Here is a 144,179-nt window from a genome sequence, read left to right as displayed (position 1 = left end):
AGAATCACCAAGTCTCTGGACACTCATTGGCTGTGGTCAGTGAGTGAGAATGGCAAGGTAAGACCAACTTGCAGGTTGTGAACCAGGGTGACTGAGTGGACAAATTATGATATTACTGACAGAAATGGGAAAGCTCAGGTGAGGAATGTAGGGGGAAAGTAATGAGTTGGTGTTTGGATGTATTGAATTTATTGAGAAATGTCTATGGGTGTCTCAAGGTAGAAATGGATAGTGGATAGTTGGTAAGTGGGAATGGAGCTCAGGGGAAATTTAAGAATATGTAGAAATGAGAGTCATATGCAAAGAGGTGTTCATTGAACTCATGGGATCATATTCTAAAGTGACTAAGGGGAGAGATATTAGAGAAGGCCCAGGGTGGAGCCCTGGGCTATACCTATACATAGGGGGTGGAACACAGATGATGTTCCTTCAAAGGAGAACAAAGAGTGACCAGAAGGGTAGGAAAAGAACCAAAACAGGGCACCGTCACTAAAAGTTAGTGAAGGGAGGTTGTCAAGTATCAAATGCTGTTGTAATTGTTCAAGTTGTATCTGACGCTTTGTGATCTCATTTGGGGTTTTCTTGGCAGAAATACTGCCATTCTGACATTTCCTTCTTTAGCCTATTTTACAGATGAGGAAACTGAGACAAACAAGGTTAAATGACTTGCCCAGGGTCACACAGCTATAAAGTATCTGAGGCTGGATTAGAACTCAGGTCTTCCTGACTCCAGGCTCTATGCTCTATCTACCCCACCACTTACCTGCTCAAATGCTACAGAGAGGTTAAATATTATGAGAGCTATGAAAGAGACATTGGACTCAGCAATAAAAAAAAGATTATTGGTGAACTAGGAGAGAACAGTTTCAGTTGAATGATGAGGTTGGAAACCAGATTTCAAGAGACTTGAGAAGTGAATGGGAGGTCAGAAAGTTGGGGCAACTAGTGTAGACAGACAGTTATCAAAGGAAGGATGAATATAAGAAAACAGATTGAGGGCATGGTAGTATTTTTTTAAGAATAGGGCAAATATGGGCAAGAGAAGGAACATTGAAAATTAGGGAGACAGGTGAAGATCAAAGAGGTGATTTACTGAAGGAGACAGGAAGTGACATTATTAAGGCATAAGTAGAAGGAATAGCATTGACAGAAGAAGGATCATCTCTTCCCAAGAGGCTGGAGTAAAGAAGGACAAAATTAGGGGTGATGATGAGGAGACTTGAAAGGTAGAACTGGGACAAAGTGAAAACTTGACGCGGGTGTATTTTTTTCAGCAAAGTATGATGGGAAGTCGTCTACTGAGATGGGAGTAATACATGTGATTTAGGGAGAGAACATCCATCAGGAAGAGTAAAAGTTCTATTGTGAAGTACTGAGAGCCTAGATGAGGTTCTATAACCTAAATCCATAGTGGACCCAGCTGGTAACATTGCGTTACTTCATCCAACAGTGTTTAGGAGTATACAAGACAATGTATACGGTAGGAGAAATCCAGAGCCAGAATTTAGAAAGGAATAAACAGTGATAGGACCAGGAAACAAGGTACTTAAGGACAGAAGACAATACTGAGGTGGACCAGTTAACTATAGGGTCAAATAGTTAAAGAGAGGATCAAAATTTTGAGTGAGTCCAGATCATGAGTGATGACCTGGGAGTTGCCCTAGCTATGTGTACAGCCACTTATGACTCTGCTTGTGTGCACTCCATGCCTGTTCTTTGGTCATCTGTTCTCTTCATGTGAGCTCTCCCCTTGTTAGTGGTACATTAACCCATGGGGGAGTACAGGCCATGTGTGCATGGGGCAAAATGGTGGGGGAAATCTTTCCTTATCATTTTATCTACTGTGTTGTTTGATTAAATGTCTCTTGCTTTGAACTAAGGTGACCTCTTACAGACCAGTAAAATATAAACACATCAAAAGGGGCTCATAATCTATAGTCACGAGTAGATACTGAATGAGCGGGCCAGCTTTTGTGGGGCTCATAGGTGAGAGGTGTCTCATGCGCTATATTTTCATTTAACTGACCTGCGTAAGCTTATTAAGTGCAGGACCTGTATCATTTTTCATCTTTGAATCCCTAGTATTAAGTACAGTGCCTCGTACAGAGTAGGGGTTATATAAATATTTGTTGAACTGCATTTGTTTATTAAGTAGTAGGCATCTAAAAGGGGCAGCTAAGTGGTACAGTGAATAGAATGCTGGGCTTGGAGTCAGAAAGATTCCTCTTCCTGAGTTCAAATTTGGACTCAGACACTTAATTGCTGTGTGACCCTAGACAAGTCACTTAACCCAGTTTACCTCAGTTTCCTTCTCTGTAAAAATGAGCTGGAGAAGGATATGGCAACGCCATTCCAGTATTTTGCCAAGCAAACCCCAAATGGGGTCACAAAGTCAGACAAAACCAAAACAAATGAACAACAAGGCATTTAATAAATGTTTATTGAATTGAATACTACTAATTCTGCAAGAGTCAGTGCAGAATAGAACTCTGGGGAAAGAAGCATAGGACCAATTATCCCAAGATCCTGAGGAAGTCTAAAGGAAGTGAGAAATCCTAGGCCTGTTTTCCTAAATTCAGAATTTTATTGATTAAACCCTCCAAGGATGACCAATACAAGCTCCTATTCCCCCCACCCCAGGAGTATACGAAACTAATGGTCAGTCTGTCGATCAACAGCAGTGACTAAGCACCTCTTTTTCTCTGCAGAATCAGAACTTTGGAACTGAGAGAAACCTAAGCGGTCATCTGATCCAATTGTATCTTTTCATGGATGAGGAAAATGAGATCCAGGAAAGTTAAATAACAAATCCAAAGTTGTATTGTACAATAAATAAATGGCAGGGCCACAACCTGAACTCAGGTCTCCTGATTCCAAGGTCAGTGTTCTTCTACTCTAGCTCATTTCCTCTCATGCGTTTCTGAATTGGGCCCTGTGGAAGGATATACAACAAGGGAGAAGCTTGACTTCTGCTCTTAGGAAGCCTCTAGTCTGATGGGGAGGAACAGAGCAACATTGCCCCTGCCCTCACAAATAGGCTAGTCTGAGGAGTGAGATGGGATCTACTAATAAAAGATGTGAGACCCTGGGAGCAGAATGAGAAGATGAAGGTGCTTCTGGGAGGAAACCAGGGAAATCTGGTCAGGTTCAGACATGTGTAGAATCCATCTGTCTGCCAGGCTATTGTAAAATAAAAATGTTTCTGGCTCCAATCATGGTATAAAGGGAGCTTACAAGTTTTGTGAGAGGAGTTAGAGGGATGGATCTGCCAGAGGAAGGCTCAAAGTTAAGGAGTAATAAGGAGCAGACAGCGGATTGCTCAAATGGTCTTGGTGCCTGGGTTTGTGTTGTGTCTGTAGTATGGAGCCCATTCTGGGAGTTCTCTAAATCACTGAAATTGTCGATTCAGACAAAATCCTAGACCAAAAAAGTATAAAGAACAACTCCAAACACCTGCCTTATAGTTTGCCATGAGAACCAAAGAATGAACATAGACACAAATTTTCATTTTGTTTCATTCCCAACATAAAGTTTTGGTGTGGTAATAGACATTAATAAAGGCGTAAATCATCATTTAATAAGCTCAATATGATGAATGAAAAAAGGAGCCATTGACTTTTTAAAAAGTCTAAGCCTAAACAAATTGTCCCCATTTTCTTTTCCTTGTACTTCTCTCTCCTTCCTTCTCTCTGCCTTCCCTCCTTGTTTCTCTCACTTCCTCCTTCTCTCTTTCCCTCTCCTTGACTGCTTCCTTTGCCCTGTGTTATGTACAATGACATTTTGGAGTATTGGGGAAGGTCGTGAGTAATCCCAGAAGGGCTTCTGCCCATCCATGAGTGGGCAGTCTAGTGTAGCATCATCTCCTTTGTGGTCCCGACCACAAGCCCTCAATGCCTGTGGGTTTTGGTCAACACTTGGGATGGGAATTTGGAGTGGATTTTTTGTGGTTTCCCAGCTTCCTTCCCCATAAAATATAAGGCTAGATGATCCCTAAGATCTCTTCCAGTCCCAACTTTCTGTGATTCAGTTACTGTGGATGTAAAACAAGCATGGAGATGATACATACTGAGTTTCGAGTCAGACCTAAGCCCAAGCAGACCCTGCTACTACCCAAGTCTTCCTGTCCGTCTTCTGTTAATTGCATTTACACAAACAAAATAAAAAAGTGACCCAAAGGGGAAGACAATTTTATCTCCAGACTCTCTCTAAGTACATCACTTTTAATTAAATCCCTGCATGAGCTGACAGCCCAGCCCCCGGCCCCTGCGTGAAGCCTAATTGATATCAAAGCCTTCCTGAAAATCAATATTTTTCCTGCAAAAAAAAAAAAAGAGAGTGAGAGAGAAAGAGAAAAGCTCCCTTCTCTCTCTCAACAGAATTCAATAAATAATTTTATAGTTGGTGATTCTTAACTGTAATCTTTACGTTTCATTTGCACTGGATAGAAAGGGAGATTTGTGAAGCTGGCTGCCCATACAACCCCAGAATTCCTAATGCCCCTGTCTGCCCTTCCTCTTCCCCCACGCTCCATTGCCCTTCCCTTTTCTCCCCACTTCCTGTTTCTCATCCCCCTTTCCCAATTTCCACTGCCTCTTTGCCCCTATCCCTCTTTTACCACGTCCTCTCCCTTTTCTCTTCCCTGTCACTCTCTTTTTCCCCCTTAATTCTTCCATATCCTCTCCCTTCCCTCGTTTTTCCATCCCTTCCCAGTTCCATTCAACATTTAAGTGCCAACCTACTATGAAGACATCCTCTCTTCTCCATCTTCTCCTCCTCGTGTCCTTTTTTCTGACTTCTCCCTCCAGCCCTCTTCCTGCATATTCACCCCTCTTCAGTTCCTCAAGGTTCTCTTTCTCCCTCTTGTCTTCCATCCTATCTTTCCACGTTCCCTTTCCCCCTTCCCCTTCTAGTCTTCCCCTAATCCCTGCCTGTCCCCTCTCCCCACAGACTCTCTTTGTCTTCCACAAAGCCCCCAGGATAATTCTGCATCCCGTAACATTGGTTCTCCGATTTCATCCCAGTTTCGGGCAGGTGTGGCTCCTCCAGGTCCCCTGCTCCCCCAGGCTCCTTCCAGCCTCAACACTTCTGCTCACGTAATTATCCCACCTGGAATGCCCAACTCCCTCCCCTTTGCCTACCCTAACTTTTCCTGTCCTAGGAGGCCTAGTTCTAGTTCTACCTACTCCAGGAAGGCTTCCTGGACTACCCCTTTCTCTGACCTCTCTCAACCCTTATTCTCTAAACCCTATTCAAGCTCTTCAATTCGTTTCACATTTAGTAAGCATTTACTACATATTGAGCTCTGTACTAGGCACTGCAAAAATTAAATAGGGCCTTCCCTCGTGAAGCTTGAATTTTATTTGGTGAGGGAGGAGGGGGAATAGTTTGGTATTGGGGAAGGGGGATGCTGACACTTGGGGGAAGGAGGAAAGGCCTTCTGAAGTTGGTTGCAATTGAGTTGAGCCTGGAAAGGATCTAGGGGCCCCACATGTGAGGAGGTAAGGTGAAAAAGGAGAGTGTTGAGGCATAGGAGACAATTTCATCACACCCTGTCCTGATCCTCCTGGTGGTCCCACACCTGGCAATCCTGTCTACATATTTCTCTACCTCCATATTGCAAGCAACCCACTGTCAGGGGCTGTGTCTTTTCTTTGTGTTCTCCTACAGCATAGAGCAGAATAAGACTGGGCATGTAGGTGGCTCTGTGAAATAGTTATTGGTTGAGTGAGGACAGTGTACCCTTACATAGAAGTCTGAGAGGCAAAGAATGGCTTCTTTAAAAAGGATCAGTTGTCCTGATTCATATCGGACTACTGGACCCAGATGGCTCCAGAGGAGAAAGTGAGGCTGGTGACTTTGCACAGCCCTCCCTCACTTAAATCCAATGCACTTGAATGTCATAATATCACCTCCCTGATGTCATGGTCCTCTTCGAGAATGAAGGACAAACAGCAGCAACAGAAGTCTAGGAACCATCTAGATCCTTCTTGCAGAGGAATAAGGACTGGACCTATGATTTCATTGGTAGAAAGAACTCCCAGATGAGGAAATTCCCTCTACCAATGCAAATCGCCACCTTCCCTGAAACTTAACAGTCTTGTAGTCACCTGCAGTGTTAGAGGCCAAGTGATTTGCCCAGGGTCCCACAGGCATGGTGTGTTAGAGAGGCAGACCTGGAACCTAGCTCTTTCTGACTGAGCCCCAGCTCTCTATTCACATCACCAGGCTGGTTTCTCTTCTTTGACAGAGATGAAAATAAGTTAGGAATATGTTTTGAAGCTAGGGTCAAAGAAATAGAGTTTTTAATTGTTTGGTTCTCCTTTCCTTATGACCCTGGAGCCTTTGGGCTGCCCCAGCTAACCAGGGATCCTTGGCATTGGGAGTAGGCATTGGCTTTCCAAGACTGGTATGAGCTACTTTTTAGAACCTAATCTGGTTTGCAGTTCCTGATACTGAGAAGACTCAGGTTTGAGCCCAGGAGTTTGGAGTTGCTAAAACAGGTCTAAAGTTGATAGGGTGTCAGCACTAAGATAAGTACCAATATGGCGTATGTGAAGGGTGCCACCAAGTTGCTTAAGGAAGGGTAAATTGTTCTAGGTTAGAAACAAAGCAAGTCCAAGCTTCTCTGCTCAGGCCCATGAGTGGCTGCTGTACTTCCAGCTGGGCAAGATAGGGAGACTCCAGCGTCAAAAAAAAATCTAACTCAGAACTCTTCAGTTATGTTGTGAGGGTAGACTGATGAAAAAGAGGCAGCCCCCTTGGACCAGTAGCTTCTCAGACAGAGGAAGGGAGCTCTGAGGTAGGGCTAAAATAGTAGCTTAAGATGGAATTTGGGGACATGTATTGATAATGTGGCATGGCTACCACCATGCTGAGACTCAGGTTCAGTGTCAGAGTATGGTTTGATAGCATATGCAAATGAATCCTCCCAGCTGAGAGCCATTTTGAATTTGGGAAAAAGGACTATTAATGGAAATATTTAGACAGGGCTTCAGTGAAAACATTATGCCCCACTTAGCAAAGGCATCTTATGCCTAAATGGCCTTAATTGATATAACAGCATAGTCTAATGACCCCCTAAACATGGAATGAAAGGGTAAGGTGAGGACTAAGAAGATTGTAGGGAGCCAGTAGGGCCAAATGCATGAAACTAGGAATCGGTAAGAGATTACAGCCTCTGTAGGAGTAGTCTCTCTGGAGACCTTATTCTCATAGACTATGTCTATATAAGGACTATCAAGACCATTGTTTTCTATATGAGATTCCTCCTAACTTGACTCACTGGATCAGGCAACAACCAGCCATTGAAATAAGGTTTTCTAAAGTAGAAAAAAAAAGTCCCAGAGAAATGAAGAAAGTATCTTTTATGGTTACACTGGAAAAAGATTTTCTTGTGGCAAGTCAATCAATAAACATTAACTGCTTACTGTGTGCTGGGCACTGCCCTAAAAATTCAAACAAAAAGAAAGACAATCCTTTCCACCAAGAAGCCTTACATTCTAATAGAGGATACATAAAAAGAATCTGAAAGGCTGGTAGGGAGGAAGGAGAGCCCAGGTACATGATGGAGAAGTCAGAAGTGTAACATAATGAGAATTGGAGATATGACTGGTTGTATTCTCTTTAAATGGAGAAGCCATCCAATCAGAGGAAAGAGCCATAGGGTTGAGGATACTTTCAAGGTGTCATTTCTAGAGTCAAAATGTTCCACAACACGATGGAGAGGTCCAGAGGAGTACAGCCAGGCAGTCGGGGTCCAGGATAGATGACATGGGCTCAAGTCTTATTCCATCCTAGGATCTCAGTAAAAACTATGATGCCTGTTGCTTAGTGGTGATATGGGACCAAAAGATTAGAGATGTAAAGGTGCGGGGGAATTTAGAGATCATCTTATCTTTGAGTCCCAGAGAAGTGAAGGGACTTGCCCAAAGTCCCTCAAGTAGACCCAAGCTTTGAACTCAGTTCTTCCAATTTCACATCCAGTTACTGATTTCACATCCAGAGTGTCCATGAGTCCCTGAAAAAGTGGGCGTGGGTTATAATGGAGACTCTCCAGGACGAGATTAGTTTATTAGGAAAATAATCTGCTGAAATGGAGGACAAGAAATCAGGAGGGCTAGGTAGTTCTGGGGGAAGTCAAAGTGACCTCAGTGGTAGCTGGCTTTGTGTAACCTGGACCATTGTTGCTCAGGAAGCCCCAGCCTCAAGTGGAGCTGAGGTCAATATGGCATACTGACCCTGGCTCAAAGAGCAATCTTTGATCTTTTTCATAATAGTAAGTGAAGCCTGGAGTTGAGATAACCTAGGAAACATCCTCTCCATCTTAAGAATGGTCCAGAAGACTTTTCTTACAAGGGTGAGAAGTTCCAGAAGACAAAACTGTTAAATCTCAACCTTGACCCTATATAGAAAAGCCTCAGGCTGAGATGGTAGAGAGGTTGGAATTTATATCCAGTCCTGGTGGGATTCTCAAAAATACAAAGAGGGCAGAAGCAATGATTGGAGTGGTCCTTAGTACCATCCAATCTTTTGGAAAAGGAGGAAGATTGGCCCAAAGAAAAGGCAAAGAGTGATATTGTGGGGCACCCTGAGTCTGGCCACAGATTGCCTCCATCTGAAGAGAAGGCTGTGAACCAGCACTGACCAGGTGTGGAAGGCAAGACAAGACTAGCAGAACAAAGCTGGTATTCCTTGCCATCCCACCCAGGGGTACAACAAGGCAAGGTCCCATGCACCCCTCCCATGGGAAGAGGGAATGATGGACCTTAGAGGAGGAATTCTTTTTATGTCAGGTAGAGGAGGGTAGCTGATCTTTCTGAGGAAGGAAGGCAGCAATAGCTGCTGCCTTCAGCTATTGCCGACAGCTCTAACAGGGCGCCAATATTCTACCCTGAAGCTGTCTGAAAGCAGCATAGAAAAGTGGAGAGAGTCACAAAACACTGGGAGGGACCTGAAACTCTGGCCTTGTGTTTAGACTGGTCTATCATACATTCTTAGGATCACAGATTTAGAGCTAGAAGGCACCTAAGAAGTCGTCAAGTAGAATCTTTTCATTTTACAGGTGAGAAAAGCAAGGCACACGAATAACTCTGTGGGTGGGGGAGAGTCAGGGTGGGGGGAGGGCAGAAACACACATTGTTTGTAATGTTCCTGCTTGGCTTTTCCTGTGAGTCCCTATGGCCCACTGCTATGCGTGTCCTTGGAGAAGTCATGGGTACTGGGCTGTCGTACATGTGAGCTGCCTGAGGTCTCAAAAACAGGAAATACCAAAGGATTAAAAAGGTGTGTCATGAGGTCAGCCATCCTTAACACATATGTAAGAGCACCAGAAGGGGAACCAAGGTTTATTCCAAGAGTTGTCATTAACAAGCTGTGTGACCTTGGGCAGATCACTTTCCTTCTGCTCTCCAGTTCCATTCTCTGTGAAATGAGAGGGTTTGACTACATGGTCTCTTAAGGGTTCCTCTCCCTGTCGTAACTCAGGGCACACATCCCCTTAGGCAAGTTTCTGGAGCATGCACTGTAATTTCACAGGGTGCCTAAGAATATTCAATAGCAGGAGAGGATGAATCTGATTTTATGGTTAAAAATGTCAATTTTCACAGCCCATTGAAGCTGCTTAAATGGCAAACAGACGGTTTCCTCATATTGAAAACCACATAAACCGAACAACTAATTTACTAACATTAAAGGAGAGGAGAATCTGGTGCCCATGAGGCAGAGTGGGAGGACCCCAGGGGCCACGAAGGGAAGAAGGAGACCTGAGGGCCCTTTCAAGCATGGTTAGAAGAGTTGAACCACCACTATAAAAGGGCTTTTGGCCCAATCTTCCCTGTAACAATGATTTGATAGAGCCTCTTCAGTGTATGCTGGTATACATTTACTCATACCCAGAGAACAAGACCTGTGCTAGGTCTGTTTCTGTTTGTCTCTCTTTCTCTGTCTCTGTCTCTCTTTCTCTTCCCCACCCCCATAAAAGGAGACCATAGAAATAATGACTGTGTGAGTCACTTTGTCACACACATTTTCTATTTATCTCCCCATACTTGTAGCATATACAGGAAGACTATAACAGTCTCTATATATAACCTATAGGATGCAATCCCTAGGGTGCCATTGGATTCCAGCCTTCCCTTGCCCCCATTTCAACTTCCACCTCGCCATCTAGCTTGCTGTCAACATTGAATTCTCAGCAGAAAAGTGCTTTCTGAGCTTCTTTATGGTCAAAGACCCGTTGGGTGCTAGGTCTTGAATGGCGAGTTCCCTATTCATCCATATCAGTCTCTTTAGACAATTCCCCTTTTCTCTCTTCAATGGAATTGTCTCTTTTGTGCTGTGAGAGTTTTCCATTTGTCCTGATAGACCTTCTCGATTGATTCAGTAAGCCCCATCTATCCTTCCTCTGAAGTCTTTAAAATCTGTTTTCCTTGAATCCAGGTTCCGTATCAGAGTGTGTCCAGCTTTCGTCTCCTCTATCACAAATTCTAAGGTGAAGTGATTACTCTTAACGTAAGGCCCCATCATGTCTACTCTAGCAACCAGTTATTCCTTATGGGCAATCTAATTCATAGTAAGATTTCCTTTTGCTGCTTCTTTGACCTTTTGAAGGATGAAAATATCATTAAAGCAAGTCAGGATGATGAACCACTCTTTCTAGCAGAGAGTTTGTTCCAACAGATGTCCAGAAAGTTGAAGGTTCCCAACACTCTCATATCATACCTCCATGTCAGGCTTGTGTTACATTCCCTCAAATACTCAACTCTGATCTTTCTGTCCAATCTTTGTTGTTGTTGTTCAGTCATTTCAGTTGTGGCTGACTCTCTGTGACCACATTTGGGGTTTTCTTGGCAAAGATACTAGATTGGTCTGCCATTTCCTTCTCCACCTAATTTTACAGATGAGGGAACTAAGGCAAACAGAGTTAAATGACTTACCCAGGGTCACACAGCTAATAAGTATAGGAGGTCAGATTTGAACTCAGGAAGATGATATCCATTGGGATATCTAGTTTACCTTGCTTGTTAGCCTTATTTTATTCACTTGTGTAGTATCTAAGACCAAGAATGTTACTATTCATTCTTTCTGACTCTAGGCACCCCACTCTACTCACTGCACCACATAGCCACCCTGTTGGCAATATTATATTTCAATGCTAATACTGCTTCTGTTTCTATTCCCATTGATCTTAATCCAAAGGCTCTCCACCATACTTCCCACACCTCTGGCTCTTCATAGTGCTTTATCTCCTTACTGTATGATACTACTCTTCCCACTCACTCCCATTTTTTTTTACCTATTCTGTTTCTTTTGAATAAAGTGGATCTTTCCAGAATTGTATGACAATTATGAGTCTTCTTCCACTACATCTATGGAATTGATTTTGCCTCTTCCCATTGGGATATCTAGTGTACCTTGCTTGTTAGCCTTATCTTATTCATTTGTGTAGTATCTGAGACCAGGGATGTTACTATTGATTCTTTTCTTAGATTGCCTTAGATGATCTAATACATATAAATATCTAAAGCTTTTTGTAAAGTTTTGAACACTATACAGATATAGGGTGTCCCAAAAGTCTAAGTGAGGTTGGAAGCTATGAAGCTTCCATCTGTAATGAGACTTTGGGAGAGAAAAAAAGAGAGAAGAGGAAGAGAGAGGTAGGGAAAGAGTGAGAGGGAAAGAGAGGAGGTGAGGTAGAGACAGAAAAGAGACTGAGAGAGGTAGAGACAGACAGATAGAGATACACAGCGACAGAGACAGTATAGTGTAGTGAATAGAGATCTGCATTTGGAGTCAAGAAAATCTGGATCCAAATCCTGCCACTGATATCTACTGTGTAACCCTGTAGATTTCAGTTTAGCCATCTGTAAAATGGGAATAATTATATGTGTGGGTTTTGATTCACCTACACTCCACAGGGTTAGTATAAGGCTCAGAGGAGACAATGTGAATTATTTCACATACTTCAAAGTGCTAAGTCAATTATAGCCAGTCTTTTTCTTCTGTGGACTTGTATGTCTCTACATTTATTCTTCCCACATTCTGGCTATTCTTTTTAGTAGGCAGTGGAAAGAAAGCTGCCTCTGGAGTCAGAGGCCCTAGGCTCAGGCCTGTCTCTGACCCTTAACTACCTATGTGACCTTAGGCAAATCACATCAGCTCCCTGAGCTTCATCTGTCAATGAAGGGCCTGGATTAAATGATGTCTTTTGGTCTATGAGCTCATAAACCTATGGCACCTATCTCAGTAGATTTCTCTTCTTTCTTTCCTTTTTAGTTTAAATCCCTTTTGATTAGATTGATAAGACACCAGGCAAATAGGAGTAGAAATAGATAGGGAGGGCATCCCTATCCTTGGCCCTTCTTCAGAGCCAGATATTGGGGGAGCAACTGACCTGGCCTGGGGTATGCTCCCATTTTTGTTATAAAGGCTCCAACTTCCTCTCTGTGAATGATACACCATCCTATACAGTGCAGTAACAGGAGGGCTGGACTGGCAGTAAACAAATGGGTTGTTATTCCCGGATTTGCCACTAACTCGCTGAGTGATCTGAAGTCCTTTTACCTCTCTGGAAGCCAACTTCCTCATGAAACGATTTCACATGAAACAAGACCTTTGAACTTCCAGCTCTAACATTCTCTGATGATTCTCCCCCCTTTACCTACCCCCTACACCCCAAGTTCGCCACCCTACCTACTTTCTATCTTTCTCACCAGACTACCTGCAATTGCTGATTAGAACTGTTAGTGGTTCCCTCATTGACAATGCAACAGGCCTGTGTACATGCTGGTGGCAAGACAGTAATGAGTGTGGAAGTTGGGAACACCAAGGACATAATTGTGAAGAAATACAAATCAATACGGGCTTAATCTCGGTTAAACGGAGTCTTACAGATTAATCAAATCTCAATTACAGCCCAGCTCCCCCATCCTGAGCGATCACCAAACTCATTGATTTAGTGTACACAATGCTGCTCTGCTCTCAGAATCACTTTTCAATGTTAATATAATTAAATAGCTTGAATTCTGTGTCCTGGGGAATTATCCAGTTTATCTACCATAGCATAAAACTAGTAGAAATAGTCCTGGACTGGCAATCAGAAGGCTTGGGTTCAAGGGCTGACCCTGCCATATGTTTGCTGTGTAAACTTGGGCACACATGCCCCACACTCCTCAGTTCTTTCACGTGTAGAATAAAGGCTTTGGATTAGATGATTACCAAGATCCCTTCCAGCTCTAAAATGCAAATAAGTAAGATTATTTCTGAGATATATATATACGTATATATATGTATAAGTACATATATACATATATACATGTATATACATACATACATACATATATATATATATACACACACATACACACACACACACGCACACATATCAGAAGCTTTGGGACTACTCTCCCAAATCCCCATTCTCACTGGCAGGTTAAGTCTTCTCATCTTAGGGCTTCTGGGGTAACCCTGAAGAGTTGGACATGTTTCTGTAGTTCATCAGTGAACCCCAATCTGGTATGTTTCCAAATATCAATCACCAGTTATCAACACTACAATACCAATTTGACCAATTGATCTCTCCTCAATTTCAATTAGCCACTGAACATCAATTAGCTTTTACAAAGGCATATTTACTAAGAAAGTATAAGAAGAATAGAAGTACAAAAGTATCTCCCTGAACCAGGGCATATTCTCCCCTCCACATACTGATTTGATTTCTGGGGAGAGTGCACTCAAACTTAATGTAAAGACTACCAAACACTTACCCTAACAAGTTCACTTCTGGTGTGGCATAGCTAGCTGATGGATGAATCCCTCCCCTCTTTGCAGGATATGGCATCTTGACTGTTGATTCAAGACCTTGCTGGGCTGGGTCAAGCATTTTGCTTTTCAGGGCTTATTCCTTACTGGCCTCAGGTAATATAGCTATTAGCAGACTCTCCAAAGAGTTGCATTTGCTAGAGCCTTTAAAAGTTCACAAGGTCATCATCTGGTCTGTCCTGTCTCTCTGTTAGTCATTCATCTAAGATTAGGAAAAGAGAAATACAAGAAAGGGCTATGCCAAATGTTCATGGCCACATATGGACCAGGTTTGGGAGAAGCTCTTACACCCAGAGGCTTAAAGCATTTCTTCAAAAGTCACCTGAAAAGAGAGATTTCATATGTTGAAGGCTTTAGTATGCTCACTCAGTTCTGGGTCAGCAGCCAAGTAAAAGAATTTTTGTCACCACACAGTAAGCTAACAGGAAACAGAGAATTACCTGCACATGCTCTGCAGCAGAAAGAGAAGAAACTCACCAACCCTTCATATGGGCTGATACCAGGCTGAGCATGCTGTAAAGACTGGGTCCCCATTGGCCAGCTACCTGTCATACATATTTGTGTGTGTATGTGTGTGAATATGTATATATGTATATGTATATTGTATGTGCATATATGTATGTAGAGAGAAGTATGTGTATACATGTATACACACACACACATACACACACACATACACACACACACACACACACATATATGCAGGGTGTCCACAAAGTCTGTATGCAATTTACAAGTTACAACTATTTTAAATCGCACATGGACTTTATGAACACCCTGTATATACACACACATACATACGTATATAACATAAATTTGGCTAAAACCTGACCCACGGGGAGCTCTTCAGAGTCCCAGGACTCATGCATTTCTTTCTTCCAATCAATTATCACACCTATCTTCCCTTTTATTACTATCTATTACTGTATTTTTATATGTATTATTATATATTATATATTACTATGTATTATATAGTATAATATATATAATTATTCATTACTATATATTACTATTATTACTATACTATTTATTACTATATACTATCAACCTCCTAGTTAATCAGACTCAAAATATAGGAATCATCTTCAAGATGACTTTTTAAAAGATTTGTTGGTGATTGTGGGTGGTGGTCCTTTATTCTCAAAAAGGACCAAAGATTTTTTAAAAAGATTCAGAAAGACAAATATTTAGAAATTTGGAAGGGACTTTAAAGGATATCTAGCTTATGTGTTTATTGAATAATCTGGGAGGAATTGTGGGAAGCAGTAGACAGAAAAGAAACCTGAATGTTGGGGGTAGTGCCAAGCACCACCCTCCTTCCTGATTTCTAAGACAGTCCCCTTAACACAGAAATGGAAGTGTAGGAGAAAGTGATACATTAGAATGGTTGAGTCGATAAGACCCTTAAACATTATCTAATCTAGCCTCACCCCAAGGCAATGTCAAATCCACTACGCATACTTCAAGCACCTACTATGTACAAAGCACTGTTAGGTGATAGGGATACAAAGGCAAGCCAAAAAAAAAAATCGTTCCTGTCCTCAAGAAGCTTACATTCTGCTATGGTTGATTACAACATGTAAACAGCTAAGTAAACAGCTGAGGTCACCTAATGAGTCAGAAACAGAACTAGGATTTGAACCCTGGTCTTCTAACTCTGAATCTGGTGCTCTTTTCATAGTACCGTGCTCTCTGATAAATTTCTGATATCTAAGATATACAAAGAATCAATGCAAATAGGTAAGAACAAGATCCATGTTCTGATAGATAAATTGCCATGGAATATGAAAACCAAGTTCTCCTAAGAAGAAAAGCAAACTACCAGTAACCATATAAAATGCTCCAAATTATTAGTGATAAGAAAAATGCAAATGAGAACAACTCTGAGGTTCCACTTCACACCTATTATATTGGAAAAGATGATAAAAATGGAAAATGACAATTGTTGGAGTGTCTATGGTAGATCAGACACACTAACGCCTTGCTGATGGTGTTGTGAATTGAGCCAACCAAAGCAATTTGAAGCTATGTCCAAAAAGTCACTAAAGGATACGTATCCTTTGACCTGGCAATGCTACTACTGGGCAAATATCCCCAAAGAGACCAAAAAAGAGAAAATGGATTCACATATACAAAAATATTTAGAGAAGCACTCTTTGTGGCAGCAAAGAACTGGAGTAAAGAGTGTGCCTATTGGGGAATGGCTGAACAAACTATGGCATGTGAATGTCATGAAATATCACTGTGCCATAAGAAACATCGGAGGGATAGATTGAGAGAAACCTGGGAGGATTTATATAAACTGATGCAGAGGCAAGTGAGCAGAGTCAGGAGAACACTTGATACAATGACTGCAACAATGTAAAAGAAAATAACTGTGAAATACTTCAGCACTATAATCAATGTCAAGATCAAATACTGCTCTACTGACCATGATCCATGCTTCCTACCTCTTTGGCAGGCAGATGATGGACTAGAAATTCAGAATGAGATAGACATTTTCAGATATGGCTCAAGTGTGAATTTGTTTTGCTTGACTATACTTATTTATTACAAGGGAGGACTTATAATTTGGGGACAATGATAATAATATGAAAAAGGAAGAAAAGAAAGAAAGGAGTCCAATAAAACATTTAAAAATACACAGAAGACAACAGAAAGAGGTTCAGGGGGGACAGAAATGAGCAGAGCAGTGTTGGAAATGTCACATTAAATTTAACATGTACTTTTCAAAAAGCTATTAGAAAAAGCTAGTAATAGAAATTTAGGATGTCATTGCAATGTTCTTTTTTTATTCTTTGTATATGGAGATGTTCATATTTATGGATGTTTGCTAAATTCATAATAAAAAGAAAATAATTTTTTTCCTTTTTAAGAAAAAGAAGGAATTACTCTTCAGGAACAGTCTATACCAGATGACCTCTGAAGTTCCTTCCAACTTTGGGACTGACACAATCCCCAATGCCTAGGTCTCCCAGTACCCTTCTTTCCCCTCCCCTCCCCACCTCCCCCCACCCTGAGCACATTCCTTTCAAATCCTAAAGCGGGAGGAACTCAGATGCCCATAATTCAAATACACTGTACTGGATAGAATATTAGCTTACATCCTCTCAGCACTGCTGGGTTTGGGGGCAGAGGAGGGCACCAGCAGCTATCTTCCATTTCTACTCCTCTCTCTCTGCCAAAGATTCCTCTCACATCATCATCCCTCTCAGGCTCCTCTCCAAGTGTAGCCACTCAAGCTACAGCTGCTCAGGCTTTCGTCTCAGCCACACCCATGACCATTCATTCCCTTTGCTCTCACACCAAGTCCTCAATACACTACTATGGCTCACACTCGCCTGCTCTGATCCCCTCGTATGTTACTATCTGGTGAACAAATACTCGGAACACTTTTTTAAAAAATTATTTATTTATTTTAGTTTGCAACATTCACTTTTATAAGATTTTGAGTTCCAAATTGTTTTCTCTCTCCCTTCTCCCCTCCCCTAGACAGCCAGCAATCTGATATAGGCTATACATGTACAATCACATTAAACATATTGTGGAACACACTTTAAATACAATCTCTAGCTTTCCTTCCATGAGGCCCAGTTTCTGGCTTCCAGGCACAGTCTCCTAAGTCACCAGATCAGTGCTCTAAATATCCTTGCCCTCTAGAACCGCAAGCACCTGCTTACAACCACAAAAGGACATGCCTTAGTGCCTTATCCCACCCCCCACATCCCCCTTCAGCCTCACACAATCCCAAATTCCTGCAGAGTCAGTGATCGACCTAGATTCTTAGGGGAAAACTCCATAATCTTCTCCAAATCTCCAGGAGGCAAGTCCCCGAACTAGGTTCTTCCTCACTCTCATCCCCATTTCCTTCCTTTCCAGAATAAGCCAGAAATTCCCCAGAGGGTACATGCTTCTTGTTCCCCTTAAAGTGCAAGATCCCAGAAGGTTTGTCTAGGTAGAAAGGAGCCCTCCTCATATTGAGCTGTCCCAGCACTGAAATATACCCATCCCTGTGAGGACCAAAGAACCTGTGACCAGATTGCCACACCAACAGTCTGACCAGAAGATTCCCAACTTCCTAGCACCATAGAGGCATTTTGCACTGAATCAAGAAGACAGCTTAGAAATCATTAGTTTCAACTCCTTAATTTTATAGCTTAATTAACTGAGAAACCGAGGGGTGGAGATTTGTCCCGAGTCACGTGTCAAGTTGCTGGCAGAGTTAGGACTAGAATCCAGGTCCCCATTCCTCATTTGGTGTTCTCTCCACTACGGTGTGCTGCCTGCCTGGTTAAATGGGATTCTAGTTTCCCAGCCAATGTGAGTCATTACACAAAGTTGCCATATGTCACTTTCAATCAATACAGCTGTGTGTTCAACAAACAATCATGCTAAATTCCCTTCCAATAAGAATTCATGTTCTCCAGTCATCTTTTTATGTAAGCGCATTCCCCACATGAGCACAGACTAAGGCCAGGTTACCTCCAAGAGAAGTCATACAGGGACAGATGTGTGGCATAATGGATTGGACTCAAGGCAGTGATGTTGTAGGTTGGGCATCTCCCCTATTGGCCCATAGCTCTTAGGCTGTGCTCTGCCCTGTCTTGCTCTCTGATGCTGGAGCCATCTGAAGTGGCTCTGGGGAGCCAGTTGTTAAATTTTCAGCATGAGCATTTACACCTTAGAAATTGGCAAACCTATAAATTAAGGCTTGATAGTAAAATGCTAGTTTTACTGTGTTGGTGATTCGTTTCTACAAAGTAGAGTTCATACACATTATCATCACTAATACACATTAATACACAATAATACACATTATTATCATTATCATACACAAGACATCTTATAAATAAACTTCTAGACCTCCTCATCTGTGAAATGGGGTAGGAGGGTTTGCCAAGATAATTTCTAAAGTCCCTTCTGGAGCTAAAGTCCTGCTCCTGTGTATGTATATGTATAATATATATGTGTGTGTGTATCACATTTGTGATCTTAAGCAATCCTCACAACAACTCTCTGAGTCAAGAAACAATAATTAAGGCTCAGTCATTTTCACCTCTTCGTGACCCATTTGGGATTTTTTTGGCAGAGAGACTGGAGTAGTTTGCCATTTCCTTCTCCAGCTCATTTTTACACATGAGGAAACTGAGGCAAATAGGCTTAAGTGACTTGCCAAGGCTCACACAGCTAGTAAGCGTCTGAGGCCACATTTGAACTTAGGAAGAGGAGTCTTCCTGACTTCAGGCCCAGCACACTATCCACCATACCCCCTAGCTGTCCTGGTAATAATAATAGCTGGCATTTATTTAGCTCTTTGAGGTTTGCAATGCACTTTGTAAATATTATATCAATGTATTCCCAGGAGAGAGAGAGAGAGAGAGAGAGAGAGAGAGAGAGAGAGAGAGAGAGAGAGAGACACTATTATTAATCCATTTCACAGATGCGGAAACTGAGGTTTGAAAAGTCATCCCTAAAGAGGAAACAGGCCTCTAATAAGTATTTGTGGAATAAGCAGACCTATGAACATATTAAAATTTGGGGGGAGGGGTTCATAAAGAGATTGGTGAAGCAGCATGATGTTGGGGAAAAAATCCTGAATCTGGCATTTGGCCTTAAGCAAGGCACTTCACTTTCAAGGACTCAATTTCGTCACATATAAAAAGAAAGGGTTGGACCACCTGATTCCTGAGATTCCCTTCTCTAAGTCCTATGATCCTAGGAATGATGAGCAGGTCACACGGTCTCCCAGAAGGAGTTGAGCAATATTTTCCTCCACACTTGGAAGAAAATAAGCATTTCTGGAGAACAATTAATCAAAAGAATTAACCTGCAGAAAAGAAAAGGCGTTTCTGTATCCACCACATGAAATCAGTTCATTCTAGGCACTTTAGTGAGAGTAAAAGAAGAGATGCAGGCAGAACGTAGACCCCGTGCCAAAGGAAATCGTGATCATTTGGCTGATAATCTTGATACTCGGCTTTCTCTTTATATGGTTTTATTTGTTTTGTAATCAATAAGATTGATTTTATTCTTACTTCTTAATTAGAGAGTTAGATTTCCCCAAGTAATTAATGCACTTTTCTTCAACTCCATAGCCCATTACAGTAGTTAAAATATTAAGCTGTAAACACTGTCAAATCTAAAGGATTGGAAACACATGTTTTTTTCCAGAGCTATTCTATCTTCATTTCTGAAATTACTAGATTCAGGCGGCTTTGTTCTCTGGGATAAGTAATAAGATGGGGCTGATTTCTTTGGAGAACATTGCACAAATATAAACTGTATTGTTACTTTTAATTACATATTCTACATTTTCCTGGTGACATTAAAAGTGATAACATAAAAACATTTAATTTCCACTCTTATAATGCTGGTTTACAGCCTACCTCCCAGAAGATAGAGTGTATTCAGGCAAAGAACCTCTAGGAGTATAACCAGGGTCCAACAGTCCTGCCCTGTTTTACTTCCAACCCTTTCCTTACATTCTCTGTCAATAGGAAAACCAAAACAACTCCCCCATATGATCCCACTCAACCACAGCCCATCATTCTCACTGTCTCCAACCTCACCCTTCACCACATCTTCTTTCATCATACCCAACTATCCACAAATCCACCCACACATCACAATTTCCTGCCCCTACCTTTACTCCCAACTCTACGTTATCACCCATTGTTCCCGCTTCCACACCTAACACCATCCAAAGCATCATACTCTTCTCAAAACCAATCCGCTTATTCTATCTTGTTCCCCTGTCCCCCAAGAATCCTGCCAACTTTTCATATCATGAATGACTTAGGTTTAATTAAGCAGGGCTCCAGAGAAGAGCTCAAAAAAGGCACTGCCCCCTGATCCTTGCATAGGGGCAGCACTATGGTAATGGAATGTTTCGTACACTATTAGACATAGTTCTTGCATATAGTTTTGCTAAACTTTTTTCTCTTTTAAAAAAATATTTGTTATAAGGGATGGTTCCCTGGGTAGAAGAGGCAAGAGATGGCTATATACAGAAATTAATTTGATAGAAAGAAAAAGAACATCAGTACAGTAAGTAGAAGGAGCACAGGGCCTAGAGCCAAAAGGCCTGGGTTCAAATCCCACTCTTGAATCGCTCAGAACTATAGCTACATTTATTTTGTTCCAACTGACCAAGCAAAATTGGCTTAAACTCCTACTGCAAAACATTATATAAAACATAGGCTGCTTCATTAAATGAAGTAAATACAATCTACCATGAACTCTTGTTTCACAAATCTCTTCAAGTTCTTTCTCTGCTCTAGATTCTCAGTTGAATCCTTAAAGAGAATTTTAGCCTATTTCTGGAGTGATTTTCATGCCTTGCCCTTGACTCTTACCACTTATTTGATCTTGGACAAGTCACTTAACTTCATAGATTTTTGAGTTGGAAGGTACCTTAGTGGCCGTTCATCCTAACCCATTCCCATATCTGAGCCGCAAGAAACTCACATTCTAATGGAGAAGCACAACATGTAAAGGGGAGGAGGAAAGGAGTTGGCAGTCCCTATTGGGTCTGGGGGACCCTGGGGTAGAGTCCAAGGTTCATTTGGGGGGTGGGGTATGTGATGAGGTTGATGGCTAAAGTGTAGGCAGCATAGTGAAGAGATAGTTGGGAAGTACGCTGGAAAGGATCTTAATGGTCATCCAGTCCAACCCTCTTGTTTTTATACATAAAGAAACTAAGACCTAGAAGAGTGAAGTGATTTGTCTAGGGTCGCATAGGTAGGAAGTGACAGAAATGAGATTAAACCCAGATCTACTAATTGGCAAATCTATTTTTTTTGTTTTTTCCTTACTAAGCCATAGCATACTATCATCAATAAAACTCTTGAAATAAAGAAAGGTTGAATCCAGCTATTTTTCTTTCATCTTGACATATGTTCCTAAAAGCTCTCATCAAAGCTCTTGAACTATGTGTGAAACAACCAGGTACCAGTTCGATTGAATGATATTTCTAAACTTGAGAGTAAATGCCATGGTAGCGGAGGAGGGGAGGGGTATCATGAAGAAGTCCCCGAAAGTCTCAGAGATGAAAAGACTTGGAGGGAAACAGTTGTCTTCAAATATTTGGAAGGCTGTCATAAGGAAGGTGGATTAGACCCATCCTGCTTGGTCTCACAGGACAGAACATTGGTGACATCACAGAGACATATTGAGGCTTGAGGTAAGGATAAACTGCCTGACAATTACAACTGCCCTAAAGTACACTGAGTTTCCTCAGGGGTTAGTGGGCTTGCCAGACTTGAAGCTAAAGCTAGATGGCCACTTGCCAGGGAGGCTATCGAGATGATTCTTGGTAAGCCACAAGTTGAACCAGATGGTTCCCAAGGACCCTTCCAACTCTGAGATTTTGTGTTTTTGTGATTCTAAATGGAGCCTCAGAATTCCATTTCTAGCCTTTATTTACTAGGTTCCTCTTGCCTGAAATGCCCTCTGGGCTTGTCTTGGTCCATCTTTCAAGTCCCTGAATAAGCCTCATCTCCTTTAAGAAGCTTCCTTGGCCCTCTCAGTCCACTTAGATCTCCTCTGTCAAGAGTCAGAAGTACTTGAGCTCCATAACTAAACTTTTGCTCACAGGCTGAATGGTATGGGTACCATTTCATGTGTGTGAATGCCATCTAGCTGACTGAACTGTCAGCTCCTGGAGGGTAGGTATAGTGTCTCTTTCTTTCCTTGCCTTCCCCACAACAGAGACCAACACAGAGCCAGGCACATAGAAATTCTCAGTAAATATTGTTAATTAACGATGACAATACCTTTAAGAAAATTAAGAATGATTAAGAAAATCAATATGGTGTAGTGTGAGGAGCTCTATGTTCAGAGTCAGAAGATTGAGTTCAAATCCTAGTTCTATGTGACCTTGACTCTCTAGTTTCCTCATCTGTAAAATAAGAGGATTATATTAGATGATCTCAAAGTCTTTTTCCTCTGATCCTATGACATGTTCTTAAACTTTCCAAAACACTTTTACATTTATTATCTTATTGAATCCTCATAATAGCTTTATATCATGGAAGGCAGGAGATGGTCCAAGGTTATGAACAGGCAGCTCTCAAAAGGAGAAAAAATACTACTTATCAACAACCATATTAAAAATGCTCCAAATCACTTATTGGAAAGAAAATGTAAGTTAAAACAACTCCGAGGTTCTACCTCATACCTATCAGATTGACAAAGATAACCAAAAAAGAAAAATTACAATTGTTGGCAGGGTTGGGAAAGAACGGGCACACTAACTGGTGAGGATATGAATTGATCTGGCCATTCTAAAATGCAATTTGAAACTATACCTAAAGAGTCACCAAACTAAGCATGTATCTTTTGTCCCAGAGATACCACTTTTAGGTCTATGCCTACACAAAGAAAAAGAGGGAAAGAATCCAGGTGTGCAAAAAATATTCATAGCAGTAGTTTTGTTGTAGCAAAGAACTGGGGGGAAATGTGGATGCCCATCAAATAGGAAATCAAATAGGCTAAATAAATTATCACATGTGAATATGATGGAGTATTACTGTGCTATAAGAAACAATAGAAGATTCAGAGACACCAGGGAAGGCTTATATGAACTGATGTGGTGAAGAACCATTTATACCATGACCACAATACTGTAAAGAAAAATAACTTTGAAAGACTTGAGATATCTAACCTATGTAATGACCAACTATGTCTCTAGAGGACTGATAAACAAGCAAGCTTCTCACATCTTGATAGAGGAGGTAGACTGGACATCAACAATGTAACATATATTTTCAGACATTATCCAATGTGTGCATTTGTTTTGATTCAATATGTTTACTTGTTAGAAGGATGGGGAGATTTGGGAGCAGGAGGGAATAATGGCAGAGTGTCAATGAACAATTTAAAAGAACATGCAGAAGAAAACAGAAGGGTGTTCAGAGGGAGACCTGGACAGTCAGGGCAGCTTTGAAATTAACATGTTGAATTTATTAAATATTTAAACAGGAGGAATAAGCTGGACATAGCAGAGATTTGTATGCAAACCTCTTTTTCTATTCTTCGGATGTGGTGATATTCATGTTTGCCGGTGCTCGTGAAGTTCAGAACAACAAAAATTAGTGTAGGCTCTAGCACTTACTCTTCCAACTTCTACTTCTCCTGTAAGGTCCATTCACCAGAGGGTGGCTGAATCTGCTCACTTCGGGAGTCTAAGTGGAAATCCTGAGGAGTTTGGAGTATCTGATACTATTTTTCATGAGTCCCCATGTGTTTCTCCATTGTCATTTGATTAAGTAGCATCTCCCCCAAATCAACAAGCCAATGAATATGAATTGGGTTTTACAAATAGATTTTACTGAAAAGTGACATCAGGAAGACCATAATTCAAACCAGGAGCACATTCTCTCCATTGCACATCTCAGTCTTCAGTGAGAGTGAGCTCCAACTTAAAGTGGTTGCTCCAAAACATTACCCTTTTCATTGAAGGAGGCCAACTCCAGGAAATCTTTAAAAAAAATAATTATTTCTTAGAATCCCCATCAAGTTTATTTCAGGGTAGAATAGATAAGTTGTTTCCTCACTCACCTGAGCTGGTCCTTTTCTGGACTGGGTCATTCCCTTACTTGCAGGACATGGTGTCTCTGATGTTGGCTCAATTCATTGTTAGAATGGGTCAAGCTGAATGCTCCTCAGGGCTGGCTCCTTATCCCACTCACATTATTGTTACTATTGGCTGCAGTTGCTGAAGGGACTTTTGATGGCTCTTCAAACCTTTCAGAGCTCTCAAGGTGGAAACTTGGTCCGATCTATCTCCATTTCTCACCTAAAATCAGAAAAGAGTAAACAACGATAGACAAAAGAAACAAAGACACCATGCATTCATGGCCACATGGCAGCTGGATGGTGAGACAAGGCAGCCACAGCTTTGTTCATATAAACAAGCCTTTAGAGCTTTGGAATTATGCTATTGGGGGGGGGGTGATGGGGCTGGAAATGAACAGATCCAAGCCCTTCTTTCATCTAGTGATGTGAGTTAACTGAGGCCAGTAGAGTTGAGTGACTTGCCCAAAGTTACATGGATGGTGACAGAGCTGGAATTTGAACCCAAGGTCATCTGATATCAAATCCAGTACTCTTCATTCACAAAAGTGAGCAAAGGGAAATATGACTGTAGAAGTATGTAGTAACCAGACTTTGAAGAGCCTTATATGACTGAATTAAAAGTTTGGACTTTATCCTTGGGGTAATGGTGAACCAATGAGAGTTTTTCTAGCTGGGGAGAGGGATACAATGAAGAGATAGCTCATATACACTAGACTTTAATACTTTAAAAATCTGTAATTTCATTCTATGGGTTCTTCAACCACCAACGAAGATTATGATTCCTCTATAATTTGTCACACAGTCTTGGAGAGTTTCTGGGACTAAACAATTTGTCACCCTGTGGCAAATTTGGTAATAAGCTTCTCAAACTTAGCTAGGCTGGTCTTCAAACAGCAGATATAAATACCACCACTAGGTCCACACTCAAAATCTTTCCAATTTGTTAAAACCTACCATGGCTCATTCATTCATTCAATAAACATTTTATTAAGCACCTACTGCATACAAAGCATTGTGCTCCTTGATAGGAATACAAAAAAATTAGATATTCCCCTTTACATACTCTACATTCCAGCTGAACTAACCTATTTGCTGTTCCCTGGCAGAACAGATGGCAAGATGCATGGGGAAACTGGAAGTCTGGCATAGTCTGGGGTGAGCTAGATATAATAATAACAACTAATATTTACTTATCTCTTTATCTTATGAACACAATAGCCTATTATTGTGTGATATATATGTGTGTGTGTGTTAATAGCAAATAGTGCTGTTATTATCCCCATTTTACAAATGAGGAAAGTGAAGCTGAGAGGAGTTAAGTGACTTTCTTAAGATCACACAGTCATTAGCTTGTGAGGCAGGACTGAAGAATGGGATTTCCTCACGATTAGCCCACACAGCTCCCCATAGTACGTTTGCTCTCATTGAACTGCACTCATCACTCAGCACCAAGGCTAGTGTTCTATAACTGCGTAGATTAGCGATTAGCGGCCCCAGAGAAGGAAGGAGAAGTATTGTCTCTGAAGGTTTAGTCTGGGGTGGGGAACCTTTGGCCTCGTGGCCACATGTGGCCCTCTAGGTCCTCAACGGTGAAGTTTGGATTCAGGCAAAGGGCTGCACTTGAGGACCTAGAGGGCCACATGTGGCCGTGAAACCAAAGGTTTCCCATTCCTGGTCTAGTCCAAAGGATGCTGTTTCAGATGGGAAAACATCAGTGGAGGTTGGGAGAATGGCAGGGCAGATGGCAAGATTCCCGGAGTGGATGGTTGGGTTTAGAGGGAAAGAGTGTGACAGTCACCATCTATAGGTCCTCTTGGCATCCCTGTGACTTTCCAGACCCAAACTCTCAGGTCAGCTCACTATTCCACAATGTGTGTTGTCTTCCTTTATTAGAATGTGAGGTAATTCTTGATATCAAGGGCTATCTTGCTTGTATTTTTATCCCTAGCACCCAGCACTGGGCTTTTCTGTCCCTTCATTCATTTAGTCATTGATTCATTCATTCATTCACAACCTTCTATCTCCCATCTGAGTGCTTTGCAGAGGATGTCCTTTATGCCTAGAATGCATTCCCTTCCCACCTACACACCTCTTCTTTGACTACAGAGCTTCCTCCAAAGCTCAGCTCAGGTGCTACCCATTAAGACCTTGCCTAATTCCTCCACTACTACCCTCAATTGCTGATGCCCTCCTCAGAGAACTAACTTTGCATTTGCTTTGCATTTCTTTTGTATCTTCTTATGTGTGTAAGTGTTATTTCTTCCCAAAGAACATCAGCACCTTGGAAGCAGGAAGGGACTGTTCCATTTTTGTCTTTTTATTCCTAGTGAATTGCACAGTACCTGATGCATAGTAGTTGCTCAATAAATATTTGTTGAATGAAGGACCCAATATATGAAAAAATAAATGAAAATAAGTAGTCCCTGCCCTCAAGAAGCTTACATTCTACTTTGAGATAAAATGATCCAGTAACAGAAGTAAAGACAGTATAATTCGAGGAGAGTAAGAACAGGGAGAGAGCACTAACAGCTACCACAGTTGTACCCCAGCTGACCTAGCCTTCTGGAACCCAGGATCACTTCTATAAGGAATCAGAGTAGGGCTTTAGTGGAGGGCAAAGCACTCAATGAATATTTGTTTAACTGAATTGATTCAAGTCCTATTTGGGGAAGATTAGCATAAGTGTCCATGCAGAATGTGGAGAGAGGGGCAGGAACTTCCTCTATAGCTTGTTTAGTTACTGGGACTTTCAGAAAACAAGCATCCAAAAGGGACCAAAATGTGCCCTATCATTAAGAAACAACCAGCTTCTGTGATAAAATGCAAGCCAAGTTAGTCCATTCCCAGCTAGTTGGCAGCTCTGCTTAAGATAAAGGGGTTGGAGAGCCCCAGACTTCTGGGAGTTCCCATTTTGCTCCTGAATTGGGCTATGTACAGTACACTTCATAACTCATTCATAACATGTCCCTTGGAGCACAGCTCACACACACCCACACACACATGCCTGTCGGCACGCCCACTCCTGCTTCTGCTGAGCAGACAAACTACGTATCATTAGAAGTTTAAAAAATGGGGTAGATGAGCCAGCAACATTCCTGTTAAAGAATGTCTGAGTATTTAAATGTGAGGGCATCTGAGGACAGAGGATTGGGAATGATTTCCTCTTGTGGGGGCCTCAGGCTACAATATCATAATTTTTATTTGTGTGTCCCCATGAACGGGTGTTGCCCCACACTGGTGGGCAACATTAATTACTTCCCAAGTTACCACTCTGTTATAGAATTCAAATGTGGAGTGTTTACCAATGATCTCTGTGCAGAGAGTCAGAGTCTTTTCCCACTCCATGGTTATTCTACCTTTTGGGATATCCATGACCAAGCCTTTTCCTACCTCTGGGCACCCCAGCGTGTATTCAGCAAATGCAAAGTGTTTTCACATCAGCCCAAGGAAATCCATCACTGGAAAAATCCCACAATACATACCACAACCAGATGCACTGAGTTTATGGGTTATCTGTGTGGATAATTGAGAGGTGACTGTATAATTGAAAGGCAGCTGTATTACTTCCCAGACCAGATGTCCTGGAATGTTCTAGGTTGTAAGAGTCTGTCTGAGGCACAGACTTAGGCTGTCTATCCAACACCCATTTACGGGTTGAGGACAAACTGTGCCCCTGGAAACCAGCCATCCGATCCCCTTCTTTCTCCGGCTTCCTCCTCCCAACCCCAACCTCTGCCAGCAACATTTGGGTTTCAGAATTTGTTCTAACGACCTAACCTCCCTCCGTCACTGAGGGCAGGAAACTTTCTAGTCCCGCACGACATCCAGGGAAAATGGAAAAACTGTATAACGAAATGGAACATCTTGGATGTTGAATCACTGATCTGTGAATAAGTGAAAGTTCTTCCTTTTCCTCCTCCTGTTCCTATTCTTCCATTTTCATCCCACTTCTCTGCTTCCTCTTCTAACCATATTTCTCCTCTTCTTCCTCCTCCAGCTTAAAAAGTTAGAAGTTAGAAGACTCCCGCCCCAGCCACTAAGCACCTGTTTACCTTTGGGCAAATAAGTTAATCCCTTCAAAGCCTCAGTTTGCTCAAGTACAAAATGGGGATAATAACAGCAGTCCTGATGTTCTCAGAGCTAGTTGATTGGTTAAAAGGGCTGATTATAGTATGTTTGAAGGATTTTGCAAACCCCAAAATACTTTACCAATGTAAGCTGTAATTTTTACTTATATTCCACAAACATTTATTTATCCTCATTTTGTTGGGCACTATGCTAGACACATATTTGTACTGGCTTATTTGGTTTCTGACTAGAATCTACATTCTTCTGGGGGAGGGGAGGAAACAGGGATCCTTTGAACTAAGCAGACTTTCAAGAGAGCTCCCCACTTTTCCTTATGTTGAGGAGGGACTGTCAGTCCTGGGGTATTATGCTAAATCATGTCCAGATCTCAAAGCCTATTAGTAGTCAGAGAAGCCTACAGGTGATAAAGATGAATGGGTACAGGACTAAATGGATGCTTTAACAGGAGTATACACTCACAGGAAATTAAATGACAACACTTACAGAAGGAAGGGACAGAAAAACTAATAGAAGGGAAGTGACTCTTATGACTAAGTACATTTTTAGAAGCAGATATAGCTTTAATTCAGTGGAAAAGTAACAAAGTATAATGCATGTAGAGCCTGTAGCAGGATCTTCCGTCTCCTACCTTCCCTCCCCTCAAAGGTACCTTAGGAGAGTGGCAGGGGTTGGGGAAGACATGCCTTAAAGACTGTTTAGGACACAGTCCTTTATAGATATTCACACAGTGTAATGAGAGAAAACTGGGGAGCCCTCCCCTCTTAATCCTCCTCAAGAGATTAGTTCAACATTCTATACTTGAAGGATATGGGTCCTTCCTCCACTAATGCAGATCAAAACCCCTCTAAAATTTGGCAAATAGTCTTGGAGTATTTACTGGGGTGGAAAAATTCATCTGCCTGAAGCCAACTTAGTGATGCCTCTCTGAACTTAGCGGGGCTGGTCCAAGGTCTGCAAACTTCCAAACCAGTGTTCTTTCCACTTTGCCTCCTAATTTATAACTTGCATTTCAAAATGATGCATCTGTTTTCTACGCAGAATCATTCACATCAATACAATGCAATCCTGTTCAATTCAACAAGCATTCATTAGCACCTACTATGTGCCAAGCACTATTCTGGCTATTGGGGATGGGGGATGTGATTTCACTGTCATTTTTACACTGTGCCACTGTGGCTGTGGTCCCCTGCTTCCTATTTCTCTCCTTTACGTGTTGTTTTTCCCCATTAGAATGTAAACTCCTTGAGAACAGAGATTGTTTTGCTTGCTTATGCTTGTGTTTTAGCACAGTGTCCAGTGTCTAGTAAGTGCTCCACAAATGCTCTAATTCTATCTCTATATAGCATTGTACCTCTATATAGATTTTTGAGTGACAGGTATCCAATCTGTCACCAAGCCCCACACTCTACATCTTCCTAACCTCCCAGAGTTTGGGCTGGCATAACTTTTGAGAACCGAGAGTCATTTCCATGCTCTAACAAGCTATCAGAGGACCCAAGTATTTAAGGAATGGAAAATGGAAAATAGTTAAAGTGTTTGTTAGCTCTTAGACCTGCAGGAGGCAGGAGATGTTCCTTTCTAACATCAGAAGTAGGAAGGACTTTGGGGTCTTTTGGGTGGGAACACTCTGCCCAGTGTGGAATAGCCTGTACTAGGTCTTTTGTGTATTGAGATCTGGAGAAGGAAGAGCTTCAAAGATGGAAAGTGTGTCCCCTGAGAGGTGACACTAAGGACTTTCCTCCTGATTGAATTGCAGTAAGGGAGAAACCTTGGTCTGGTGTCTTATTGCCATGAGAAATTATGAGGGAAGCTGCATCGCATCTCCAGGCTAGACCAGGAATGGAAGTCCTTGTGTTTACCCCTTGACTAGTGTTATGATGCCCAGCAGGGCAAGAGAGAAGGAGAGGGAAGAGGAGGAGGAGGAAGAGGAGGAGGAGGAAGAGGAGGAGGAGGAGGAGGAAGAGGAGGAGGAGGAGAGCTGAGTTCTTATATATAGTAGAAAACACTAGCTTTGAATCCAGAGATCCAGGGTTCAAATTCTGATGCTGCCACTCACTACCCTTATGACCTTGGCAAGTAACTTCTCCTCCTCTGGGTCTCAGCTTAAAAAAAATGAGGAGAGTGGATTAGAGGACTTCTAAAGTGCTTTCCAGCTATAAATCTGTGAATGGGAACTATGATTGATATCCCTGAGAAAAAGGTCCAGCTGGGTACAGTAGGAAGCTCCACCTTAGGCTACTGGAAAAAGTGATGCAAAAATTATTTGTTACCCCAGTGATTTCAGATATCATAAAAGATGCTGGGGAACATTCAGTGTGGGCCTTTTTGGAGATCAAGAATACCAGAATTCCATCAGAATATATAGGAGGCAGAATATTGTAATGTATAGTGTTGCATTTGCTGTTGGGAAGACCTGGCTTCAGATCAATCTTTGGTCATCACTAGCTTTGTGTAGGTAAATAACTACTTTTCTGAGTCTCAGTTTCCTCATATATAAAATAGGGTTAATAATACTCATAATACCTACCTCATAGGATTTTTGTTAGGCTCAAATGGAATAACATATGGTATGGAAGAAAATTCTGTACACTGCAGTTTAGGCATAAGCCCACCAGAAACAATTTTATTAATTTAGATTATTCTAATCTAAACATTTCTACTATGTTAAGGAAAATGGCCAAGCAGTTCCAGATTTCAAACTCTATTACAAAGTGGTAATCATGAAAACAATCTGGCACTGGCTAAGAAATAAAATGGTGCATCAGTGGAACAGATCAGGCATACAATACAGAGTAGTAAAAGATCATAGTAATCTAGTGTTTGATAAACTGAAAAATCCAGGCTTTTTGGGTAAGAACTCAACATTTGACAAAAATTGCTGGGAAAACTGGAAAGCAGTTTGGCATATACTAGGAATAGTATAACAACTCACATCATATACCAAGATAAGGTTGAAATGGATAAATGATTTAGACATAAAGGGGGTGATATAATTGAAATAGTGGAGCATGGAAAATATATCTATCAGATCTATGGATAAGGAAAGTGTGTATGACCAAACAAAAGATAGAAGGGATTATGGGAAGTAAAACACAAAATAGATAATTTTGATGACATGAAATTTAAAAAGCTTTTGCACAAACAAAATTAATGCAGACAAAATTAGAAGCAAAGTAGGAAACTGGGAAAAATTTTACAGCAAGTTTCTCTGACAAACATCTCATTTCTCAAATATATAGCGAACTGAGCCAATTTTTCTTTAAATAGGAGCCTTTCGCCAGTTGATAAATGGTCAAGGGATGTGAATAGGCAGTTTTCAAAAGAAGAAATCAAAGCTATCAATAGTCACATAAAAATGCTCTAAATCTAAATCACTATGGGATTAGAGAAATACAAATTAAAATAATTCTGAGATACCATCTCACACCTATCAGATTGGCTAGTATGACAGAAAAGAAAAACAACAAATGCTGAAAGGGATGTGGAAAAATTGGGACACTAATACATTGTTGGTGGAGCTGTGACCTAGTTCAACCATTCTGGAGAACAAGCTGGAATTTTGCTCAAAGGGCTATGAAATGGTGCATACCCTTTGACTCAGCAATACCATTACTAGGGAGATCAAAGAAAAGGGTAAAGAACCTATATGTGCAAAAATACTTATTATAACAGTTCTTTTTGTGGAAGCAAAGAATTTGAAATGGAGGGGATGCCCATCAATTGGAGAACAGCTAAATAAGTTGTGGTACATGATTGTGATGAAACACTATTGTGCTATTAAGAAATGATGAGTAGATGGTTTCAGAAAAACCTGGGAAGACATATATGAACTCATGCAAAGTGAAGTAAACAGGACCAGGAGAACATTGTACATAGTAAGAACCATATTGTAAGGATCATCAACTGGGAAAGACTTAGTGACTCTGATCAAGAAAATGATCTAAGACAATTCCAAATAGTCCATGTTGAAAAATGTGTCCATATCCAGAGAGATGACTGATGAACTCTGAATGCAGATTGGCTCATAGTTTTAAAAAACTTTATCTTTATTGTTTTCTTTTATTTGTGTTTTATTTTGAAACATGGCTAATATGGCAATACGTTTTACATGACTACACATGTATAATATATATCAAATTGCTGGCTTTTTCAGGGAGGGGGAGGGTAGGAGAGAATTTGGAACTCAAAATTAAAAAAAATGATTGTTAAAAATGTTTTATTGGGAAATATTTAACGAAATAAAATAATTTTAAAAATAAAAATTTCTGCTGAGAAAGGACCAAATATGAGCAGCTATTTCATGACTTTGAAAAGTTTCTCTCACAAGCCATTTTCAATCTACAATTTTTGATATTCTCAAATAATAAACAAAATTTCACAATGAGATAAAACATAGTTCTAGAACTCAGCATAAAGTTTAGTTAATGTTTTGCTTCATCCAACAGAATAATAATCCCTTAACTGTTGGCACACTCTTGGAGAATCAGTTTCCTACCCCCATTAAATCCCTCTCTGACCCCTTCAGAATTCTCCTTTATAGCCCATCATGGTGGTGGATGCCTGTAATCCCTGCTACCAAGGAGGATGAGGGTGGTGGATCTTCTGAGCTTGGTCATTTTGAAATGTGTGCTTTGCTGACTGGGTGTCTGCAGTAGTTTGCCATTAATATGGTGAGCCCCTAGAAGTGGAGGAAGGCAACATCAGAAGAGAAGTGAACCATCTAAAGTCAAAGCTTCCTCACTGGTCAGTAGCGGGATTGGGCTGTCAGTAGCCTTTCAATTCTAGCCCGGTTAAGGGGAAGATCCAGTCTTTGAAAAAATAAAAAATAAAAACAAAACAAAGAAAGAAAGATTCTCCTTTCCAGCTCAAAGGTGAATTCAAGAGACACTTCCAATTAACTGATGCAATCAAAGATCTCTTCTTCCTCTTAGTCTGATCACTAATCAGGTGAAGGCATGGAGAAAGAGGCTATTGCTCTAAGGTGGATCAATCATGGGCCTCTTGCCATGTCCAGTCACCACACTATTTACTTTATAAGAAAGCTTTCCTAGAGATGATCAGAAGAGAGGGGCCTAGGAGAGGGTTAAAAACTGTTTAGACCTTTGATAAGAATGGTATGGAAAGATTAGCATGTAACTGATAGTTAAAGAAGGACTGATAAAGCTTGTCTTTCAGATTAGTCCATAGGTTTCAGAATAGGATCGTTTTTTAAATACTTTCTTAATATTCTAAGAAATATTAACAATTGGAAGCATTTTGAAGACATTAAACATGCTATTTAAATGCCATACAATCTTCTTTGATGATTCTTCTTTATTAATAAGCTCTCTTTTAGTACACTATAGCCAACATTCTTGCAAATATGGATTTGGTGCCATTATACTGAATAACTAGCTAAGAAATCTAGGTTCCTAGGTAGGTGCTGGAACCAAAAAAGTCTGACACTGGCCAAAATTAATCCTTGCCTTTGTTCCATGTATATCTCTGTCATGGTGGTTTTACATAATGCAAATCAGAATGTATTGCTAAGGGTAATATTACCCTCTAGGGCAGGGGGTCTTAACTCAAGGAGCACCGATCCCCAGAGGTCCATGGATATATTTCAAGGGATAGGCGAACTTGGATGGTTTTTAAAAATGCATCTTTATTTCCACTAATTCCAAAGTGAAATTTAGCGTTTTTCAACTATTTTAAAACATTCTGAGGAGTTAGGAATAGCCTTCCTACACTGTCAAAGGGGTTCATGACAGAACAAAGAAGAATGCCTTCTCCAGACTCTCGAGTCTCTACTAGAGTTCAGAGCATGCCAGGGGCATGTCAGGTCCCAAATGTCTATTACAACAGAAGTCAGAGGTGAAAAAGACTATCCCTGACCCACATAAAATCATTAGCTGACAACATCAGACTTTGGGAGTTGGTGGGGTGGGATTTAGATCTCACTCCTGGCTCTGCCATTGGCCCACTGAGTGACCTTAGCCAAAATCACTTAACTTCTCTCACCATAGTTTTTTCCCAGTATTAAAATGGTAAAGAGTTGCATGGGAGAGGGAATTGTCTCACTGGTTCCATTAGCCATAAAATCACAGATCCAGTCTTTTTCCCCATTCCTACCTGAAAAAGTAATAATATCTTAGCAAAGGGTTGTGATACAATGTGTGAAAGCACTTGAAAAAGGGGGGAAATGCTATAAATATGGAAGGTACTGTTACTATAAAATATATTCTTACAATAGATGATATGCTACACTGTAATAACCCATAACAGCACTGTTCCAGAAATCTCCCTCACATTTGTAACTCTTAAAATTTTGGGGGGAGAAAACTTAATCCTAACAAAGGCAGCCATTTTGCACATCTATTTGTTGTTGTTCAGTCCTGTCCAACTCCTTGGGAACCTGTAGATTATAGCATGGCAAAACTGTCCATTGGATTTTCTTGGCAACGATTCTAGAGTGGTTTGTCATTTCCTCCTCCAATGGATTAAGGCAATCAGAAGTTAAGTGATTTGCCCAAGGTCACACAGCTAGTAAGTGTCTGCATTTGCACTCAGGTCTTCCAGACTCCAGGCCCAGTGCTCTATCCACTGAGCCTCCTCTAGTCAGAAGACATGGGTTCTAATCTTGGTTGTGTAAACTTTGGAAAGTCACTCCATATTGTTGTCTTTATTAAACTGGGAATACTTGTTTACCTCACAAGTGTTTTTTTTAAAGGATTTAATGAGATACTATATGTGAAACATTATTTTTAAATGTTATTATTTTAAAAACATATGATTGCACACTCTTGAAGGGTTTTTCCACCACTTCAAATCAAATTTTAAAAATTAAGAACCTACTATGTGCAGAACAGTATGCTAGGTGCAAGGGAATGCTAATTTTTTTTAAAGCAGCAATTCATGGCCTCAGAAAGCTTAGTCTAGTAGGGAGATACAAAATATATATAATTAATTGTGTTACAAAATAGAACATAATAAATGTATTAAAGGAATAGAAGCAAAGTGTTATGTGAGAAGGGAAAGTTTCATTACAACAGGGTGGGGGGGGAATGAAGACTTTCTGGAAAAGGCATCATTTGAAGTAGATTTTGGAAAATGAGTAGGACTTCAATAGAAGATGATGAGGACATTCCAGATAGAAAGGATAGAAAGTACGGAATCGTGGAGGTTGGGAAGTATACAACATCTATGGTCAATTGTGAATAGTCCGATCGGGCTACATTAAGGGGATTTATATTATTAGATAAAGCTGAACAGAATGGGTCCCTATCAGTTTGTTAAGGGCCTTGAATGCCAAATAATGAGTTAGTACTTGATTCAGTAGGCAATCCCTTCTCTTTATCCCTAGACTGACTTGCAACTGCCACAGGGGTTTATCTTCTAGGGAATTTTCAATAAGCTTTAGGTTATTAATCTCTCTCTGTTTACCACTCCCTTGTAAATCAACTTCAAACTGGTGAATGAATACAATCACAGAGTGACTGAAAAGGTCTATGATCTCCTGGGGGAGAAATCATTATTCTACTGCTTCCCACATACCTCTTACTAAAGCCTGAATGGGTTTCCTGCTTTCCTCCAACTGACCAGTTTCCCCAACCTCTATCCACCACATTAGTACTGATTATGCAACAACAATTAGTGGCCTTTAATTTCTTTTATTTAAGGGGAATAGACCATGCAATAATGAGGGGAGGACAAAATGATGGAGGGGGTACAATTCATTGGCTATTTACCAGTGGTCAGTGCCAGGCACTCCTGACTGCAAAGAATAATGGATTTTCTGCTTAGCCACTCCAGTGGCTCCTTATCACCTCCAGCATCAAATACATAATCCTCTGTTTAGCGCTAAAAGCCCTTCATAACCTACCTCCCTTCCCCACCTTTCCCCACACTGTCCTCCTGGCTGCTTCAGGAATAAAACACTCCATCTTTCTGTGTGCCAATTTTCTTTGGTAGTCCCCCATGCCTGGAATGCTCTCCCTCCTCCACTTTGCCTTCTGCCTCCTTTCAAGTTCCACCTAAAATGTCACCTTCTACAGGAAGTCTTTACCAATCCTTCTTAATTCTAGTGCCTCCTCCCTGTTGATTATTTCCTATGTATCCTGTACACATCCCAGTTTGTACGTTTGCTTGCTTTTTTTGTCTCTTCCCTTAGATTGTAAGCTCCTTTAGGACAGACATTGTCTTTTGCCTTTTTTTGTATCCCCACCACTTAGCATTATGCCCGGCTGCTTAATTAAAGCTTATTGACTGCTTAGAGTCCTTTCCTCAAGAGGAAATATGGAGAAATAGGCCTCAGAGGAATTGCCTAGTTAGGGGGTAGCATCTTTCCCTAACTTTAACCAACAGTAGTGTACTATCTCTGAAGGGTGCCAAGATTGGTTCAACAATCACAGTTTTTATCAACTGACAGAACACCCTCTTTGGCTTGAGCAGCTGCAACTCAACAGTTTGTCGAAGACTCTCAGAAGGGAGAGGGGCAAAATGCCTGCGTATTTGGCATCTCACTTGGGGGAAAGGGAAGGAAATCAGCATTTATATAGTGCCTATGAGTCAAGTGCTTTTTAAAAATATTATCTCATTTGATCCTTACAACAATCCTTTGAGGTAGGTGCTGCTATCTCCATTTAACAGATAAGGAAATTAAGGCAAGTGGAGGTTAAAAGACTTCCTCAGGGTCATACAGTACTGAATGCCTGAAGCAGCGTTTGAACTAAGGTCTTCTTGACTCCAAGTCCACTCCCCCATCCACTGAGCCACCAAGTGGGAGGATGTCATGTGAATTCGAACTGTTTCATCACTCCTATTCATCCAGTATCTTCCTCCTCAAATTCCCCACAAAATGCTTTCCAGCAGTACCAATTCCAATATATCACCGATTGATGGTGTTTTCATAGATGGGAAAACTGAGTCACCACAAGAATACGTCTTCCTAAGGGTCTCACTTTGTATCAGAGCAGAACTGGGGAAAGGAGCCAGTTCTTTTAATTCCCAGACTTGGGCTCTTCGCACAATTGAGAAGCAGCACTTTTAGAGTAGGTAACTTTGAAGTCAGAGACCTGGATTCAAATATTGCCTCATAATGTGAATATGGGTAAATCATGAAGCTTTTTCCTCCTGATCTGTAAAATGGACACACATAATTGTGAAGAAAGCACTTTGTAAACCTTAAAGCACTGTAGAAATCTAAGTTATCATTAGAGTCCAATATCTTGGTATTAGTGTATATATTTTGTTCTTGCTCTTAACTCTCTTCCCAGGTATAGATTTTCTTTTTTCTTTACTTTTCATTATGGATGTTTACTACTGTTACATCACATTCATTTCCAAATGCATGCCTCCCTGCTCTCCACACAGCAAGCCACCTCTTGTAACAGATTTTTAAAGAGGAAAAGAAAAAAAAAAACTCCAGCTTCGCAAAGCCAACAACACATCAACAGTGTGTGACAGTAAAGGCAATATTCAACATCCATAGTCACTTAATTCCTCACTGAAACAGAGGGAGACACATTTTCTCAACTCTTCTGAAGGGGCACACTTGGTTAATAGAATTATACAATGTTCAATTTCCTATGTTTGTGTGCTTTCTGTGCAAATTGTTGTCATTGTATATACTGTTTTGTTGGTCTTGCTTGCGTCACTATGCATCACTTATATGAACAAGTTTTCTGTGTTTCTCTGAATTCTTTATACACTACTCTGAATCCGTTTAGCCATTCCCTAAACATGGGCATCTATCTACTTTGAAAGTAGTAGAATGTCGTAGCAAACAGAGCCCTGGCTATAGTCACAATAAACCAGTGTTCAAATCCCATCTCTGGTATTTACTAGTTGTTTGACCCTGGACAAATCAATTAATCTCTGTGAACATCAATTCCCTCTTCAGTAATAATAGCACTTATTTCATATTGTTATCGTGAAGATCAAATGAGAAAATATTTGCAAATTTTAAAAGTTCTACATAAATGTTAACTGTTATTTTTTTTATTCTCAGCTACAGTGAAGAATGCTGCCCTGAATATTTAGGTGTGTTTGGAGTCTTTCTGCCTTTAACAGTCTTAGAGGGTACATGTTCAGCTGTGAGAGCTCTAGGTCAAAGGTATGAATATCTAAATTTTTAAAAGCATAATTTCAATTTGCTTTCCAGAATGGATGCCCCAGTTCACAGCTTCACTTGGTAGTGTATTAAATGTTAGGTTCAGCTTTTCGTGGTGTGTTTCTGAGTTTGTATTTTCGGTGTATGAGTGTCCAGTTCTGTGTGAGAGTCCATGTGCTTTTGAGTATCTCTTCTGCCTTTCTGTTCTGTTTAGACCTAAACTTGGAAGGCATCTTCTACCCACCGACTATGCCCATGATCCAACAGGTTCTTCTCAGGCGGAGAGGTCCAGGTGGCTAAGATGGACAGGGGTTGCATTCAAGCCCCGGGGTTCCGTGTCACGGACATAACACCAAACCCACAGTACGATCCACAAGTCAGCGAGACCTCAAAGAGTGCTTCTCATTGGCCTGGGGCACGTTTGGCAGGTTACAGCCCTGACCACAGCAACAATCCACCCCTTCATTTTCCCTTGGGCTTGGGGCCAGCCCGCAGTAACCACCCGTAGTGTGGTCTCCAAGAGGCCTGGAGGGGCGACGGATGGGACCTCTGCGATCGCTGGGCACGTTCTGCGGATGCCTCAGCTGCAGTAGGCACAGGCCCTGGGGACAGAAAATCGCGGCCCAAGGGACAGAAATCTAGCCAGGGCCAGAGGAGGCGGGGCAAGGGCTGGAGGTGCTGGGTGGGGCGGGGGGGGGGGTAGTGCGCGAGAGAACAGGGAGGGGGGAAATGGGGGACACAGAGAAAAGGGATTTTTTTTAATAGGTGAAGGAGAAACAGGCCGGGAGGGATAGAGCGGGAAGGGTCTTGCAGAAGGCTTGGGAAAAGGGGGAATTCCAGGGGGAGGGGGAGGGAGGGAGGGAGGGGCGAGGGCTATTCCCGGCAGGGGAAGAGGTGGTAGAAAGGGAGGGGCGGGGGTGCACACAGCACACACATACACACTCTCACTCACACACACACACACACACACACACACACCCACCCCGTTTTTGTTTCTCACCCATCCTGGGGTGGGAGCTGTCCACGAGGCCGGCTAGATCCCGCCCCGCCCCGCCCCCTCCTCGCACACGGGGTCCGGCCCCCCGCCCGCCTCTTTGTATCAAACATCCGGGTTTCCCCGCGGGCTCCACTTTGCCTTCGCGGCTCAGGAGCCATTTTGGACTCGGTTCAGCTCCCCCCTCCCCCCCCCCCCGTTCCCGCCCCTCCCCCTCCCCGCGCTTCCCCCAGTCCTTTCATGGCCACTCCGGAGCTGGAGCTTGCACCGGCCTCTCCTCGTCTTCTCGCTGTCCGCAGCCGCCGCCGCCGCCTCCTCCACGTCCCTGCTTCCCGACCCCACCACCCGCTCCCCCGGCGCCCCCAGCTCCGCCGCGCTATGCCTGCGCCCGGCGCGCCGCAGCCCCCTCCGCCGCAGCCCGCGCCTCCCCGCTCCGCCGCCGCCCCCCAGCCCAGCTGCCGCCCCCCGGCCGTCCCCACCGCCTCGCCCCGGAGCCCGGGCCGCAGCCGCAGCCTCATCCAGCTCCTGCAAGTCGTGCGCGCTCCGCAGCTGCCCTGAGCCCCCGGCCTGAGCCCCGCAAACTTTGGGGTTTGGGTGTGCGCCCCGCGGCCCCGGCCCCTCTGCCCGCGGCGGTCCCGGACTCCCTCTGGACAAAGTCTCCCGGCGCGCGTGGGGAGGAGGAGGAGGAGCAGCAGCAGGAGGACCCGGAGCCCGAGCCGAGCCCGAGCCGGAGCAGCAGCAGCAGCGCGCCCTCAGAGGGGCCGGCCCTGCGCTTGCTTCACCCCCTCCCCTGGCCCAGCCGGCCGGCCCGCCGAAGTAAGGGGACCCGGCCGCGAGCGCCGCTGGGAGTGGAGCCGCTGGGTCCCAGTTGACCGGAGCCCCTTCTTTGCCTGCACCCCGCAGGCTTCTTCCCGCCGCTTCCTCCTGGACTCCCTTTCTGGGGCTCCTGTCTCCTCCCCCCCCCCCCCCCGCTCCGGCCCCCCGCGTGGCGCGCGGTGTTTTTGTGTTCGTGGAAGATGACGGCGCCTTGGGTCACTTTCGCCCTGCTTTGGGGATCGCTTTGCGCAGGTGAGTGGTTTGCGGGGCTTCTTGTGGAAGGGGAGCTGGAGGAGGCTGTAGCTCCGAGCTCCGCTAGACTCCATCATCTCCCCCATCCCAGGACCCCCGGGGTCCGGCGACCTGGGATCTGTTTCTTAAGTTTTCAGTTCCCGGGGGGTTGGGGGGCGGGGCGGGGTGTGTGTTCGCGTGTCCGCGAGCCCCGCGGCGTGCGAAACTCGGTGCAATGTTTACCAACAAAGGAACTTCCCCGAAGCCTCTTCCAAGCACCTGTACCCTCTGTCCACTCCCCCACCCCCCCACTGCCTCAGGCTTGGGGCGAAACCGTCGGGTCTCGGAGGGGATCCACGCTGCCCTGGCTTTTTCGCGTTTTCTCAGCTGCAGCCAGGTACGGCTGGTAGAGGCTCGCGGGGGCTGGCTTTGCCGCTCGAGCTCGTAGCCTTTCGGGCCCCTGTTGGGGAGGGGGCGGCCGCGTGACCTGAGCTCCGGCAAGATTCGCGCTTCTTGGAGAAAATGCATTGTTGCTGGACAGGGTTCCAAACTGCCCCCACAGAGGTCCTGGTGACTGAGGGGCGCCTCCCCCAGCCCCTCCTTAAAGAAATGAGCATAGATCCGAAAGTCTCGTTCGGATGGTGAGAGTCTCTGGGAGGAGGGGAAGGTTTGAGGTGATTTGTGGCGGGATGAGCTAATTTGGAGTTGTACGAACCAAACCTAGCCACGTCCTTTCCCCCGGCACGTTAGGGAGTCTGAGGTTTTTGTTTTTTAGTCTCTCCAACTATTTGCTAATTTATTGGACTCTGTTGCTGCTTTTGGAACGGGTAAAGGGGCGGAGCGGTGTTAGGCAAGTTAGCTTTAAACACCGGCGGAGGGAATGTCGAGATCGGGGACCCGTGGGGCTATTTTAAATTGTACCTCCCTACCCTGGTTGGAAAAAGTGTTTGTCTTGGACTAAACGGGAGGTCTCTGCTTGAGCTGCAGCTTCAGCTCTGGGCACCGCGGGATTCGGAGAGTGGGGGCGGGCGCCTTAGGTTGGAGGGGGGCGATTTTCAGCTGCGGGCCCCCGGAGCATTCTGGCTAAGCTTTCGGGGTTCTCCCCGGAGCGTTCTGCGCGCCGTACCCTTCTTAATTCCCTTTGGCCCTCTCTGGGAGCTCAGCCGGGCGGCAAGGTACTGCCCCGCCCCCTCGTAATCCCTCGGCCCCTTGGGGCCGGGGGTCGCTTTAGTAGTTAGGAAGGGGGTTGGAGAAGAGAAGAGAAGAGGAGGAGGAGGCCGGGCCCCATATCTCGGGGCTCGGAGCGCAGCTGTGCGCGGCCGCTGCGCGGGGCCGGCTCGTGTTTAAGACTCGGGGGGAGGGGAGGAGAGGGGCGGGGCAGGAGAGGGGGAGGGGAGAAAAGGGGAAAAATAACAAGTCTCCCCTTTCGGGGATTGGCGAACAATGCTGTGTGTGAGATCAGGCTCACCAGCGCACACCCGCACACACACACGCGCGCGCGAGCACACACATATACACACGGACACACCACACCACACATCAACACCACTCACTCGGATGCTTGACTGTCTCTCTCGCCTCTCTTTCCTAGTCCTGTGCTGGCCAGCACTTTGCATTGAACTGCCTTGTATGTTTGTACACGGTCCCCCCCCCCCCCATGTGATTTCCCACGGTTTAAGGCCCAGGGTCGGGCGTGCATTGGATCGGGCCCAGTGGGTGCAGCCGAATTTGGATTGTTTATGCGGGAGAGGAGGCCGAATTGAAGGGTTGCGTTCACCAAGTAGGGATCTTATATTCCTGAGTGGATTTCTCTTGAGGCCTCCTCCTTCCCCCCCCCCCGCCCCACCGAGTGAATTGTCCGGCTACTCTTCAGACTGAAGGCAACATTTAGGGTCCAATAGCACATCGGGAGCCATTTGGTTCTGGGCTGCTGGCACCGTGACGTTTAGGACGTGGAGAGGTGTAAAAGCTGACTTCCCTATCAGTTGAATTTGAAGGAAACCGCTTATTCTACCCCTCCGCTAGTGGCCCGGAGGCGGAGCAGGGACACACCCCCGGCTGCGGGTTTGGTTTGGGGAAAGCCAGGGCTAGGGTCTTTGTTCCGAGCCCCCATTAAACATGCAGTGTAGCCTCCTGGGCCCTGGCTGCGGCGGTTCCGTTGGGAGTATGGGGAAGTCGAATTTGTGGGGCAGGGACCCTGAGGCAGTCCCATGCAGAGAGGTTTGTGGGTTCCAGGAGCTGTTTGGATAGAAATTGTGCTGAAACTAACGGTGCAATTAACCGAACTGGTCACTGGTTATGTATGTATGGGGGGAGGGGGAGAGGGGGCAGGGGGAGGGACCGGAGGACTGGTAGGCAACGTACTTTACCCAAAAGGACCCCGAGTTGTTTCTATTCGAAATGACATGGCAATTTGAGAAATATTTTTTAAGTGCATCGGTGCACCCTGTGGGATGACTAGTAACTATGTAGAATAAACTAGATGCATTCTAGTACTCCTTCCTGCCCCAAGCAACGCCCTGTCATCCTGCTTAATTCGGGGTGTTCCAAAAGTCTTAGTGCCATTTTAAGCTTTAATTACTTAAAACGGCACCAAGACTTTTGGAGCTTCCTGTATATACCTATATACTTAGCTGTGTGCTAGATGTCTTCTCCTCCCATTCCCCGCCCCCCAGACTATAGTCCTCTGGAATATGGATTCAGATGGTAGAGGGGCACAGAAGGGGCACATTAGGAAGCCAAAGCTACTTATGGGGTACGCCCAGGAACTCCTCTTGGCCTAGCCTCAGGTGTTAAGACTTTTCAGTGTTTGTATAATTCATTTTCAGATAATTTTTTGGGGGGGGAACCCCTTCACGCTCCTCCCTTTCGATTTAATTCACCAAACATTTAAGTGTCCATCAGGAATTTTCTTCTTACTTTTATAAGCAATGGGAGGCAGGGGATGTGGAGCCTCTGCACAACTTTAGCCTTAGGAGTTATGGGATCACATTCGTTTATTAGGAAGATTATTTTGGCCATGGTGTGACTGAATTGCAGAGGCAAGAAATCGGAGGGAGTTTAAAGGCTGTCACTATAGTTGGGGGCAAGACGGGTTGAGGACTTGAATTACAAACATATCTATCAGGGGATCATTAGTGTAGAGCTGGAAGGAACCTTGGAAATCGTTGAGGCCAAACCCCTTCCTTCATCCTACGGACATGGAAAAGGTTCGGACCTGCAGCGCTTTTTTTTCAGTTTCTATTTTTTTTCAAATTTATGGAATAAAACAAGCATTTCTATAACATAGGACAATAAAGATGATTGCAGTGCCTTTTTGATGGGGTGTCCAAGTCTTTCCATTTCCTTAGTTTCTCTAGCTCAAGAGTTCTAAACCTAGTTTCTGGGAACTTGTTTTTAAAAATATTTTGATAATGTTTTCCAATGTAATTGTTTTTCTTTATAATCCTACGTAGTTTATGTATTGAAAAACATTATTCTGAGATGGGGACTATTGGAATGCTTCTCTTTACCCCCATAGACCTCACTAGGTTACCAAAAGGGTCCATGACACAAAAAGAAATTAACAACACTCTGCTGTAGACTAGCTATATGTTAATTGGGGACAGAAAGAAGGAGATAGACATGGGGCAGTCAGTGGAGTTGGAATCTACAGGGTCTCAGGATCATAAATCTAAAGGTGAAAGGGAACTGAGAGGCCATCTAGTTCAGCCTTTCACTTCAGAGTTAAGGAAACTGAGGCCTGTGTAGGTTAAGTGACTTGCCCAAGATCACAGTGGTTCCAGAACCTGAGCTCTTTCCACTGTAACACGTTGACGGGAGTGAAGAATATACAATAATCCATGATGACTCCAAGGTCTTAAACATTGAGAACTGGGGAGGAATGGTGGTGCCATCAATAGAAGTTGGGAAGAAAGGTGGGTTTATGGAGAAGATGGTCACTTTGGAGCATTCTGAGTTTGAGGTCCTATAGGACTCTGGGGAAATGAGACTTGTTCAGGGGAGAGAGTCCCTTGCAAAAGTGATAATGGAAGTCATGGAAATGAGTGAGATCAAGGAAGAGTAAATACATAACATCTGCACTTTTATAGGAGGAAGAAGCAGCAGTTGCAGTGGAAGAGAGAGGTCAGGGGTCAAACATGATTTTTACAGGTTACAGCTCTCTGGTAATTCCTGGCAGGCATGATTACAGCCACAAAATTAAATGTAGCTTCAAAATACATATTTCCTGGAAGCTGGCAAAAAACCCCCACAAAAAAACCCAAAACCCCGAATTAAATGCTTGAAGGGCTCCTGAGGATGCTACATTCTCTACCTCCTACTTGATGGGGAGGGGGAGGGAATTGAGTTAATTTGCTTAATCAGTAAGCCCCAGGCTAGAGCTTTTCAAATGGTTTGGCATTTTGGATTAAACTAAATTTAGGAAAATCACCCATTGTATGTCTCCCTAGGAGATTCAGAGTGTTGAAGCTGAACTGACTGCATCCTCTTTTCTGGTTAAAGTTCCATATACCAGTACATTATCATCACACCTGGTGTGGGGTGGTAGAATAACAGTGGATGTGGATTCATAGGATGCTAGATCTAGGTTTAGAAGAGACTTTACTCCCTCATTTAAATATGTAAAAAACGACCAGAAAGTGACTTTCCCAGGATCACTCTGTTAGACTATTGTTGTTTGTTCTTCATTTTCTAAGAGGACCAAGTGTGTATCTTAAGGCAGGACTCCTGGTCCAGCACTCTTATCAACTATGGGGAAGATACGTTTCTACAAAGGATGGATTCCTGGTTCTGTGATTTACTACCTTGGGTAAATTACTTTATCTCTCCAGGCTACAATTTCCTCATATTCAAAGACTATGGTAGATGTCCTCCTTACCAGGAAGGCTATAGCTCTGTTCACCTATTTGTGAATGTATCGAAAATCTCTACCATGCTTTTCCCTTTTTCTTTTATGTCACCAAACATTTATTAAGCTGGAAACTGGAGATATAGAGACAAAAGAAAACCAGAACAACAGTCCTGGACCGCAATAAACTAACCGTCTGTGGGATTTAGCCTGTAAACTCAGCACACAACTAAGATAAGTAACTGCAAGATAATTTGAAGAGGAAGACAGAACTAGAGCTGGCACTCCTAAGAGTTATTTACACCCAAAGGGAAGTTAAAGATGTTGAGGCATAGTTGAAGAGGAGATGTATTCTTGGATTGGGGGACAGACAACTGGTCCCTGAAGGCAGGAAAGTGAATACAGAGTTTGAGGAATAGTAAGTCTTTGAAGGGTAATGTGAAATAAATCTTGAAAGGTTTCAGTTGTTGTTCAGTTGTGTCCAACTCTTCATGACCTCATTTGGGGTTTTCTTGGCAAAAATACTGGAGTGGTTTGCCATTTTCTTCTCCAGCTCATTTTCCAGATGAGGAAACTGAGGCAAACAGGGTGAAGTGACTTGCCCAGGGTCACACAGCTTGTACGTGTCTGAGGCTAGATTTGAATTCAGGAAGAGGAGTCTTCCTCACTCCAGGCCTGGTGCTGTATCTGATTCAGGGGTCAAACATGATTTTACAACTCCCTAGTAATTCCTGGCAGGCATGATTACAGCCACAAAATTAAATGTAGCTTCAAAATACATATTTCCTGGAAGCTGGCAAAAACCCCCACAAAAAACCCAAAACCTTGAAAGGTTGGCTGGAACCAAGGTGAATGATTTTAAATGTTAAATAGAGGGATTTGTATTTCATCCTAAAAGCAATAGGGAGCAACTGTAGCTTCTTGAGCAGGGAAGTAACATATCTGTGCTTTGTGAAGATTGTTTTTGGCAGCTGTGTGAAGAATGGATTGGAGAGCTGATAGATGGGAAGCAGGGAGACCAATCGGGAGGCTGTGGCTGTGGTCTAGGCCAGTAGTGATAAGAACCTCAACTAGAGAGGCAGCCGTGTCAGTTGAGACATGAGAGGTGTTGTGGATAAGACTTGGTGACTCTTTGGACATGGGGAGAATTAGGGATAGCTCTGAGGATGCAAATTTGTGTGACTAGAAGAATGAAAGGTAGGCTTCAATAGCATTAGGACATGTGGAGGATGTCCCCTGGGAGGGGGAGATGATGAGTTTCATTTTGAACAAGTTGAGTTTGAGATGTTTGTGTGAGGGCCAGATAGGTTCACTTGGGAATTATCTGCCTAGAGATGTTAGGTAAATCCATGGGAGTTGATGAGATCACCGAGAAAAAAAAAGAGCCTAGGAAATGTAGATAGTGATGATCCTACAAGGGAGACTAAGCAAAATTATTGGACCTTAGCTTCAGAACTGGAAGGATGCTTGGAAAATATGAAGGGTAGCACCAATGTTTTACACAGGGGGGAAACTGAGGCAGTGTGGTTAAGTGACTTGCCTATAGTCACATGGCTAGTCCATATGTGGGCAAGATTTGAACCCAAGCCTTTCTAGTTTAAAATCCAGCACTCTGTAATTGGATTTGGTAATTACCAAATTGTTGGTAACTGCTGCTGTAGGAAGCCAGAATGTAAGGATTTGAGAAATTCATGAAAGGCAAGGCAATTGGGGGTGGAAGGAAGAAGTGTAGATGGCTCCTTCTAGGAGTTTGAAAAGGGAGAAAGGGGCAGTGGGTGGTAGGGGCACTCTTAGGTGTTTTAAATAAGGGTTTACTCCAACCCAGTAGTGGTTGTAGGCCACGGGAAGGGAAACGGCACATAAAGAGAAATTGACATTTAGAGTCTGGCTCAAGGGCACAACCATAGGATTGACCTTGGCAAGAAGAGGGGCCACCTTTTTTTCAGAGACTGGGTGATGGGAGAGGCAACAGCCTGGGGGTGTGTGGCAGAGATCTAGAGAGGTTTTGATATATGAAATAATGGAGAAAAAAGTGCTTAAGCTGGGGCTGCTATTTTTCCAGTAAAGGAGGAAATGAAGCATTGCTTGGGGTGATGGGGTAGCATTTAGGAGGCTTGAAGAGAGGGTTTGGGACCCAAGTTCTGGGGAGTCCCGTAGAGAGTCAGTTAAGGAAGATTTTAAAAGGCTTGCGAAAGGGCAGCGAGGACTCAGTTGAGTTTAGATAACAGGAATTTTTAGTGTTAACAATTCTGCTGCCCCTAAGTAACCAGGGGAATGTACAGGGTGGGGATATCCCAGTTGTGGGGCGGGGGGAAGGGTTTGACAGGGTATAAACAGGATAGGATAAGAGGGATAGGGATTCAAAGACAGGGTTTGATTGAAATGGTTAACCTTGGGGATAAGGAAGGTGAGGTCAGAGTTAGGATTGACAGTAGGTCATAGTAAGAATGATCCAGGAGTGGAGGAATGGTAGTAAGATGTGAATAAAGAAGAATTTTGGAGATCTGAATGATGATGATAGAACACTTAGACATGATGGTAAGATCAAAGGTTGGACCATTTCTGGAGGAGAGGGGGGCTGAGTTGGAGTAGAGGTGCTTATCATAGAGTTGGAGGTTGAACTGGGAAGCCAGAGTCTATAGATTGAAATCCCCAGTTGTCAAGGTGGAGGTTTTGGTGCGGAGGAAAAGTTCCCTGAGAAAGGAGGAAAATGACCTGGAGATTGGGAGATTATTGTCAGTGAGTAAACATTTATTGAGCGCCTACAATGTGCCAGGAACTATGCTGACCACTAATTGCAACAAAGATCTGGCTAGGGTGATGAGGAAGATAGCAGTTCCTTTAAGGTTCACGTGGAGTGGTGGCAACAGAAGCAGGCTGTAGGGGCGCAAAGTGGAACAGTGGGTGAGTGTGATGAGAGGTGTATCCAGCAGGGAAAAGCATTGGTAGGAATGTAATCTTTTGGGAGGGCAAAAGACCACTTTCCCTGAGAGGAAGAAGATGGAAGGAGTGAGATTTAAAGGTGTATGACAGAGGGGTCTTAGGATCATAGATTTAGAGCCAGAATTTAGTGCTGAACCTCCACCCTTGGGGTTCCACAACTAAAAAGCATGTAAGACCGACATTTCAACACAGGCCTTCCTGACTTCAAATCCAGGTCCCATACATTGTGACATGCTGTATCTCTAAAGTTTTATTAAGAGTAGAAGGTTCCAGAAAGGGAAAGGCAGAGTAGTATTTGGGAAAAGACTAGGTTTAAAGTGAATGGTGATAGGGAAGACTATTTCAGGGATTAGGAAAAGAGAAAAGGAAAGTCTGTTAATTTAGGAACCTTCACCTAGGACTCTCACCCTCAACTGATGGGTGATCAGTCAGTCAGGTGTCTTCAGCAAGTAGGTTTAAGCTTTAGTAAATAGTTGGTGATAGAGGCCCCAAGGGCCTGATTAGTCTTCACCATCAGTTCCTTTGTCTCTTCAAAAAAGGGCCAGAGATGATGCAAGTCCAAAGATAATCTGGACTGGGAGGTGTATTTGGTTCCTGGTTGAGCCTGGTGTGTGTGGCCCCTCCCTCCCCCCTTCGAGGTCCTGGCAATAAGAAATCTGAAGTCCGTGGCCCTAGTCCTGGTGGTAAGAGCTCTTGGCTTTGTGGCTTCTCACATATGCTTAGGTGAAATAGTGCCCAGTAAGTGGTACCTCTCCTTGTGGTGGGAAGTTGAGGCTGGTAAGTCCAATCCTTGGGTGCTGGGTAATAAGGAAGGGCTTGGGTTGTTGTGATGATAAAGATAGTAAGCATTGATTAAGGTAGTGTGGTTCCTTGGAAGGAGACTGCCCTCTCCTGCCTTGGTTTTCCTTGTGTTACACACATTTGTGTATACCTTGTATACCCACAGAAGAATGAAGCCCCTTCAGGCCAGGGACATTAATTGCCTTCCCTATTTGGAGCTTAATAAATCCTTGAATTTAGATGAGTTGATTTGCATTGGTCTTGAATTCAAAGTGCCTGGATTCCCAGAAGCCACAAGGACCCCAGTTCAAATCCCACCTTAGACAAATACCTTCATGACCCTGGGCAAGTTAAGTAAATAGAGAAGGTGTTAGTGCAAATTACTAGAAGGAGATCCCTCTACTAGTGGGATCACTGGTCCAACTCCTTAGCCCCTGCTTATGCTACTTTCATTATCCCAAGGTTTAGTAGGGAGACAGACAGAGACAGAGGACTACAAAAAGGTGAGTTTTCATTTTTATCAAATCCAGTTTCTCTTTCACTGGAAGAATACTGACAGTTCCTCAGTCAGCTTTTTCTTCACCACTTCCAGCGGTTAAAAAGTTCTCTATCTGTGGAGAAAACGAACCTGTTCTCTTGTTGGACAAATCTCACTGGAATAAAGTTCTTCCGTATTTTGAGCCCTTTTGACATATAAGAAAATGAGCCTGGGGTGGATAGATGATCTTTCTCAGTGACAAAACTCTGGGCTGGCCCCTAGATCTCCACCCCCTCCCACAATGCAGGTTTGGCCCAGCACCTGTTTGTTTTGATATCTTCTTACATTGAACCAGTCTCTCTGGAACTCAGGTGGGAAGTTCAGGATGTCAGTCCAGTTGCTGGTGGGAGTGAGGACCTTGACATCACAACTTTGGCTTCCCCCAAAATGTTTGCCTTCTTTGGGCTGGAGCTGGAGAAAGTGGCATTTCTACCCCTCCCTCCGCTTTATAGCAGCAAATTCAGATTCAACAAGAAAAATATGGTAAAAATATATTTACTAAACCAGTAGGTATTTGCTGAACACCTTCTATGTTTTCATCCCTGCATTCTGTTATGAAGAAGATGGGAGAAGGACGTACCATTCCTGTCTTAGTTTAAACAGCAGTACTAGAATACTAATAACCACTCATCTGTCTGTAAGATGCTTTGTATTTTCCAGAGTTCTTTTCCATACTCTGTCTCATCTGAGCTTTCTGGCCACCCAAGGCAGCCAAGGGTAAAAATGGAAGCTTAGAGAAGGGAAGAAGCATTTATTAAGTTCCTACTATGTGCCAGGCACATAAACACTTTGCCCTTTGTGTTTAGTGCTGTTACTATCCCCATTTTACAGTTGAGGAAACTGAGGTAAACAGGATTAAGTGACTTGCCCAGGGTCATACAGCTAGAAAGTGTTGGAGGCTAGATTTGAACTCAGGTCTTCCTGACTCCAGGCCTAGCACTCTATCCACTCTGATACCTAACTAGCTGTCTTGATAGAATTTTTTTATCTTACTATTTATACAGTGTGCTAATATCTATAGAACTATGCACAATTATTTCATTATATTTTAATAATAACCTTATAAGATAGGTGCCATTATCTTCTCAACTAACTTGCTGTGCCTCCATTTCCTCATCTGTAAAATGAGGGAGTTGCATTAAATGATTTTCCAGGTCCCTTTTATCTCTAAAGCTATGATAGAATTTAAGCTCCTTCAGGGCAGGGACTATCACATTTTTAATTTTTTTTCTTTTTATCTCTGGCACCTAGTGTAATGCCTAACATGTGCTTAATAAAGGCTTATTAATTAATTGATTGATGCTCCTGTGAGTGACTTCTCAGGGTTCAGATAGTTAGTAAACATCTGCTGTAGGATTTGAAGCCTGGGCTTCTTGACTCCTCCAGTCTAACCATTTCATCCACTATGTGCTTATTGAACAAATTTTAGGAAACAGATACACACAACCCCTCTGGGGGTCTAGTCCTATTCAATTCAGTGTATTCATTAGAGATCTGTGTACAAGGTACTCTGCTTAAAGTCCTAGGAATGCAAAAATACAACATATACCTGCTCATAAGTAAAATTAAACCAAGTTGGAGTCAGGGCTGGGGATGAATCAGGACCTACTGAGAAGTTTGGATCCCCTAAGAGACTGTGAAATTCTCGATTATCTAAGAATTAGTGAGGTAGAAAATGTCTTGACTGGTGATGATGGCTGGGTGATGTTGAAGGCTCAGTTTCAAACTCACCTCCTGAAGTTACAAGTCCTGATATGATGACTGTTAGGCACCAGTGATTTTTAATGACAGTTTTCTAGCCAGTCTTTCTTTGAGTAGTCTATTTCTTTTTAAAATTAAAAATATATAATTATAAAAATTTTTAAATATTTCATTTTAGTTTTTTAATTCATTTTCTATTCTTTCTCCCCCCTCCCACCTGCTCCCCAAATTTAAAAGAAAAACAAAACCCTTTTAAGAAACATTTGTGTTCAAGCAAAATAAATTCCCACCTTGTCCATATCCAAAAATGTATGCTTCATCCTGTCACTTGAATCAATCACCTATCTGTCATGAGGTAGGAAGCTTAGTTCAAGATCAGCCCTCTTGAGTCATGGTTGGTCATTTCCACCGATCAGAATTCTTAAATGTCTCAAAGTTGTTTGTCTTTGCGGTGTTGTTACCGTATAAAGTGTTCTTCTGTTTCTGCTTATTTCATTCTGCATCATTTCATATAAATCTTCTGGCTTCTCTGAATCTGTCCCTTTCATTATTTCCCACAGCACAATATTATTGTCTTACTGTCACATACCATAATTTGTTTGACTATTTCCCAGTTCTTTGCCAACACGGAAGAGCTACTATATGTTTTTTGTATATTTGCGTTCTTTTCCTCTTTCATTGATCTCTTTGGGGATATACCTAGCTCTGTTATCAGTGGGTCAAAGGGTATGCACAGTTTAGTGACAATTTAGTGACTTTGGGGACGTAATTCCAAATTACTTCCCAGTACGGGTACCCCATTTCATAGCTCTACAGTACTGTTTTTTATGAAGCCCCTCTGACATTTGTCATTTTCATTTTTGGGGTGGGGTGTCAATGAGTGTGAAGCTGAAACTGTTAATTCAAATTTCTCTTAGTATAAGTGATTTGGAGCAGTTTTTCTGGAACAGTTTTATCTGTTGATAGCTTAGATGTCCTCCTTTAAGAAGTGCCTGTTCATATCCTTTGACCATCTATCAGTTGGGGAATGGTTCTTATTCTTAAAATTGAGATGTTTATTAGAGAAATTTTGAGCAGTATTTCAGAGTTCTCTGTGCTTAATACTAAATCTTAAGTGTAAGCCCTTTAAGATCCAGTGTAAAGGAATACACAAATATGGGGAAGATCCATAGCTTCCTAGGGAATTCCCAATGTGGGCACTCCTTCCACTCTAGAAAACATCTGTAACTTTAAGTGAACCGCCTTGGATAACAATAATCACTCATCTGTCAGATAAGACATGGTTAAGTCCTAGAGAGTTTCTTGAAGCACAGAGAAATTAAGTGACTTGCCCCAGATCATGTAGCAAGTAAGTATCAAATAGAGGATTTGAACCTGGGATGTTTATGATTCCAACACAACAGTGTATCCACTAGTCTCCATGCTGCATTTTGAGTAAAGAAATTACACAGAAAAATCCTCCCCTGGCAAAGTTTGGACTGTAAGTTGTTTTTTCTTGGACGAACCTGCAGCCATGTGGTAGGTGTGGATTATTGTTGGGCTCTGGGAATCATCCTCACCTGGATCAGTTCATAGTCCAGTTGTGCTGTACTGTACAGTTTTCAAAAAGGTAAACCATGCCTTGTGGGAATGAGGGACATTATTTTTGCTCAGAAAGCGTTCTTTACTAATTAAAAGAAACAGCTCATTATTGTGATTATATAAAAGGCAAATTTTTCTGCTAACAAAATTGTGGCTAGTACTGAGGTATTCTAAGAAGGTTGTGGCTGAACCTGAGGTTTTCCTGTTTTGTTTTTTTCCTCTGGCAGGTTTGGGGCATGTGTGGTCTGTTACCCCTTCTAACCCCTCCTCCGAAAGTGAAAGCCTTACTGATGTAACTTCTTGGTTAACGGGGTGGTTGTGTGTGAGGCTTCCGGGCGGGGGAGTTTGTAACTAAACATTGTGACTCGGAATGGCTTACCCCCAGGTGCTGTTTGCACCTGGAAAATAGAATGGTTAAGAGAATGGCAAAAAAGACAAACAATTGGGCATGAAAGGCATTCCCCAACTCAGAGCGTGTTGTTTCTTAAAAGTTTGTAAGTCAGGTCCTTTGAGTCCTGTTTCTCATAGAAACAATGTTCCCAGGCCAGTCCACAAAAGCTTATTTAACCTTGAATTAAGCTGAACTACAAACTGCATAGCAGTAGCTGACGTTCTGGGCCTGTGTGGCAAGCAGGGGAGGGACTGTGTGCTCTGCCAGAGGGAGGTGGTGCAGTGGATAGAAGCTTTGCACTTGGAATTGGGAAGATCTGAGTTCAAATGTGGCCAAGATACTTACCAGCTGTGTGATCCTCTGGCAAGTTACTTAACCTCTCAGCCTCAGTTTCCTCATCTGTTAGGATAAAATAATGTTTGTGAAGCACTTGACAAACCTTAGAGTGTTATCTGTATCAGTGCTAGCTGTAAGCAGGGTTAGACTACACATATGACTAGCCTTAGGCAAAATTTTGAAATAGAAGAATCTTGAATTAAGCACCCCGAAGTCCCTCTCAGTGCCCCTTTCCCAACTCCTGGAGTCATGTTCTTCAGCCCTGAATGACTTTCCTCTCCTCCCTCCCATCAAACCTCCTGTTCCTTTCCTTCCTCACTTGGCTGCCTGTTAAGATGAAAGCAGTCTAAAGTAATTCACACTGATGAGAAAGGGAGGCTAGTTACCCCAAATGAATCTCTCATTAGTGCAATTTCAAGCATTGTGACAAAATGAAGTGTGAACATATTTAGTCTCCTGTATGGGAAGATGTTTTTGAGTTGTGGGGACCAGGGCTGTTTTGGTGGTGAATCTGTCCCTGAGCTGTCCCCTTTTTCTCAGTTTCTTTCACTTTCTTGTTTATGAACCCACTGGTTCTTCTAAAAAAGTTTGAATGTTTAGGTTCTTAGCAACCTAGTGGAAGTTCAGCCAAAGATAGACGTCAGGTAGTATTTTATGGGTGGCCCACAGGAAGGGTTTATCTGTTAGGTTTGGGAGGGAGGGGGGAGAGAAGGAGGACTACTTCTCTTTGTGACATTTTTCTTCCTTCGAAGAGCGGTAACAGCATATAAGGACTTAGAGGAATTTGGGGCTTTCCCTCCTTTTCTCTCCTACCCTTTTCTTGGGACCTGGTTTGGCTGGGCCTGAGCATTTGAGATTGGATAGGCCCACTAAGGCAGGGTAGGTGACCTGGATAGGTATGGTCCCAGTCATGACTAATGAGAGGAAAAATAGGTAACACAGAGGAGATCCAAGAAGGTAGACCATTGATGACAAGTGGGAGTGTGATAGCAGGCAGAAAGAGGAATGTTGTTGGAGGTGTCTGGTGTCAGGCAACCAAAGTCCAAGTAGATAGATTCAGGGAGCTCTCTTAGCAGATGGCGAGGAGATTGAGATTCAGGGGACGGAATTTCATTCTCCTGCTAATACTTAGCAAGGTAGGGAAGGCTTCAGTCTTGGAGGAACAGGAACTCTAATGAATGGATAAGCATTTATTAAGTGCCTTACTGTGTCCCAGGCACCATAGTAGGTGCTGGCAGATACTGAGGCAGAAATGAAACAATCTCTGCCCCGAAAAAAGCTTAAGTTTTATGTGGTGTGTGTGTGTGTGTGGGGGGATATAGAATGTGTACATACAGAAACATACATATATATATATATATGATAGACCTAAGATAATTTGGGGGGAGAAGGGAATTTCTAGAGCTGTGGATCAGGAAAGGCTTCATGTAGAGGTACCTTCTGAGCTGAGCTTTGAAGAGAACTAGGGATCTGAAATCGGGGCATTAGGTCCTGTATAGAGGTTCAGTAATTATACAAGGGCAGCTAGGTGATAACAAGTAGATAGCATGTGGGCACTGGAGTCGGAAGGACCTGAGTTCAAATGTGGCTCGCTCTGTGATCCTGGGTGAGACCCTTAACCCTTTTTGCCTCAGTTTCCTCATCTGTAAAATGATATGGAGAAGGAGATGGCAAACCACTCCAGTATCTTTGCCAAGAAAACCCCAAATGGGGTCACAGAGAGTCTGTCATGACTGAAACGACTCAACAAGAGCAACGACACATTATACTGCAGATGGGTTACAGTGCAAGGTGCTGGATCCCCAGGATTCCGTCCAGTAGCCCAGAACCAGCATACAAGGTCTATCAGGCTGCTTAGAAGTTCACCTTTGCTTCCATGGAGCCCTTATCTCTCCCCTGCCTGAGACTTGATTGATCCCAGAGCTTAGCTTATAGGTGGGAGCAAGAGGGATACCAGAGAAGGAAGCAAGGATGATCTTAAGAGTTTTCTTATCTATGAAATGAGAGACAGAACTGTCTGTTTATACTGCACATCCTCCTTCCTAAAGTGAGGTTCTGAGCTTTTTAGATGTCCCCATTTTAACTTCTAGATATAGACAACTCTTGAGTGAAATTTTTTAGTCTCTTATCACTAGCTACTGTGCACAAACCTCCATTTGACTCCTGTGATATCACTTACTATGGATCCCCATTGCCTATGGGATCAAGTGACATTCAAGGCTCCAACGGACCTCTCTAAACTCATCTGCAGCTGTCCTTCTCATCCCTGTCCGTCCTAGTAGTCAGGTGCTTAATGCCCTTTCACACACAGACCATGGCTTTTACTTAGGCTGATCTTCACATACTTAAAAGGCTTACTTCCCTCCTCTGGGCCTAAGGACTCTCATATAGAAGACAATTGGACTTGGTCTGCTTGGCTCTAAAGGGCAGAACCAGGGAGAAGTGATGAATTCAAGTCCCACCTCAGACACTTACTAGCAGTGTGATTCTGGGCAACTTGACCTTGTTTGTCTCACTTGCCTCACCTGTAGGATGGGTGAAATGATATCACCTACCTCCCAGGGCTGTTGGAAGGATAAAATGAGATAATATTTGTAAAGTGCTTTACAAACCTTAAATCTCTAAAAAAAAATGCTAGTTGTTATTATGGCTGCAAAGTGGCAGATTTCAGCTTGATATTAGGGGAAAAAAACTTCCCTAATGGTTATATTCCAATACATGAAATGATCTGTGATTTCGTTGACATGGCTATGCCCCCTAATTGTACAGAGCATAACCCTCATGCTTGCCTGTTCTAGGAAGCTTGTCTCTGCCCTCCCAGAAATTTGTCCCGGGGGTCCAAAGTGCTGAAAGGCTTCCCCACATCCTCTTGACATTTTGAAAAGGCTGCCTTCTCAGTAGCGGATTCTTCCATAATAGAGATCTGCAAGATGAGATTGTTCAGAGCTTGGACCCCCTGTCAAAAATATATGTGAGGGCCTGGGATGTAGGCCAGATTCTCCCAGGGTTGGACAGGTACAGATGGGTGACCATCTACACCATTGGGAAGCATGTATAAGATCACAGATCCGTGTGGAATACAACTCTTAGGGCATTTTCCCTTAAATCAATTTAAAATTTACTTCTCAACAACTATCACTTATTGTTTCTGGTTCTGCCTTCTTCAATGAAACAGACCTTAAGCAAAGAAGGGGGGAGAAAGTGTTATAGAGGGAATTCCTGTTCATACCACTTGGACTAGATAATCCTTGGGTCCCTTCCAACCTGGAGACTCTGTTAATAGGTTTCTAGAACCTAAATCATGTTCTGCCTCCTGCCAGAGGCTGGCTGTTCTGGAGTTACTTCCCGTAGATCTCTATCTTCTGTGACCTCCTGCAACATGTAGGATAACTCCCTTTGGCACTTAATCACATACTGCTTTATACCTCACAAGGTTATTGTGAAAAAAGCATTCTATAAATCTTAAAGCACAGTAGAAATGTCATGAGAGGGTTGGGCCTAGGTGATATCTAAAGTCTCTTCCCACTCTAAATCTATGACCCTAGTATTGTTAAGCAGAGGAGAGGCAGCATCGGCCACTGTATAGAGCAGTGAATTTGGAGTTTGAGGAAGTTCTGGATTCAGATCTCACCTCTGCTATTGACTATGGCAAATCACCAGCTTCCCTGGGCATTTGTATGAAATGGCTTTTAAGGTCTCTCTCAGCTCTAACTCCAAGATCTGGTCATTCTCAAAAAAAAAAAAAAATCCAGTCTCTTTAAGGGCAGGGTCTTTGTCTTTATATGCTACTTTTCCCCCTGAGTTCAACACTTGCTATCCAATGGCTATGTTAACTTTTAGTCTGTAGGTAAAAGAAAGACATGGGATAGTAGGTTGAAGATAGAGATCTCTCTCTTTATACTTTGCAGCCTCATTGGTGATTTGACTTCTCATGATGGTATATTTGTTATCTGGCTGTGGGAAGAGGCTTTTGCCTTTCTAAGGATTGAGGCAGAATGTCACAGTCTCTCTGCCCACACATTCACATGTATTCATGGGTATTGATTAGAGAGCTGGGAAGTTACTTGGAACTTCCTGGAGGAATGATCATAGGTTAGAGCTGGAAGGAGCCTTAGAGATGATCCATTTTAACTCCCTGATCTTGCAGATGAGGAAGCTGAAGTCCAGAGTAGCTTGTGACTTTCCCGATGTCATAAGTAGCAAGGCTCAGATTTCGACCCAGGTCTTCTGATTCCAAGTCTAGTTCTCTTTTCATTAAACCATGCATACAGTTAAATCCAAACCCTATAAAATACAAAGTCATTGGGAGCACTGGAGCAATAACATCTTGTAGGAACCAGGGAAAGCATCCTATAAGGGATGGCACCGGAGGTGAGCTTGAAGGCAGCAAGGCATCTGAGATTGAAGTGAGGAGGGCCACAGTGAAATGTGGACAAATAACTGTGTAACGTGGTAGTTTGAGAGAGCAAAGGAGATGTTGACTTCAACCTGGTAGGGAGGGGATGGTGTTGTTCACCAAAGATTTGTGGAGGTTCATAAAATCACAGATGGAGAACTGGAAGAGGATTGTGGAGGTCAGTTAATGTAACTCCTCCATTCTATAGCTGACAAATTGAGGTGGTATGCTCTAGAACCAGACCCTTAATCTTATCAGAGGTGGGGAACCTGCGGCCTTGAGGCCACATGTGGCCCTCTAGGTCCTCAAGTGCAGCCCTTTGACTGAATCCAAACTTCACAGAACAAATAAGTGCTCAAACTTCTCTTTTCAATGCACTAACCATGCCTGAGCTGGGCTGTGAATGGAAGAGAAGGATTTTGATCTTTAGAGCTATTGGGGGTGGGGGGAGGTCTATGGCTGCCCCACCGCCACCCCCAGATTGTTGACAGGAATCTACATAGGCCAATGCATGCAGGATGAGATCAATGTGACTTCTAGTTTCACAGGAATGTAGGGAAATAGGATGAAATAAGGCCTGAAAGGTAAGATAAGTTGGAGTTGGGATTGTGGATGGCTTTCCACACTATATTGAGGTGTTAATGTTTTATCCTAAAATATTTGGGAGGGTTTTTTTGTTTTTGAGCAGGAGAGTGACAGGGTTAGACCTACTTAGATAGGTGTGTACAGGATGAATTGGAGAGAGACTGGAGGCAGGGACAACAGGTAGGGTGCTATTAGACTGACAGATTCTTGTCAGTCGCAGTGGGAGGACTTGCTTGATTTGGGGTGCCAGCAATATGAATGGAGAGGAGTGGACACATGAGAGAGGTTTGTGAAGCAGAATTCATAAGGTCTGGTGGCCAATTGAGGTATATGGTAGGAGCTAGGGAAGAAAGAAAAAAATCTGAGTTTTGAGGGTAGATAACTGGGTAGCAAAAGGCAAGTTTGAAGGACTGAGAGGTGTGGGGTAAAGACACTGAGTTTAGTTTTAGATATGCTGAATTTGAATCTAAGTTCAGAAAAAGTTTAGATATATTCATGGCTAAACGGTTCTCTTTCACTTAATGTGAGCCTGAGATGTTTGGGTGATGTCAGGGTGTTTGTAGAAATGTCCTTGCCCGCTATACTGTGGTGCCCTTATAAGCAGTAGGGCCTGGGCTGGGCAGATTCAGGAGGGAAAATCTGATGTTTCTTACCTAGGAGAATCCTAGGGACCAGAGAGTATATCAATTTTGTTTTTGTATTATCTTTAGCTAAGTGCCTAGAAATGTGCCTAGTACCCAATAGGTGCCTAATAAATGCTTGTATAATTGGGTGCTCCGACCGGTTGTGGTTGAGGTCTGAGACTGCTGGCAAGCCTCTTAAACCCAGTGTGGGCTCTGGTTTTGTGAGTATCGAATTAAGCTTTCCTTCTAAACATTTTAGTGAAGTAAATGGCAACTGGCTTCCCCCAAGCCCTAAACAAAATGCCTGTTCAAGAAAACATGTTAAATGTGCAAATTTTAAGTCTATAATTAGTGAGTAAGGAGCTCGCTAATTCTTCTCTGTTAGCGCCAGAGAATCCAGTTGTCCTTGAGTTTTCCTAGTGCGAGCATCAGGTTACATGGAAGGCAGTCATTGGGTGGCCTGGCCAGCCTCTAACTTTCCTCAGGTTTGACATGTATCTCTCCCTCCCACACACAATGTTAGTGACTTGTAGCAGAGGCTTCTCTGTCCCAGCCCCAGCTCCTTCAGATCAACACGTCCCTGTTCTCACACGCCTGCTCTAGTCACAGCCGGTCCACTCAAGAGCTTGTGGTCAGGCATTCTCGTGCTCTGGGCTTTGGGAGCAAGGGCTCACCTTGTGGAAAGCAGGTATGCCCTTTCTCTGGAGTGTGCCTTCACTAAGGGATTCTGGAGAGATGCTGCTGACTGGATGGCCTGGAAACATAGGTGGAAAACCCAAAAAGGATTTTCAGGAAGGAGGTAAATTGTTCTGTCATGGGAATTATCCTTTGACTCAATTTATATTCTCTTACTGTGGAGTCCCAAGTTAATTTGCATTGTTTCTGGTGCTTTTGATGTCATTGACTTAGGTTGTTGGTGTTTGTGTTGTTTGGGGTTAGGGAGAGAATGAGCCTGTGATTTCTTCCCTCTTGGGAACTCCCAGAGTAGAAATTCCTTCCACCAAAACAATACTCTCATAACTTAAAAGTCTTAAGAGAATTGCCTGGGGGGCACTGAGAAGGTCTGGTCTGCCTGGCAAGTATGTCAGAGGCTGGGCTCAAACTCAGGTCTCCCTGTGTCAGAAGCTGGGCCTCTGTCTGCTTGTACTTAGACTCTCATAATCAGACGGTAAACTCCATGAAGGAAAGGCCTGTTCATTCTCCTGGATCACACACAGTACAAGGTAGGGCAGAGCTTGGAAGGTCCAGGCACCTAGGAGGAGCTCAGTGAATGCTTTTAAAGGATTGGATTCCTGGGGAGCACAATTTGCTTCCGGTGATTTCTGGCTTCTTGGACTGTGGACCCAGCACAGGTGGTTTTAACTGCATGGTCTCCCATTGCCTCTCGTCATGGCTGCTCTTTGGAGTTGTTTGACATCCCTTCCCCAGCCCTTTTGTGGCACTGTTTATGGTTTGGAAAACTTAGCTGCAGCTGCAGGGTGTTTGTTCCCTTGCCTGCCATGAGGCAGAATGTTGTTTTGGTACCTTCATATTTACTTTGTTCAGAACTTATAGGGTAGAAGCCAAGCATAATCTGCCAAGGACCATCCTTCCTGGCCAGACTCTTCTCAACTGATTCTAGGAAGGCACCATTCAATTAAACAGATATTGATTAAACATCTCCTGTGTGCCCAGGACTGTGCTAGGTACCTGCTTTGGGAAGATAAAAAAAACATAGATCAAATTCAGAGCCCATGTTAGTACTAGCTGCGGGGCAATTATTTCCATTGTGTATCTGTGTTATGCTTTAAATAAGTAATGTTAGCAATGTTATGGTAAAATGAAGGTAGTTGGAAAACCTTGTGTGGAATACTCCTTTCTAGGAATTCAGCCTCTTCTCATTGGGAATTTTGTGTTTGAACTGCACATCTTGCTCACCTGAGTATTGACTGCTCTAACATGGACTAATTATTTCTTGGAATTGGATACTTCTTTTCTCATATGTAGGTTTGGGGGATTTTTTTAAAAGTTGAATGTTTTGCTTAGAAAGATTATGATTTCCTGTTTTTGTTCTTTCTTTTCTTTCTTTTTTATTTTTTTTGTGAGTGATTAACATTCCAGGAAGAGGCCAGCCTTGGAATTTTGCCCTTCCAGGTAGTTAAGTTCTGTTCCTTACAAGTATTTTGTCAGTCACAGGCAGCTTCCTCTGCTTTATACAGCTAAAGATGATCTTTTATCCCATTCACCCTCCTCCTTGCCTTCCTTTTTTACTTTATTTCTGGGATCTGATAATGGCCTTAAAAAGTCTTCCTTGAATTTCTGTCTTTTCTCCACGGGAGTCTGACCCCAGAGGTGCCCCCTTTCTCTCTCTTCTCCTCAAAAGCCTGGATTATTTTCTCTTATAGGATCCATGCAGAGTAGGAAAGCAATTGTAACCAGTCTGCCCCATATCTTTTTACTCAGCAGCAAGATTTCAGCTCCTTAAATTCTGTGTGTGTGTGTGTGTGTGTGTGTGTGTGTGTATGTGTGTATGTGTATGTGTATTGTGCAAAGAGGGAAAAAGGAAAGGAAACATATCTGGTGGAAGGAAAGATCCCTATTTCTTAAAGCTATTCTTTTCTTCTGGCCTTAAACAATTTTTTTAAGTTGATAAAAGATATCTTGGTTGGGTAGTGAAGACAGTGTTAAAACTAGGGAAGAATACAGACCTGACTGTGTGTAGAACACACCAAAAGTATATTTAAGCCCAGTAGGATGCTAAAGAAAACCAACAAGACTTCTTCACATATTCTGGGAGGAAGAAGTTCATGGAAGGAAGGGGACAACAACTAGAAAGGAATATGAGCATGACTGTGAAGGCTACTTGCTTTGGTTTTTCCTTTCTGCCAAGATGTAAACTTCCAATTGGGAAAGTCAGGGCAAAATTGTTTAGCTTGAGAATTAAAACCCTCCATAAGTAAGTAGATAGTAAGAGAGTACCAGCTTGTTCTCAGGGAGTTCAGGTCACCTGAGCTGGACAAATAGCTTCCTAAAATACTGAGTTTCCGAGTGTGCTTTTTTACCCTTTGATGGTAATATTTGAAAAATCATGATTAACAGAAGAGCTGCCATTGGAAGAGACGGACAAATGTTGGTCTGGAATCCTCTTAAAGGAGAAGAAGGAAACTTCAGACTAAGGTCTATGAAGTTGCTAAATTGATTCGTGGGAAAGTTCTAGAATAATAATTAAAGGCACTGTTTATAAATGCTTTCTGAATACCTCTTTCCTTTCTAGGAGTTAGCACGAATTAATTTACAAGCTGCACTAAACTAACCTCATTTGCTTTTTTGAGAGAGTTACTAGATGATGTAGGAGATTGCTATCGACATTAACTCTTCAGATTTCAGCAAGGTATTTGGTAGCCATGATAACTTGGTGGATAAAAATGGAGAGAGAGGAACAGGATAAGTGTATAGTTCAGGTGGTTTGCAGCTGTTTGGTGGACCCAAAGAGTGCTTCATTAGTCTGTGTGAACTTGCAAGAGGGTCTCCAGAAAAGGGCCACAGGGCTGTTTGTCTTTAGCCTAGTTCCAGTCAACATTTTCATTAGGGTCTTGGATGGATGGATAGAGAGCTTTTTTTTCAGATTTGCTGATGAAAAGAAGCTGGAGAAGGGTAGCAAAAAATACATAATAAACTTGAAATCCATAAAGATCTTCACAGGTTGGAATGGAGGACAAAAGCTAACAAGATAAGATTTCATAGGGATAAATGTAAAAGCTCTGTACTTAGGTTCAAAAAATTAGCTGTCCAAAGAGAAGACTAGGGAGATGTGGCTAGAATCAAAATTTGACTGGACCTCAAAAGCAGTCCTCGTGAACATTGGAATGTGGCAGTTCGAAAGAGCTAATGCAACTAGGCTGCAGGAATAGAAGCGTCATTGCTGGCTTGAGGTTGATAATAGTCCCTAGTCCCATTGCACACTATACCAACTGAGGCCACATCAGTGGTATAATGGCACTCTGACTAGAGATGTTGCAGAAAGGATGTTGGCAAGGTGGAGTACATCCTAAGGAGGGTGGCTGGCATGGTGAGGTCACTTTAAAAAGGTGCCAGAAAAGGAGTGGTTGAAGAACTCAGGATTTTATTGATAGGAAAAGAGGAGGACATGTAGGAAAACCTGATAGACTTAAAATGTTTTGAAGATATGTTCACATGGAATCGGGCTTATTCTGCTTGGACCCAGACAGCAGAACTAGGACTGATGGATGGAAGTCATAGGGAGGCAGATTTGTTTTTTTTTCCTTAAATATAATTTTATTGATCTTTTGTTTTCATTAGGACCTACAAACTGTCTGTCCTGTCCATCCTGTCTATCACATAGAACCATCCTTTATAACCATAGTTTAAAATGAGGGAAAAAACAATTTAGCAAAAAACAACATTTTGGAAAAAATCTCATCACCTACAGTGTTCTACACCCATTCCCATCCCCTGCCCCTGGTCCCCAAAGAAGTGGAGAGAGGTGAGGTGGCTTCTCATCTCTTCTTTGGGGCCAAGCTTGTTTACTATCAATTTGCACCATTCTGTTTCAGTTGCTTTCTTTTTATTTTATCTATTTAAATTGTTGTTGTGTGTATTATTTTCCTGGCTTCTGCTTACTTCCCTCTTGCCTTGGTTCATGTTTCTTTCTCCTGTACTTCTCTGTATTTTATCATACTCTTCTTACCTCACAGTGATATTCATGTACCGCAGTATGTTGATCTCTTCCACAGTGAGTGGGCATCAGATTTCTTTCCAGGTCTTTGCTATGACCAAAAAAAAAGCTGCAGTAAATATTTTGGTATATATAGTTGTTTGTCTTAGTCATTGACCTCTTTGAGGAGCATGCCTAGGGAAGTCAATTTGTATTTGACATCAGGGAAATCTCAGCAATCAGAGTTGTTTGATAATGGAATTTGGTCATCTTGGAAGACATTTCACGGTAGACCACAGGACAGTATATTTAGATCTAAAAGGAACTTTAAACATCTGGTTGGACTTCTTCACTTCACACATTAGGAAGCTGAAGCCCTGGGCAGTTAAGTGACTTCCTCAGTACTCACTCATATTTCTGGACTTCTTCAAGGTTTACAAAAGTCCTTCATCACAACACCTATGTGAAGAAGGGAGGGGAACTATTATCCCCGTTTTATAGATGAAGCAGCTGAGGCTCAAGAGAAGTAATGCAACTTGCCCATAGTCACACAGTTGATGTGTGGTACAAGCCCAGGGCTCAGCTGGGGCCAGTAGGCTCTCCAGTGTGCCATCATACCTCCCCAGAATGACATAGGTAGCAAGCCAGAAATCACCCAAGGTCTTCTAACTCCCACGCGAGGGTTCTTCATCAATTATCAGATGACCCCTTATTGGTAATGCTATAGAAGGGGATTCATGCTTCAGGTAACATGACTCCTGGTTCCCAGTCAGCTCTAAAATTGTGATCATATGCTTTACATAAACTTCCATAGAATTATCTTTAGACTTTGATTAGTGGGAATACCTGGCCTGGATCCATTAGAATTAATGGACCAGTAAGGAAAAGAATTTTTTTTTCTTAGTTTTTAATCCCCATCTATTTACAACCCCTGCTCCCCTCCCCAACAGTAAATTTTGTCTCCTATCCCCAAATTACAGCTTCATGGTGAGTGTGTGAATTTAGCATGCTTTTTGGACAAAAACTGAAAGCAACTAGCTGCATACCTGAGGGTGTATACCTACTTCTGTCCAAGGGAAAAGATAGGAATAGGGTCAGATCAAGGCCTTTATAACCCATATTGATAGTAATAGGTGGGAAGTTTTTATTTGCAAATGTTTCTTTTTAGGTTATTGGAGTTACACTGTGATAACCAGCCTCGACTAAAAATAGCACTTGAAACCGAAAGCTGGTTGTAAACCAACTTGCTTGGCTGAGGGAGGAGTCATTTTCCAGGCATTGTTGATTAGGATTTCAGAGTTCCAAGAATGGGTGACTAGGAGCTGTTACAGTAACAGCTGTTCTCTGTCCATCCAGAGAAACTGTTTGCTTCCCAGATGAGGAATAATTAAACAGAAGTTATTTTCTAGCAGTCTTTCTAGTTTTATGCTAAAATGCTGTCTCTGTTTTAGGAGTTGGGTTTTGTTTTGTTTTGATTAGGGATTTCCTTCTCACTTTTAAGTTTGAGTTTGCATTTTGAAGCCTGGAGGACCAAGTAATCAAGTCCAGCTCTCTGCCTCCAAGCAGATACCAGCCTAATTACCCTAGATAAGCACTTGTTGACCACTTTTCATAGTCAGTTCTCTCACAGGCCCGCCTGCTGCTAGAAGTTTGGACATTTCTAGAAGATAAGTGCTGGTCCTACATTTTCAGATTTTTGGAAGGTAGAGAGGATGAAGGTTGTTGAGAACACATGAGATACAATGGAAAGAACATTGGATACAAATTGGAATTAGAAGACCTGGGTTCAAATTCGAATTCAGTTATATTATCTGTAGGACCTTTCTTGGCTTCAGCTTCCTTATTTATAATAGGGGATTGGATAAGATCCCTAAGGTTCCCTAGAAGCTTTATAATCTTTTGAATCGTATTTTCTCTTGGAGCCTTTGGTTAACTTTTGTCATTAAACCAGAATCCATGGCATCTGCCTCTTCTCTTCCCTCAAGGCCTAACTTTCATGAGTTTAAATACTCCGCTCATATCCAGGGCTAGAACTCCTATTTTGTTTCAGTATGTCTACATGTCTAGCCCAGGCCAGGAGCCTCAAGGACAGGATCCAGGTCTGTCTAAACTGAGAACTCCTGAGTCTGTGTATGTTGGATTGCCCCTGAGAACCAGATATGGTTGTATATTTGCAGTCTTATACTGCAGGTACTGATTATAGACTTTATGGTGATTCAGACTGTTTGAACAGTCCTACTGGCTAGAGGGTGTTTGTTGGGGTAGTAGTAAGAAGGATTTGGGGAGAGAGAAGGGTGTCAGTTGGGGTGGCAGTGTGGGGGGTTATAATAGAGTTGAGGGAAGCATGTTGGTGACATAAATGGTCATTTCTACTATATCCTTTTCTTTAGAGTAAGACCACCTGTGGAATGGTATAGGGTACTTAAATCCAAACCACTATGATGAATTATGCTTGAGTAGATGATGGGGAGGAGGGAAAGGAAGGGGTCATTATCAGCTCAAGAACATATACCTTTGACCCGTTCTCAGGGTTCCATCCTGTTCCCTTTCCTCCTACACTGTTGAAGTCTGGAGAAAAATCTTGTTGTGGCTGCTGGGGACTTAAAGAGGGTTTATCATCTGAGCTCAGCAGCTTAGTGAGATAGAGTCTGGCTCCTTGCCTTGGAGCTTAGATGAGACCCTCTTAGATGGGAAAGCCAGAGAGGATGGAGAGGATCAGAAATTCTGCTTAGTATCTTTTGGTCATCTATGCTAGGGAGAGGCAGCATTGGAAGAGATAATTCTAAATGTCAAGTACTTTGGTGATGCAGAGTAGGATTGTGTGTGTTCTGACTTTCCTAGTTGTCTTCCTATTAAAATGAAAATGTCTGTTCTGCCTTTTCTGAACTCATAGACAATTCACAGTGAGAGTAGAAACCAGGAATCACAAAGTAGCAGAACTGTTAATACAACTGTGTAAATAATTGAATCAGATCTATTTGTGAAATTGGAAAAGATTGGCTCTTCTAGGTTTGATTAGTATAAGAACGTTGAAAACATTTTATCCAAGTTTATATTAAGTCCATCTCCTCTAAAGTTAAATAAAGAGAGGAAAAGTATGAATTCTAAGAGGGAAGCAGTTTTTATGGTGGTAAGAGTATTGGGTTTGGATTGAGAAGATTGGTTCAAGTTTCACTTGGCTCTTAGTTGTTTGATCCTTGGAAAGTCACTTCATTTCCCTTCTTGTCAATTTCTTCATTCACAAATTTGAGAAAATCATCAAAATTAGAGAGTCAACGTGAGGAAAGTGCTTTGTAAGTGCCACATAAAGGTGAATGATTAGTAATAGTGATGATGATGACAAAAACATAAAGTCTTGTCAGTTCAGTCACTCTTCTTCAGGCCCCCATCTTTTCTTGCCTAGACTATTGTAATTGTAACTAACCTCCAATCTTTCCCCTCTGTGGTTCATCTTTTACATTGCTGACAATGTAACCTTCCTAATTCCTTGGTCAATGTCATCATGGATGAGAGAGGCCATTGCTTTTACAAATACTAGAACCAATCAGATTCTTACAAGTCTTTCCTGAGATTATTTTTAGTGTTACTCTGTATTGGATCATAAAGTATCCCTTACTCCATGAAATACACATATACAAAAATATGTGTGTATATGTGTATATATATGTGCATGCATGTATTCTATATAAAGTCTGACAGTATGTGCAATGTACGACACCCATGGATCTCCCCCCTCTGCAAAGGGGTAGGGTGAGAGTGTCTTCTCATATTTTTCTTTTGAGTCGTGTTTGTTCTTTGTATTTTTGCAATATTCACTTCTGATTGGTCAGTGGTTCTTCCCATTTACATTGTTGGAGTTGTGCATATTATTTCCTTGGTGTTGCTTACTCTTAATCAGCTTATGTAAATCTTTCCATGCTTTTTATCATATTCATCATTTCTTCCAGCACAATAATATTCCATTATATCCATGTACCATAATTTGTTTAGCCATTCCCCAACAGATGGACATCTACTTGGCGGTCACAAAAAGTGCTACTGTAAATGTTTTTGTGTATATGGGGACTTTCTTAGTATGCCAGTGGTCTCTTTGGAATGGAATATTTTAGTCACTTTATTTAGATAATTCCAAATTGCTTTCCAAAATGGTTGTACTGATTCACAGACCCACAAACAATGCGCTAGTGCCTATCTTCTTCCACCTCCTCCAAAATGAACAGTTTCCAGCTTTTGTTATCTTTACCAGTTTGCAAGGTGTACGGTTAAACCTCAGGGTTAGAATACTTATAATATGTGTACACGTATATGTATAAATGTATATATTCAGAGAGAGAATATATTGAGAGAGAAAGTGTGTTATGTGTGTGTGTTCTAACAAAGTTGTCAATGAAATGGTTACTATTTTCCCATTGACTTTCATTATGAAATCAACTATCTGCTACTTTGGGGGAAAATACCCTACTTTTTATTTGAAACTTGAGGGGCAACTATCTTGAGGAGAGAAAATGAGGAGCATCTTTCATAGCATGATTGGATTACCTTTGCATCACCTTCTTGACTTTGGGAGTACCCTCTTTATCAATGTTCCCCAAATTACTTTGTTCCCAAATAAGTCAGTAAGTAAGCTTTTTAGGTTTGGTACTTCCTTGGCTCCACAATAGAGTTCACAGAATAATTGGGTTCCTTTTTATCTGGGTGTCCATGTGTCTAGCAGAGCTGGGGGGGTGGAGTGGATCTTAGAACCCTCAGATAATTTTAAGTTTGTGCCTTTGGCTTAAAGAAAATACGCTGTTTCCTACCTGTGTGAGATTCTGTATTTTAAAATGAGGAAAGGATGGCTGTATAGAATCCAGGCCAACAAGCATTTATGATGCACCAGTTACATACTAGAAGGATAAAATAAAAACCATCATGATCCCCAAGGAGCTAACATTCTGTTAGGGGACACGGCATCTAAAAAGCTGAGTTTGTGGGTGATAATTGGAGGAGGGAAATCAGGAAAGGCTTCCCCTTGGAAGGTGGTCCTTAAGCTGAGCCTTGGAGGAATTCAGGGATTCCAAGAGGAAGGAGTGCATTCCAGCTAGTGGAAAGGAATAAACTTGGATGATGGAATGGGAACAGAAAGGGAGCTAATAGACAAGAGCCTCTTGTTGGTCAGACTCCTATTGGGTTGTTGAAAATTTAAAGACATTGAGCTCCATGGTGGAGAGCAAGGCTGTGAGGGTAGATAACTTGTCTTCAAATATGCATTAGTATTTACTTCCAGGATCCATGGTTTCATTGGTGTGGTTCCATCTGTCCCTCCAGATCTTAACTCCTCTGTGTTTTGGAAGAGTATTCCGAGTTGCTGTGGCTGAAAAAATTCATCACTTAAGTGGCCAGCTCTCTGGTGATTGAAGGTCTTTGAACTTGCTAGGCTGAGCTCAGATGACAGACATCTAGTATGTTGCTAGGCCTGTACTCAGAGTCTTTCCAGTGTACTAGGACCTGCCAGGGCTTGCATAGCCTTTGAGAGCCCAGGGTCACCCCCAAACCATAATGAGGCATCAAAGCCAGGATTGAATGGGAGAATCTTTAGATACAGAAGGGATTGATAATTCATTCAGCAAGCATTTGTTAAGCTCTGTTTATGTCCAGCTCTGTGCCAGGCATTGGAGATCCAGCAACCCCAGCCCTTAGGAAGCTTCTGTTCCTTTGGGGGAAAAAATAACACACATACATAAATAAGTAAAACATATGTACAAAGTAAATTCAAACTAATTTCGGAGGGTGTGTGTGTGTGTGCGTGCGTGCGTGGGTGTGTGTATGTGTAGGAACCTTGGACCGTCTTGTTTAGAGGAATGACATGATCAGACTTATACTTTAGAAGAGGTGTGGTGGATGGGGTCATGAGGGAAAAGACTGTAGTCTGCCAGCACAGAGGATTCATGTCCACAGTAAGCTAGGTGAGTTTAAAAACAAAGAGGCTATGGGCACTTTGCTCTATGAAAACCTGAGGGCCTTGCTGGTTATAAACGAGTGAATCAGTTACCCTCTTGAATCCTCAGCCGGGTTAGCTCTGTCCTAGGGGCTCACTCCAGTGGAAAGAACATTGGCAAGGTAACCTGAGGACATGGATCAACTTTTGCTTCAGATTCTCACTTCTTGTGTGACCTTAGATAATTCATTTAATTTCTCTTCAGTTTCCTTATCAGAAGAATCGAAGGACTGGACTAAATGGCCCTTCCAGCTCCTGGTCTTATGTGCATCCTAGGTGGGAGCAGGGGAAGTTGAGGAAGATTTTTGAACCTTGACTGGTGGCCAGTGTGGAGATAAGGAATCTCTGGCCCTGCTTCATGGACAAGGCAGGGGGTCAAATCCCAGCTTTACCATCTACTAGCTGTATGACTTTGGCAAGTCACTTCTCAACCTTCGTTTCTTCATCTGTAATAATTATAGCTGACATTCATATAGCACTTTACAACTATTATCTCATTAGATCCTCACAACAACCCTCGGAGGTAGGTGCTATTATGATTCCCATTTTATGGTGGAGAAAACAGGCAGATAGGTTAAGTGACCTGCCTGGGGTTACATAGCTAGTGGTGTCTGAGGGCATACTTGAGCTCAGGTCTTCTGGACTCCAGGCTCAATGTGCTATGCACTGTGACGTCCCCTAGTTGCCCATCTATAAGCTGAAGAAGCGGGATTTTTAGCATTCTGCATTTCCTTTAAATTATTGAGAGTTCTAAACTTGGGGTCTGTGGATAGATTTTGGGGGGAAGGTATCTGTGAAATTGAGTGGGTGAAAATTACATCTTTATTTTCATTAACCTCTAAACTAAATTTAGCATTTCTTCTAATTATTTAAAAATATGAAAAGCATCTATAGGCTTCATCAGACTACCAGAGGGGTCCATGACTCCAAAAAGGTGACTATCTCTTGCTCTAGATTCAACTACCTCTTTTGGGAATGGGCTCTGGGTTTGATCGTTTGTGTCCCTTGTTGTCCTCTTGGTATTTTACCCAGCAGCCTGTAGTTTTCAGTAGTGTTGCTAAGGGTCTCTCGTCTATATAGATGCAGCATGTTTTATTTTTACAATGATGCGGATACTAGGAGAACAGATCAGACACAGTTGTTTCAGAGGTCAATAGGAATTTGAGATGTACCCTTCTATGTTGTGTGATACATGGAAGATGGACCTCTTTGGCTGGAGGATAACAGGATTAACATAGAACATTGATTATTTTTCGTATATTTTACATATTTTGTTTCATAGTTCTTTGTCTTATCCCCCAGGTAGGCAGTAATCCCCATGAGGGCAGGGCTAGTCTCCTGTCTAAACTTTGTACTTTCTACTTAGTACAGTCCTGGGTTCTGCCTTTTGGGGAGCTGGGAAAAGACAGAAGATGAAACAGCATGGGCCTTGACTTCTGGGGGTTGCTCATTCTGGTTTCATCATGAGAGACGACTTGGAGAGGGGAAATGACAGCAGCCTTCTCAAAGATGACAGAACAAGGAGTGGTAGTTAACACACTTGATACCTAAGTCAGGATCCAAAAAGATTTTGACAGAGTAAAGAAGGGGGCTGAATTTAAGATTAAACTTAGTGGAGACAAATATAAAGTCTTATCTTTCATTTTTTTAAAAATTAACTTTGCAAGTACAAAATGGGGAGGGATGGTTTGCTGGCCATTTGTCCGGAAAAGATTTAGGGGTTTTAGCAAACTACAAGCTTGATAGGGGCAGCTAGATGGTGCAGTGAATAGAGTACCAGGTCTGGAGTCTGGGATACTTACCCTCCTGAGTTCAAATGTGGCCTCCGACACTTCCTAGCTATGTGACCCTGGACAAGTCACTTAACATATTTGCCTCAGTGTCCTCATCTGTAAAATGAGCTGGAGAAGGAAATGGCAAACCACTCCAGTATCTTTGTCAAGAAAACCCCAAATGGGATCACAAAGAATTGGACTTGATTGAAAAACAACCGGACGGCCAGGGTGTGATGGCAGCTGAAGAAGCAACATGCTTGTCTTGAATGGAGAGAGGCATGGCTTCTAGTAGTAAGGTGGTGATGACTGTCATGTTCAATTCTGGACATGGCATTTTATCAAGGTCATCGGTAAGCTGGAGAGCATTCAGAAGAGAGCCAATATATGGAGAAGAGCTTCCATTTTAAGGAACGAATTGGGAGTGGGGGAGGTAGTCAGGTATGCTTCCTTCAAGTATTTGAAAGGCTTTTATAGGGATAAAGGATTACATTTGTTCTATTTGGCCTCTGAGAGTAGAATGGTGGAAATGGCCAGGAGCAAAATTTAGAATTGATGTAAGAAAAAAAACCTTTCCAACACCGGTAGCCTAAACAGCTACTTGGGGGGGTATGTTTTGAATGACGACCCTTTTTCTGTCTATGTTGAAGGAGGTGGCCACTGAAGTTCCTTCTACTTCTGAAATTTTGTGATACTCTGATCTTTAGTCTTGTCTCCCCAGTAATGTTTTTCACTTAAAAATTTTATTTTTCTCAATTGTTTAAGCATTTTTTCTTCCTCCTATCTCCCCTGCCTTGAAAGAATAAAAACAAAACCTTTGTAACAAATAAGTATAGTCAAGCAAAACAAATTCACACATATTAGCCATGCCAAAAAATGTGTCTCATTCTGCATATTATTCCCATCTCTGTCAGGAGGTGGAAAACATTCTTCACCATTGGTCTTCTAGAATTATGGTTAACTATTGAGTTGATCAGAGTTCTTCAGTCTTTTAAAACTCTTTATTTTTACAGTCTTAATGTATGTTATGAATTGTTCTCTCTAGTGAAAATTAAAGAGCAACATGAGTCCGTATAAAATAAAACACTAAATTGATTATAGTCCAAGCAGAGAGAATGTGTGGTGTTATAAGGAAGTGAGGAAATCCATAGAGGATAGGGAGACTTGAGGATGGGAGCCAGAAGGGTGAAGGTTTCCTAGTTGGGTGCTAATTGGGAGAAGGTGGAAGTGATCAGTGACATGTGCTATGTGACTGGAGCCACGGGTTTCATAGAGGAGAGGATAGGAACTAAACCTATGATTTTGTTGGAGTAGGAAATTTCTGGATGAGAAGACCCCCTGTACCCATGAAGCTGAGTATCACCCAGTCTTAAAGAATTGCCTAGGGCACTGTGAGATTAAGTGACTTGCCCAGGATTCCACAGCCAGTATGGTTCAGAGGTAAGACTTGTACTCAGGTTTTCCTGGCTCTGAGGCCATCTCTGCCCACTCACCATCTAGAGTTTTAAAACTAGTACCTAGGAGAGAGATTTTTGTGACATGGACCAACTAACCTTGTCATTGGTACCCACCATATTAAAATGGTCTTTGATTTGATCATGACTACAGCAATGTAAATAAAAAGGGTAATACTAGAAGGAAGATGAAATCAGAATATTAAAGGAAAAAATAGTATCTCCCTTATCTCAGAATATAGGTGGGGGAGGGGCCCTGGAGCAGAATTTTGAACACTACCAAATGATCACTCTGTCCCTTTTGTGGGCTAAACTATTTCTCCTTTATCATAAAGGAGGGCTCATTGCTAGAGGACATTGGGAGATATATCCAAAAAAGTAAAAAAAAATTATATTTATCAATTAAACTTTAAAAAAAAGAAACAAAAAAGATTCTTACTACCAAACCTGACAGCTTCTGAAGCTTCAGAAATTCTCATTCTTGTGAAGTCCATCTTCCTCTTTGTTACCTCCCATTGTGATCTCATAGGAGCTTTGGAGAAAGTACCAGAACATTCCTATCATTCTTCGGCCTTCGATCAGTCAGCCTTCAGGACAGCTGTTTGCTCTGGCCTCAGAGTGGTGGGTCTCTCAGCACCTGTTCCTGACATACTTCCCTACCCACCCCCATCCCCCCCCCAAGTTGCTCTCACACTTTCCTTTTGTGTGTGCATATAAAAAAAGTAGCTTTTAACCTGAATATTCAGTCCTGAGGTTCCTGTGCACTGATTGTCACAGATTATTCAACATTTGTTTCTTTGCTAAAATTGTATTTAAGATCTGGAAGCCTGGTTGTCTGGGAATGACTGTTTCTTAAGAGTTTTTCTTCTCAAACTTCCAGAAGCTGGTTAGACCCAGGACCTGCCCTCTATTCTTCCCTTCCCTGGCCTCCGGATTTCCTGACAAGGTCATGGAACCCTGGTGTCCCTAGCTGGAGGATGGGGAGATGTGTTTGTAGAGGCTTAGGGCAGATTGTTCAGATGAGGCTTTTTACCCCCTTCAGCATAGGCAGAGGTACAATTGGTTTTAGCCAGTTGGCTTCGAATTTGTCTACAGGCACCTTTCTGACAGATGGAGGGAAGCCCTAGGGAAGATGTAGCCTAGCAGAACATCGTTTTTGCCTACTGAGAGAGACAAGGAAGCCATTTTCTGGAGAGGATGGGAAAGCTGAAGGGGCTCCCAGAAAGGACCTTAGAAAGAATGCTGTTCAAGCCCCACCTATTATGGGAGAGAAAGTCCACAGTGGAAGTGACTTGCCCAAGGTCACACAGGGATGGAACAGCAAAGCCAGAACTAGAGTCCAGGTCATCCAATGGGCACATCACCATAAATCAGATTTGGTTCATAGTTACACACTCTGCATCCTAGTCAAACTGGCTTATCGGGGCTTCTGAACACAGCCCTCTATCTCCTCTCAGGAGACACTTTTTTCCTTATAGAGGCTGCCCACCCCCATGCCTGGTATTGCCCTTCCCCCCTTAGAATCCTATATGCTCATGGCCCCTCCCTGTTATCAAAACCCTCTATTTCAGGTTACCTCTCTGTGTCCGTGTTATTCAGAGTAGAATGGGAACTCCTCAAGGAAAAAGACTTTCATGTCTGTGTTGGTGTCTCCAACCTTTTGCACTTGGTACATTTTAAAATGTCTGTTGAGTGGAATCTCTTAGGTAGCCTATAAATATATCTTTACCCCATGCATAGTGCCTTAATAAATGTTTGTAGAATTTTTTACTTTCCCTGTGCCTGGCCTCCCTTGTATGGACATACAATCTGTCACCAGTGGTCATTAAGGTTGTCCCCATGGTGATCACCCCTGGGGTCTTAGCAGTTGGATCTCATGTGGCTGAAATGGGGGAGGGGAATTGCCCTTTCAGCCACATAGGTCTTTCTTTGTGTTGAGGCCTGAGAAGGGGGAGTTCTCTCAGTGTGGCTCTGAAGCTTTGTAGTGGGCCAGGCCTGGGGTCAGCTACCATGGCCTTTGCCTCAGGATTATATTTCAGTCACTTCCTGAAATGATGTCCCAAGTCTGGGTTCTCACTCCCCTTAGTTCTGGTCCGAGGAGGAGGGAAAGGAGAGGGGGGAGGGGAAACAACCTCTGAATTTAGTGCTACCATCCCCCTGGCATGGGATTCTGTGATGCTGACTTAAGGGAAAAAAATTTTCCTAGTGATGGACTTACAAGATCAAAGGAGAGAAAAATGCAAAGCCCCCTTCCCGCCCCCCCCCCATGCCAATGTCTAAAAGAGACATTGGTTTTTTTAAGTTCCTGACTTTTAAGAAAAATATGGTCTGTCCTCGAGGGCTTTTTAGTTTAAGGGAATCGAGAAAGCAAAGAGCAGCTGTCCCCAGCCAGCCCTCTTGGTGGATTTTCTGGCCAGATGTTGTTTTCACCGAAAGCATTGGTTGGGTTGATCTGCCAGGGCCTGTCTGGCCGTTGTCTGAGGACTTGAGGCTGCTTGCTGAGGAGCCGAGGGTTCTCATGTCTGGGACTCAGTCTGGGCATGCATTTTTGGTTTGTAACCTGAGCTCCAGTTACCTAGACATCACTTCAGTGATAGCTCCTTTTAAGAGGTCAAGCTTCATCTTCCTGGCTTTATCCTCCATAATCTGAAGGCCCTGTTCTTGGCTCATTTCTTCCACACTTTGGCAGATGTGGTCTTTGTTCAAGATCTACATGCCTCCAATCCCTTCCCTTTTCCATCTTTTATTTCCATGGTCTCCTCTTTTCCCATTCCCAGCAACACACATTGGAATCCAGTTATCTCGTTTACTTGTGGAGGTGAGACCCTCAATCTGCATTTTCTGCCATTGCCTATTTGGGAAACAACTTTGCATCTAATCTTGTATCCTCAGAAGGTGCCTCACGCTTAAATATTCTAGTCATCTTGAGCTGGGATTGGCTAAGGGTCCACTCACCAGATTTCATCACAAATGCAGAGCCATCTTCAGCCAGGAACCTCCTTTGTAAAGTGTGTTCTTCTCTATGAGCCTGAGTGTCTTAAGAAACAAGAGCATGGAGACATGAGAGAGAGGAGAACATGTGATTGTCTTGGCTTGTCATAGGACTTTGCCCTAAAGAACTATAAACTTGAGGGCTAAGAGCTCATGATTTTTAATGCTGCAGCCTCAACCTTCTCCCTGATATGTGCCCATTCATTTACCAAGTTGGGGTCATTTTTTAAAGTTGCCGGCATGAGGCTGCTGGGAGGATTACTGACAAGGGGAATCATCTACTGGGTCTAGAACAGATGAGGTTTTACTCATTGGATGCTTAAGGAGAGTCCTGTGTTGAAATCTGACTGAAATCTTTGAATCTTCTCAGGAAGAAAACTGTGGGGGTAAAGAGGAAGTCCATCATTTAACAGGCATTTATTAAGTGCTAACTAATTGCTTGGCACTGTGATAGGTTCTTGGGATCTGAAGACAAAGATGAAAGAATGGCCACCCTTAGGGAGCTTCCATTCCGTAAGGAGAGTCATGTACAAACGTGCATACCCCTAAGTACCTAATACAAAATAAAGACAAGGTCCTGTGTGAGGAAGGCACTAGCAGATGGGGGGGGGGCGAATTAGGAAGGCCCTCACGAAGACCCTGAGCAGAGCTTTGAAGGAAGCTAGGGATTCTAAAAGGTCTGTGGAAGGAAGGAGGGCCCATGTAAAGTACTGAGATAGGAAAGAAGACATGCTCTTCGTGAAGAGCAGCAGGAAGAACTCTTTGTACAGAGAAGAGGGAGAGAGTGGTGGATGGATGGTAGCAGGAAGCCAGGCTGGGGCTCGCTTGTGTAGGGCCTCCAATACTGATTTTACATTTTATCCTAGAGGTAATAGGGAACCCCTGGAGGTGATTTGGCCAAGTAGTGCCATGATGAGACCTGTGCCTTTTAGAAATATTGCTCTGGCAGCAGAGTGAGGATGGATTAGAGATGGGAGAGACCAGTGAGGAAAGTCCAGGTGAGAGGCACCAGGGGCTGAAAGTAGCAGCTATGTGAGAATGGAGTACAGGGGACATCTGGGAGCGATGTCAACATAGAATTGACAAGGTTTGGCAGCACTTTGTATATGTGCAGGGAGAGAGAGTGAAGATGAATCCAGTTTAGCAAACCTGTGTTCTGAAAGACTGGGGGACCCTTGGCACAGATGGAACAAACTGAGGAAAGGGCTGGGTTTGGGGGGAGGAAAGATAAGGAACTCCGTTTTGGACAGGGAGAGTGTAGAGTGCTGTTTCTAGTGTGAAAAGGAGGAAAGTTAGAAGATTATAACTTGAGAGAGAGTTAGTATTATAAAGTGGGAGGAAACAGGGGTTGGTTCTTCATCAGAAATGGGCAGTTAAATTATGCCGAAATAGATCCTTTCACCACCTGTATGATGTAGGCAGGTGAGGAAACTGTGTCTAGGAGACACTGAGTGACTTCACCAAGATCATATAGGGAGTTAATAAAAGGACTAAGATTAGAATCTGGGTCTCTTGAGCCTTGCCTCCCAGGCTTTTCTTGTATAGCAGCTATTTAGTTTAGTATTCTTTGATCTTTTCACTGAGGCATCCATCACCTGTCTGATTCTGTAGCCTTTGCTTTTACCATCAAAACAGAGGTGCTCACGTGGCTGTAGAAAAACCATAGTTGACAGTTTGGCTATGGACCTCAGCTCCACTTTTTTTTTTTTTGGCCCTCCTTAAAATACTCGTGGACTCAACTGAAAAATTCACCTACATTAAGGCAGAAGGATGTTGGATCCCTTCTAGGGATGACTTTGCATTTTAAAAAAAATGTGCCTATGCTAATATTTTACCCAAAAGAAGCAGAGCTTTAGTAGTGGAAATTCAGGCAGTATGAGAGGCACCAGGAAAAATATTTCTGAGTATGTGACTGCTTACTCTGTTTGGATAAGACCACCTACAGACTCAAGACTTTTACCATGCCTTGGATGACATATCTCAGTTTGTTTGGGAGAATTTTTCTCCCTCAACCTTTCTCCACTTAACTTGTAGTGATTGGTAGTCTCCTTGGCTTAATCTTTGAGCCTGAAAATCTGCATAGCAATAAGTGTGAGAGGCCGGTCATCTCAAAAGCCAGATGAGATGAATGTACAGTGGACTTCATTTGCATCAGAGAAGAATGGGGAAATTGCTGTCATATGGCCCTGAGATGAGCAAGAAGGGAAAGAGAATTGGAAGACACTGGGATCTATTCATATCACAGATACTTCAAGGATCAGTGATTTAGTTGATGTGAACACTTCCTCTAGAAGATTACAATTCCACTACAACTCAATAAATGGTATTTGGGTGTTCCTGTAACATTCATCCGCCTGTGGCCAACACAGCTGAAATTAGTGAGGCTGATCCTCAGACAACAGACGTGTAGATGGTTGCCAGCCCTGTCCGGCCTTTCTCAGTGTGGTAGGACCTGCCGGAACTTGTATCCCCCCTGCGCCCCCGCCATAGCCTTCAAGGAAGCAAAGGTCACCTCTGACACAGGCCTGGGAGGAAGACTCTCACCGAGGGGACCTATTCCTAGAATCTTTTTCTCTAGCCCTAGAATATTAAAATATTAGCGTAAAAAGGGTTCTTAGAGATCATCTAATACACTCTCTTGTCTTAATTTATTTTTAAAATAAGTTTTATTGTAACCTTTTGTTTTTGCATCAGTTCCTCTGGCCAGAACACTGGGAACTTCTTTGAAACAAATAAAAACAGTTAAGCAAAACCAATGAACCACAACTGTCTCATCTCACAGCGTATGGTACATTCCTCTGTACCCTCTCATTTTGCAGATGAAGGGAATGAGGCCCAGAGAAGGGTAAATGGTTTACTCAGAATCATCTAGCTAGAAAACATCAATCCTGGAACTAGAACCCAGGTCTTTTAATCTCTTGCTCTTTTCACATTTTCTCCCTCTGGGATGCTCTGCCCAGGGAATTCTGAGGAGGATGGAGGTGAAGCATTTAACACACAATAAATTTGCCCTTTTGAACCACAAGGAAAGTTCCTCGAGATGTTAATGGGAGGAAGTGATTAATGGTGCTAGTCTGTTAGGAAGTTCCCTGGACCAGCATTCCGGAGACCCTGGTTCTAGACCTAACTTAGCTGTTGATATGCCATGGTACTTTGTTGCATTAGTAAGCAAATCTTCTCATCTTTCTTAGTTTCCTTTTTGAAGGTGGGAGAGGCTAGGAATTGATTCAGCCTATTGATTCAAATTCTAGAAGAGGATAAATGAAATCACAGAAGAGAAAGCACCCTCAGGAACTTGCTAGGAGAAAGGATGCTTAGGCAAACAAGTGGGGACATTGGTTAGCATAAACCTTCCAGTGAGCATCATGCAACCTCCCCTTCTTTCCTTAATTATTTCCTCATTCAGTAAATATTTTTTTAAACAGCTACTATTTTTGGTGCTGAAGGAGTGACATTTTAGATGAGGCAGAGTTTCTGCCTTCATAAAGCTCACCGTCAAGTAATATGACAGACACAATTACATCATTGGATCTGTATTCTCATTGATGCGGGTATTCCTTCCAAGGGTGCTGACCACAATTCATCCAAGCCTACCCACCTCTGTAGGGCTCTTGTCCATATTACCCCATAAATTCACTACAGGAGCTTGTCAAGTTCTATTGAAATCCAGACAATACCAAAGGATCATGTCTTTTAGTTACTCCCTCACTCTTACCACATGACTATTTTAGGCCTAGGGTTCATTAACTTTTTTTTTTTAACATTTTGATAACTGCATTTAAATATAATTGATTTCCTTTGTGATCCTGTTTTGCTTTATGTATGTCAAAGCATTCTTGTGAGCAGGAGTCCCTAGGCTTCACCAGACCTCCAAACACATGACACATAAACACGGAGAGCTTAAGAACCCTTGATTGTGTTCCGTCTTCTTTTCAGATCATGCTTTTCTTGGATGATATCCTTTTGACTATTTCTCCTGCTCAGTTCTTTCTGAGGTGCTGTTGCCTATTCATAACAAGCCTCATTATAAGACCTGGCATGAGATATGCAAATAGTCTTAGGCACCCCACTGAAAGAGAGTTTGGCGTTACCTTCTTGATGCTCCTAACCCAAGGGAGATTGAGCAAATGCATTAAACAAGGAGGAAAACTTAAATGAAATCACATAGAAACAATCACAGTATACTTAACGGGAAAAATTCAAAAGTCTCCTTTTTTTCGGAACCTCCCATCAGGTGAAGGTTTCTGTATTAATACTCACAGATTCTCATAGTGTGCTTGTCTAACAGGGCTCCTTTTGAGAGGCTATTTCAAGGCCAGATTAATCATCTCTCCTTGGATACTACCCAGTGGTCTAGCATCATCATCAGGACTTTGCCTGCCCAGCTCTGGGGTGGGTTGTCCTCATCTTTCTGTGAGCTAAAATGGTTTGACTTCTCTTATGTCTGGGGCCTAGGAGGGGCTATATTGGACTCATGTGAGTGGAGTCCGCTTTCTTAGTGCTTTATTTGTGAGGTGTATATTGGCATCTTTGGCTGTGGATTTATTTTAGAAAAGCCATTTTTAGCATTGGTGTTAACTTCTCTAGACTGAGACGTTAGAGGCTGAAGGTCAGTCAGTTATTCTGTTGGCTATTATTTCCTGAGAGCTTGGGGCTGGGACTGGGTGGAGATATATGGGAAAGGGAGCCTTTGACCTTCTAGTCACACAGATGACAGCCTTCCTGAACAAATAAACCAACCTGTGAGATCTATTCAGATATCTTTCCTTTCTCTGAAATTCTCTGTGTTTATATCTCTTGTTTTTGAGGTGAGGATGTTTCCCAACTTCTTATGTCCACATGGAAACATTAATAGATTGCTTGTTATTATTTTTGCAGTGTGTGAGAAGTTGTCCCTGCCTCTGTGTGTGTGTGTGTGTGTGTGTGTGTGTGTGTGTGTGAGAGAGAGAGAGAGAGAGAGAGAGAGAGAGAGAGAGATTTGTAACAGAGACTAGTATCCCCTTGTCACTGATATGCTTCAGCCAGTTAGTTTACTTAGACTATAATCTGGGAGTATAAGCTGATTATTTTTTGCAGGGGGGAAGGCAGGTCAATTGGGGTTAAGTGACTTGCCCAAGGTCACACATCTAGTACATGTGTCAAGTGTCTGAGGTTGGATTTGAACTCAGGTCCTCCTGACTCCAGGGCTGGTGCTCTACTCACTGTGCCACCTAGCTGCCCTGTATAAACTGATTTTAATTGAACAGGGAAGTAGGAAAGACAAAGGTCACTTGACTGTTTATGCATGAAAAATTGCATTTGTCTCTAAGGTGCATATAAGTGGTTTAGGGAGTATCTTTTCTTTTGCTATTAGTGTGGGTAATTAGAGTTGTTTTGTGTATATGTATTACATGTGCTGCTGTTTCACTAGTCTCCCATAAACTGAACACAGTGACCATGTCTGGATCCCAGAATTGGAGTTGGAACAGGCAAGTAGATATTGAGCACTACTGGGCCTGAATTCAATTTGGCCTCAGACACTTTACAGCTGTGTGACCCTGGGGCAAGTTGATTAACCTGTTTGCCTCAGTTTCCTCAATTGTAAAATGATGATAATAACACCTACCTCCCACGGTTGTGAAAATAAAATGAGATAATAAAATGTTCTTTTAGCACAGTGCCTGGTACACAGTAGGTACTTAATAAATGCTTATTTCATCCATCTTCAGGGACTCGACCTTTTTCCCACACACCTCATGAATCCTTTCTACAACAGCCCCATCAAGTAGACATCTAGATTCTTCTTCAGCATTTCTAGTGATGGGGAACTCACCGTTCCACAAAGTCACTCATAACATTTTCAAAGAACTCTGGCTGTTAGGGAATTCTTTGGCCTCTCTAATTTCTCTATCATTTCTACCCATTGGTCCTAAGTTCTGCCTTCTGATGCAACACTGAAAGAATCCTTTTTCCAAAGTATATGAAGATAACAGCAATGTCTCTTGTAAGTCAGCTTCAGGATAAATATTAAGTTCTTTTAACCATTCTCATGTGATAAGTTTTAAGTCATCTCACTTTCCCAGTTGCCTTTGCTTGGGTGCGCTTTTAGCTTGAAGGTAAGACCCAGTTGCATTTTGACCAGTACAGAGTACAGTGGGACATTTATCTCCTTTGACCTAGAAACCATATTTCTGATATATGGTTGCATTTGGTTTTTTGCAGCTAGATCACACTATTCACTTTTTGAGTATGCAACCCACTTAAACCCCTAAGAGTTTCTCAAATTTTTGTCTAGTCATATATTACCTATCCTGTATTTGCTTGGCAGATTAAAAAAAACTATGCAAAGACTTTATTTTTATTCTCATTAAATTCCCTGCTATTCAATTCCATACTTTTCAACAAACATGGGCTACTTTCCTGTTGTAGGTCCTGCTAGATTTGGCTCATTCTTTTAGTCTTTTGAGATATTTTGGTATTGGAATTTGGTCATCTAATGAATTAGCCATGCATACCTTCCAGATTCATGTCTGATGGAGATTTGATAAGCATACTGTCAGTGTCTTCATTTGTCATCGATTCTTAAAAAATGTTGAACAAGGACTGAAGAGAGAATCAAAATAAACATGGATCAGCCTTCAACCTCATTCAGCACTCTGTGTGCTGATCATCAGTGTGTGATTATTCAGGCCATTCTTAATCCATTTAGTTGCAGTGTCATGCAGCCTAAATTCCTCCATCTTACCCACATAATAATTGTGAGAGACTTTAATAATATGTTGCTAAAATCCATATATACTATTTCTACAGCATTGTTCTGATCTACCAGCTTAGGAACCATCCAAGTAGGAAATGAGATTAATCTCGGTGAACCTATGTTAGTTCTGAGTAGTGAATATCTTATCCTTCTTTTGCAAATTGTTCATAAACCATAATTTTTAAAAATTCATTTGGGAATCTTCCCTAGGATTGATGTCAAACTCAACAGCCTTTGGTTTGAAAAAATCCACTTTCTCTTTTTAGGGGGGAAAAGGGGGAATTGGGCGGGTGGGGGAGTGCAAATTAGGACATTTCTTCCGTATCATCTATTGATAACTTTCTTCATCTATACTGTTTCTCAAAAGTTACTCACAGCCAGTTTTTCAACAATCATATCTCCCCATTTTTTTTTCAATGCCATGAGTTTGTCTGGGAGAGGAGACATGGATTTAACTTTAGAACTACTGGGTATTCTCTTCTCCCCTTTTTAAAAATTAAAATTCCCTTTTAACCATGTTTGTTCCATACTTTCTACTCTTGAAGATCATTCTCCTTGATGAAGAAGATAACACTTGAAACATATAGCCCTTTGAAATTTGCCAGGAACGTCACATAACATTATCTCATTTGATTCTCATAACCCTGTGAGAGGAACACTACAGGTGTTTTAATCCCCATTTTACAGCAAGAGATAGAAAGAGAAATTCCATTTAAAGTTACTGTAGACATTATAAAATATTTGGGAGTCTAAAACAAACCCAGGAACACAATTACAAAACACTTTTAATACAAATAAAGTCAGATCTAAATAACTGGAAAAACATCAGTTGCTTATGGGTAGGCCGAGCTAATACAATAAAGTGACAGTTCTACCTAATTTACTTATTCAGTGCCATACCAGTCACTACCAAAAATTATTTTACAGAGCTAGAAAAAATAATAACAAAATTCATCTGGAAGAACAAAAGGGCCAGAAGATCAAGGGAATTAATGAAAAGAAATGCTAGAGAAGGTGGCCTAGCCGTATCAGATGTGTTATAAAGCAGCTATCATCAAAACTCTTTGGTGTACAGGCTAAGAAATTGAGTGGTGGTGAATCAGTGGACTAGGTAAGGTACACAAGACACAGTAGTCAATGATTATAGTAATCTACTCTTTGATGAACCCAAAGACTCCAGGTTCTGTGATAAGAACTCACTAAATAGTGTGGCAGAAACTAGGCATAGACCAACATCTTACACCCCATACTAAAATAAAGTCAAAATGGGTACACGATTTAGATATAGAGGCTGATACTATAAACAAACTGGGAGAGCAAGGAATAGTTAGCTAGTTAGATTTATGGAGAATGGAAGAATTTATGACCAAACAAGATAGAAAACGTTATGAAATGCAAAATGGATAATTTTGATTACATTAAATTGAAAAATTTTTATACAAAGCCAATGCAACCAAGATTAGGAGGGAAGCAGAAAACTGGGAAAGAATTTTTATAAACAGTGTCTCTGATAAAGGCTTCATTTCTAAAATATATAGAGAACTGAGTCAAATTTATAAGAATACAAGTCATTTCCAGTTGATAAATGGTCAAAGGATATGAACAGGCAGTTTTCAGAGGAAGAAATTAAAGCTATCTATAGTTATATAAAAATGCTCTAAATCGCTGTTGATTAGAGAAATGCAAATCAAAACAACTCTTGAGGTACCACCCCACACCTCTCAGATTGGCTAACATGACAAAACAGGAAAATGATAAGTGCTGGAGAAGATGTGGGAAAATTGGAACCCTAATGCATTGGTGGAGTTGTAAACTAATCCATTCATTCTGGAGAGCAATTTGGAACTATGGCCAAAGGGCTATAAAACTGTGCATAATGTTTGACCCAGCAATAAAACTTCTAGGTCTTTATCCCAAAGAGATCATACAAATGGGAAAAGGACACACATGTACAAAAATATTTATAGCAGCTTTTTTTGTGGCGTCAAAGAATTGGAAATTGAAGGGATGCCCATCAGTTGGGGAATGGCTGAACAAGTTGTGGTGTATGAGTGTAATAGAATACTATTTGTATCATAAGAAATGATGAGCAGGCAGACTTCAGAAAAACCTGGAAAGACTTGAATGAACTGATGCTGAGTGAAATGAGAGGAACCAGAACATTGTACACAGTAACAGTCGCAATGTGTGACAACTAACTTTGATAGACTTACCTCTTCTTAGCAATGCAAGACAACTCCAAAGGACTCATGATGGAAAATGCTGTTCACATCCAGAAAAAGAATTATGGAGTCTGAATGCAGATTGAAGCATATTCTTTGCTCTCTGTCTCTCTTTTGTTTCTTCTTTCTCTTTTCCCGTTGGTTCTAATTCTTCTTTACAAAATGACTAATGTGAAAATCACCTCAACATGAATGTGTATGTAGAGCCTGTATCAGATTGCACACCTTCTTGGGGAGGAGGGAGGAGGGAGATGGGGAGAAAATTTCAGAACTCAAAAATCTTATGGAAGTGAATGTTGAAAACTAAAAATAAATGAATGAATAAATAAGTAAATAAATTCCTTTTTATCTATGAGGAAACCTGTGCTTAGAGAGCTTATAATAACTTGCCAGAGGTCAGTCTTCTAGGAAATGGCCAAGCCACAACTTGAACTCAAATCTGCTGCAGATCCTCCCCAGGCACAAGGTAAATGGAAGTTGAGTAGTTCTGGATTTTTTTTTTAAGTTGTAAAGCTGGTTTTCAAGTGTTTTTTTTTTAAGTCCTTTCTTAATCATCCCTCCCCCACTTTCCCACTTTTCTATTCTCCTTCCTTCTTTTTCACTGGCTTGCCTTTTCTTCCTCTATCTCTTAAACAATGCTACTTGCCTTAAGCTATAGGCTTTTAAATTTATTTGGTCTTTTCATACCAAATAGCCATTTTTTTTGCCTTTAATATTTGGTGGGGAAGGAAGAGGAAAATGAGCTTCTTCTGGGATTTATAGCCTTCTTGACATTCTTGTGGGTCTTAATCACTTTTACATCTGCTGTGTATTTTTCTGTTTCTATCATATGCGTATACACATGTGTGTGTATATATATGTATGTATGTGTATATATGTATACACACACGTATACATATGTGTGTATATATATACACACATATGTACACATACTTATTTTTTAAAACTGAGGTCAGTGAGAGCTTCCTGTATAGCCATAGCAGGATCATTTGTAGTTGTGACTTCCAAAGTTCCTTTTGAGGGTCTTCCATCCCTATTAAGTCATTTTTGCTATTTAAGACCATATCCGTCTTTTCCCACAACTTTGAAAAATTTCAATGTTTAGTAACATGAAAGCATTTGAAAGCAACAAACATTTTTTAAGCACCTACTTATGTGCATAGCATATGGACCCACATGTGTGGCAACCATGGACCCTTGGGGTCCTGTCCTTCATTATGCAGAGGTCATGAGAATGATGTCCAGGGATAGGAAAAGGACTAGTAGACTGGTTGATGAAATGAACAAGTTATGGGTTTCAGAAACTGAACCAGAAAATGAGAACCTTTTCAGCACCCACTCCCTATATGCATTTTCCCCCCTGTGTAAAACATAAGCCTAACTAAATATAAAATCAAATTCATTCCTTGAATAATTGAACAATTTAAAAAGAACCCCACAATAGCTATCTCGTTTTCAAGGACATGCTGCCACTACCTTTCCTGCTAAGAATGAGAAACAACAGGAAGAGAAGAGTCCTGTGGTTTTTGGAAATTTCAAGAAAAAGAAGACCTGAAGGTGTGTGGCTTTGGGGCCACGATAGCCTCTCTGTGCTTGGGCTTTCACGGGTTAAATCTCAGATTCATTAAGTCCCATCTGTGCTGGGAAGCCCTGGAGTCTGTGTTTCCTGCCTCCATCTGGGTCACCCCTCTGTGACCAGCAGATGTGAGAGGTCCCATTTCTTTAGAGCTCTGCAAAGACAGCCTCTTTTCTCTTTGCTTTTCCCTCTTGTCCCTCATTCCTTTTCTTTCTCTGCTTCTCTCTCCCTTCCTTTCTCTGTCATCCCTCCTCCCCTATTTTCAGTTGCCCCTTTCTCCTGACATTCCTTTCCCTCCTCTGTCTCTTCCCTCCCTTCCCCTGCCTTATTCCTGTCTTCCTCTTCCTTCTACTCTACCTCAATTTCCCTCTTGGTTTTTTTTTCACTCCCTCATCTCTCTAGTTTCTCTTGTTTCTGCCAGCTAGCCCTGAAGTATAGAATTCTTTGGAAGTTTGGCTGTAGTCAAAATCACCCACCACTACAATGCTTTGGGACCGTGTCTGAACCAGAGCTCCCAGTGGCCAGTGGGTCAGAGAACAGAGTAGCGGGGAAGCGTTTGAAATGATAGACTCATGGCAGTTTGCTGAGTTTGGGCAGTTAGGGATTACTTCTGAATGAGGAGCTCTCTAACACCCAACTTTCTCTTTTCTCTAAAGGCTCATGTCAGCATTTCCTGATTCCAGACACTCAGCAGATTTGCCCCCTCCCCCCAGTGAGGCCCACCATGGCCTCATGGGGAAAGAATGGGAAGCTGTTTGAAAGACGCTCTTACCAGTCACTCCTGACACATCTATGCTTTTGTTCTGCTGGAGGCAGGAGAGAGGGAAAGCTGCATTTGGGCTGCCTGAGTTAGATAGAAGTGGTGTGTGTGTGTGTGTGTGTGTGTGTGTGTGTGTGTGTAAGTCAGAGGAGCCTTGTGTGTGGCCTACTTGTAAAAAGTCACGTCTGTACCACAATAGCATGTGGCACATCGTGCCTGAGAAGTGATCGTGTGCCCCAGGCGAGAGATGTTTGTGGGAGCCAGCCTGGGACCCATAGATGTGGGGGAGGGGCAAGCCTAGAGCTCTGAATGGCCTAGGGTCCAGGCTGGACAATAAAGAGGGGCCCCACACCTGCTGTTGCTGGGAGGATCGTAAGCATTTGCATTAAAATGGAGCACTCCTCCTGCTGGGCTTTGAAAACAGTTGTGTCTGGAGGCATTTGACTGGCTGGCAGGCTGTGGGGGCATCATGTCCCTTTCCTCCTTCAGTGGAAGTCTTTGGGGAAGGAGGACTGATGAGGGGCCCACCCTGCTGGAAAGGGAATGGTGGTGAGGGGACAGTGATTTACATTTCAAATCTCAGGCCTTTTCATCACCCCGTCCAAAGCCTGAAGATTCTCCACATGAATTTCCAGCTCAGTTTACATGGCTCATTCACAGTGGGATCTCCCATTGTTCTTCCCTCCCCCCCCCTGCCCCCGGGGCAGCCAGGAGGGGAAGGGGGGCAGCACTGCTGCCTCCTTATGGTGGTCAAAGAATAAAGTAGGCCCCCAAACAGACTTCCATCTTTCAAGGTGTCTTTCCTTCTGTGGTTCTTGGGACCCATGGATGGAGCGGGCAGCCTGTGGCTTTAGAAATGAAAACCCTCCAGAGGGACCCTTTTAAGCTCACTACTCAGTGCCACTCATTGGGTTCCTTCTTGCTTAACCTGTTTTCAAACCTATCTCGAAATAATAATGATAACAAGAAGAATGCTTTTATTCAAAAAAACCAGTTGTCTTATCCACCTATGCAATAAATAGTATGCAAAATACAAATTTAAAAGGATAGCAGTTGGACCTTGACTGTTCCAAGGACCATTTCTATCCGAAATCTTTTGAAGATGAAAAGGAGATAAATAATAGTAACTTCCATTTGTATAGGGCCTTAAACTTTGCATACTTTATCTTCACTGATCCCACCACAACCCTGCAAGATAAAGGCTACAAGTACTCCCCCTTTTTACATATGAAGAAGTGGAGTGCTGGGGAGTCCAAGTGACTTGGCCATGCTCACACACAGTACCTTTCAGAGATGACATTTAAATCTAGTTCTTTCCGATTCCAAGTCTTAAGGATTCTCTTTACTATGCCATGTTATTGCAGGGGGGACAAGGGCGATTTATAGACTCGCGTCTTGAGAATTAAAATTAGAACATCTTAAAGGTGATTTAATTTAATTTATCATCATTTTATATGTGAGGAGACAGGGAGTGTCTTGGTCTTCTGTGATGAGCTAATCTATCTATCATTGATAGAGTGAATCGTATTGTACTGCATGTTGAAAGTGTGTGTAGTAGTGTGTATATTGCATGATGGGTATCCTGAAAGAGATCACACCCCTGGGAAAGGGGGCAGATAATAAAATTAGCATTTATATAGTACTTTATATACATCCTTTCCTATACTTCTCACCATATCCCTATGAGGTAAGGGCTTCTATTTTATAGATGAGGACACTGAAGACTGAGAGAATTTTAGTCACTTACTCATGGCCCCATAACTCAGAAAGTGTCCGAAGTCTTCCTGATTCCCAAGTCCAGCATTTTCTTATCTAGTGTGACACACTGCCTTCAGGGAAGGGACCTGAGAACCCTGGCAGGGGAGGGGAGGGTAGTAGCCTGAGCTGCAGGGAAAATATGAATATTAATAGCACACTGAGCGTGTTATATTGTTATTCCTGCTCTGCCAATGAATGAAGGGATTTGAATCACCAGGACAATTGAATGTGGTGACAAATGCAATAGGGGTCATGAGCTTTGACAGAGGCAAAAAAAAGATAGCCTAATCATGGGTAAGACCATCTACAGAGGTCCTGGCAGCTGGCTCTGTGGGAAGGTTAGGCCTAGGAGATATTCGTTAGAACAAGAAAGGTTTGGAATAACATTTCACAAAAGGTTGATATCGGCCTTCGTGACAAATCAATGAGAATCATCAAGACAGGAATGAAACATACTTGTAAAGTCATCACCACCATTATCACTGCCCGCACACACCATGGATTTATATACGTTAAAGAACATTTTAAATAAATGTTGCCATATCATATACACTTGATCTTTAAGCCGCATAGAATAAAAAAGCATTAAAGATGCTAGCAACCAGGAATCAGAACTATGCAGGAACCAATTCATCCTCCTTATTGGCCTATCTACTACTGGGGTTGTCTTGAAAATTCTTTGGAGTGAGCCTACAGAACATGAAATGGTATTCCAATATTTTCATTCAGTTAAAAAAGGAGTTCTTTTATCCATCTGTGCCATAGTCTGCAGAACATTCAAGACAAAAGAATAACTGTAGCCTAGTAACTTATCACAGGACTGTTTGTTGTTCTCTGAACTCCATTAAAAAGATGTAGAGGAAGAAGATGATGAGGATAGGTTACAGGTCTGTTCCCCTCCCCTCCCCACAAGAGTTGACATTTATATATAACTCCTTAAGGTTTATAAAGCACTTTACATAAATCATCTCGTTTGTTCCGACAGCTCTGTAAGGTAGGTGGTACTATTATCCTCTTGTTACATTCGAGGACACTTTAAGACTTTGGTTAAGTGAGTTGCCCAGGTTCTTACGGCTAGTAAGTTTCTGAGGCCAGATTTGAGCCCAGGGCCCCTGACTGTAGTTCTATCACTCTGTTCACTGTGCCATGATGATTTCCCCAAGACCGGGCACAAGTGGTACCAGCCATCTCTTAGACTAGGGATACATGAATTTAAGATTATCTGTTTTTTTTTTGACATTTTAGTAGTTCTATATTTTGGATTTTTCTTTTCTTTTTTACATTAGGTATAAATAAAGACTTTTTTGAATAAACAGAGTCTTTGTTTGGGATGCTTTAAGGGAGAGAAACACTTTGTCCATCTTTGGGCCTAGAAGTTCTGGGGAGGGGACAAATACCCCAGAAGCTAGGGTTAGTGCTCATGTTAGGGATAAAGAGGGAGCTGCCAGGCTGACTGTCCAGGGCTGCAAGCCTGTTTCACTAATGAAAACTTGGGGCAAGCTATTAGTATCGTGCTCCTTTCTGCTTTTTTTAGACTTCTCTTTCTTCCTTACCTCACTTTCCAAGCACATTCTACCGTTTGCAAACACCTCTCTCCTCATTGCCATTTTCCTGAGACTTCTTCCATTTCCTGTCCACCCTTCTTCTCTCTGATTCCTAAAGGAATAAAAGCAATTATTAATGGTTCTGCTTCCTGGACTATGTGTCTATAACAATAACATATATGTGTATGGTGCTGTAATTCTTGTAGAACACTTTACATAGGTTATCTCCTTTAATCCTCACAACAACCCTGTGAGATAGGTGGTGTTGCCGTTATCCCTGTTCTACAGATGGGTAAATGGAGAATCAGAGAAGGTTAGTGATTTGCCTAGGATCATTCATCTGGCAAGTGTCTGAGTTGTGATTTGAACCCAGGTGTTCTGATTCCCAAGTCTAGTCTCCTCTTGATGTGACAGCTTGCCTGGAAATTTGGTTTCAGGATAAAAATTCAATGTCTTCATGTAGATTCTTCAATTCACTAAGTCTTTTTCGAGGCCCATTGTGTTCATCCCTCTATCTTTGGAGGAGACAAGATAAAAAGTCTGGGCACCTGTTTAATTTGGGACATACTGGATTAGAATTACCAGCTAAATGGTCAGTTATCCATATTTGGATGTCCTCTAGGCATCAAGAGATGTGGGTCTAGAATTTGGATGAGAACTAGTCCCATGGTTCCAGTGTTAACAGTGACAACACATTGCACATTGTTTAAAGCAGGGTTTGGGTAGGTGAGTAGGAGGTAGAGAGGAGAACCTTATGTCATTGGTTGGTCTGTAGTTGGATAAATTAGTGATCTCTTCCAAGTGAATATTCCCTTTAGAAATATAAATTACAATCCACCCACACTTTCTCATTCTGCAAAATTCTTGTCCACGTCCTACATAAATCCTTTAGGAAGGATCTGTCCAAAGCTCTGAAGATCCTTCTCCAGAACGTTTAGCATTCTGTGGGTACTAATGCAACACATGGGCTTCCCATCTCTTATTTTTAACTCTTCTATACTACTAATCCCCATCCCTTCTCCAATCACACACATGCTGAATCAATTCTTTTACTCTACTCTGTATAGGTGTCTTCTTTGTGAATATGGTACAGCATCCTGCTTATGTTCTCCATTGTCATTTAGATCACCGCAAATTTTAGTTCTTTGGAGATTCTGGTGTTCTGTCAATTGCCCTGGTCTATACCTGTCTGCTAAAGAGTGTATGGGCCTGTCCTCAATTGTGCCTTGTGCAAAGAAACATTAGCTACTGCTCTGAGGCATGTGGGAAAAGGCACGGGGGATGAGAAAGCAGTTAAAGGTTAAACCTGCCTTTTATCCTTCTCCTGGGTAGAACACTATGTACCTATTTCAGTGTCTCAGGTATAATAAATAGTGTTGACTGAGGGTCCCTCTCCCCTCTAGGCCTATGATTTCAGATCCAAAACAGACACATCGTAAGTATAGTTGTAAGTTTGTATTATAAGTATAGGTGCAAAGTTAACCCTTTACTGTGGTTAGGTGAGCTATGAGAAATTATAGCCATCTTCAGCTACTTCAAAGACTGCAGTAGGAAGAGAAATGAGTTTGGCTCTGTTTGGCCCTACAGGGTAGGCCCTACAGGGGACAACTAAGTGGGTATTACAAAGAACTAAATTTAGGCTTCCTTGGAAAGAGGAATAGGCTGCCTGGGGAGAGAGTGGGCTCCCCCTCACTGGAGGTGTTGAAGAAAGAAAGGATCCTTTTTTGCATATGTGTTGGACTTCAGGTTCTTTCCAGCTCTGAAATCCTTTGATTCTGTGACTTCTTTAAACTATAAATTTACATGGCCATATTTGCTATAAGCCCTAGACATTCTCTCTCCCCTTCCCTTTCCCTCTTTCTTTAAGACAAACAAACAATCAAAAAAACCAGACCTAAACATACAAAGTATGCACACAGTCATGCCTTCCCACATCCACATGCATGCCTATGTTAGAACTTTTTAGGAGAAGAATCCAAAATAGGTGTGCACTTACTCCAAAGATAAGAAAACCCTTTTGATTAAAAGGAGTCAATTATAGCGGCTCCCTCCACTTACTTCTCAGGCAAAACCTGAGAAATCATGTCATATAGTGTCTGTGTTTGATCAAACAATTCTGTAAGGGAAAGATAAAGACCTACGACTTAAATCCTGTGGGGCCTTGTGATTATCTGTCAACATAGGGACAAAACCTTAGTTTCCAAGCCGCGGATATTAATTAGTTTTACATATCCAAAATCCCTTTCCCCTGGAAAGCCACAAAATTTCACTGATGTTTCTCCTTGAAGAGGGAGAGATTTGGTCTATCCTAGGACAGTGAGTAGCCAACATACTGAAGAACTTCCTATTAGTATATTGTAGCAGAAACAGTACAGGACCAGGAGTCAGGACGTGGTTTTAAATTTTGCCAGTGACTCCTATCACAACCTCGGTTTCCTTATCTGTAAAATGGAAATAGTATTAACTGACATGTTGTGTACAGTGATTTATAGATCTTAAATTACTATGGAAATATCAGCTATTGTTAATTAGAGCTGTCTAGAAACGGAGTGGACTCCTTCAGGAGAAGCAGCTTTTCTCTCATGAGAAGTGTCCAAGCAGGAGATTGGATGACCACTTGGGTGTTGTAAGACAGGATTCATGCTTCAAGTAGCAATTGCACTAGAAGGGGACACTTTTCAGTTCGAGGATTTTATGATTCCTGTGGAAAACATGTGGCATCTAAAAGTGACCATGTGTCACTTCCACCCCAGCGTGTAAGCTCATCGTGTTCACTGGCTTCATCTTGGCACAGATGTGGAGGGTGTGATGGGTAAGTAAATAGAAACGCCTCCTGTATGTTTGCTCTGACCGGTGTCATTTTTCAGAAGCATGGTGATTTTGCCACAGCCCGATCTCTATCCCTTCTTCAGTTTCTACTGCTTAATTAAAAGCAACCTGCCAGAGACAGTGGGAGAGAGGCCTGAGTCTGGAGTCAGAGAGCTTAGTTCAGATCCTGTCTGTGATACGGAAGCATGTGACTTTGGGTGAGTTGTTAAAGCACCCAGACCTCCCTTTCCTCCTCAGTAAAATGAAGGGTTTGGATTGGATGGCCTCTCAAGCTCCTACCAGCTCTAGCTGCTATAAGAGGCAGAGCCCTAGACCTGGAGACAGGATGATCTGAGTTTGAATCTTGCTTCATATACTTCCTAGCTGTGTAACGCTAGGTAAGTCACTTGAATGTTAAGCAACTCTCTTGCTTTCCTCAACTGTAAAATGAATAGCACTGATAATGATACTAATATAATAATAGCACTGATGATAATAGCACCGATCTCACAGGATTGTTGTGAGGATCAAATGAGACCTGACATCTAGAAAGTGCTTTACAAACCTTTAAGCTCTATTATTAATTCTATGATTCTATTTTCTTGTAATGTTGACAAAATTGTTCTTATGCAACTAATGAACCCTTTGGTGTATTTTTGTTGACCCAGTGAATGGTTTGAGCACACCTTTACTGGGCTGCTGGATTGGGTGATCCCTGGGGATGGGGACCTCCTTTTGCCTTTCTTCGTATCCTCATTGCTTATCAGGATTCCTGGTACACGTCAGGCTCATAATAAATGTCTGTTGACTGACTGATTGAGCCCCTGGTGTGGCTGTGATGGGAGGAAGACTAGAGAAGGTATCTGCCCTCAGGAAGCTTATTTAGAATCCTGTTTTGGAGTCAGGGTGCACACAATTCAAGATGTGCATAGATAAATGCTAAGGGGTTGCTCAAATTTTTAGATCATGGTTTAATTAGCATTTATGGATGTAAGTGTTTATGAATATACGTTGGTGTATACACGTGCCTGTTACGTGCATGTTTAAATGCCTGTTTGTGTGGGCACTAGTAGAAAGGGTTGGAATGAATTTGGGGACAGAAGACTGACCTCTGCCACTTACTCTCTGTGCAATCTTGGTCAAGTCTCTTAAAATCTCTGTACCTCAGTTTCCTCCTTTTAAGATGAGGGGCTTGGTCTAGATGACTTCTGAGGGCCTTTCTGGCTCCAAACACATGATTATTTACACCTGTATCTGTGAGAAAAATTCTTTTTGCCTGAAGTTATCAAGGACCATTTCCATCCCTACCTTGGTTTTGTCATGACCTGGGTAGCATTTGACTCGGGAAGAGGAGGGTATGTTGAGATTTGGGCAGAAGAGGAATGGTTTTTATTAAAAATCACTCAGTTGTATGTGTGTTTATGCTGTGTTATCTGTTTCTCTCAGTAGGCAGTAGTGTGGGTGGGAGCTCTTCATGTGTATTAAAGGCAAAAGGCACTGTCAGTGTGACCAAGGTTTAGTAAGTGGTTGGTTTTTCGCCAGAGGCTATAAATAGCTATATGTGTGAAGAAACTGAATGAGGGTGAGCAATGAGCAAAGGAAGGGAAAGCCCCTATGGGCATCCAGCTGGCAGCTAAGGATCCCCAGTACAGGGGAGGGGCAACCACCACCCATGTGCCAGAGAAGGGGGCAAGCTTCCTGGGAGCTGGTTTCCTTCTGGTTTTAGGTTCATGGTTCTGACTTTTGTTATTCTGGCGATTCTTTTCATTTTTGCATTTGCCTAGGACTTTACAATTCACATGCCACTTCTGAAAACATTTCATTTGATCTTAACCACAATCCTAAGATGTTGGCCCATGGCTCTCCACCCCCATTTTACAGGTGAGAAAACTAAAGTTGCATGGTTTTATTTATTACTCTCTGAGGTCAGAGACAGCATCTGGTTTATTTGTTTTATAACTTTCCCCAGTCTCCAGACTAGGGACCTAGTCTCTGCACATAGTAATAGTTGACTTTTATAGAGCACTTTAAATGCTGCGAAGAAATTTAAATGGATTTAGTTAAAAAATTAAAACATACTTATTAAGGTCTTATTCTTACCAGGCATTTCACTGAGGTGCTGGGGGATACAAAACCAAAATAGCTCCTGCCCTCAAGGAGTTTCTGTTCTACTGGAATGGTGCCATATGTGGTGGTAGAGTAAGGAAATATGAAAAATATAAAGTTGTCTCCAGAGGGAGATGATGCTAGGAACCAGGTGGCCAGAAACGTAGCCTTTTAGCTGTCCTTGGAGGAGAACAGGCCTTGTAGGAGGTGGAGATAAGGAGGGGGTAGGGGTGCATTCCAGAATGATCCTCACTCTTCTGAGGCAATTATCACAGAGATAAGAGTTGAAAGTGTTCTCGGGGGCCATCTATCTGTCTCTCTATCCAACTCATGCCTGGCACGGGATCCCTCTTACGACAAATGGTTATCCAGCCGCTGCTTAAAGACCTCCTAAGGCAGATCATTACACTTTTGGATGGTTGGTTCTAGTTGTTAGGATGTTCTTCTGTGACATCAGGCCTAAATTCCAGCCTTTGCTCCTACTTTTGCTCTGTGGGACCAAGCAGAACACTTTTGATACTACTCCCGGACAAAGGCCCTTCACAACACTTGAAGATGGCTAGTATGTCCCCGACATTCCTCATTCCTTCAGAGGGCCCTGTGTGATCTTATCTCATCTTCTCACTGTCCTAGTCACCCTCTCTACACTTCACAAACTGACCCTACCTTGCCCCCATTGTATCACATGATAACCTATTTCTTGGTAGCATTTAGCAGTTGAAAGATCTACTACCAAAATTCAGAAGAGAAATACCTCTTAACCACTTTTAGGTATTTGGTCGGTATTATTTTTCTCATCTTAGAGATGAGGAATTAGTCTCCCAGAGGACGAGTGACTTATCTATAATTATATGGTACATGGGAGAGGTGGGATTGGAGGCCAGGTCTCTACTGAGCACTCAGTAAATGCATGGATAGTTAACAAATTTAATAAATATATATTGAATTGACTTAGAAGGTGGCATCGTGTTGCACTGGGTACATAGAGTGCTGGATTTGGAGTCAGCAAACCTGACTTTAGATTATGTTCTAAGAAATGAAGGAATTGAACCCCCAATCCCTTCAAATCTCTAATATTAACTTTAAGTTTATGATACTATGATTCTAGCTCAGCTACTTATTTCCTGTGTGAGCTCAGGAAAATGTCTTATCCTCTGGGCCTCAGTTTTCTCACCTGTAAAGTGAGAACATTGAATTAGATGACCTATAAGTGCCCCCTCCCAGCCCCCAATGTAAATCCGCTGGTCCAGTGACTTGAATTCTCTGAGGTCACTTAGCTAATCTGTTTAGTGGCAAATTGAGGTGCCCTGGTTCCTGATTCCTGGTCCCATGTTTTTACCTTTACAACATATTGAAGAAAAAAAATTCCTTGGTATGTGGTGTGAAACTCATACTTAGTGCATGTTTCTCAGCGCATCCTCTTCAACAGCATACTCATTTCTTAGTTATTTGGAGATCTTGAGATTGCATCTTGGCAAATAGTCATGAGTTTTCTGGGAGGTTATATTTGTTGTTTAGTCGTTTTTCAGTCGTGTCTGACTTTTCCTGACCCCATTTTGGGGTTTTCTGGGTAAAGATAGTGCAGTGATTTACCATTTCCTTCTCCATCTCATTTTACAGATAAGGAAACTTAGGCAAACAGGGTTAAGTGACTTGCCCAAGGTCACTCAGCTAGTAAGCATCTGAGGCCAGATTTGAAGTCAGGAAGATGAGTCTTCCTGACTCTAGGCCTGGAACTCTCTCCACAGCTGCTCCAGGTTATAATAAGGAAGTGAATGTAACATGGAGAGTGAAATAATTGGGAGTATGTGTTACGGGAAGGGTCCAGTGATATTCAGAGAGGGTGTCAGGGGAGGGAGTTTTCTAAGGTCCCTTGAGAAGCAGTGTGTTTCAGTGGAAAGTGTAATAGTTTTCTTGCCCCAGGATCCATGGTGGAGTACAACTGTCTTGTAAATCTCTTAGCTCCCCTGGGCCTCATCCTCATCACTTGTAAAATGGAGACATTGGTCCAGAGAGCCTCTGAGGTAGGTGCCTTCCAGCGCTAGGTCTGTGGTACCTCTTGCCCTATGTAACTGTATATCCCTTCAGTCTCCCTCATGGCCCTGAAGGTTGTGATCTGGGTCCTGTGTGAGGGTTTATAGGGATAGGGGGAGCTTGTTGTGGGCTATTGTTGTAGTCCGTACTACCTATTATTGGCTCTTCAGGTAGAGACTACCTCTCTCCACCCCACAAGGCTACTGTGGCCTCTTCCAATGTCCAGCAGCGTCTGGCTGCTCATCCTCCCCTCTTCTTTTCTTTCATCCCCAAGTCATCAGGGTGTCTGGTGGCACTCCTTTATATTCCAGTTTAACTTTAGAGTCTCTGCTTTATTAGCTTGAGGGTGGCTTTATACCAGGGGTTCTTCAACCAGGGTCAGCGGGTGTCTGTGGATAGATTTCAGGGGTTCGATTAGCTTGGATTGGGGGGGAAATGCATCTTTGTTTTTTACCCACATTTGGTTTCCTTTGTAATCCTATGTTTTATTTTTGTGGTGAGAAAAAATTTCTGAGAAAGGGTCCCATAGTCTTCACCTGACTACTAAAGCACAACTGACCATAGCTCTGGAGTATTTTAGCCCAGAGACCATCAGAAATAGCTTCCATGGGTTTTCCTCTTTAAATAGGTGGTATTTTCCCTCCCTTCATCTTTTATGGATGGATGGGGGTGGGTGTTACCTAAACTAATTCATGGTGTTGGTTTCATTTACTTATGTGTTTACTCTTCCTTCCCCCTCCCCCTCTGCCTCTCTCAGTGAAAGGGGCTCAGCTGGTCAGAGTCTATGGGGCCTGGCCGGGACCAAAGAACAAAGGAGACTAGTAGGGGGAGGGGAACAGGAAGCAAATAATGAGATCTCACTCCTTTTGAAGTGCTTTTACTTCTGCATCTTTCTTAGAGGACAGATTTTAGAACCAGAATTGACTCCAGACCTCTGGGAGCAGTATACTAGGGTTGACTATAGGCCCCAAGATGTAGGGAATTAGCTTAAGGGGGGGGGAACCAGTTCTTTGGTGTTAAGGCTGAGCCTGCCCAGTTAAGGAGGTAGGTGCTTATAAGGATGGAGGCTGAGCTGGACTTCACTAAATGCCTACTCTATAGCATTTTACACTGTTGACCACTCCTGACTTACGAACACTCTTTCTTGTCTGCCGCAATACTGAACTCTCCTGGTTCCTTCCTTTCTTCTCTGATCTTTCTACTTCATTGGTTTTTCTTCCTTAAATGTAGAGACTTCACAAGGTTATATCCTTGGCCCTTTTCCCCCTCTCCATTGGTGTTTTGTCTATTCCCAGGGCTTCAGTCTTCCCAAACCACTATTTCTCTCCGTAAGCTTTCTAATAAACCCCAGTCTCACATTCTCAGCTGCTTGCTCGAACATCCACCTGCCAACACCTCAAATTAAATAACTCTCCCAAATCCGCTCTTCTTCCCCTCTTAATGTGCTCCTGCTCGTAACTTCCCTGTCGGCCAGTGACACTGATATTCTCCCCCATTTACCCAGGCTCAGAAGTCTTGAGATGCAGTATGGCACAGCAGAACAAGGACTGGATTTGGAGTGTCTGATTTCGGCCCTGGGCTCTGTCACTTAATATCTGGGTTGACCTTGAGGAAGTCAGATGACCTCTAAGCTCACCCTGCTCTAAACCAATAATCTAATGATTTTTCTTTTCCCTCTGAAGTCTAGTCAGTCCATCATCAAATCCTGTTGCCTTCCATTTCAGTGTATCTCTCATTTGCTCCCTCTCTTCCATTCCTCCTACTCTAATTCAAGCCATCACTACATGTCACTTGTACTCCCAATATATTTTCCATACCACTAATCTTCTTAAAACCCAGTTTTTTATATCACTCTCTCAAAAAAAGCTTTGATGGCTCTCCATTACCTATAGAATAATGAGCAGAAAAAAAAATTCAGCCTAGCTGAGGACAGAGAACTCTCCCTTGAAGAGTATGGAATGTGAATCAGCAAACAGTGGGTAGAGCTTAGATTGCTGTAAAGGTTGTGTCCTCGTTTGTTTTGTAAAATGCTTAGATTGGCATGGAGATATTTTAGTTTTGCAGAGCTTAGAGCTCCCTTTGGTTCAGGCTGTTGATTTCAGATGCCTTTGTTAGTGGTTCAGATGCCTAGGGTTGAATTTGGCTTTTCTGACACTGTTTGGTCTCCGAGTTGGTGATCGCAAGGCTGATTTGTAAATGCTAAGTTCTTATTTTCTGTTCAGCGATTTTTATCATTGTGTATTGATTTGCTCCCCATTTATAACTCTTAGGCATCCTGTGAGCAGATTTTGAGGTTGTCCAAACAGCCATTCCTCAGATTCTACCCTGAACTGGAATTAGGATGGAGGGGAGAGGGTTGAGCCATGTGGCAACTGTCCCCTGTCTTGAGAAAGTCACAAGGTTGACTGTCAGGGGTGTAGTTTGTAATCTGTGCTGTAAGGTCAGTGCAGAGAGCTGGTGACTGGTAGGACCAGTTCCTCTTGCTTGGGTGTTCAGGTCTCTCTGGTTTTCTCTTTCACTTAGGGGGCCCTTGTCTGGGGCTGCCAGCTGATTTCTCCCTGGGGGCTGTATTTTCATTTATCCACATAGAGCCAACTTACAACCATCCATGATAAAGGCTTAATTCAAGGCAGAAAGACTTAAAACCTCAACTATCCAGAGACCAGTTGCATCATATGCCAAGATGAAATCTCTGGTATAACTCAAGGTAAGCAAGGCATTGATTTGTCTTCCTCAGAGCAAAGCTCCTCCCTGTTCTCTTTCCTTGGTGGTGTCTAGTGGTCATCTGGTTTGGAGACAGTAACCGAGGATCCATCATCTTCTCCCTTCTGAGGTCTTCAAAGGGGTGAGGGAGGATCATATTGTCTTATTGCTAGAGCCTTTATGGTATTCCCTCTTCAGATCTCACGGGGCTAAGGGACCCTTGAATGAAGGTTAAGGGTAGAGATAGGGATTAGATCTGTGGTTTCATTGGTGTAGAAGACACCCTCTCCCAGCACAGGTGGGCACTTTTCTCACAATTTATCATCTTAGCTTCCTGGAGTACTGGGGGGTTAAGGGAGCTTGTTGGGGTCACAAAGCTGATATGTGTCTGAGGTGAGATTCAGGCCTTCCTGGACTCAAGGCCAGCTCTCTTTCCACTTTCCAGGAAGGCAAACCATTATCTTTCATAATGATAGGATAGGGAGAACAATGCTACTGTGAGCCTAATGTCAGAGAACAAACATTTCAATCCCTTCTTTCCATGGCTCACTGGGATTTTCTGTGATTATATTTCTCCATACCATTCCAGTTAACCCCCTCCCCAAATAAACAATCAAAACACATTTGGCTTTAGATCATTTTTAGTAATCAGGAAAAAAAAACCCCAAAACATGAAAGGCTATCCTCTGGAAGGAGGAGAGACTACATGCTCTATTTATGGTCTGTATAGGTGAAAATTGCAAAAAGGCAAATTTCTTTCTTCCCTGTAAGACTCTCCTAACAGTTACAGGCATATCTGGCATCATTTTTATCACTTTTTTATTGAATGCCTATCAAAGGGGTGAGGGCAGGGCCTTCCCTTTACATAGAGCCAAGGGTAGAAGGCACCAGAGACCAACCAATATTTTGTCTGAAGGCACTAGAGAGAAAACGTTAGCCTACTGGACAGCCACATCACCACTTATTTGCAGGAGCGAACAAACATTCTAAAAGGGCTTAGGCTCAGTTAGGGGATGAATGCCTTCTTCCACTGACTTCTCAAGTAGATCTGAGTTGCTGGGTAAATCCTTCTCCAACCCCCACCTCACCCCCTGGGCCTGCTAAAATGTAGCTCCCAATGCCGGTGATGGTGGTAGACCACAAGCTCAATTCTGCATTTGAGCCCCCTGCCTGGACATTTTGGGATCCTGCTTCCTGCCTTCTACCCTGATGGCTCAGTAGTCCCTGCCCCAGCCGCTCCCCACTGTTGTGTCCCTATGCATTAAACAAACCATAGAAAGCCATAGAACGTTGTTTTGCTTCATGTGTTTGGGGGAAACTAATAATACAAATAACAGCTAACATTTATTAGCACTTATTATATGCCAGGCACTGTGATAAGCACTTTAAAATTATTATCTGAGTTGATCTTATCAACAACTCTGCCAGGAAGATTCTATTATTATCCTAATTTTACAGATGAAGAAACTGAGGCAAACAGTTAAAATGACTTGCCCAGGATTGCACAGCTAATAAATATCTGAGACCAGATTTAAAGTCTTCCAACTCTAGGTTCCCCGCACTCTATCTGCTGCCCCACCTAGTTGCCTAACTAATGATGTTAGGTGGGACATCCTTCTGGAACTGTCTATAAGAGGAATGGGCTGCCTTCTTGTTGGTGGCCCTTTGTTCTTGAAGAGGACCAATGATGCCAGAGGGTCACGAATTTTGACTTGCAAGTGAACTGGATTTAAGTGAGGCAGGGCTGTGCAAAGTCACTAGCCTCACTCTCTCCTCTGGAACCATCAGAGTCCAGTGGCAAGGCCTAGGCCAGAACAACTGGGGATGACCCCAGATGCCCTGGGGGAACTTGGCTTTTTAAAGCTAAGGTCTTTCCCAGGTCTCAGTTTGTCTGAGGCAACACCCATTCAGTGATACAGTGAATTAAGGTTAAGTAGGAAGTAAGACAAAAGATGGCCTAGTTTGTCTACTCACAAATAAAATGCCTAATATGATAGTGAGCTCCCTGTCACTGGAAGTTTTCCAACACAGGCTAAACCTATCAGGAATGTTCTACAGAGGATTTGGGGGGGAAAGTTAGACTAGATGACCTCTAAGGTTCCTTCCAACCCCAGATTTTGTGTCTAAAGTTGAGATCAGAGGATTTTGACAGGGGAGTAACATAAAATCAATCAATTTACAAATATTTATTAATATCTAATATATCCTTAGTTATGGGAAAACAATCCATTTTCACAAAGAACTTACGAAAAATTAGAAAGATAGTTAGGAACCAGATCATGCAGTTTCTTAAATGGCAGACCCTAGAGGAGGCCTTTCAAGATTTTTGGTTAGGGAAGTGACATGGTGGGTACCATGTTTTAGGATTATCAGTCTAACAGCTATGTGGAAGATCACTTGGAGTGGGGAGAGACCAGAAACAGGGAGAACAGTTAGGCTGCTGTATTACAATAGTCCAGGTAAGAGGAGATGAGAGCCTGAATCAGTGTAGATACTGTGAGTACAGAGAAGGGGAAGGATGCTAGAGATGTGGACTTGGGCTCATTAAGACTCGGCAACTGGCTCATTGGGAGGGAGGGCAGTGAGAAAGAGGCACCAAGGATGACAGCGAGCAAGTCAACATTGGTCTTGGAAGCCATTTGACTTTGGGGCCTTGGTTCTCTCTCATGAGGAGAGTATTACCTTGCCGATGTGAAGTCAGGGGGCTAGACCAATGTCCTCTTGAGATCCTTCCATCTCTAAGTTCTATGATTTTCCTCCGCATTTTTGCCCTCACGTCACTCCCAGGTTACCTTTTACCTTTATTGTTATTGTAGAAGGTGGTGTAATGGAGAGAGCACTGGGCTCAGAGTTAAGAAAACCAAGATTCAAACCTTGTCATAGAGCTTAACTAATTTTGTGACCCATGGAAAGTCAGTTAACCTTCTGCAGCCTCAGCTTCCTCATCTGCAGAATTTAAAGTAGAATCTCCTTCAGGGTTATGATGAGAATCAAATGAGACAGTATACCTAAAGCCCTTTGCAAACCTTAAGCACTATACAAATGCTAGATATGATTCTAATTATTATTTTATTTTGTACCTTTCTAATGAAGAATTAGCATTTCCCTTTCCAGTCCCGCCTTAATTATAGTGTCTTCCCTTGGCTGACTGTCTCCAGTTTATACTTTATCCAGCTTGTTTGTACAGAGTTGGTTGCATGTTGTCTCACATTAGACTTTCAGCTCTTTGAGAGCAGGGATTGTCTTTTGCTCTTCTTTGTATCCCCAGAGCTTAGCACAGTATCTGGCATATAGTAGGCACTTGATAAATGTCTGTGGATGGATTTGGTATCTCTATACTTCTTTATTTTATTAAAAAACCCTGTTGGACTTAACCATATTGTGTTAGAGAAGGAACCAACAGCCAGCCTCAAGATATCCTGTTTGGAATGGGGCAGTACACCTGGTGCCTTCGACTATTAAACTGACAAAATCCAAAATATCTACTGTAAGGAAATTAAGCCAGCACCAGATACTCAGAGACCTTTTCCTTGCCCTGTTAACGGTTTTGATTCAATATATTCTCAGCTCCCTAAATTGTAGAGCTGTGATCTCCATATTAAGCTCAATTCCAACCCCCCTTCCCCATCCCAGTCCTACCCCACCTTACCCACTACCATATACACATTGAGTTTTGGTTGAGACCAGAAAACTTTGCAGCTGCTTTGCCCAGCATAGGTATTATCTTGTTAGTGTGAGAATGGCAGCAATAGAATCATTTCTCCCAGTGCCGTACAATGACCTTGGACTCCTACTCACTGTCTGGGCTTCTCCACATTAGTGGTTGCTATGTGGACCCAGGTCCCATGACTGCTGTGACACGTTATGCTACCTTCAGGCTACTGTAGGCAGACAAAACCCTAAATCTGATGACCCAAGACTTCTTATGACTATGAATATGGGAAGATGGATATTGCTTAATAGTCAAGATCAAACTTAGCAAGCCTGTAGGACTGCTATGTCTTTCACTTGACCCCAGAAAACCCTTGTTCCTACTTAATTTGGACTTATTCTAAAGACGTCTCCTTTTGTCATGGAAGTGGTACATTATGCGTTATCAAAAGACTCCTGCAGTTTGTTGGCTGTTCCCCCTCCCCCCCCAAAATTCCCCACTAAGTTTTCCCTCTTTAGGTTATTTCATATAGAGTCCTAGGACAGATCCTTTTATTCACCCAAGAAATCAAGATGTGAACAGATTAAAACTGTTTCATACCAAATGACTATTGTGGTATCTTACAGCATGTTTAGGCTTTCTTTCCTTTACTGTAGAATTTTGATTTACCAATGTGTTTCACACCATGAGATCAGAAATAGTCTTCCATACACCAGCTTCCTATATGTTGCTCTCCAGCCTTTTCACACAATTTCCATTCTGCTCATCTCCGTACCAGTCCTCTTACAAGATGACCTCCAGACGCTTCTAGTCAGACCAAGGCTATTTAAACCTGAAGTAGGCCCTTAACAAGAAAGTCCCAGCACCTGGGTAACCAGGGTTAACCATCCAAGGAAACTTCTGACAAGTCGAGTCTAGAACAAAACAGGCAATATTCTTATTAGACCACTTTTCTTTTGTTTCCCACCTACATCAATGTGTAGCCTATATCCTAATGCTGTAACTTCCCTGGGTCCATTTTAAATAAAAGGTTAAATGTAAAGTACATAGAATTTTAGAAATCTCTTCTCCTTCTGCCCCTATCCACAGTAGGGGCACTTTGGTATAGAAAAGGACCTATATGTCTTTCATGACTGTTTCAGAGCCTAGTGGTCATCTCTATGGTTTCCCTGTCTCATCACCATAGAGCACTGAGGACAAAATTCCAGCCACCCTGGAACCTTACCTCACTATACTGTATTCCAGTCCAACAGAAGTCCCAGGGAATGTTGGATCCCATGACAATTTCCCATTAAGGCCAGAAGGTACAGTTCTATTTTTATTTATTAATATCAACATCATTACAGCCAACTAAATTTGCTTAGTAATTGACATTTTAATGTATTTCAATGCATAAATTTTCCATTACTCTTCTAAGCCCCATCAGAACTCTTTGTCCTTTCATTTTCATTCACTCTTCCTCTTATATGGCCATAGTTTATATGTACTTCATTATTTTTGATTCTCATTTTTTCACTTTTATTATTTCATAAATATCTTCTCTAATTTCAGTGAATTCCTTTTTGGTTTTAATAGATTCATAGTATTATATTAATGTACTACAATTCATTTAACTGTTTTCTTTTTGGGTGGACATTTTAGTTGCTTTATATTTTGTTTTATAGTTACATTTGGTGCTGATATGAAAATCTTTGAATAGCTAACTTTTGTTTTGTTTTTGATAACACCTTCACCATAGCTATATCGTCTTTGCATGGATGCCACAGAGAGAAGGAGGGATCCTTTTTATCAGTAAGAGCCCTGAAACCCTAATGATGATTTCCTTTTGGAAGTCTTGGAGAGGTAGACTTTCTCCTTGACAACACCTTCTTCTTACACCCTCGATCCTGTCTTGTCCGGGAGCCTGCCTCCATCTGTCATTCCCTTTCCCAAATTTTCCACCTCTCCTTATCTTCTGGCTTCTTTGCTTCTGTTTATGAACATGGCCCCCAATCCTATATTTATACAGACCTTCATTTGATCCTATCATCCTCTTAAGGAGCTGGCTTGTACACACTCTCCTTTTTCTCACAGCCAGATTCCTAGAAAAAGCTGTCTGTTCTCCGTTTTCTCAGCTTGCTCTTCAGCCCCTCATAATCTATCTTCCAGCTTCAATAGAAACTGTTCTTTTTGAGGACAGCGATGATCTCTTCCTTTTTTGAGTTTGATGATCTTTTCTCAGTTCTCATCTTTTATGACCTCTGTAGCAAATGGAGGTTGCTGTTGCCCTCCCAGGCACTCTTTACTTTCAGTTTTGTTTTGGGGGGTGGTGGTTGTTTGGTTTCATAGTCCTCTCCTTTTTTCTTTATACATGTCTAGATGTTACTTCTCAAATTTCCTTTGTATTATAATAATTAATGTCCTGTTCCTTATGTGTGGGTATACCCTAGCTCTCTCCCCCCTCTACTTTTCTTTCTAAAACTCTGTGGGTGATCTCATTAGCTTCCTTGGGTCATATCTATGCAGGCAGCTTCCACTTCTAGATATCTATGCAGCCTTTATCTCCTAAATTCCAATCACACTTCACTAACTGCCTACTAAGCAATTTCAGCTTGGTGTCCTGAAGGCATTTCTAACTCAATGTGGCCAAAACAAATGATCTTTCCCCTCCAGCCTTCCTCTTTTCTTCACTTCCCTGAATCATCTCTCAAGGGTACCACTATCCTTCTAGTCAACCAAGTATACCACCTTGAAGTCAGCTTCTACTCTTCTTCATTCTTATCCCTCATATCCAAGGAGTTGCCAGTCTTACTGACTCTGCTCCCACAATCACTGCTACTCGCCCGCTTCTCTCCACTTACGTTTCCGCCACTCGAGATTAGACTCTTGTCACCTGTGGCCTAGAGCATTGCAGTAGCTTACCTTGCTATGTCTTCCATCTTCCATCCAGCTGCCAAATTGGTATTCCTAAAGCACAAATCTGGCCAGTCCCTTGCGTACAAAACTCTAATGGCTCTCTGTGGACTCTAGGATCAAAAATAAACTCTTTGATTTTGGCTTTTAAAGCCCTTTGTAATCAGGCTCTAGCCTCCCTTTCCAGGCTCACTTGTACTTTTTTCTCCATCATGCATTCTGTGTTCCAGTTGAATTGCCCTCCCCCCTCCCCCCCCCACACCATTCCTGTTCCCATCTTTGTGCCTTCCATAGACTGTTTCCAGTGCCTAGAGTGTATTCTTGATTTGCTGGTAGCTCATAGAATGCCTAGGTTCCTTCAAAACTCAGCTCAGGTGCCTCCCACAAGAAGCCCATCCCAGTTTCCTCTCCTTTAATTGCTAATGAAGCACCAGGTTACACGGTAGATTGGTCCCTCTATCCAATGAACTCCTTATCCCAGACACTGACAAAATGTGTGACCCTAGGCAAGTCACCTAACTTCTGTTTGCCTCAATTTCCTCAGCTGTATGATGGGGATAATAATAGCATCTACCTCCTAAAGGTATTGTCAGGATCAAATTAAATAATATCTGTAAAATCCTTAGCACCATGGCTAGGCACTTAATAAATGCATGTTCCTTTCCCATCTCCATATTCTACTTTGTATTATGTTTGTATTTCTCTAGGTGGCAAGGATTGTTGTGAGATATTTGTTTTTTTTAAAGCCATTAGTACAGTTCCTGACACATAGTAGGCACTATATAAATAAATACTCATTTCCCTTCCATTACCCTCTCTTTTCTCCTTGAAATTACTTTGTAGGGGTTCCTTTTAGCGTATGTATTTCTATTGACATCTTCTTATATATGTTGCTCTTGTTAAGAGCCCCATCCCCTATCTAACCCCGTACATGTAAGTTCTTTGAAGGTAGGGAGTTTTTTCATTTTTGTTTTTCATCCCCACTGCCTAGCATAGTTTCTGGCATACAGCAGTTTCTCAATAAATGTTTGTTGAATTTGTGAGTGAATAATGCTAGAGCCTTTAAACAGCAGAGCATTCAGGGACAGAAAGCCCATAGTCAGTGTCCATTAGCTCAGAAACAGCAGCTGTTTCCCCACTGAGCTGCTGTCCAAGGTCTTGACCTTAGTTAGGATCTCTCTGGAGCCTTGCTTGCCCTGCTCTTGACAGTCTAACCACATCTCCTGCTGATCCATCCTCGATAGCCTTGAGTTCTGTTGATCTGGCTTGTATTGCCTACCTGATTCATGGCTGGGATCAGCTGGGTTGGATAAAGAGGAGAGCCCTGCTCTGTAGGTGAACCAACCTGGGTAGAAGCAGGAAAGGGCAATTCATTTCTCCTGTAGACTGGAAGATGACGTCTGTGCTCTCTGTGACTTAGGATAAAGGAGAACGGTCATCTCCCTCCCCTTGTTTTCCTGTGGCCATGGTTTCCCTCTGGTTGACCTTTCACTTGTCCTTTACTCTTTCATTTACATGCATTATAGCTTTTTTGATTACTGAGGAATTAGATTTAGAATTGTGGTATTTGGAAATGTCACATTGGATCGATTGTTGGGGCCATGGACCAAGCACATTCTTGGGCCTCTCTGAGCATCTGTGTTGGCCTCTCTGGGCGTTCTCTAAATAAAAACATTCCCCTTAGCCTAGATGCTTCTCACAGTGCTGAATTGTCCCCAGGAATATCCATTTAGAAACATATTTTATTAGAAGCTTGAGAAGAGGCAGTATAGAAGAGAGACTACAGAGATGTCCTAAAAACCAGGAAAACCTGGGTTCAGGACCTGCCTAGGACTTATACTGGCTGGGTGACCCTGGTTAAGGAAACAACCTCTCAGTTCCTAGGCAGCTTTATCAATGTGTAAGTTGGAGAGAAAGCTCTGACCTGCATTGGTAAAGGGAGTTTGCTCACCGTATCATTGACATCACAGGTCTGGTCTCTGTCCATGAAATCACAGGTGCAGTTCCTATCCATATCATATTAGAAACAACTTCAATACAAATGATGAAACTTGCTCAGTATCTTCATTTAAATCACTGGAGTTTAACAGGTAACATTTTCAGTCCCTTGCTCCAGGTTTCCATCAAGATTCTCTGTCTCTTTGTTCTCACTTTCTTTTCCTTATAGGATCATAATTAGTGATACCACAATGTTCCATTTGACTTTTATCATCATGGTTATTATTACTCTTTTTTGTGAAGCACCCCCCCAGTTTCTTTGTATTCCTGGAATGACCATCCTTATGATACGTTTTATTCCCCCAATATACCATATGCCCCCTGAGAATAGGAATTGGTTCACATTTTTTTCCTTTGTATCTACAGTACTTTGTGCATGCCAAGCATTCAATAAATATGTGTTGAAACGAACTGAATATGATAGTGGGATTCTCTGCTCTGGTGGTTTTTCAAGGCAGATAAGAGTCTAATTCTGAACACTGGTACCTTCAAAAGTGGCTTCATTTCTATCCTTTTATAGCACGATCATGCGAACACAAGGCCTGGGACTTTTTCTGTCCCAATTTGGAAGCTCCTGAGGGTCCAGGCCAAGGCTTGTGTCCCTACATCTATTGCAAGCAGGGAGCCCTGCATGAAAGGGGCGGGGATCTAAGTCTCTGTCAGGTTTCGGTCTGTTGGTTTGTGAATGGATGAAGGCTGGGCTTTTCCTGGCCACTGGAAACTCTACTGTGCACAAGTTGATTTTGTTTTGTGGGTCTTTTTAGCTTCATCTTCTGGGTTGCATTAGTATTAGGGATATGGTCCAATTCATGGCTACTTTGGGCTTTCTCACCTGAATATCTGAACCCTGGTTTTCTACACTAAAGCATCAATTTTTTTTCAGAAATCATGCACTGTATGTTTATTCATTCAACAAATATTGATGGCTACTCTGTGGGACAAGTGTTATAGGAGATAAGGAGATGAATATGACAACTCCTGCTCATAACAGTCTATCTTGTAAAATGAGACAAAATGATAGATAAAGTATAAGCCATCAAGGACACACGTCTTGAAAAGGGAGGTGGGGTGACCATTGAATGATGCTGAGGGATGACAGTGACAAATGGGTCAGTTGAGTGCTGGACCATGAAATGTTAACTGACAGAAGGTTTCCAGTATGTTGGGTGGATGCTCTTTGGAGATTATACAGAAAGATATAGAAAAGAATCACTCAGGAAGAGAGGTCATGAATGAACCCGGAGATCCATCCAGATATTGAAGTAAGAGATAAATAACAGCTCAATATAACAATTGAAGAGCTGTCACAAGGCAGATGTGATTAATTGCCTAACGAATTATACAGACATTCATGACCTTCCCTTGGATGCCAGATGAATTCAGGAGGTGGGAGGAGAGGGGGAAGAAATTCCTGGGGGCCAGAATAATCAGGGAAGGCTTCCTGGAGGAGACAGGCTTTAATCTTGGTTTGGAAGGATCCAGATTTCAACAGTTAGAGGTGATGATCTATAGGAAGAGCTAGTATGAGATTCACCCAGAGCCATATTGTGGAGGGATTGGTAGAGGAGTTTGAATTTTAAGGAAATGATGGGAACATTATGTTCTGGGAAGGATCTGGTGATGTGTGTAGGGTGAATTGGAAGTGGAGTAAAGAATACTGTAAACAGATAAGAGGTGGAATGTATTTCAGTAGTCTAGGCATGAGGTGATGAGGACCTCAGAGAATGCCTGAATAAACAGGAGTGGAGGCTGCATTATTAAAAAAAGAGGAGGTGTGACTTGCAGTTTGATTAGGTTCCTCCTAGCTGAGGGTGATCTCTCTTTCATATATTCCTAGAACCCCTTTTCCAACTACTTTTCACTTCTTAACCCAATCATATACTTATCAAATTGAGTTGTTAAATAAAGGAGGGATTATGTGTCATGGAGTCTGAGAGCTGGAAGGGACCTCAGAAAACCATCCATCCCTGAAACAGCATTACTTTTACATCACAAATGGTCATCCAACCTTTGCTAGAAAACGTCTGATGAAGATAAAATATGACCCCCCCCCCCCAAGGGAGTCCATTCCATTTTGAGATAGCTCTAATTCCTGGGAAGTTTTTTCTGAGATTAAGCCTAGCTCTGCTTCTCTGAAATGTCCACCGTTTGCGTTTTTCCTTCTGGTGAAATCCCTTACACCAAATAACTCTTCTGCTATATGAAGGCAGGCGCCATGTCCCTGAGACTTCTCTCCTCCAGGTGCAATGTCCCCAGCTTCTTCAACCAATCTTAAAATGGCATAATCTCAGGGCACCTTACCCTGCTGGTTACCCTCTTCTGGAAACTCTCCAGCTTCTCAATTTACTTCATAAAACATGGTTCCTAGGAGAATGGAACACGGTACTGCAAGGCATTAGTGTCAAACTCATGGCAAACTTGAACCAGCAAAACTCTATACAGAACCAGATTAAAATGTAATTGGGAAATACTTAACAAGATAAATGAAACTACAATACACTATACATATTGTTAATTTGTGGTTTTCTAAGTCATTTTGCAGCAGGGATCTGTTTCGGGTATGTTGCAACCAAGGCAGGGTGTAGAACTCTTGCTCTCTAGTCCTGGACACTGTTTCTCAATGAAATTTGAGATCGCTTTGGCCTTTTTAGTTACCATATCACACTGTTGAATCATTGCAGGTGCAGTTCACTAAAATCCCCAGAGCTATTTTTAAAGGTGGTATTTTGAATCCCCGGTATAGAACTGTGGCAGCTAGGTGGCACAATGAGCACTGGGCTGAGAACCAGGGAGACTCACCATCTTCCTGAGGTCAAATCCAGCCTCAGACACTTACTAGCTGTATGACCCTGGGCAAGTCCATTAATCCTGTTCACTTCAGTTTCTTCATCTGTAAGATGAGAAGGAAATGGCAAACCACCCCAGTTTTCTTTGCCAAGAAAATTCTGAATGGTGTCATGAGGAGTTGGACGCAACTAAAACAACTGAACAGCAACAAAAGTATAGAAGTCTACATTAATCACTATTGCATTTCATATTCAGTGCCACCTAATATTATAGCCTGTCAGGATATTTTTGGGCTTTGTCATCCAACACATTAGTTGTCCTTCTTAGCATTGTGTTAACTGCAAATTCAATAAGCATGTCATCTGTGCTTTTATTCAGGTCATCGGTAAAACTACTAACTATCATAGGGTCAAGCAAAGATTTTTGAGGCACTTCATTGTTGACTTCTTTCCAAACTGACATCAAACCATTAATGATTATACCTTGGGGCTGACTATTCAATCAGCTCATAATCCACTTAATTATATTGTCATCTGCCCCATTTCCAGGAGAATAGTTGAGAGCGTTTGTCAAATGCTTTACTAAAATTAGCTACCTATAACATTATCTAATAATCCTCACCACCTCCACCCCCCCCCCCCCCAAAAAAAAAGGAAATGTGGTTACTCAAGCATCACCTTTCCTTGATGAAACCATGTTGGTCTTTTGTGATTACTGCTTCCTTTTCTAGATGTCAACTATCCATCCTTTAATGATACTTTGTGTGTTCTAGAATTCTTTCAAGAATCAAAGTCAAGCTCACTGGCCTATAGTTTGTAGAATATGCTCATCTTTTTCCTTTTAAAAAAAATCTAGGAATTTGCCTCTCAGTCCTGTACTTCCCCTCCCCTTAGCTATTTTTCAGAGATTTTTCAGAGGCAACTGACAGAAGCTGGGCAGTCACATCCACCAGTTTATACACTACTTTGGGATGTAGTTCATGTGGGCCTTGGCTCAACTACTATATTGATAGGGCGTGTAGAGAGAACACCATAGGTATAGTTTACCTAGATTTTTAATGAAACATTTGACAGAGTTTCTCATTCTATTTCAAGGGGACTTGAACTCATCAAAGATACCCATTTCCCTGCTGATATCTCCCCTAGTTCTCTTGGGTTTCAGTTCACTGTTAGTCATTTTTTATTCTTTTGAGAAGGAACAGTCAAGGATGCCTTTGAGATTTTGAGCCTTGGCAACTGGGAGAATGATGGATGGTATCAGTTAGCTAGGGGGACATTAGGAGAAAGAGGGGAGGTATATGGGAGTGAGGCTTGGGTGGGTAGGGGAATGCTTATAAACCTAAGGAACGGGACCAGCTAGCATCTCAAAGTCTTGAGTCTATGAAGCTATTCCACCAAACAGGTGGGACCCTTGTATTTATGAGGAATTAAGTGAGGAGTTTCCTGTTAACTCCTCTCAGACTATATCCTGGTATCCGAGGCCAACTGTGATAACAAGTCGCTGGAACTACACAAAGAATCTGGCCATTCTCTTAAGCCTGGGGACTTAGGTGGGAGTATCAGGGCATGGATCCTGTGAAACCCCACTCTTCTTCCCAACTCCTGTCCTGTACATTGTGATCCAAGTTGCCCAGAGTCTGATTTTCTAGACTGGACTGGTCTGAGCAGGAAGGATTAGACAGAGAGGACAAAGTTCCTTGGGGAGGAAGGGAGAGAACTGAACCTAGGAGTTGGATTTGGAAGCTGGACGGGGATCTCTGAGGGAGATGTGTCCTTGAGTCAGGACAGGACAGACTCATAACTGTGTTATACATACATACCTGTGCCTGCTAGCCTCTTGATAGTATGAACCTGAAACTGCTTATGCTAGGCTGGAGGAACGTCTCTTGTTACTTACTACCTGAACATGATAGTGAAAGAGGTGCCAGGGAAGATGGGCTAGGGGCAGGCTAGCAGGAGAGGATATGGAGCTTGTGAAAGCTGGTGATTTGTCATGCTGTTTTCTGATTCTGCCTCCTGTGGGTTTTTCTGTGACACCTCCTTTCTATGGCATTCCCAGTTTTTTTGTTGTTTTTTTTGGGGGGGGGTGGGGAATGTCACTATCTAACCTACCTTTGTCTACTCGGACAGAAACATAAATACCTGTAGTATAAATTTAATAGATGAGTGCATTAGAAAAGTGCAAACTAGTTGCTATGGGAGAGCTAAAGAGGGAAAGCTCCTTCATTACTGTTTGGAAGACTGGATGAGTGAGTGGCTCAGGGAAGACATCCTAGAGGAGAGAGAATTTGAATTGGTTATTAAAGAAGGGGATTTCCATTGGTAAGTGAAGATTTTGAAGGTATTCCAGGTATACGTACAGCAGTGGGGAAATACAATTTCAGTTTGCCAGTGGGTTAACAAGTAGTTACTTTTGGTTTGAGTATAACATTTATGGAAAAGTTATAATAGGAGCTGTCAGAAAAAGGCAAGATGGCACCAGGATGTGTAGTGCTTTGAATAATAGAGAAAGATGTTTGAATTAGGGATCTGTTGGAGACTTGGAGTAGAGACCTGATCAAATCTGTGCCTAAGAAAGATCTTTTTGATAGCAGTATGAAAGATTCACCGGAGCGGCAGAGGGAAGATGAGGCAAGACTTTTTTTTTAAGGAGGCTGGTGCTATAATTCAGGTCGACAAGTGTTTTAAAGTCCCTACTATGTTAACGACATAGGACTATTAATAAACTTTGTGCATAGTAGGTACTTACTAAATGCTTGTTTATTAAGTGACTTGTGCTAAAATAAAAAAGAAAGAAAGAAACAGTTCCTGCCCTTGAGGAACTTCCATTCTACTGGTGATCCAGGCAGGAGGTAATGAGGACCTACATTAGTATAGCAACCATGGGAATGGAGAGGGCCAAGATACAGATAAGGGTAGGGTGGAGAGCTAGATATGAGACTTGATAACTGGGTAAGAGATTTTCACCTTGGTGAATTGTTGGATTACTAAAAGAAGAATTAGTTTGGAAGTAAAAAAAAAATTGAGTTTGAAGTGCTAGCAAAATATCCAGGTGTAAATATTGTAATTACCACCTCAGTGGTTGGAGATGTGAGTCAGTATCTTGAAGGAGAAATCAGGGCCGGAGATCAAGATTTGAGTGATCTGTGTCAAAGTTATGGTTGAAGTTGTGGGAATGAAGGATGTTGCCAAAGGAGAAGGGTATAGAAGGAAGAGAATTAAAGGCTGGGGACAGAAGCTGGGGAATACCCTTTTCAAGAGGGGGGAAGAGGACCAGAAGCTAGTGAAGGAATCACAGACGCAGTTAGAAGAGTGACATAAGCTTCTTAGCTGTTTCTTTTTTTTTTTTTGTATCCTTATTGCCTAACAACATCTGGCGCATAGTAGGAACTTAATAAACACTTATTGATTCATTGATTGTTTGAAGAACACTAATCATTGTGTTTTGTCTGAAACTAATGGGAATCAGTCTCTCTAAAAGGAAGAGAAGGGGTGACCAAGAGTTCTCTTGCTGCAGAGACATCAAGTAGGACAAAGACTGAGTGGAAGTCATTGGTGATATTTCAAAGAATTTCAGTAGAGCGTTGAGCAGCAAGCTGGATTGAGTTTGAAAAATAGAAATAATGAGTGTAGACTATTTTTTTTGCCCTAGAAATTTGACTGTGAAAGAAAGGAGAAGGATGGGGATAGTAGGTAGATGGGGAGGCCTGAGCAGATGGGGACAATCCAGTTGGGAGGGAGTGATGAATAGTGAAAGAGGGTCAGGGAGGGATGCAGTTGAAGTCAAGTGTAGAGGAATTAGCTTGTCTTATTCCCTTTACATCTCTGCAGATCTGGACGCTGGGACCTAGGGACATATAGATGGTTGTATCTCCTTTGTCAGTCACCTTCCTAACTTTTTCTTCTTTGTTCTTTCCCTGCAGGCCCAGGGCGTGGGGAGGTTGAGACCAGGGAATGCATCTATTACAATGCCAACTGGGAACTGGAGAAGACAAACCAGAGTGGTCTGGAACGTTGTGAGGGGGAGAAGGACAAGCGCCTTCATTGCTACGCCTCATGGAGGAATAGCTCTGGCACCATTGAGCTTGTGAAGAAGGGTTGCTGGCTGGATGACTTCAATTGCTATGATAGGTACTGCTCAGCCATCTCTGAGATTCCCCATTCCTTCAGCCAGATGGGGTCAGAGAGCTAACTGTCTTTTTGACAGCTATCTTGGTGGTAGAGTGACCTAGCTGGTCCGTGGGAAGGGCAGGACAGCCCAAACTGTGTAGCTGTGACTAACTCCCTGTGCTTGGCAGGAGGGTGAGGGGATCAAGAGATGGGGCATCTTTGGGATACTTTGGAAGAATCACCTGGGATCTCTCCCAACCCCTCCCACTTCCCTACGGAACTATAGAAACCCCTTGTTGGGAATAATCCCATAGCCTCTTTGAAAGCTTGAAATGTGTTTTCCTTAAAATCATGGAGTATTATTTGTCACTGTTTCCAAGTATAATTTTGATGCTTAGCCATCAGCAAAGTGGCTCTCAAGGGTTACTTCTCTTCCAACTGTGAAATGGAAGTAAACACTTGGGAATTAACACTCCATGTGGGGCAGGCCTTCATCTTCTCAGCTTCCCCCTCCCTCCACCCCCACAGGGGTCAAGGGTAAGTGCTTAGAATCTAATGGACTCTAGGAGGAGAGTCTGGATGGCTTTGACAACATGTGCAACTCCTCTGCATTGCTCCACTGTCACAGGCAGGAATGTGTAGCCACCGAAGAGAACCCGCAGGTCTTCTTCTGTTGCTGTGAAGGGAACTTCTGCAATGAAAAGTTCACACACTTACCTGAGGTCACCAACCCTGAAGGTGAGGGAAGCTAGGCTGGCTCTGGAAGCCCACTGGGGTGGGGGGAGGTGATGAGGTGGGGAGGGGACCAACAATAACTCACATTTAAGTAGTAATTTAAAATTGCAAGCACTTTATATGCATTATCCCATTTTAATTCCCCTGGAGCCTGGTGAGGTAGGTACTACAGGGGTTATAATTTTCCTCATTTTAGGAAACTGAGAGGTCTTGTGGCTAGCCCATAGGAAAGTAAGGATTTTGAACCTAGAGCATTTTCACTTTGAGTATCATACTCTGAACTGTGCCTCGATGTCTCTCGTTCCCCCAGCTTCTGTGGTGTCTCATTATTCAACAGGATTCCTATTGCTTCCATGGTCAGCTCCATCATCAAGAAGGGTCTTTATTCTGCATTTTATTTCTGAGCTGCTACCGCTGCATGACTAGACTTGGCTCAGGGAAAAATTTTATTTTGGGGTGTGTGAGGCCATTACAAGAATAGATGATGATGGTACATTTTTTTGCCCTCAGGAAACTGACAGTTTAATTTTAAAACCACTCATTAACAAAGAGAAAGTTTTCATATGGATTCAGTTTCTTAAAACAAGTCATTTGTTTTATGAATTTGACAAACATCGGCAAACACAAATATTTCCATATGCAATGAATAGAAAAATAGGATTATATATGGAGCCTAAGCTCTGCTTAAGCAGATGCAGTCGTCTGTGACATACATCTTGTTTTCTTTTAAATGTTTATTACATTTAACATGGTAGTCCAGTATTGCCCTGCTTATCTCTGGTCCCTTTTTCTACTCCCTTCTGCATATCTTAAAAATGTTAATTGATGCTTTTTTCTTTTTTTGGTATCACTGTCACTACCCCTTTCTAATGTGCCCTCCCTGCCCCCCCCCAAGTAAAAATAAAATCCTCTTGGGACAGCTAGGTGGAGCAGTGAGTAGAGCACCGTCCCTGGAGTCAAGGAGTACCTGAGTTCAAATTCAGCCTCAGACATTTGACATACTTAACTAGCTGTGTGATCTTGGGCAAGTCACTTAACTCCAATTGCCCTGCCTTCCCCCCTCCAAATAAATAAATAATCATTTTTTAAAAATCCTTTCTTATAATAAATAAGTATAGTCAAGCAAGAACAAGTTACGGGTTCAGTTTCTTAAGCATCTTTGACACAGTAGGGATGTCAGCTGAGGCTTAGAAAATATATTTCTTCAATGGAGATTTTAATTTTATTTGGGAGGGTGGGTATGATACATCAGTTCAAATAGACACAGTTACATATGTCATAAAACTGAAGAAGGGGAGGTTGTTTTGAAAGGCTCCACTGAAGTCTCATTGCTAAGGCCTCAGCATAGGCATGATTTTAAGGTTCTCGAAGTCGATGTTAGCGCAGAACAGATTCTGGATTGACACCATCAAGCTGGAGATGTCTGAAGGGCAGCACCCTTAACAAAAGCTGTCTATTGTTGAAGGACCCAACTGACTAAACTCAGAGATCGTGGAATCCTAGCCCTGGAGCTGGAAGAGATCTTGGACAACCTCAAAACCAGCCACATCATTTTATGAATGAGGAAACTGAGGCCCACGGTGGTTAAGTGATTTGCTCAAGATCACACAGTAATGGGGCAACTAGGTGGATCAGGGGATAGAGTCAGGAGGATCTGAGTTCAAATCCAGTTTCAGATACTTACAAGTTGTGTGACCCTGGGCAAGTCATTGAATCCCAATTACCTCCTTCACCCCCCCCAAAAATCACACAGGGAATAAGAATGAGAGGCAGGATTTGAATTCAGGTCCTCTAACTGACGGTGATCTTTCTGCTAGACTTGTCTCCTCTCCTTTTCAGTATAGCTCATGTGCTCATGATGGGGCTTAATTAAGACTGGTTAAATGAAAGAAAGGAGAGTTTTCCCCAACAGCAGTGAAGATAGTATGGTGATACTGGACAGGGAAGAAAGAAATCATTCTATTCCACTTGGAGTTAAATGACCACTGACCTCTTCTCCCTCCCCCACCTCTAAAAATAGAGTTGGCTGTGTTTTAAAGTTTTTATTTTTTGATCTTAAGCCTCCAGATCTCATAGAATGCCTCATTTTCTGAGGGGCAAAGGGAAGACTGGAAAATCACCTCATTGTATCTAGTCTCCAGTTTCCAAAGTGTTAAGTGCTCAGCATTTCCCTTAACCATGTCATGGAGCTGCCTGGGATTTGTTCGTAGACTTGGCATTCATATCCTCAAACATAAAATGTAGGTGTTTATTTACTTAAAAAAAAATCGGACTTGATTTCATCAATATAGGGAGCTCCTGGTAAGAAACTTTGTCACCCTATAGAAATCAGAGCCTTCTCTGTAACTTAAGAGTCTTGGGGAGTCCCCTGGGCTACGGAGAACTTATGACTCCCCCAAAGCTTTGGAGACAGTGAGTGTCAGGGTCAGACTTGATCCTGGATCTTTCTGACTCTGAGCCTTGATTTCTATACGCTCTTCTGCACTGTGTCATGGATGTCTATAATGGCACATCATCCTCATCCTCATAATGATCTCATACTTCTGATGTTTTAAGATTTATAAAATACTTTTACTCCCAACAACTCTGTGAGGTTGGTAGTGTAAATGCTAGACCCCTTTTTTGGGTGAGGAAACTGAGGATCAGAGAAACTAGCCTACCTACAGTCAGGCAGGTAGCAAGTGTCAAAGCCGTCTTTCTCATCAGTGCCTTGACTACTTTTACCACTCATACATATACACACATACACATACATATATGCGTGGTATAATAAAACCCCTCATTCTACTGGAGGCCTTCCTTCCCTAACCCCTCTTCATTCCAGTGCTTTCCCTTTTGTTATTCTTATTTATTCTGTATATAGCATGCTTTGTATATATTTGTGGGGCTGTTATCTCCCCCATTTAGATAGTAAGCTCCTTGAAGGCAGGGGCTTGTCTTTTGCCTCTTTTTGTATCCCTAGTGCTTAGTAGGTGCTTAATAAATGTTTATTGATTGATTTATTGACATGCATCCACCTCTATCATTTTTATAGGAATAAGTGCGTATATGGCATTTATGTATTCTAATATAGCCATCTATACATAGATGCATCTGATAAACACCCAGGAATAAGCCCCCAACATGTGTTTTCCACCATAGGGTTGGAGGCTTGACATTGACCATTCTGCAAGTACTTTCTCTGAGTTGAGGGATAGTAAGTGAGGCATCTAGCCTTTTATTAGCCTCTCTAGCCTCAAAGAAAAGGCTAGCAAGATGGCACTGTGAAGGCTGAACCAGGAAAAGTGACGATGCTGTGGGTGTGAGGGGGGCAGCTGCTTCCACATGTGAACAAAATGCTTTTATCTCTCTGCAGTTACCTATGAGCCACCCTCGACTGTCCCTCTGCTCACAGTGCTGGCATATGCCCTGCTGCCCGTTGGGGGCCTCTCTCTGGCCATTGTCATTGCTTTCTGGATGTACAGGCACCGAAAGCCTCCCTATGGTCATGTGGACGTCAATGAGGTACTCAGGGGCATTGAAGGGGAGATCGGGGATGTATGGGAGCATCTAGGAATTGAAGCAGAGGACAGGGACTTTCCCAAAGATAGGTCTTGCTTTCCTGTGCTCATACCTCTTTAGTATTTATGGACACCTGTGTTTCTCACCTAGAGGACAATGAAAATAAGAGCTCACTCCAGCGCTCTTCCTTGGAGCCCTTCCCACCTGTTCCCCTCCTGGGTCTCCCTGTTGTTAAGGTCTGTGAGCCAGAGAAATTCTCATTGTTTAGCAGTAAGAAAATTGAAGCACTAAGTAATCTGCCTAGGTTCATGTGGTTGGACATGAGAGCTGGAGGGTGGAGTCAGAGTAGGAACCCTGCTCCCCAGTTTCTAGCTGGGGCTTTGTATACCTTTTGCTGGGGAAAAGTAGCCATGTCAAGAACCCTTAGGTATCCTTCCCAGGACCTTGGCTTGTTGTTGCCCTTGCTAGCACGCAAAAAGAAATGTTCTGTGGTTCCACAGATTTTTTAACTCTTTTCTGTCAATCTCTTTGTTATTTTAGGACCCGGGTCCTCCACCTCCTTCACCGCTTGTTGGCCTGAAGCCATTGCAACTGCTGGAGATCAAGGCCCGGGGACGTTTTGGCTGTGTCTGGAAGGCTCAGCTTATGAATGACTATGTAGCAGTGAAGATTTTTCCATTACAGGTAACAACAAATCTGGTGTTAGTTATTTTATTTCTAAGCAGATCCCAACAGAGTTCTAGGTGTTAATGGTGGTCAAATGAGATAATAATTATAAAAGGCTTAGCACAGTGCCTGACACGTAGTAGACACAATATAAGTGCTTATTCGCCCCCTCCCCCATTCCATGTGAGATATGATAAGGGCCTGAACTAGGACGGTAAGGAGTGTGCGTGCGTGCGTGCGTGCGTGTGTGTGTGTGTGTGTGTGTGTGTGTGTGTGTGTGTGTGTAGAAGAGGCAATAGATGTGAGAAAAAAAATGGAGGTAGAACATAGTGGGTGATAGAAAGGGAAGGATTAGTTGACTGAGAAGACAGTGGTGACTTTAACAAAAATAGCGAAGTTGGGGGAATGAACATGCTAGGATAAAGAGAAGGGTGATGAATTCAGTTTGACGTATTTTGAGGTTGAGGTGCTAGTGGAACACCAAGGTATAAACGCCCAACAGATAATTGGAGACATAGGCCTGTAGCCCTAGGAAGACTTCGGAAGTCGACCACGTTGAAGTGGTTAAAGCTATGAGAGGAATGAATAGACCAAGAAAGGGAGGAAGAGAAGGTGGAGGACAGAATCTTGGAGGTTATTCAGTTAGGGATGTATGTAGGAGTAGGGTGGCGAGGCCTCAGGAGGAGCCTTTAAAGCAGTTAAAAGAAGAGCTGTAGCTTTGGAGGAATAGCAAGGTTGGATCGGGGATCCCTCTGACTGTATTTGTAGGTATTAGGGAAAGGAACAATAGATGGAGATACTGAAAATTCTCAGAGTCCCAGAATGAAAATAGCAGATCAACAGAGTCTTCAGAATTGTGATATTGCCACCTTTCTCCCAGATAATCTCCCACAAGAGTATGCTTTCTTGTTTGGAGACAGGGAAGGATTTATCCTCCCAGCTGCTAATTCTTCCCCCTTTCAGATTATCTATGTTCCTAATTATTTACATGTTGCTTGCCTTCCTTTATATTCCAGATGCCTTCCACCTCATAAGTACTAATACATACTTGTTGACAGACTGGAAAAATTTGGGGGCTGGGATAACTGTATTACCACTATCAGAGGATTAGTCCTTGAGGTCTCAGAACTGAGTATTCTCTGTCCCTTAGGACAAACAGTCCTGGCAGAGTGAACGGGACATCTTCAGCACACCAGGCATGAAACATGAAAATCTGCTCCAGTTCATTGCAGCGGAAAAGAGAGGTTCCAATCTGGAGGTGGAGCTATGGCTCATCACAGCCTTCCATGACAAGGTGATCCTGACATCCCTTCTTCCTGCCCTTAAGAGGACGCATAACCTCTGCCCTCCCCTGCCTCTTGGGCTTCGGGGACAAGGTGACCCCCTTGGCCTGATCCCCAGTCACAACCTCCAGGACAAAGTTGAGTCTAAGCTCTTCTTGTAGGTTTAGACTTTCTGGAGGTATGCTCCCCTTCCAGGTGTCTGAGCCCTCCCTGTGCTATTTCTTCCAGGGTTCTCTCACAGATTACTTAAAAGGGAACATCGTTACTTGGAATGAACTGTGTCATGTAGCTGAGACCATGTCCCGAGGTCTGTCCTATCTGCATGAGGATGTGCCCTGGTGCCGAGGAGAGGGGCACAAGCCGGCCATTGCCCATAGGTATGGAAGGGGCAAGGGGAGCCATAGGGTAAGACACTGGGTTTGAGTGAAGATCGGGGACTGGCAGAGGAATTGGACAAGCTGGCATTTGCCCACAGATGGAACACGAGGGTATACACCATTGACATGCTTTCTGTGTAGACCTGAGAGAGTTGTGTTAACCAGCACTCCAGGAAATCCTCGTGGGGTTGATTAGACGGGAGAGGGATGAAGTTAACATTAGTAAAACCTTCTCTTGCTTTTGTTGCTGCTGACTTAGAAAAACCCTGATGTCACTTCTGTTTTCTCTTAATTCTTGGTCCACTCCCAGCCTCTGCTCCAGCCTGACTTTGAGTATGGCAGTACTTGCTGGTTGATTTCCAACTGCCCCCTAGTGGCAGTTTGGTTTCATGTGCTATTTTAAAATAATTAGCCCATGCAGGGCTGGGGCATTTTTTCTTTTAGCGGGTGGCCTTTATTTAGGGGTCTGTATTTATGCTGGGAAATGGGGAAAGGTGAGGAAGGAAGCATTAGTGAGGAGTTTTCTCCTCTTGCTTGTTTACCTTTCTCAAATTCTGGGTGGCTTCTGGATTTTGGTGGGAGTCAGGAAGGGGAAGTAGGGGAAAAGGAATATGATGAAGTTAGTGGTAAGGAAACCTGAAGGATTTAATTTACCACTTTCCTAAGTGTTAAGAGAGAACTTGTTAAGTATCCAGGCCTTTGGCACCTGTTCCTAAGTCTCTGTGTTAAGCAGTGGACTTTACGTGAAAAGCCATGGGCATGTGTGCTTACATATACTCATATCATTGACATGAAAGTTAGTGTAATTTTAGTTTTGCAAGGACCTCAGGAATCACCCTGACCAAGTGTTCTTAACTTTCCTTTTTTTGGCATTGTGGACCTAAGGCTTAGCAGCCTGTGGACCATATCTCAGAATAATGTTTTTAAATAATTGAAGGAAATGTTAAAGAAAGATGTATATTTTTTCTTTCCAAATTTTCCAGATGAGGAAGTTGAGGCTTGATATTTGCTTATAGTCATAGTAAGTTAACAAAAAGACTGCCAGATCTCCTGCCTCCCACCAGATCACAAGGACGACTTAGTATTTATTATACTGTTATTATGTTAATTTAACTTATCTGTTAACCATCCTCAGACATAGTAAGAATGCTGATTGTGGGTTTGATTTAGACTCTGCCACTAACTCGGTAGGACCTTGGAAAGTAAATTTTCTCTGTCTGGGTGTATTAGGAGGGCAGAGTTTATAATTTCAAAGAGGATCATATATATGTCTGAAAGGTTCAGAACTGCTGGATATAAGTAATTCTCAAAGTAGGAGGCAGAAGAATCAAAGCATATATTTAGGCTCCACAGTAACCAACCCATAAGCCAACATCCCCATTTTGATATTTTGATCAAAAGCTTCCAGGCCCAATAAGTCCGCCTCACAAGAGTAACCAGGAGGCCACAGAGAAGCATGATGGTATAAAGCAAAATCATATACATGCTTCCCTTCTATGGTAAAAAGCTTACCCACTGGCCTCCTTGTTCAGCACTCCTCAATCCTCTCGTAGGTCAGCTCTGTTACCGGCAGCTCCTGCTTCAGCTTCGGCTGTGGCTGTAGCTGTAGCAGCCTCTGGCTCCAACGGAAGCTGTTTTTAACCATCCGGCTTCTGCAGGGGTGTAAGGTACGCAGGGGAAAGCACAGGTTCTTTCAATCTGCTTAAGCAAGGGAAGCAAGGTGAAGGGGCCGACAAGTGTACTCCATTCCAACATACAAACAGCATTCAAGTTAGTTCAGGGAAAAAGCCAAACTATTCAAGGGCACTTGTTGACTAAGTGCTAAGGAGCCCATTTTTGGTTACCAACACACTGGGTCTCAGTGATCACCAAAGTCATGTCTATGACATGAATGTCCCACTGTGAAAGAGGAGGGCCGTGCCTTGGTTTGGGGGTGAAGTACCTCCTGTGGACTTCCTTCCAGCTCCACGGCCTTCACCCAGCTAAAGAAATGAAGGGATTCCCATCTATGTTTTGTATCCATTGTTCAGGACTTGGGAGCACTGAATGAAAGCATGTGGATTGGGGGGGCAGGAGAAGGGGAGGCTTGGCATTTGGGGCTGATTGTACCTCTAGACTACAATAATAATGCAGTCAACTTTCAGGTACTTTTATTTTTTCTTCTTTGTAGATTTTTTAAAAAAGTTTTAACTGGGCCACATATCTCTAGCCCCTTAGTAGATATGTGCTTATGAGAATTCAGTTTTAGCTGAATGTGGTGATGTGATATATAATTTGAAACCAAAAAGACATTTTCTTCCTTAAATTGGTGGAATTTTTTGTTTTATGTCAGTCAATCAACAAACATTTATTAAGCTCTTGCTATGTCTGCTAGGAGCTTAGGATATGAATATAAAAGTAAGACAGTTCCTGACCTCAAAGAATTTACATTCTAATAAGGGGAGTCAACATGTTCACAATAAATATAGGAAATATACAAAAAAGTTCACAGTGTTTAGGGGATGGGAGCGCTGAAATTTGGGGGAAATGGAAAGGCCTCTTGAAGGAAGTGGGGGGTTAGGTCTGGGTGGAAGTTAAGGAGGTAGTTAAGGTCTAAGAGGCAGAGAAGAAAAGAGTGAACATCGTGGCTGTGGGGGCAGCCTCCCACATAAAGGGAAGGTTGAATGCCACATATGTGAAACAAGAAGAAAGCCAAGTTTAGCTGGTGTGTAAACTGCCTAGGGAAGGCTCCAGGTGTTGGGGGGAGTTTCAGGATGAGGCAAACATAGTTTGGAAGTGAGGGAGCCAGGAACAAGGCCAGAAAGGGAATGAAGTCTGGCCTGGACCCCTCCACAAAATGGGAGGTTCTGGGAGACACTTGCCAATGAGAGAAGGGAATGGACTTTGTAGAAGGGATATTACAGGCTGTGATGGGCACAGGGGTAGTTAGATATTACACAGCAAGGAGGCCCCAGGGAAGCTCCAGGATGAGCTGGAAGTTCTTCCAGATGAAGGCTAAAGATGAAGACTTGGGAGTCATCTGTATAGTTCAGGCCAAGCACCAACTTTTGGAATTCTCATGAAGCCTAGGTTGCAAGTCAGTCTTAAAGCGGGGGGGCGGGGGGGGGGGGGTAGAGACAGAGAGACAGAGAGAGAGAGAGAGAGAGAGAGAGAGAGAGAGAGAGAAAGAAATAGCTCGAAGTGTTCAGGGTGCCACCTTTGAGGTTTCACCTTAGCTTCTGTCTTGACTTCTTCCAGGGATTTCAAGAGCAAGAATGTCTTACTGAAGAGTGACCTCACAGCTGTCCTGGCTGACTTTGGACTGGCTGTGCGGTTTGAACCAGGAAAACCTCCAGGGGACACCCATGGGCAGGTGAGAAGGAAGGGAGGCCAGAGACAAGGACCGTTTTGTGTGAGGCTCAGGCTCACAATTAACTCTTGCTGCCAAATCCCAAGTCTCTTCCTCTTCCTACCAACCAGCATGCCCTTGGTCTAGAAACCAACATTAACACCTAGCTGGAGCAGATATTACTGAGAAGACAGTCTCCTGTGTGAAAATCATGTAATAGATTCTGAAATCAAATGCTAATGACTTTGCAATTATGTGAACTCTCCTGGACACTAGTTGCATGGGTAATTGAAAGCTAACTATATAGCTTGACCCTAGTAACCTCAAATACTAATCTCTGTCTTTGTCTCTCTGTCCTCCTCTCTCTGTCTCTCTTTCTCTGACGCTGTCTCTCTCTGTTGCTCTCTGTCTCTCTTCCCTTTTATGAAGAATACCTGAGGGCTGGACCTTGGGCAAAGGGTATATATCCTAGCAAGTCAAGTCTGAGGTGTGACTAATTCTTATCTATGCAACTTTCCCCTAAATCCTATTAATACCTACTTAAGGCTGACTCTTTATTTTGTCCAAGGCACTTTGACCCTCATATTACTCTGGAGAAAGAAAATTCAGTGGGAATAGTCAGCACAATACACAGTGGAACCTAGGGCAGTAATTCAAAGAATTAGGGAGCCCCCGTCTCATTACCCATCTCTTTATGGATCCCAGCAACCTATCAAACAGCTGGTGAATTCAGGCTCAAGCAGAGGGAGAGTGGGCAGAAAATACAGATCATTTACCTAGTAGCCCAAGAAAAAATAAAATTAAACAGATAATTTCTGCTTTTCCCAGCAAATAAAACACATTACATATCCCAAAGCCAAGTAGTATTTTTGAATTATTCTTGGTTTTTGGATTACCTTGTCATTCACTGCACCACTCTTAATGCGAGACGTGACATTCCTTATGGTCATAGATCCTGTGAATAACGGTGGCTCATTCTACTGCTGTGAATAATAGATAGTTATAGCTAGAAGGGACCATAGAGGTCATCGAGTCCCAACTTGTTCATTTTACAGATACACAAAACGACTTGTTCATCTCTAGCTAGGTAGTCAGGTGACAGATGGGATTTGAACCCAAGGTATTCTGACAATACGGCCATTGTTTAGTCTGCTAGGTTACTTGCTGTTAATCCTAAGTCTCCTTACCCTGGTCCCTCCAGCATATCCTCTTTCCCACCTTCTTACCACCTGCTTTTGTGTTCTGTCTAATGTAGGTAGGAACCAGGCGGTACATGGCCCCCGAGGTGCTGGAGGGAGCGATCAACTTCCAGAGAGATGCTTTCCTAAGGATTGATATGTACGCAATGGGGCTGGTCCTGTGGGAGCTGGTGTCTAGATGCACGGCTGTGGATGGTGAGTGTCTGAAGAACTATGGCTGGGAGGCATGATCTTCATCATGCTTGGAGCTCCTTGACTCCAAGGACCATTTCTTCTACACACCATGACCTTGTTTGGTGCCCCATACAATGTCATGCCATCCTAGTTTTTGGTCTTACGTTGTTCTGCCAATGACTATGGTGGCAGTGGCAGTTAAGGTAGGATTGATGGGTGCTGGTATCTTCTCTAGGCATGATCCATGACCCTACTTTTGCTACCTACTTTTTGCAGGGCCTGTGGATGAGTACATGTTACCTTTTGAGGAGGAGATTGGTCAACATCCATCCCTGGAGGACCTGCAGGAGGTGGTGGTGCATAAGAAGATGCGCCCTGCCTTCAAGGATCACTGGTTGAAGCATCCTGTAGGTGTCTCTTCCTTTTTCTTCCCTCTTACTCCCTAACCCTGTAGTCCGTGCCTGGATATGGGGAGAGAAAAGGTGTCACATTTTATGAATTCCTGTGCATTACCTGAAAGGTTTGTCTTGTTTCATCAGTGTAGGGATAAACAGCATTGAGTTGTTTCTAACCGAAGAGAGGATAAAAATGAGTTACTCTTTCTAATAGGAAGGCTGCGGCTTATTAAAACTTGTGGTTTTCTAAATTATTTGATAGCATCTAGAGCTGGAAGAGGCCTGAAAGATCTGTTACTCCAACCCCACACTAACTGGTGAGGAAACTGAGGCCCATAGGTTAAACAGGTGTGACAGTGGTCACACAGGAAATTAATGGCAGAGGTAGGATTTGAACCCAGCTCCCCCAATTCCAAATCCAGTGTTCATTCCACTCAGTCCTAAGAAGACAGAATGAATTACAAATGAGTTGGGGGTAAGTTCTTTGAAAACTGATTACTTTCTGAACATTGATTTGAGCTTCTTTCTGAGCCTTCTAACCTTATTAAGTCCACAGAGAGAATGTGTTTGACTTTGGCTTAGCCAAGATCATGTTGGTCATGTGCATTTCTCTCTTAGCTCAGTGGGTCTCTCCCTTCTGTGTGTGTTGGTCTGTGTGTGAGATGAGAAGATGGTTCCTGTGCTTCTTGTGTGTTTTCTTTTGTTCACTCACTCACACTTAACACACCTTACCTCCCTCACTGTTTCTTTTCTTTAACAAATGGAAGAGAGCCCAGAGGAAGATGGCTGAGATGATCAGGCAGTTGAAAACTGTGCCATGTGAGAATTGAATGAAACTGTTTTACCTGCAGAAGAAAAGATTGTGGGTGGGAGCGAAGGGACACGAGACCTGTCTTCAAGTATGTGAAGGATTGCCATGAGAAAAGGGATATGATTTGTTCTGCTTGGCCTCAGCGGGCAGAACTGGGAGCGATGAAAGGCGTTGAGGATAGTTCCTCAGAGGGGCATCTTTTAGATGGATGTAAGGAAATACTCCCCAAGAATTAACACTGCTCAGAAGTGGAGGGGGCTGGCTTTTTGAGGAGCTAGTGAGTGGTAGGTCTGCCGCCTCTGTGCAGGTTTTCAAGTGAAAATTTGATGAGTATTTGTCCTGTAATTCTATAAAGGGGATTCTTATATAGATAAAGATTGGATTAGGCCTGAAATTTCCTTCTAGAGCTGAGATTTGATGAATGTTCCACTGGAATCTGAGGAGAAAGGCGTGTGAGTAGGGGAACCCTAGACCCATCTAGAAAGGTGGAAGGAGGTAGAAGGATGACTGGAGTTATATGACTTGATTCCTCCATAGGTTGCCTCTGGCTTTTTATCTCCTCCTACTTCTTTCGCATCATTTCTGTTTCTGAAAACAGACTAGATTCTCTTACTTTTCATTGTCAAATCCAGCAAGTTTTTAGATATCTAGGCAGGGGGAAGTGCCAATCAGTCAACAAGCATTTATTAAGTATGTACTGTGTGCCAGGAGCTAAGTTCTGAGGATACAGAGAAAAGAAAAAAAAAGTGGTACAAATAATCCCCAAATAATTTCTGTTAAGCTCTGGAGTGATGATATTAACTATTATTTTTGTCTCAGATTTCTCTTTGTAATCACGTTTCTCTCAAGCTGTTTCCTGAGCCCACATTAACTAATCAAAGGGGTAAAGGAAAGAAGACATTGGGGTTAGTCATTCTTTGCTTGTGGGTAATCTAGCAAGTGGCTCATCAAGGGTTGACTTTGCACTGATGGATGAGACTTTGTTGAGGCATTCTCAGTGAAGTTCATTTTCCTTTTTTTTTTCTACCCCTTGTCTTGCCACACAGGGGTTGGCACAGCTTTGTGTGACGATCGAGGAGTGTTGGGACCATGATGCCGAGGCCAGACTCTCTGCAGGCTGTGTGGAGGAACGTGTGTCCTTGATCCGCAAATCTGTCAATGGCACTACCTCGGACTGCCTCGTCTCCCTCGTGACGTCTGTCACCAATGTGGACTTGCCCCCCAAAGAGTCGAGTATCTAAGTCCTGGGTCCTGTTTGTCTTTCCAGACTCAGTGAATTTGAAGAAGAAGAAAAAAGTTAAAAACAACAAAAAAAACGATAAAAGAACCATAAAACCAACGAACACATGAATGCAGCTGCTATTTTATCTTGACCTTTTTATTATTATTATTATAATTATTATTATTATTAATGTTATTTTTTGATTGGATCAATTTTTACCAGCATATTGTTCTACTGTATTGAAAACAATGGACATCTCAGCAAGCATTCAGGTCCCGACTCATGAATGCAGAAACGGTGTCCGTGCCGCAGAACCTCAACAACCTCGTTTTCCGTTTGTGATTCAGTTTTTTAGGTTTTTCTTTGTCGGTCTGTTTTCTCCGCAGAACATCTGTGACACAAAGAAACCCATCTCCCATCTTAGGAAACATAATGCTGCAAACTTTGGAGGAAACTTTAAGAGACTGTTACAAAAGACACCTTTCTCAAAAAAAGGTGTTCCTTCCCCAGTCCACCCTTCCACAACCCCCCACCCCCTTAAAAATTTTTTTTCCCTTTTTTAGACAGCTTCAAAAACAGCAGATGTGTCTTTTACGGATCTAACGGGTGTCATTGTAATGGAGGAAGAACCAGGAAGAGGATGTTAACTCCTGGGATGTAGGGGTTGAAAGGAGGAGGTTGGTGCTGGGGGTGGGGTAAGGAAGGGGGCAACGTTGGACTTTGCAGCATTTGGAGAAACATCATTTGTTATGGAGCTACTTCTCAGGTAATCAGGGAATGAGGGGAAGGACATTTTGGACACAGAGCATTAATAGCAAACACAGAATTTGGAGAAAGCACTTCAGAAAGCCTCAACTGTTCTTTGAGTACACAGGCAACGTTAGTTATTACTTCTTCCATTGTCTCAGACTTGGATAGAAGATGGGATGGGAAGTAAAAGGAAAATGAATTTCTCTCCTCCTTCCACCCCAAACAACTTCCAGATAAAGTTCACTCTCATTTGAGAAATTCAGTTTTTCTCCTCCCCTAAAATAAATAATCATGAATATTTATTAACCAAATATAATTTTCTTTTTTTTTTCAAAGAAAATCCTGTTTTTAGTTCACTGTTTTTCCTTAAGATGGGTAAATTGAAGGGACCTTGCCTCCTCCTGGAGCACTTCAAGGAATAACCCTACAGAGTTGCATAATGGCACAGCCTGAACAATTACTTAAGACCATTAAAAGAAATACAATAAAATTGCTAGCTCTTGAAGGAGAGATTTTTATCTGGAGGGAGGGAGAATGACCTGGGCCTTTGGCCAAGGACCACAGCACCGCTTCAGCACCCAGGAAACATCAGGATGACACCAGCTTGGGAGGTGGGGGGAGAGAGAATGACTTAAGAGCAGCCACCATGATGATTTATAACATCTTTTTTTCAAGTGGCTTGTTGATGTGACTTTCTCTAAACTCTGTGATGAAACTTTGTCTTAAAGTGGTGCATATCTTAAATACCGTTATTCTATTATGCCATAAATTTGCTCTAGTCAGTGAATGTTCCTAATGCTGCTGATTCAACATTTAAATATTTTTTAATTTGCAAAACATGCAATGTTTTAAAACACACACACACACACACACACACACACACACGCACGCACACACGCTATGTGGCTTCCGAGGTTTAAACTGAAAAGAAAAAAAATTAAAACTTCACGACCACAGACCACCTCAAACCAGAAATACCTCAGAATTTTCTACTTGTATGAGTTTTATTATATATTTTGTTGTGTTGTCTTGTAGTAAGTATATTTTAATGTATGTTGGCTTTTATGACAAGGGAGTTTTAAAAAAAGAAAAAAATAGAAAAAAAGTTCCAAAATCTTTTAGGAAGTGCTACCATTTTTTTTGTTTGTTTGGTAATGACCCATTGTAAATAACTGTGTCCGGTTGTAGAATGATTGCCTGCTTAAGGGATCCCTGGGCATTAGTCACTCTTATTTGCGAAGGCTGTTTCCATTCTTTGTTTCTTTGGTCCATTTTGTTAAAAGACAGTACATCTTTTTATCTTAAGGGATGGCGAGTTTGGGTGTGCAGAATGGGGAAGTGATTTTATTGCATTAGAACTGACCTTCAATGAAAAGTAGCTTCCTTTAAAAAAAAAATCATTCTTTGGCATTTTTTTCATGCCTTGATTATCAGAATGAAAACTAACCCCATTTTCCCTTATGCTAAAAAAAATTTAGCTCTTGGACCTACTAATTGTGTCTATTTCAACAAGGAATTTCACTTTAAATGACACTTCTTATGAGAAATTACCAGAGGAGATAGAATAGAATAGATAGACGTGTGGATAAATGAATGCATGTCTGTCGTATTTGTCATTATTAATACCCACTTATTGTGATTTTGAGGCTATCTATAAAAAGAGATCATTCTGGGAGCAGTGGTTAAATAGTTTCCTTCAGCTCATTCATTTGCAAATCATGGAATTTTTGGTTGTGCTCCCATGTCCACATGCATGTAAAACACTACACACGCATCACTGAATTTACGATGAATGGTCTGCTCCTGAAACAGAGGATCCCTGAAGGGGATGTCTTGATGAAGGTAGCATGCCTGAAGAATGATTTTGTAACGTGGTTGATTTGGGGTCGGTTATAAGGATTTTATTTGCTCTGTGAGTATATGTCTACACAGGGGCTTGTGTATGTCAGTAACTCTTGTGTTAAGGAGTTCCATGGAGTGTGTGACTTTACTCCCTTCTACCTTTCAATATTTTCCTCCTCTTCATCTCTAATATTACAAGGGTTTGAAATATGGGCCAGTCAAGGTTGTTTCAGAGTAGGACATGGGGTGGGGGTGGGGAAGGTGTACTGTCTTTTTTTCTATTATGATCTCCATGTTGTTCGGATTTTTTTTTTCATTCAGAATTATTCGTAATGGCTAAAATAGGCCTTACAGCAGTTGCTTTTTTAAATCTAATTTCTTTAAAAAGCTTTAAAATATTTATTGAAAGTGCCATATATAATTTTTTTAGCTTTCTCTGTTACTCAGTGTCAGTCATCTCAACCTTCTCATACAGAAGGATAAATTAAAACACGTAAAAAAATGTAGCTTCTTTTTACTGCAGGGAATTATTAGATTACAGGTCCTTGTCATCAAACACTGAACAAATAAGGCCCTTGGGTGTTCTCTGGCTTTAAAGTTTTATGCAGGTGGCTTTCAGCTCTCTTTTCATAAGTGGGTTTCAGCAGAATCCATGAGCATGGTTTAGGTGATAGCATTTGACAGTGGCTGAATCAGAAGGGCAGTTCCTTGAAGGTAGTAGCATGGTGGAGCTTCCCTCTGATGCCCGGTTGCCTTGGTAAACAGTCCCTGCTGACTGTACTGAGGAAGGTTGGTTTCAACAGTTGCTAAAAAAGGAGCCTTTGGGAGGTGGCAGTTGCAACACCCCTGGTATTGGATGAAGTGGTCTTCAATCCTGGACTTCTCCGACTTGCTCTTATGCCAGTCTTGGTTGTGCTGTCAGAGGTTCAAATCTGACATGGCCACATTATTTGGCCAGTGGTACAAAAGTCACTCTTTGCGATAATGACATTGGTCTAGATTTGGACAATTAGTTTGGTGCAAAGATAATGTTGGATTACCCCCCAATGATGCCAGGCCATGAAGTGGAGCACTGAGAAATGCTGTCTGGGTGCTTTGTCTTTCTAAGATCCTTTTTCTCTTTTGTAGCAAGTTGCTACCCTATGACCCAGAGTCCGTATCTGCATTTCCTCCATGAAAGACTGACGATATTGGGGAGGGGAATTCCTTCTCTCCTTCTTCCACTGCCTTGCTCACAAATTATTTTCCCAACTAAGTATCCTTCCTGTGTGTCAGTACCAAAGTGGTAGGTGATAAGGTGCAGGATGAGGCATACGTTTTCAAATTTGGCCAGCTGTTGGTTTGTTTGGCTTGACTGGACTTAGTCTTTACAAAGAGGGTTATGTCATTGTGAAGTGACAGTGAGATGTGTGTGTATTTATATATATATATATATATACACACACACACACACACACATATATATGTGTGTGTGTGTGTATGTGTGTGTATATATATACATATGTATACACACATATACACACACATACACACACACATATATATATATGTATATATTACAAGCACCCATTAAAAATATTAAGGGAGTTTATCTGACTCCTAATTTTGAAGAACCCAAACTGGCCTTGATGTTTTGGTGCACTGCCCCAGTCACTCCTGAGGACTTGATAATAGGGACCTGTCCTGGCCTTCTTTTTCCTCTGAGAGAGCTTAAGTGAGGCACATGGGATAAGTTAAGGGCACAGGAGAACTCAGTGATTCTAGGAATAAACATTACAGGCCAGAGTTCTTCAGTTCATATCAGCTTTTTGTTATGAAGTTGGAACTTTTGTGGGGACATTCTGGCCTGGGAAGCTCCTGTTCATAACGGTACTTCGGATGTGCCGACACTCAGTTTTCTAGCATGATGATCATATAGCAGGATCATCCTAGAGCTCACAATCCCACTTTAGCACCTTGCCTCACAGTGATTTACCTAGTGGAGATAGCAAAATCCTGAATTGGGGGGTGGGGTGGGAGACAAAAGCTAAGACACTGTAGATCATCATGTCTCAAGGCAAGGCAATGCTAAGGAAAGCCTCTGCTTAGAATGGTCAGTTCTCATCTTTGACAGTCAGTGTGCTATATCCCAGATCCTAGGGAGACATTCATCAGTCAGCTCTGTGGGTGGAGAATGTTGCTGGGCGATAGCAGTCTTGGTGGATAAGTTCAACTGACTCCTTAAAAAAGGATTCAGAATCATTATCACCATCAACAGCAGACATTAGGCCAGCGCACACTAGTGTTAATATGGGTTCGGGCACTGTTGCCAGGCATGGTAAAACCAAGACCTGTGTGAAGAAGACCTGACTCAGACCTCCTGGGTACAGAGAGGATTCCAGAGTGGGTGCACCCTTGGCTCATCAGGCCTTCCTCGTTTTATGGTGATGTCAGCCTTATTTCTACCCAGGGTCCTCAGTTTCTCTGTTCCTTAGTGGTATTCCCACGCTGAACTCCTGTGGCCTATTGCACTAGGCCCCCAACAATTTTTTTCATCAGGAATGAATCTATAACAGCTCTACAGCTCAAATACAGAATTGCCCATCTCTTCTCCCATGACCACAGATTGATAGAAGGACCTAGTTCAGTGTCATTACTCAATGAGGGGAGTATCCAATCCTGACCCTTATAAAAGGGTTAGAAGGCCACCTCATTCCCTTAAAATAAGGCAAGGGTCTTCCACCCCTCTGAATATTCTGGTAATTTCTTCCATCAACCTACTGAATTAGACCAAACAAATTGGTTAACCAACTAATAAAATTCCTCATTCTGCCATGGCTTCTTCTTTTCCTGGTCACCAAGGTCCCACCGGAGCAGATGTTCTCTGTAATAATGGTGAACCATGACCACAGGAATAACAACCATACTTGTTTTATCTTGGGGAGCTTCCTTTGCTGAGTGCCTAGCACATCTAGGGTTCCATTCAGAGAGCATTTTTCATAACCTCTCGTACAATGAAAGTGAAATTGCTTTGTCCCAAGAAGTATAAATGGGTAATAGAACTAAGCCTGCAAATAGTGAGACCCATTTTGTACTCTGTTCCTATTGGTTATTGAATTTTATTTTGTTGTTTCATTTTTGTTTTTTCGATATGGGACTTGAGTGTTGCTAGCACTTATTGGTAAAGCATAAATTTTCAACTGGAAATTTTTTATTAACGTCCTATTGGCATACTTGGAAGTGAAAAGCAAATAACCAACCCCTCATTTTAACTAGTTAATTTACAATTCAATGTGGGGCAAAAAAGTGTTTTTGGAAAGGGTCCATAAAAATAAACTCAATTTAAATGCCTGCTTTTTAAGCATGATGGGTAAATTTTCATAAGGACTAGTATTTGGAAAGAAAGAAGAGACAGGTTACATTTTAATATTGCTAAGTCTATGGGTCATAAACTTGTCTTAAGAAATGATTACAAATATTTACTAGTCTCCAGACTTTTTTCTAGCACACAGACAGGAGAATGAAGGTTGCTTGTATGATTTTTCCATTTGCTCTGCATTGGTTATTACTTTTCCTAAGCAAGGGGCTGTTCACAAGGCTGTCCTAATGAACATAACCACACCAGTCACATCTAAGCCAGCACGCAATTAGAGCTGTATATTTGACAGGAGTTTTTAAACATTCTTTTATGTCCAAAAGGATAGCTTCTAGTCCTTATAAATCAGAAAGTCATGTATTCAGGCTGATGGTTCAGAAGAATTTTAAGTCATGATCTTCTTGAGTATTTTGAAGAAATGAGCACACTAGTGCAGGCCCCCTAATTCAAGTGACATATTACCTTGGTATTTTAAAATATCTAACCTTCCCTTTGATTTGGGTGCTCAGGAATTTTTTAGTAAACTGGTGGACATGGTTGTCTCAACCAAAGGGAAGCTTATAAATCTGCCCTGAAAATAGAAACCCCTTTTTTAGGTAAAGAAAACGAAATTTAAAAAAAAAAACTATCCATGATATTTCCAGAAAATTATTATATCATTAGCCCTGGGGTCCTTGACTTAACTACAAAGAAAATACCAATGAAATAGTGGGGAAATTTAGTGTTTTATATTTTAAGCCCATTTTGAATGGAGTTTTAATGGTTAGTTCCATTTTGACAAGATTTTGAATTAAAATATTCTTTTCTCTTTGGATTATTGCCAAGAATTTAACATTTTCTTACTATAGTATCTTCCATGGATGAATGAAGACTTTCTGATAGTAGTAGCTCCACCTTGTCCCAGGAGTGCCAAGACCAAGCACTTGTATTTCTACCCTATGATGCTCTTCCCTAAGAGAGATCATAATCTCTATGTTAAATTAAAATATCTATCTACCTGTATCTGTTGGTTTTCATGAACTATCCTTTGTCCCCAGGAAATATATCTGGATTAGAGGGCATTTTTGAGACTGATCAAAGCTTTTAGCAGTATAGTCACTTTTTTAGTTTGTTTTTCATAATAAACTACATAATCTTGGGTCTTTCTGAATTCTGAGGAAAGAGACAGTTACCTTGTTGATAGGAGATAATTTATTTTATGTAAAGAAATAATGCACATTTCTTTCCCACAAATTAAAAAATCCTTTAAATCAGAGCTGTCAAATGCATGGCCAACAACACTTACAAGTGCTGTCCAAACCATGTAATTGGGAAGTATTTAACAAAATAAGTAAAAAAAAATACAATAAAATATAGATAATATCACATTTTAAAACAAAGTCAATTTGTAGCCCACAGGCATCCTCATATGTGTATTCATAGCCCCTGTTTCTATTTGAGTTTGACACCTCTGCTTTAAATGATCCCATGAAGTAGAAGCCAGGCTAGATGGGGGAGAAAAATGTGAACATTAATACAAAAGGCCCATCCCTGAATGTTTGCTATGGTAGCACTATTGTTAGGTAGGACTGTTCTACTAAGTGAAGTCACTGGCTAACTTAGGCCAAGGTGCTGAGTACGTCAAGACCCTCGATTCCTTCTCCCCTACCCTTGAATCACTTTTGCATTCAGAATATTATTTAGAAACATTGTAAATAAAAGAGTAGGTTATATAGAGAAATGACACTTGAAGTTTTACTTTAAAGAATATATATCTACATATATATTTAGTTACATAAACTAGCAAGAATTCTACACCTTGCGGATTGTTTTATACCACAGATTATTTTTATAATGTCTAATGTGTTTCAACAAGAATGATTTTGTAATCAGATCAGCTGAAAAATTTACCTTTCAAAGTGTGCACTAGAGAAAATCAAAGGTTCAGAACTTTAAAAACAAACCTAGCATTACACTCTTTGGGACTACAGTCTGTTTTAATATGGTTTTATTTGGCCATGCCCAACCCCATAGAAAACTCTTGTGTTCCGTATAACCTAGAAACTTGTGGCTTAAAAATATGTACAGGAGATAACAGAGAAGAGTGGAAGAAGATAACTAAAATTCTTAGTAGCTACAAAGAGAAAAATGAAATTAAGATTTGCCAGTTTGAGACCAAATGTTTTAATTAGGGACTGAATTATTCTGTTGGGCTATGTGCATTGATCAGAGTTGCTGGAAAATTACCAATTCTGACAGTGATCTCAGTTGTATCCGCCACTCGGATGTAACGGTAAAGAGATTTAATTTAGCCAATGGAACTTGTTGCCCCTAGAAGAACACAGGAACATTATAGGGTCGAGACTTTGGAAGACTTAGAGATTTATCAGCTTTCTGAAAAGCTTACTTTCACTGCCATGTTAAAGGGAAGGTTTTAGTTTGGGCTTGAGTTTTTGTGATGAGCAGAAGGGTTGATGTGTATGCTTTTGGGGTTAGAGCAGGGAAGGGCTTGGGAGGGGAGGGAGGTGTCCAATATTAAAACCAATATAGAGATAACTTTCCTTTTTATTTTAATTACAAGTTCTGGATCTTTTCTAGAACCCATGCTTCTCTGTGCTCCGGAGTGGAAAGTGTCCTGGTTTGGGCCAAGGTTACATATACTCTGAGAAGGTTTTCCTGGGGTCCCTCGGGTTCTCAAGTACACACGGCAAGTGCGTCATCTTAGGTGGGACTTGCTTATCTAAAAATTCTGGTTCTAGATAAAGCTGTACACAGTTAGCTAGAGAAAATATTTAGATTCAGTCTATTGAGTAAATACTTTGTAAAAACAACCTGCTGTTTTTCCCCCTACACGTTTCCGCGGTAAAATAACAATTTTGTGATATCTAGCAACTTGCCCTAGAATGTAATTCTGTGTGCCTTTATTTTCCTCCCGTGTAAAAGCAACTGCTGTAAGCTTTTCCTACCTGTCTTTTCAGATTCAAAATTCAATCTCGCCCTCATTTTCCCCGTGTTGTTTCTGGGTACAGTCTGTGATCCAGGTATTTTAAGAACCAATTACCTCAAACTTTATGTTAACAGTGTTGCTCTCTGGATTCTCCTTGATACCACAAAATTGTAACATACACAAAAAGGAACCATGCTGTATTTGGGTGTTTGGGAATTTTTGAGTGGAGTTCTTTGGTTTTGTTTTTTTTTTTCTCCCTACCCCAAGGAAAATGATTCCCAAGGACTGAGGAGGGGGAAAAAGCTTTCCAATATTGAAATCAGAAGGGCTTTTGGGCTAGACCAATAATAACAATGGTGGGTGCTTCAAGAGAGTTAACTAAAGTGCTTCCTGTTACTCTGCTAATTCTGTTTTCAGTATTCTAAGACCTGAATAGGTAAAATGGTTAAATTGGCTAGGTTTGTATATAAATTATTATTTCCAAAGCTAAGAGCTTTGTAGCAAGTTTTCAGTGATTAAAGCTCAAGTGTAGAACATTCCTTTAAAAGGTTGGGTCTAAAGCTCACCATGTACATATATATACCACAGTGCATTTTGGAAAGAAGTTTGTAGCATTTGTCTCTGTGAAATGAAGCCTTGTGGGTTGTGGTTGTTTTGTCATTTGATTTTATTTTTAACCAACACAGTGAATTTACATCAATATCTGAATTCCAGACTCAGGGGTAACAGTCAAACCCCAAATTCCAAAGTGGTAACTCAGTAAGTAACAGATTGCTACCTGGCTATGTTGTTGAAGATCCCCTAGAGCAGTTGAGACCCTGATCTCAGTGTTGCCTCGGCAAAACTAGTGTGGTGTAAAGGGTGTGGGGAATCCTGACTGGGCCCCAGAACACTGATGAACCCACCTTTTATTGAACTATACAGGTGACTGTTTCTTGTTAGGGCTTTGCTCCTAATGGACTGTCCAGAGGGCACTGCCACATTTTCAGCCAAACAGTTTCTCCATAAAGAAATACTTCCTCAATCTAAATATGACCAATTTGAAGTGGGGAGTAATTCGGGTGGGGTGGGAGACATATCGATTTTTATTTTTAAAACATCAGTGTTCAAGTTAGTGTCAAGGGTTAAGTGTATATTAATGAGAGTTACAGGGATTCTTCAATAAAACCTTTTAAAAGTATTAAAACCTCCCAAGAAAGGAGGAACTCTTTTTTAAAATGCCAGTGGCTTTTTTTTCTTATTTTCTGACATTGTGTAAAGATACAAAGAATGGTTCTTGGGAATTAAGGGCGGTGATGGCTGCAGGTTTAGTGATGTGCTCCTTATTTTAATTCTAAATGCCATGAATCCACACAGTGCCATTTTTCAACTGTCCCAAATATCTGCTTCTGAATTCTACATGATTTTAACGGTAGAGTCAAAAGCCTATTTCATCCTCCCTACACCAGTGAATATGTTTCACATTTGTCCTTAAGTTTGACTAATTTTATGCAGTACTGCCAAATTTACCCAAGTTTCATTTGATGTCAATTCTTGTGGAAAGAGCTCTCTACGTGCAACACGAAACACTTCAACAACACAGCATGGTACAAAGCTCACGAGATGGATTTTGGAACCAGCACGAAGAACTGACATACCTCTCTACGTTTGCCATTTTAAACAGTTACACATCGGTTTTTACCAGCTGTTTCTAAATTTGTGCGTTATTTGAAACGAAAAGGCAAAAAAAATCCTAAGACTTGTCTAGCTTAGTATGTGTATGTCAGTTTTAGCTAAGTCTTATTGGCTGTGTTCCTTAACTTGTATATAAAGAGTCTGTGTGTCAGAGTTCTGCAGTGACCTGCTTCTCCAGGATTCAGTTTGACAGATGCATAAGCTCTAAAGATGTGATCGGTACATGATTCAAAACTGCATTTGAGTTCAGCAAAACTGAATTGAAGAAGCTCTTTCAAGTGGGAAAACTAATTTAATAATGACTTCTGGTCCTTGGCTCCAATTCAATAAGTACTGTTTGTATACCAGGATATGTGAAATGTAAATGTTGTAGGTTATATTTCACTCGTAGCTTTGACATAAAAATTTTGTAGACCAGAGATAGCTTGTACTACTGAGTTAACAAAAGTTATTCTAAAGTATCCTGTTAAAGAAAAGGAATATACAGAGTTAAGCTTGTTGCTGTTACCCCCTTTTGGATTGAAAAAGTGTGCTGATTTTTAAAAATATATATTATATATATATACACACACACACATATAAAATGGCCTAAAGCAGACATCCATGTATTGCAGTTGCAAATTGAAGAAATTTCAGAAAGGACATTGTATCATAGTTCCTACATTTGCAGTGGTTCTTTGTTCTCCTTTTTACTGTGGTAATTTTAGAAATGAGTATCAAGTTTGAAATGAGATCTGCCAAGTTGGGGCTTTGCTGCACTGGGTCCCTGAATAAACCAGTATGAATGTAGTCTTTGCCCTGTGTGAAGATGCAGCCATGCCCCAACAGAATAGGAGAAAAACCGTAGAAAGAGCGATTTCAAGTTTATCTTTTTTGTATATGAAAATAAATGGTAAATTTAAAAAAAACCAACAGTCTGTGTTCTTTGTTCATTAGAAGAAAGTGTAGACTTCCAAGGAGTGACCTCAGACATTGTAAAGGGAGGTGAGTACACAGTGGGTATTGGGGTCCGGCTGCCTCCGATCCTGAGATGTGTATCTTTCTGAGGTCTGCAAACTATGTGTTCTAAGGACTCCTTTAGTATAAGGCTTCTTGGAGGAGGAGGAGAGGCTTTTCCTGCATCCTGGAGGGAAGAACCTTGACTCTGTAGGGGAACAGACTCCTGGAGGCCCTTGCACGAGGGCCCTTTGTCTCCTAATATCTCTGTGGCTCTCTCTCTCTTTGGAACCCCCTGAGTTGGTCACACTTTCCTGGAGCAGGACTTTATGCCAGATCATTTCTAATAATAATGGGGGGGAGAGGAAAGGGAATAAGCTCCTGCTATGTGCTGAGCGCTTCACATAATAATAATAATAATAATAATAATAATAATATTTATTATGTTGCACTTGTCACGTGCCAGACACTGCTAGGTGCTTCACAATTAGCTCATTTGAGTCTCATAACAACCGAAGAGGTAGTTGCCGTTGCTCTCTCCGCTTTATGGTTGAGGAAACAGGCAAACAAAGGCTAAGTGACTTTCTGGCTAATAAAAGCTAGCATTTTACACAGTGGCTTAAGGTTTGCCAGGTGCTTCACATGTATTATTTGATAAGATGTTCCCAGTTCTGTGAGGTAAGCACTATTGTGATCTCCGTTTTATAGATGTGAAAAGTGAGGCAGGAAGCTTCAGTGACTTGCCTAGGGTCACAAGCCAAGTGCCCAATACTCAAATATTCTTGACTCCCAAACCCTATACTACCCACTGCCAACTGGCTGCCTCCTTTTTATTTAGTCTCAGTGGCTTCACAGAATTCCTTCTTTTAACAGCTTGACATAGAAATGTAAATCTTAACACTAAAGTCTATATGCTTACCTGTCAGTGTGCCTTTTGGACCCTGAAAACTGAGGTGGGGGTGGAGGAGGAGTGCCAGGGGTAGGCCACTCCTTGAGGCACAAGGTGTATGTAAAAGAGTCCATGGATAGAGAGCTCTTTTAATATTACTTTTAATAAAGGGACATTTCTAATGCCAGAAAATACCATCCCCTCCCATAGTACAGAGCTAGTTCTTTTGTGATAAGTGAGGTTCCAGGTGTTTAACTAAAGGCTCAGAACTTCTGATGGACAGCCTCGGTTTTCAGATCTGGTTTGGGGAGCACCAGTAACTCCAATAAGCTTTCATTAAATACCTCTGTACCAGGCACTGTCTAAACTTGGGATACAAAGATAAAAATGAAATAATCCCTGTCCCCAAAGAGCTTACATTCTAGGGAGACAGACGTATATAAGCATGTAAAAAGTACACTGAATACAAGGTAATGTGGGAGGGGAAGGCACCAGCAGTCAAGGTTTCGTGTAGTATAAGGATTTTTAAGCTGGGGTCCGTGAACTTAGGAAAAAATGTTGATAACATTCAATATACATTTGATTTTGTTCATAATCCTATGTATTTTATGCACTTAACACATTCTGAGTCCATACACCTCACCAGACTGCCAAAGGGGTCTGTCACATACAAAAAAGTATTAAGAACCCCGATGGAGAAAGTGGTGCTTTATTCAAGTCTTGAAGGAAATCAGAAATTCCAAGAGACAGAGTTGGGAAGGAAGTACATTTCAGACAGAGGGGACACCCACGAAAAAGGCAGAGATAGGAGATGGACTATTATGTGGGTTAGTATGGCAGATTTGTAGAATGTGTGGGGAGTCAAAGACTGGAAAGATAAAAAGGGGTCAGGTTGTGAAGAGATTTCTATCCTCAGTAGAGGAGTTTATCCTTAAGACAATGGGGAGCTCTGATGTTTATTGAATAAGTAGACAGGTGTGTGGAGATAGAGAAGAGTGGGGAGAGATGAGGCAGGGAGACAGATGATGAAAGCAATGCAAGTGTCCAGGTAGGGGATAATGGCTATGTGACTGGAGAGAAGGGTTGGACCGAGAGATGCAAAGGTAGGAATTGGGAAATCTGGCAACTGATGTTTAGAAGGAGTGAGAGTGAGGAGTTGAAGATTAGACTGGGGTTACTGATCTAGATGACTGGAAGAATGCCTTTGATGGGGTGGGAAAGGTCAGAAGAGGGGTAGGTTTGGTGGGAAGGATGAAATCTTTCAGGTATGTTGAGTTTGAAGTGCCTACAGGACATCCAGTGGTAAATGTCCAACAGGAAATTGGGGATATAGGACTAGAACTCAGAGACTAGGGCTGGATATGTTAACCTGGAAGTCAACTGCAAAGCAATGATAACTCATGGAAGTTGATGAGGGCACAAAGACCATAGAGAGAAGAAGAGCCCAGGAGAGAACCTTGGGAGGTACCCACATTCATTGGCATGACATGGATGATGAATAAGCGGGCTTGTCCAGATTCTAGGTTGTGAATAGCTACATATTTCTTCACCATGCCATGGAATTTTAGAACTAGTAGACACCCCCTTAAAATTTGGAAAGCTAAGTTTGGAATTAAAGGAAATACCATTTTTATAGGGGTCAGCGGAATCTTAGAGCCCACATTCTCCCGGGACATAATCAAAACAGTAAATATATGTAGGTTCAAAACAGGTGGGGTATATTAATGGATGATTTATCTATAGCATATTAAGGGAAGGTTGGCATGTTAGAGTCCATTCCATTCCTCACCTCTGATAGAAAGCAGTTAGATGACTGCAGTCCTTAGAATCAGGAAGAGCGAGGTTCAAATTCTACCTTAGACACTGGCTGTGAGACTCTGGATGAGCGACTTAACCCCTTTCAAACTTCATTGCCTCATCTCTAAAACAAGAGTAAGGAAACTTGCCTCAGGTTTGTTGTGGAAATCAAGTGAGATAACGTGAAAGCAGTTTGAAAACTTTAAAGGGCTCTATAAATGCAAGCTATCTTCGTCGTCATCATCATCATCATCATCACTTTTGATTGACAGCTGAGGCTATTTCCATAGTCCAAGTGAAAGGTGATGAGGACCTGAAGAAGAGGCAAGTAGGGAGTAGTGGATATATGTAAATTATTTTCTTTTCCTTTCTCACTTCTTTTTTTATTCTTCCACTATTCATCGTTCCCTGCCTATACCTTGTTCCCATTGATGGCCCTCATGGTGA

At 42.2% G+C, this 144,179-nt stretch overlaps 1 protein-coding gene across 1 annotated transcript; it reads left to right on the top strand.

Annotated features, from left to right (window-relative positions):
- The first annotated feature begins 40,585 nt into the window (after positions 1 to 40,585).
- Positions 40,586 to 129,724, top strand: ACVR2B (activin A receptor type 2B). The gene is made up of 11 exons (XM_036738749.1): positions 40,586 to 40,637; positions 115,686 to 115,893; positions 116,501 to 116,610; positions 119,963 to 120,111; positions 120,649 to 120,792; positions 121,925 to 122,068; positions 122,286 to 122,434; positions 125,672 to 125,786; positions 127,018 to 127,156; positions 127,412 to 127,542; positions 129,388 to 129,724. The coding sequence occupies exons 1-11, from the start codon at positions 40,586 to 40,588 to the stop codon at positions 129,580 to 129,582; spliced, it is 1,536 nt and encodes a 511-aa protein (XP_036594644.1). The 3' UTR covers positions 129,583 to 129,724.
- The last annotated feature ends 14,455 nt before the right edge of the window (positions 129,725 to 144,179 follow it).

Source organism: Trichosurus vulpecula, chromosome 9 (assembly GCF_011100635.1).
Source record: "Trichosurus vulpecula isolate mTriVul1 chromosome 9, mTriVul1.pri, whole genome shotgun sequence".
NCBI lineage: Eukaryota > Metazoa > Chordata > Mammalia > Diprotodontia > Phalangeridae > Trichosurus > Trichosurus vulpecula.
Note: the sequence above shows the minus strand (reverse complement) of the source record. Positions and strands in the feature narration are given on the sequence as shown.

What these genes read in the sequence shown, in the direction of transcription:
- ACVR2B (XM_036738749.1), top strand. Translation starts at nt 40,586, where the DNA reads ATGACGGCGCCTTGGGTCACTTTCGCCCTGCTTTGGGGATCGCTTTGC. An exon ending in TCACAGCCTTCCATGACAAG is followed by an intron (nt 122,069 to 122,285) that starts GTGATCCTGACA and finishes TATTTCTTCCAG; the next exon opens with GGTTCTCTCACAGATTACTT. An exon ending in TAGATGCACGGCTGTGGATG is followed by an intron (nt 127,157 to 127,411) that starts GTGAGTGTCTGA and finishes TACTTTTTGCAG; the next exon opens with GGCCTGTGGATGAGTACATG.